Here is a 143,799-nt window from a genome sequence, read left to right on the forward strand (position 1 = left end):
TAACAAAAATGTCACATGTTTATGTTGTGCATAACACCTGCACAGTAGGACCTGGCAAAATAATGACTATGAAGCTGGGCAAATAAATGAGGGTTCCACAAAGAGATCTTGGCCCAACAACTCCACTAAGCCGTAAAGAATGAGAATGTTCTGGGCAGTGCCTGTGGCTCAGTGGATAGGGCGCCAGCCCCATATACTGACCGTGGCGGGTTCAAACCAGGCCCTGGCCAAACTGCAACAAAAAAATAGCCATTCGTTGTGGCAGGCACCTGTAGTCCCAGCTACTTGGGAGGCTGAGGCAAGAGAATCGCCTAGGCCCAGGAGTTGAAGGTTGCTGTGAGCTGAGTGAGGCCACAGCACTCTATGGAGCACGATACCAAAAAAAAAAAAAAAAAAAAGAATGAGAATGTTCTAAATTAATATCCAAGACATGTCTAAAGTTCCAACACTTTCGGAGGCCAAAGCAGGAGGATTGCTTGAGGCCAGGAGTTTGAGATCAGCCTAGGAAACATAGTGAGACCCTATCTCTATAAATGAAAAAAAAAAAAATTAGAAAAAACTAACTGGGCATGGTAGAGCATGCCCATAGTCCTATCTATTTTGGAGGCTGGATCACTTGAGCTCAGGATGTGGAGGCTGCAGCAAGCTATGATGATACCACTGCACTCTAGCCAGGTGACAGAGCAGGATGCCACCTTTAAATAAATAGAATGACCAAGACAATTCTTTTTTTTTTTTGAGACAGAGTCTCACTATGTCACCCTCAGTAGAGTGCTGTGGCGTCATAGCTCACAGCAACCTCCAGCTCTTGGGCTTAAGTGATTCTCTTGCCTCAGCCTCTGGAGTAGCTGGGACTACAGGCACCCACAACGCCCAGCTATTTTATTGTGGCAGTTGTTTAGCTGGCCCAGGCCGGATTTGAACCTGCCACCATTAGTGCATGTGGATGGCACCGCAACCACTGTGCTATGGGCACCGAGCCAGACAATTCTTCAATATATAGAAAATCTAGGTGTCCAGCATGATAGCCAAGAAAAAAAGAAGACCAGCAAGTTTTGCAGGCAGGGTTTGCATAAGAAGAGTGCTTTCTTACCCCCAGCATGGACACAAACTTCTCTAGCAAGTACAGGATCTGTTTGACGTACTTTAGGTTCTCAGTCTTTAGATACTTTCTGAGGAGAAAGCAGTGGACATGAAGAGGTCATGCTCTAATGGCCCCATGCCCTTGACCTTCCCCCACACGGGGGACCTTGTGTCTGGACACTCTCTTTAATGGAGTAACAACCTATGTCCCTCAGAGCCACGGCTCTGTCCCCAGCATCCTAGGCCTGGGCGGGAAGCACACCATGACAGCCCCAGGACATGGATGGCAAGCTGATCCACCGCACTGTGGGTGTGGGCTAAGGTGGTAATCCATGGTCTTCCTCTAGGGCAGTGGTTCTCAACCTTGGGTCGCGACCCCTTGGGAGGTCTCCTGCATATCAAATATTTATATTATGATTCATAACAGTAGCAAAATTATAGTTATGATGTAGCAACAAAAATAATTTTATGGTTGGGGGTCACCACAACATGAGGAAATGTATTGAAGGGTCGTGGCATTAGTAAGGTTGAGGACTGATTTAGGGGCCACAGACGGAATTCAATAGAACAACAGGGAATGGCCTGGCAGAGCTGGGAAGAGAGTACAGCGAATGGGCAGGGAGGTAGACCAGGCTCCAGGCAAGCAGCCAAAGCTACAAGTGAAGTCTTAGATGTTGCCCAGATAATGTCTGCCCCAGACTCACAGAAGGCCATCCAGATGGTGAGGGGCTGCGACAGACAAAAGGTATGGGTTTAAAGTCCCTTAGGCTGGTAGGAGCTGAGAGAGAGGAAGGAAGGGAAGTTATAATCAAGTGTTTACTTAGGGTCATAGAAAAGCAACAGGCTGAACCCCTCAGGAAAGGGTCTCCCTGCTAGTTTGTACCGGGTTAAGAAATGACCTGGAGTCTACAAAGAGTGATAGTTCAAGGTTACCATCACCTCCTGGCCCAAGGCCTACCAAGGTTCTGGTCAACAGAGGTGGTGTGTTTTTGTGGGGGTTTCGCAATTAAAAGCCAGTGGTGACATCCGGGCTCCACACGCATGAGCTGTGAGACCTCAGGCACATGGCCTCACCATCTCTGATTCTCTGAGTTCCCAATGTAAAATAGGACCATCACCCCCAAGGGAGAGTCAGGTACATAGTGCAGTGCAGGCCTCACCACAGGTGCAAATAGTGGCTGTAGAGGTCTTGAGCATCTCCCAGTGATTTATTTTTTTGTCAAGTTTTTATAATAACCTTCATTTTTTAAATAGTATGTACATATAGGAAACTGAAAAAGAAGCAAAGAATGTCATCCACAATCACAAGCAGTTTATAGTTTGACACTTTCTTCTTAATCCTGAGAGTACATATACAATATCCAAGTTTATGAGATTGAGATCCCACAGTAGGTATCATAGTGTTATACACATCATGCATAAATCCCAAATCTCAAAGCCGTATGAGAACCAAGAACACACTAAACCAACTCAATCTTTTAGGAAACAACATAATCTTGCCTTTCTTGGGACAAAAATTTCAATGAAGGCTCAGTGCCTGTAGCACAGTGGTTACAGTGCCAGCCACATACACTGAGGGTAGCCCAGGCCAGCTGAACAATGACAACTGCAACAAAAAATGGCTGGGCATTGTAGCGGGCACCTGTAGTCCCAGCTATGTGGGAGGCTGAGGCAAGAGAATCGCTTGAGCCCAAGAATTTGAGGTTGCTGTGAGGTGTGACACCATGGCACTCTACCAAAGGTGACATAGTAAGACTATCTCAAAAAAAAAAAAAAAAAGCTATAATTTCAAAGTGTTTGCTATATAGAAACATTCAGGCCTAGAACATTTCCCTTTCCTATCTCTACCCATCCAGGAGACAGATCTAAGCACCTGTAATACTCAGAAGGGGTGTTAGGAATTTCACTTCTGCAAATGTTTCTATGAACAGTCTTTCTTATGAATTTTAACTCAACGTCTACTAATGCATTAATTTACTATTTTTGTCATTTATTGGCAACCTCCTTGTCATCTAGAAAGACTAAGTGTTGTTAGGACTCATTTGTCCCTTAGATACACTGTATTCACAGCAAATTAAAATAAAATGTGCAGACATAGGAACAATAGTTAATCTTGCCTCTCCAGAACCACTTTGGTATAAAGCCCTCTACACTTTCTTCTCCTTTCCTGAACCAGCACAAATAATACGTACTATTCAGACAAGGGCTTTGATCATTCCATTTCCAAGACAGTATTTCATATGCATTTTAACAAAAAGAATATCTACAAAACATTTTATTTACAATGTCTACTTTGAACATGCTTTGTGTACTTCTAAACATCTAGGAAGACTAGATGTTTCAAATAAGGACTTAAGTTTATCCACTACATACACAGTAGTGTTAAATAAACTACACGTAGGTAAGATGGTTATATCGGAAAGTGTCTTCTAAAAAGGAATGCTTTATCGGCGCCCATAGTTCATTGGTTAGGGCACTGGCCACATACACTGAGGCAGACAGGTTCGAACCTGGCCCAGGCCTGCTAAACGACAATGACAACTGCAACAAAAAAATAGTGAAGTGTTGTGGCAGGCGCCTGTAGTCCCAGCTATGATGCCACGGCACTCTACCAAAGGCGACATAGTAAGACTGTGTCTCAAAAAATAAATAAAAAGAACATTGTAGTCTAGAATCCTTCATTTCTTTTTTTTTTTTTTTTTTTTATTTTTTTTATTGTTGAGGATTCATTGAGGGTACAATAAGCCAGGTTACACTGATTGCAATTGTTAGGTAAAGTGCCTCTTGCAATCATGTCTTGACCCCATAAAGTGTGACACACACCAAGGCCCCACCCACCTCCCTCCTTCCCTCTTTCTGTTTCCCCCCCATAACCATAATTGTCATTAATTGTCCTCATATCAAAATTGAGTACATAGGATTCATGCTTCTCCATTCTTGTGATGCTTTACTAAGAATAATGTCTTCCACGTCCATCCAGGTTAATACGAAGGATGCAAAGTCTCCATTTTTTTTAATGGCTGAATAGTATTCCATGGTATACATATACCACAGCTTGTTAATCCATTCCTGGGTTGGTGGGCATTTAGGCTATTTCCACATTTTGGCGATTGTAAATTGAGCTGCAATAAACAGTATAGTACAAGTGTCCTTATGATAAAAGGATTTCTTTCCTTCTGGGTAGATGCCCAGTAATGGGATTGCAGGATCAAATGGGAGGTCTAGCTTGAGTGCTTTGAGGTTTCTCCATACTTCCTTCCAGAAAGGTTGTACTAGTTTGCAGTCCCACCATGGATAAAGGACTTAAACTTAAGGCATGAACCAATAAAAATCCTCCAAGAAAGCATAGGAAAAACACTGGAAGATATTGGCCTGGGGAAAGACTTCATGAAGAAGACTGCCATGGCAATTGCAACAACAAAAAAAATAAACAAATGGGACTTCATTAAACTGAAAAGCTTCTGTACAGCTAAGGAGACAATAACCAAAGCAAAGAGACCACCTACACAATGGGAAAGGATATTTGCATATTTTCAATCAGACAAAAGCTTGATAACTAGGATCTATAGAGAACTCAAATTAATCCACATGAAAAAAGCCAACAATCCCTTATATCAATGGGCAAGAGACATGAATAGAACTTTCTCTAAAGACGACAGACGAATGGCTAACAAACACATGAAAAAATGTTCATCATCTCTATATATTAGAGAAATGCAAATCAAAACAACCCTGAGATATCATCTAACCCCAATGAGAATGGCCCACATCACAAAATCTCAAAACTGCAGATGCTGGCGTGGATGTGGAGAGAAGGGAACACTTCATTTCTTTTTTTTTTTTTTTTTTTGAGACAGAGTCTCACTATGTCACCCTCGGTAGAGTGCTCTGGTGTCACAGTTCACAGCAACCTCCAACTCCTGGGCTTAGGCCGTTCACTTGCCTCAGCCTCCCAAGTAGCTGGAACTACAGGTGCCTACCACAATAGCTGGCTATTTTCTTTTTGCAGTTCATTGTTGTTTAGCTGGCTTGGGCTGGGCTTGAACCCACCAGCCTCAGTGTATGTGGCTGGCACTGTAACTACTGTGCTCCAGGCACCGAGCCTAGAATCCTTCATTTCTTTTTTTTTTTTTTTTTAACTGATGTTTATTTTCCTCCTTTATTTCCAGCTTGTTTAAGAGCATGTGGAAGAACAGCTTAAGACCACTCAGTGGTCGTTCCTACCCATTCAGTGGCCTGAGCAGTGGGAGCTGCAGACCAGTCTTCAGTGGCGGGCTGGGCACGCCAGTCTTCAGTGGGGACCTGCTGAATAGGCCAGAGGGCACTTGCACGCCTTCTGACCAGTCTGCAACCTCTAGTTGCGTAGCAGTAAACTCAGGAGCTGGAGCAGTCCATTCACCCTGAAATTCCTCCTTGGTCACAGCCTTCTCAGCAGCAGCCTGCTCTTCCTTTTCAATCTCTTCAGGATCTCTGTAGAGACAGAGATCTGGCATGACCTCCCACGGATGTTCACGAGAGATGGTGCCACACATGCGGAGAACTTCCCGGGCCAGCATCCACCACATCAAACCTACTGAGTGAGCTCCCTTGTTGTTGCAAGGGATGGCGATGTCCACATAACGCAGAGGAGAGTCTGTGTTACACAGAGCAATGGTAGGCAGGTTAACATACGATGCCTCTGTGAGAGGCTGGTGGTCAGCCCTGGGATCAGTAACCACTAGAAGACTAGGCTCCCGGAAGGCTGCCTGGATCTGGTTAGTGAAGGTTCCGGGAGTGAAGCGGCCAGCAATAGGAGTGGCTCGAGTGGCAGCAGCAAGCTTCAGCACAGCTGGCTGGCCAGTATTCCTGGAGAATATGACACTGACGTCAGCAGGGTTTTCAATGGCAACAATGGCCCAAGCTGCCAACAGAAGCTTTTCCCAGGTCCTCTTCAGATTTATGATGTAGATACCGTCACTTTTCCTTTTGTAGATGTACTGTTCCATTTGGAAGTCAAGATTGGTGCCACCTAAGTGTGTTCCTGCTGCAAGGAATTTGAGGACACCCTTCTCCTTCATTTGCAGGACATCAAGGGCTCCGGACATTGTGAAAATTTCCCTTTAAGTTACGGTGGAAATCCAGAACAACGCCGTATGGGTCCTCCCTGAGTGGCCCCGAAAAGGAATCCTTCATTTCTTTCAACTCCTCTCTACCTCCAACCCAGGGATATAAGCTCGTATCATTTAGATGTGATATTATGATTTCATTTCCAAAAGTCCTTTTTAGAAGACAGCCCGTCTATGAATTTTATTTATTTATTTTTTTAAGGTTAAGGACAACTTTTTATTGCTACCAGAGGCTTTTATCATCAGTACATGATCTGACTGTAATACCTTATTCAGACTGCACAGGGAGCTCAGGATTCAGAAGTCAATTAAGAGAAATGACGGTAAGGAGGCAAGGGAAATAACTTTTATCGAGAAAATCCTAGCAGTTTAACATAAAACTAGGGCACTAAATTCAGTTTTTACATGTTATAGACTCAAATCATGGAGCTGCCCCAACATCTAGACAGTCTCTCCCACTGATTATAAATGAGTGAAAACTGAGCAGTTACAAAAATCTAATTTTAGCGGTTACATATGTTTCTTTGGTGAGTACCTGGATAATATTAACTTTATCATAAATTCTTTTACACAAACGTCAAAAATGCATTCAAAAAATCTAAGAACATCCTAATTACATGCCACTTTTAAAGACTTCATTTTAAGACAGACAAAAATAAAAACAGTAATTGTTCATAAACTGTGGAAATTGAAATTAGACAAACACAAAAATCAACGTGATAATATAAGACCTTTTTTCTATTACCACCTCTGATTCATACTGGACAATTCCAAAGTACCCTTTTCAGATTAACTGGAATTTGAATCATGGATTACATCTGGCTGTCACATTGCCCTAATCTGTTCGTTAAATTGCTAAAAAATAATTTGGGGGTCAGTGGAAGTCAATATAGATCAACATGCATAAAATTCATTAAGTACTCAATGGAGAAGCAAGCAAAAACAAGAGGAAAATTAAATCAGGACACAGGGGGCAAGTTTGCCAGCTAGAATTTTGGAACTTTAAAAAAAATATTAAATGTGAATTTTTAACATGGGGCATGCTACATTACATTTCAGCAGAAAAAAAAAAGTGCAGCTGAAAGAAACTTTTATTTTTTAGAAAATTTTGCATCTTTTGAATTTTTTAGATCTTTTTTTGTCTTTAAGTGCTTAAATAATGTTAGATTATAATTATCTGGACAAGTAAATAAGGGTTTTTTTGTTTGTTTGTTTTTTCCGGTTCACTTCAAATCAGCCTGGTAAGATATATATCCTTCTATAGCCTTTCCTGGTTTTCCTTGTTCTCATCCCCAGAGTAGTCTACCTTTGTTTGCATTTGATCGTAACACTTCTGTCGTACTGCTGAAACTACATGACAGAAACAGGTTGCAAAGATGGACAAGGGGAAGCATGACCCTCTTGTCTTGATAAATCAGTGCCACACACAGAACCCACATTTTCTGAAGCATTGTCTTCATTATAGAGCCATTTGATTCCATTTGAAGTCATCCACTTCCATCTCCTCCACTTTGTGTTTAGCAGAGGTATGCTTGCACCCACTGGCAGCTGGCAGATGATGGTACAAGGCTGCTGTACCTCTGACTGGCACTTCTGGCTTGCTGTTGTCCTTGAAGATATTTGGGCTTGGGACAGAGGAGGAATGTAATCTAAACCCTCCTTTGTCACAGGTCACCAAGGTGTGCTTGAGGGGACAGTAGACATAAACAGAATTTAGAGGCAAGGAAGACTGCAGAGTGGAACGGTGATGTGCCACCAGCTCCCAACAGTGGATCAACTGGTAGGTATCCATCTGTGCTTTCTGCAGCAATTCAATTGTAAGAGGAAGCCAATCTGGAATAAGTTTCTCCATTTCCAAACTAACCATGGCCAGAGCAAGCATGAATCCTTTGAATTGCAGAAGTTGGCTGCAGGCCGTACAGTGAAGCAGCTGCTTGGTGAGGACTGCCAAATGTTGAGACGGGCTCAGTTTGGGCAAACTGAAAAGGAACTGAGACCTAGTTGACACAGCAATGGCTGTGAAAAATGTGAAGAAAATCCGATGGTGTTGCTGTGTGAAGATCCCAATTCAACTTACCCAGAATAATTCTCTCTATTCTTGGAATTTCAGATGAGGAACATCCACAGAAACTGTCTCTTGCTAATACCTTCAGTAATGGAATTCTCTCATCTTCCTCAACAGTCTTGGCAGCTAAGAAACAACAGCTGATTGCAATGCAACTCAAGTATTTTGGGTGGGCCTTTACAGTAGCTAAAAACCTGTCCAAAAGACCGCTAGCCAAAGCAAATGTTTCTGGGTAAAGGTTGAACTGGTACTTGAGTATGGCCAACCACTGAATTGCTTCATCTCTCTGGGATGGAGAAAGATTCTGACGTGTAGGCATTTTCGGCACATTCACCTTCCACATCTGGGCTTCCCTAGTGATTGCCTTTTCCAACAGGAAAGACAGTCTCTGGTTTCCCAAAGGTCCTGGAAACTTCATGATACCCTGTGGATCTGCCTGCCACCCAGCTTGATGTGGCTACCTTCTCCTCCTTTTCCTCCTCATCCTCCTCCTCCCCGGCAGAGCTGTAGGCCTCACCGTGGTGACGCGGGGTCTTCCGGCGACCCGCTACCGCCTCATTCTCCTCTGAGCAGCGGCGGGGCGCGCGGACGAGGACAGGGCGGACCGAGGAGGGAGAAAATGGGGTACCGGACGGGGGTCGCAGGCGCTGGCGCTCGAGCCGGCTGAGTCAGTCGGCGAAGTAGTTCCATGATGACCCCGGGCCTTGAGGCCGCCGCCGCCACCGCCAGTGCAGCTCCTCCGACCGCAGCCGCTCGAGCCCGGGTCGGCAGGGGGCTCCCTCTCGCCATAGGGCGGCGGGGGCCGGGGAGAGACGGGGTGTGAGAACAGCTCTGTCCCTGCCCGGGGGACACGCCTCCTAGGGGAAATGGTGAAAGGAAAAGAAGGGGGGAAAAGGGGGAAAAAAAAAGAAGGGGAAAGGGGGGGAAAATAAGAAAAAGCGAGACGGAGGCGCTGCCGCATCCGCTCGCGGGGAAGGCTGGGGAGGGAGGGCCCGTCTATGAATTTTAACACAAAATGTGTAAAATGTTAGCTTACTATCTCTACTTTTGTGATATACTGGCAATCTGTTTAGTAGCTAGCAACTAGGTATTATAAAATGGGATCCCTTTGTCTGGTATATAAACAATATATACAATATAGCAAAGTTAAACGAAATGCACATAACATACAGGACAATGGATAAGCTGAAATTCTCCAGTATGCAATATTAAAACACTTTTTTGCAATTTCTTCCCCTCTCACCTCCTTTAACACAACAAACAAGTTCAGAGAATATGCTGTTCACAGAGACGGTTTAACAATGCCACCTCCAAATACAATATTTTCTAGGCAGGGCGTGACGGCTCACTCCTGTAATCCCAGCATTCTGAGAGGCCCCAGCTCACAGGTTCGAGACCATCCTGAGCAAGAAGGAGACACAGACTAAAAACAGCCGGGCGTTGAGGCGGGTGCCTGTAGTCCCAGCTACTGGGGAGGCTGAGGCAAGAGAATTGCTCGAGCCCAAGAGTTGGAGGTTGCTGTAAACAGTGACGCCAAGGCACTCTACCAAGGGTGACAAAGTAAGACTCTGCCTCAATTAAAAAAATAATAATACAATATTTCCCATCAGTTTGTAAAAGCTATTTACGAAGAATTATTTCACTAATTCTACTTTTAAACATATCAAGCACTTCTAAATATCTAGGAAAACTACCTATTTCATATAAGAACTTATCCACTGGGTACACAGCACTGTTAAATAAAATTGCACACACAGCAATGGTTATAATCAGAGGTATATGACCAATTTGACCTTGAATCATTCCCTCCTCATTTCCTTCTCTCTGCCTTCAATCTAGTGGACAAGTGCAGGCATGTGTAGTGCATAAAAATGGTTGAACAAATTTATATTAAAAAGTCATTTACAGAGGACAAGCTTTCCTATTAATAACAACACGAAGTGTACAAAATGTGCTAATTCTAAGTACTTTGTTGTGCACTGGCAAACTCTCTAATATCTAAAGATTAGATATTGCAAAATAGGACTCATTTGTCCCTTATATACACCATATACACACAGCAAAACAAATGGTATCTAAAAATGTCTAAGCATGAACACACTAGCATGTTACATTTTGCAATTCTTTCCCTCCTACCTCCTCCAACCCATTGAATGAGTATAGATGATACCATACTGCTCACAGAGTTGGCTTAACAATTCTGTTAAAATAAATAAATAAATGAAATATATATATTAAAGTTTACACTGGGCTTATTCATACATAATTTCCCTGACACTGGAAACAACAAAGTTTCCTTCAACTGATGAATGGATAAACAAATTGTGACACTACGGGGCTCGGCGCCTGTGGCTCAAGCGGTTAAGGCGCCAGCCACATACACCTGAGCTAGCGGGTTTGAATCCAGCCCTGGCCCGCCAAAAAACAACAATGGCTGCAACCAAAAAATAGCCGGGCGTTGTGGCGGGCGCCTGTAGTCCCAGCTACTTGGGAGGCGGAGGCAGGAGAATCGCTTGAGCCAAGGAGTTGGAGGTTGCTGTGAGCTGTGATGCCACAGCGCTCTACCCAGGGCGACAGCTTGAGACTCTGTCTCAATAAATAAATAAACAAGTAAATGGGGGTGGGGAGTTGAGAGCAGTTTGCTCATATTATATACATGCCAGTCTTCAATTAACAGGCCAGTCTTCCCAAAGGGTGGTGGTCACTTGCAAATGGCCGATCGCGCCATGCTGTTTGCTCTGGTGGTGGAATGAAGACCGCAGCCCATGGCCGGCTCGTTGTAACCCGGGGCTCATCTCACTTTGCAGGCCCGTTAAGGCCTTTGTCCGTCATTGTCAGGACTAAGTAGGGTTCACCCGACTGGGACAGGCCACACCCAGAACCCGGATCTGCACGTGTACCCACAGGTGACCGGAACTGTGTCAGCAGCCGCGTTCGACCCTTCCAGCCCCAACGGCCAGTGGCGTTCAGGCGGCCGCACCAGCCGCCTCCCAAAGGCGCCACGTCCGGGAGGCCTGGCCAGGGCTTCAAGGCCTAGGCCTGGCATCAGGTCACCCAGGTGGGGTTGGGAGAGACGCTGGGCGCTGCTTTCGGGCCGGAGGGAGCCGCAGCGGGGCTCCGGGTGTCTGCTGGCAGGCCCAGAGCCCCCCCAAGGGCCCCGGGGGCGGAGACGACTGTCCGCGCTCCGCATCTCCCGAGCTCTCTGCTGTAACTCGTGTTCTTATGTTTAAGTTAAACTAGTCAGTGAGCAGTTTTGTGCACAGCTACGTTTGTTAGTATTTATAGTTTAAGTCTGTTTCTGAGGAAATGACTTAAGTATCTTGCATTCCATCCAGATGGTGTAACAAAGAACATCTTTGACTTAAACGAGGACTATGAATCAAAAAGTATAATGGTTCATGTTTATAAATGTTTTTATGTGTTCAGTCCAGGTCGGGCCAAATAATTGGAGCTGTATGCTGACAGAAGGATCATACTCAGTGCGTCTTAGTTAAGGTGAGTTCCCAGGAACAAGTTCAGACAATGCTTATTTCTCATAGGGTTTTTTTTTTTTCTTCCCATTTTACACGTTTTAAGTTGAGCATTAAAAAAAACAAGGTATGGAGCGGTGCCTGTGGTTCATTGGGTAGAAGTGCCGGCCCCATATACTGAGGGTGGCCGGTTCAAACCTGGCCCCTGCATAGTCGGGCGTTGTGGCGTGCGCCTGTAGTCCCAGCTACTCGGGAGGCTGAGGCAAGAGAATCGCTTGAGCCCAGGAGTTGGAGGTTGCTGTGAGCTGTGATGTCACATAAAGTGAGACTCTGTCTCTAAAAAAAATTAAATTAAAAAAGTGGGATGGGGTAGCACCTGTGGCTCAGTGGGTAGAGGGCTGGCCCCATATACCAAGGGTGGCAGGTTCAAACCTGACCCTGACCAAACTGCAACAAAAAATAGCCTGGCTGGAGGCTGAAGCAAGAGAATTGCCTAAGCCCAGGAGTTGGAGGTTGCTGTGAGCTGTGATGCCACTGCACTCTACTGAGGGTGATAAACTGAGACTCTGTCTCAATTAAAGAAAAAAAAAAACAAAAAATGAGGTATTGGCTCAGGGCAGTAGCACAGTGGTTATGGTGCCAGCCACATGCACTGAGGCTGAGAGCCCAACTCAGGCCAGCCAAACAACAATGACAACTGCAACAAGAAAATAGCTGGTTATTGTGGTGGGCACCTATAGTTCCAGCTACTTGGGAGGCTGAGACAAAAGAATAGTTTAAGCTGAAGAGTTTGAAGTTGCTGTGAGCTGTGATACTACAGCACTCTACCAAGGGGAACATAATGAGACTTTGTCTCAAAAAACAAAAAGAGAAAAAAACCAGAGGTATATATATTTTTCTTCTCTTTAAACTGTCCTATTATTTTTCTCCTTTCTCATTCCTACCCAAGATCCCTGACATTAGGTGAAACACATAAACCTTTTCTGTGGAATTTCCAGCAGAGGCTGGTGGGGAATGGATTGGGGCAGGGCCTGGGGAGTGAGTGAGCTAGTGACAGAAGCCCTGCGGCTGTGTCCTGTTTTTCACAGGAGACCCTCCATCACTATCTCTGGTACATCCGGGGGCTCTTCCTATCCTAATCTTGCCCACTCATTGTAGGTTCAGACTTGATGGAACTGCAGTATCCTTCTGCTTATCATTCCACAGCAGGCATGAAGAAGGAAAGGAGGCAGAGGGGAAAAGGAGGCTCAGCTACAGCTCTGGCTCACCTGTGCACCCACTGATTAGTTACATCTTTCAATGACAGCCCTGTGACAGGTGCGGGTTGGGTTTTATTTTATTTTGGTTTGTTTTATTTGAGACAGAGTGTTAGGCTGTCACCCTTGGTAGAGTGCAATGGTCTTGTAGCTCACAGCAACCTCCAACTCTTGGGCTCAAGCAATCCTCTTGCCTCGGTTTTTCTATTTTTAGTAGAGATGGGTCTCGCTTTTGCTCAGGCTGGTCTGGAACATTGTGAGCTCAAGCGGTCTACCCACCTTAGCCTCCCAGAGTGCTAGGATTACAGGTGTGAGCCACCGTGCCCAGCCAGTGTTATGAACTCACTGGGATTTCCTGAAATAGCTTTTAATCCCATTATTTTGGGATTAAAATAACCACTTCTCCTTAAAGAACCAATTCTCCAGCTCAAAGTATGAAACAGATAAAGGTGAATTTGCTCTGCCCACTGCGGTCCATCCTTTCCTGTTTCTATTCTCAGAAATACTTATAATGTGGGGTTCCTAGGAACTCACTTTGAAAAGTGATGTTTAATATAACTGGGTTTTAGGGGGAGGGGTTTGAGACAGAGTCTCACTGTGTTGCTCCCAGTAGAGCGCTATGGTGTCACAGCTCACAGCAACATCAAACTCTTGGGCTTAAGCAATTCTCTTGCCTCAGCCTCCCAAGTAGCTGAGACTACAGGCACCCACTACAATGCCTGGCTATTTTTTGTTACATTTGTCATTGTTGTTTAGCAGGCCAGGGCTGGGTTAGAACCCACCAGCCCTGGTGTATGTGGCTGACGCTGTAACCACTTTGCTACAGGTGCCAAGCCAATATAACTGTTTATGTGGCCGGACACAGTGACTCACACCTGTAATCCTAGTACTCTAGGAGGCCAAGGTGGAACAATAACTTGAACTCAGGGAAGAGCCTGAGAAAAGCCAGCCTGAGAAGAGCCAGATGCCATCTTTACTAAAAATAGAAAAATTACCCAGATACTGTGGCAGGCCCCTATTGTCTAAGCTACTGGAGAGGATAAGGTAGTAGGGTTCCTTGAACCCAGCACCTTGTGGTTGCTGTGAGCTCCGACATCACTGTTCTGTAGCATGGGCGACAGAGTGAGATTCTGTCTCTAAAAAAAAAAAAAAAAGTGTTTACTTTCAAAGAACATGCCAGTCTTAAAATCAACCTTGCTTATGTATGTATCATTAATTAATTACTTAAAATTTGCTAGGATTTGTGCATATATATGAATCATACATGAAGGTAGCTTTAGGAAAAGGCATAAAAGACAAATGATTACCTGGTGTAATTTAATGGGGTGTTAAGAAATTCCATGAATGCAATCTGTACCCCCCAATTTATGCCTGAAATTCCATTGTCAGGAATGCATTTTATTTCAGTGTTAAACATCTGCCTTTTCTGAAGTACTCTAAAAATAATTAAAATATCCTCAATGTTAAAATATCCTCAAAACTCAATGTTATACATTGAGTTTTTGCAGCCTTGAAGCTTGATCCTATTGCTTCCCTGCTTGATTAAACATCTGGGTCACTGAATCCTTCCAAGGGCAGCTACAGAAGGAAACAGCCACATTGTTACATTATAATTTTGTCTAGGACTGGACCTGGGAAACAGATCTGAGGACCACAATTTAGAAACACTGGGTGTGGTAATATCTCTTATATTAGTATTTAATTTGGAGGCACCTTCTTTTCTCCTTAAGATGCAGGTGGTTATGAGGTATTTGAAGAGAGAGCATCTCAAAAGGAATGTTTACTGTTCTTAAATATTCTTTTACTACCAAAATATATTTTCTTACTGTATCATGGTGGGGATATCTATGCCCATATACTGATGGGAATTTTTAAAATGTGTGCATCATTTAAAAGAGATAAGGGAATCAGAAATGCAAGTCTCAAAAACAGTGTGTATGTTTCTGCATATTATCTATACATTGTTCGTGTTGAATGACAAAATAACAAAGTAGTTGCTGGCATTTCTTCTTTTTTTTACCTTTATCAACTAAGTGTTGTAAAATCATGGTTCATTCATTTACTCAACATACATTTATAAAGTACCTACCATGTGCCAAGTACTTTAAATATAAAAGGTAATGATGTTGAATTCACTGGATAATCAGTCTTCAAGGAATGTTTGAGGGTTGTAAAGGAAGGAGAGGGAGGGAATGCTGGATGGGGAGAAGGAAAAAGGGGGTAGACAGATGGAAAGAAGTCCTTGATTCATATTTTCTTGTTTTTATTTATTTATTTATTTTTGAGACAGAGTCTCAAGCTGTTGCCCTGGGTAGAGTGCTGTGGCATCATAGCTCACGGCAACCTCCAATAGCTCACGGCAACCTCCAACTCTTGGCCTCAAGCAATTCTCTTGCCTCAGTTTTTCTATTTTTAGTACAGACGGGATTTAGCTCTTCCTCAGGCTGGTCTTGAACCTGTGAGCTCAAGCAGTCCACCCACTTCGGCCTCCCAGAGTGCTAGGATAATAGGCGTGAGCCATCGCACCTGTCCCATATTTTCTTGTTTTTAATTATACCTGTTGTCTAGTTTGACATTCTCTGTTTATACAATAATTTACTATTGATAGTGAATGATATTTTTATTTTTTTATATATCTTTCTGATGTGCTATAATTAAAAATTTGTTCTGGCCGGGCACAGTGGCTCACTCCTATAATCCTAGCACTCTGGGAGGCCGAGGTGGATGGATTGCTTGACCTCACACGTTCGAGACCAGCCTGAGCAAAAGCAAGACCCCGTCTCTACTAAAAATATATAAAAAAAAAAGAAAGAAATACTGAGGCAAGAGGATTGCTTTACCCCAAGTTGGAGGTTGCTATGAGCTATGACGCCATAGCACTCACTCTACCCAGGGCGACAGCTTGAGACTTTGTCTCAAAAAAAAAAAATAATACTAGTTCTAATTTATTGCTTTTATGTTTGTTTCTTTTGAATTTGCTAAATATATACAAGATTTAAAGAGTTAAAAAATTAGTATTTTTCCCTTTGTATATTTTATTATGTATATGTTTATTATTTACATATATTTTTGTTATGTAATCATTTATTATATATATACAGATAATTTTATATTATTTTAGAATAATCTAATCTAATAAAAATTATATTATTTTATGTATAGTTAAGAAAATAGGGCGGTGCCTGTGGCGCAAGGAGTAGGGCACCGGTCCCATATGCTGGAGGTGGCGGGTTCAAACCTAGCCCCGGCCAAAAAAAAAAGAAAATAAAAATAGCAAATATAAATGATTATAAGTATTGCAAAAGATTGCTTTACTTTTTTAGTTTTGTACAAAAAATATTGAACTTCCTAACTGAATTTCTTTTCTTTCTTTCTTTTTTAAATGAATTTCTTTTCTTTCAGTCCATTAATTCATTAAACCTAACTTAAAGACCTTTTTTTTTAAGACAGAGTCTCAAGCTGTCTCCCTGGGCAGAGTGCCATGGCATCACAGTTCACAGCAACCCCAAACTCTTGGGCTTATGCAATTCTCTTGCCTAGCCTCCCAAGTAGCTGGGACAATAGGTGCCCACCACAACACCCGCTATTTTTTTGTTGTTGTTGTAGTTGTCATTGTTGTTTTAGCTGCCTGGGCTGGGTTCAAACCAGCCAGCCTCGGTGTACATGCTGGCACGCTACCCACAGAGCTACAGGCACCACCCTGAAGACCTCTTATGTAGCAGACATATTCTACTACCTCTCAGGACCATTTTATCCTTAAAATTTCATGTTTACTGACCTAGCTTGAGCATGTTGAGAGATTTAAAATTGTTTTACAGGCAGTTACCTGGGTTACAAACAAAGTAAGTTCTGTAGGTTTGTTCTTAAGTTGAATTTGTATATAAGTTGGAACACGTACGCTTACCTATTTTGTGTGATATGGCCGTTCTTTGGTGGGAGACATATGTCAATCAGATGTTTGTAACTCTGGGACTGTCTACATCAGGATTTTTTTTTGTTTTTGAGACAGAGTCTCACTTTGTCACCCTCGGTAAAGTGCTGTGGCATCAGTTCATAGTAACCTCAAACTCTTGGGTTTAAGCAATTCTCTTGCCACAGCCTACCAAGTAGCTGGGACTACAAGCACCTGCCACAACACCTGGCTACTTTCTTTTTTTCAGAGATGGGAGTCTCACTCTTGCTCAGGCTGGTCTCAAACCTGTGAGCTCAGGCAGTCTACCTGCCTCGGCCTCCCAGAGTGCTATGATTACAGGTGTGAGTTACCCCACCTGGCCCATATAAGGATTTGATCTCAAGGGAAGCTTTTCCTCCCTTTCAAACAAAGGTATTTCCTGAAGGTAGAAAATTGTGAAAGATTGACTTGGTGCCCGTAGCACAATGGTTACGGCACCTGCCACATACGCCAAAGTTGGCAAGTTCTAACCTGGCCCGGGCCTGCCAAACAACAATGACAACTACAGCCAAAAAATAGCGAGGCCTTGTGGTGGGCGCCTGTAGTCCCAGCTACTTGGGAGGCTGAGGCAAGAGAATCGCTTAAGCCCAGGAGTTGGAGGTTGCTGTGAGTTGTGACACCACGGCATTCTACCCAGGGTGACATAGTGAGACTCTCTCAAAAAAGAAAGAAAATCGTGAAAGAAAACCTTTAAGTTTTGAAATTTTATAGCTATCTTAAATACTAATGTTAATCGTTGGATATATCTGATTTATATACCTTCTATAAATCTATTGAATAAAATGAGCCATGTCTATTCTTTTGAATCTTGCGTTTTCTTTGCTTTAAAGTTTTTGAAAATCAAAGTAAGAATTAACTTTGTTTCAAAAATGCATTGTTGGCTGAGAGCGGTGGCTCACTCCTGTAATCCTAGCACTCTCAGAGGCCAAGGCCTGTGGATTGCCTGGGTGTGGGAGGCTAAGGCGGGTGGATTCCTTGAGTTCACAAGTTTGAGACCAGCTAAGCAAGAGTGAGACCCCCATCTCTACTAAAAAACAGAAAAAAAAAAAAAATAGCCAGGCATTTTGACAGGCACCTGTAGTTCCAGCTACATAGGAGGCTGAGGCAAGAGGATCTCTTGAGCCCAGGAGTTTGAGGTTGCTGTGAGCTATGAACCCGTGGTACTCCACCCAGAGCGATGATGTAAGACTCTGTCTCAAAAAAAAAGCAACAACAAAAAAGCCACAGAAATGCATTCTTATTGTTCAGTCTTGTTTTTTCATTGTACTTTACTGAGATTACTTTAAATGCCAGTCTTATGAAAATAAATGCCAGAGACCTGTTGTATATACCAAATTATATTTAATGTTAAGTCACCATGGATTGTGCGACTCCTCGTTATCTTATGCATCAATAAGTTTTAAGCCCACTGGCGGCTCTAAAAGCCATTTTTGCATTGTTCCTGGGTCCGGGTTCCCCCTGGTTGCAACCACCTCCGCCCCGCTCCTCCTCCGCCGCTGCGGACTCCGGCAGCTTTATCGCCAGGGTCCCCCAACTCTCGCTTCTTTTCCATCCCCCTCATCGGATCACCGACGTGCCCCACCATGTCAGACTCAGCGGTGGACACCAGCTCCGAGATCACCACCAAGGACTTAAAGGAGAAGAAGGAAGTTGTGGACGAGGCAGAGAATGGAAGAGACGCCCCTGCTAATGGGAACGCTAATGGGGAACTTGGGGAGCAGGAGGCTGACAATGAGGTAGATGAAGAAGAGGAAGAGGAGGAGGAAGGTGATGGTGAAGAAGAGGATGGAGATGAAGATGAGGATGCTGAGGCCGCCACAGGCAAAAGGGCAGCTGAAGATGGTGAGGATGATGATGTTGATACCAAGAAGCAGAAGACTGAGGAGGATGACTAGACAGCAAAAAAGGAAAAGTTAAACTTAAAAAAAGAAAAAGGCCACCGTGACCTATTCACCCTCCACTTCCCTCTCAGAATCTAAACGTGGTCACCTTCCAGTAGAGAGGCCCGCCCGCCGGCCCACCGCAGGCAGTGCCGCCCGCAGATGACGTGAGCTCTTCACTACCCAACCAAAACCACGAGAATTTGCAACAGGGGAGGAAAAAAGAACCAAAACTTCCAAGGCCCTGTTTTTTTTCTTAAAAGTACTTTAAAAAGGATGGGTGGCGTCTGTGGCTGAAGGAGTAGGGCGCCGGTCCCATATGCCTAGAGGTGGCAGGTTCAAACCTAGTCCCGGCCAAAAACCAAAAAAAACAAAAACAAAAAGTACTTTAAAAAGGAAATTTGTTTGTATTTTTTATTTACATTTTATATTTTTGTACATATTGTTAGGGGTCAGCCATTTTTAATGATCTCAGATGACCAAACCAGCCTTCAGAGCCGTCTCTGTCCTACTTCTGACTCTATGACTTTACTTGTGGTGTGACCGTGTTCATTATAATCTCAAGAAAAAAAACCTTGTAAAAAAGGCAAAAACAACAAAAAAAAACAATCTTATTCCGAGCCTTCCAGTAACTTTTTGTGTATGTACTTAGCTGTACTATAAGTAGTTGGTTTGTATGAGATGGTTAAAAAGGCCAAAGGTAAAAGGTTTCTTTTTTTTTCTTTTTGTCTATGAAGTTGCTGTTTATTATCTTTTTTTTTTTTTTGGCCTGTTTGAAACAATGTTGTCCAACAATAAACCTGAATTTTATTTTGCTGAGTTGTTCTTAAAAAAAAGAAGTTTTAAAATGCTGCCAATTGTAGTTATAATAAATCATGAATTATGAGTGGTATTTCAATGTCAGAGGTATGAAGATGTCAGAAAATAGGCGTCTTAGAATCATAGAAATACAGTTTTATTTTAATCTTTAAAACTTACCACAAAGTAGATATAATTACATTATTTTAGTTCATCAAAATGTCATCGTTGTGTGTAGTTATAGTAATAATTATCATATGTAACAATCATTGAGCTGTTATTTGTGCCAGGAACTCTTCAAAATGCTTATAATAGATTCTTATGTAAGAATCACAGTGGTATCCTGTGAGGTATCCCTACTCTTATCATTTCCATTTCATTGATGAACAAATTGAGACACACAAAAACTAAGCCGTAGCTAGTAAGTGACAGAGTTTAAAGAAGGCGTCAAAATGAGTTGAACTGAATGCAGAGGCCAATGTCTTTGTGTTCCAGTAGGCTACTCATCCACTAATGTAGTAAGTACTAAGAGCTAGTAAGTCATGTCCTATCTTTACAAGAAAATTAAAACTTTGTTTTGAAAACAGGGATACCATGCAATTTAATATTTGCAATTACATGAATCATTATATGTTTTGAGATAACACACTACAATTTTCTAATGAGTCCTCTCACTTTCACAGGACTGCTCTACATTTAGCCTTGTACGGCCCTGGTAGACAAAAAATGTGAACTTAACGACTGACTCCAAAGACAGGATACCTCTGAGGAAGGTATGCAGTAGCCAATTATCTCAGCATGAGATGGATTTAATTTAAACCCATAGACTAAAAATGGATTTGCCTCATATTTAAATATAACTGACAAGTAAAAACTGAAATGTCTGCTCGGTGCCTGTAGCTCAAGTGGCTAAGGTGCCAGCCACACACACCTGAGCTGGCGGGTTCAAATCCAGCCCGGGCCTGCCAAACAACAATGACAACTACAACCAAAAAATAGCTTGGCATATGTGGCAGGTGCCTGTAGTCCTAGCTACTAGGGAGGCTGAGGCAAGAGAATCACTGAAGTGGGAGTTGGAGGTTGCTGTGAGCTGTGATGCCACAGCACTCTACCCAGGGCAACAGCTTTGAGGCTCTGTCTCAAAAAAAAGAAAAGAAAAGAAAACTGAAATGTTTATATTGAATTCCTAGAATTTACAATCTATTTCTTGGTCTAATACTGGCAGGCCATACAATGCCAGAGAGGGGAATGTGTAAATATCCTCCTGGAACATGATGCCGATCCAAATCTTACAAATGTCCATGGCCCTGCTGCTCTCCATTATGCTGCTAATACGACTTATTAATAGCAGCAAAACTACTTTCATGGTTGGGCAGTTTGCTTGGACTGTATTCTGTATGCACTAGGAGCCATGGCTCAATGGTAGATTTTTTTTTGAGACAGAATCTTAATTATGTCGCCCTCGGTAGAGTGCTATGGCCTCACAGCTCACAGCAACCTCAAACTCCTGGGCTTTAAGTGATTCTCTTGTCTCAGCCTCCCAGTAGCTGGGACTACAGGTGCCCACCACAATGCCCAGCTATTGTTTATTGCAGTTGTCATTGTTTAGCTGTCCCGGGCCAGGTTGGAACCCACCATCCTCAGTGTAAATTGCTGGTGCCGTAGGTTAAGAACTTCCTCAGGAGGCCAGGTGCAGTGACTCATGCCCGTAATCCCAACACTTCAAAGTATTTTGAAGAATTGCAGACGATATAAGCACCTGTGACTAAATGACCTCTTTCAGTCTTTACAACAATCCCTTCCAGTAGATACTGCAGATAAATTATCTCATTTTAGGCTTGGTTGAATTCCCCAATGTTTTATGGCCAGGCTATTGCACAAGGGAACCAGTTTCTTCTTTGTTAAATGAGAACAAAATATGAATTATTTGTATAGTTGCCAAACACAGAAGCATATAGCCTTTCTTATTTGCTAGTGTCAAGGCTTATAAATATTTCAGGCCAATCCTGATAACTGCCTTATGCAACACCAAATACAGGCAACCTTTAATCATCTCCTACCTCTCTGTTAGAATGTTTTGTGTATTTTTGAGATTTTTAGTAATCCAACGACTGTGTACCTACCAGTCAAATACCTATCAAGTTCCAGGCCCTGCATCCTGCCACTTCAACAGCAGCAGACCCTTTTTAATCTAGCTTTCTTTCATCTGTTAAATAGAGATGATAATACCCTTCTTGCAGAGTTTTTGTAATGGTTAGAGATTACTTATGTAGGGTGCTCAGTAAATGGTTTATTTTCATTCCATAATTAAGGAAATAAGCTCCTTCTTCTGTCTTTCATTGGCAGTACCCCTCTGGAGAAAATATTTTATGTTATTATATATTATATAATATATTATATATATAATATATATTATATGTTATTTTAAAGTTTCAGACATAGGATAGTTTCCCCTGATTGCATATCAAAATCATATACACATGTAAAATCAGTTTGGATTTATATGATTTATCTATGTCTCCCACTGGATGGGAGCTTCTGTGAGTGAGTTGGACCCCAGTTGTTCAAGGCAGTCTCTTCATCTACCATGATGGTGCCTGATCAGCGAACCTCTCCCAGATTCTGGTGGTCATAATTGGAGATTTTTCAGAGTTAGTGTCCTTTCCTGGTATTATCACTTGCATGAGAGCCACACTGGAGATGTTTCCATGTTAGTGCATTTTCCAGTTGGTTTGGAAATTCCCAGAAGAGATCCTTATGAGGCTAGGCAAAAGTCTGGTGACATGAGTGTCATCTAGTCTGGACCTTCAGAAGCCATAGATAGAAGTTCTTTGAGGCAGGCCAGGCATGGTGGCTCATGCTCGTAATCCTAGCATCTGGGAGGCCAAGATGGGCAGATCATTTGAGTTCAGGAATTGCAGACCATCCTGAGCAAGAGTGAGACCCCATCTCTACTAAAAAAAAAAAAATATAAAAACTAGCCAGATATTGTAGCTGGTGCCTATGGTCCTAGCTACTTAGGAACTGAGGTAGGAGTATCACTTGAGCCTAGGAGTTTAGGATTGCTGTGAGCTATGATGACACCATGGTACTCTACCCAGCATAACAGAATGAGACTGTCTCCAAAAAAAAAAAAAAAAATTTTTTTTTCAAAAGAAACTCTTTAAGGCTAATTGTTGTTCTCCCTTTGGCACCATTCTAAATTGGGGGATAATTCTCTTAGTGGAAAAGAGTTCACAAAAAGTGTTCCAGGGGAAGGAGTAGGAAGATGAAGACTCCCCATTGCTCTCAGTTCAGAGGAAATAAGAAACTACACACCAAACAGCACAGTTGGCATTTGACTACCTACCCTTGAAGGACTGGTATCAAGTGCTCAGAACACAGAAGCCTTTGCTCTAATTCTCCAGGGGACTGTAAAGAAAAGTGGTGTAGAAGTGGAAATGGGGGTGGAAATACTCGATGTTGAGTCTCTGAGCAAGACGCCAAGGTTTCAGACTGCCATCCGGCTCCCAGACTAATCAACAGGAGAAAATAGGGATAGGAGGTGACTGAGCATGTTTTTCTTATATTCTGGAAAATCAGAAAGATGGTATGGGTGTACAGTCTCTAAAGAGTGAGTAGAGAGGGGGCGGCGCCTGTGGCTCAAGGAGTAGGGTGCTGGTCCCATATGCCGGAGGTGGTAGGTTCAAACCCAGCCCCGGCCAAAAACCACACACCAAAAAAAAAAAGAGTGAGTAGAGAATGAATGTTAATAGGAATGGGAAATATGAATGGGTGTTAAAATTAATAATTAACCTTTTTTTTGAGACAGGATCTTGCTCTTTTGCCCAGGCTAGAGTGGCGTGTGTCAGCCTAGCTCACAGCAACCTCCAATTCCTGTGCTCAAGTGAATCCTCCAGGCTCAAGCGATCTTCCCACCTCCCTCCCATAGTGCTAGAATTACAGGTGTGAGCCACTACATCCAGCCATACTGTCCAACCTATTCTTAGCACAGATAAAGCTTTCCTACATTTCCCTGAGGCTCCCCGTTTCTGGCTCAGATATCCCACAGCATCTGTGAATAGGTGCTGTTTTGTGTGTGCACACAGTGGTCTCCATTCACTTATGAACCACTTGTGCACAGATTCTCTTAGAAGGCATTTTTTTCTTTTTTTTAAACTCAAAATGCCCCTGTAGTGGCCCACCAGCTTGGGAATGGGGACATTGGTTAATGAAGACTATCAGCCAGCTTTTGAAAATCTCTTAAAATAGAGTCACAACTTGCCGCGCTGCTCCCAGCCACAGCCTCGGTGCCTCGCTCAGCTCCAGCATGGCAAAAGTCCCCAGCCCCACTGAGACCGAGCGGTGCTTTGAGTCCCTGATCGCTGTGTTCCAGAAGTATGCTGGAAAGGACGGTTACAGCTACACTCTGTCCAAGACTGAGTTTCTGAACTTCATGAACACAGAGCTGGCTGCCTTCACAAAGAATCAGAAGGACCCTGGCGTGCTTGACCACATGATGAAGAAACTGGACCTCAACTCTGATGGGCAGTTAGATTTCCAAGAATTCCTTAATCTTATCGGAGGCATGGCTGTGGCTTGTCATGAATCCTTTCTCAAGGCTGCCCATCCTCACAAGCAGATGTGAGGACCCCACCTGGCCTCCAAACCCACCCCATTTCCTTCTAGACCCCATCATCAACCCCTCCTCAGAGCCCACACATCCCCTGAGCCCAGCACATCCACTACCCCATGCAGGCCTCACTTGCAGTTAGCAATAAAACAGTATCATTTTTTAAAAAACAGAAAAAAAAAAAAAAAAGAAAATCTGTTAAAATAACTTTTTTTTTTTTTGAGATAGAGCCTCAAGCTGTCATCCTGGGTAGAGTGCTGTGGCATCACAGCTCACAGCAACCTCCAACTCCTGGGTTCAAGCAGTTCTTCTGCCTCCACCTGCCAAGTAGTTAAGATTACAGGCGCCCGCCACAACGCCCAGCTATTTTTTGGTTGCAGCCGTCATTGTTGTCTGGCGGGCCTGGGCTGGATTCCAACCTGCCAGCTCAGGTGTATGTGGCTGGCACCTTAGTCGCTTGAGCCACAGGCACCGAGCCCTCTTAAAATAACTTTAATAACTTTAAAAATACATAAATAGTACCAAATGGCAGGTCTACTTTGAGTTTGAGTTATTTGAGGATTCTCTATACTTCCTTCCAAAAAGGTTGTTTTGGTTTGCGGCCCCACCAGCAATGTAAACGTGTTCCCATGATGATGGCTGCAACCAAAAAATAGCCTGGCATTGTGGCCAGCGCCTGTAGACCCAGCTACTTGGGAGACAGAGGCAGGAGAATCGCTTGAATCCAGGAGTTAGACGTTGTTGTGAGCTGTGATGCCACAGCACTCTACCCAGGGCAACAACTTGAGGCTCTGTCTGAAAAAAAAAAAAAAAAAGGTAGTTTTGATTTGCATTTCTCTGATGATTTGGGATGAAGGATTTTTCATATGTTTTTCGCCATTCGTCTGTCTTCTTTGGAGAAGGTTCTATTCATCTCTCTTGCCCCTTGATATAAGGGATGGTTGGCTTTCTTTATGTTGATTAATTTGAGTTCTCTGTAGATCCTAGTTATCAAGCTTTTGTCTGATTCATAATATGCAAGAATCTTTCCCCATTCTGATAGTTGTCTATTGGCTTTGGTTGTTGTTTCCTTAGCTGTACAGAAGCTATTTAATTTAAATCATTTTATCATAAGGACATTTGCACTAGACTGTAACAATCACAGCTCAATTTACAATTGCTAAACTATGGAAACAGCGTAAATGCCCACCATGCCAGGAATGGATTAACAAGCTGTGGTATGTGTATACCATGGAATCCTATTCAACCATTAAAAAGATGGAGATGTTACATTTTTTGTATTAACCTGGTTGGAGTTGGAGCACATTCTTGTTAGTAAAATATCACAAGAATGGAGAAGCAGGGCAGCGCCTGTGACTCAGTGAGTAGGGCCCCGGCCTTATATACTGAGGGTGGCAGGTTCAAACCCGGCCCTGGCCAAACTGCAACAAAAAATAACCGAGCATTGTGGAGGGCACCTGTAGTCCCAGCTACTCAGGAGGCTGAGGCAGGAGAATTGCCTAAGCCCAGGAGTTGGAGGTTGCTGTGAGCTGTGACACCACAGCACTCTACCCAGGGCAATAAAGTGAGACTCTGTCTCTAAAAAATAATAAAAAATAAATAAAAGAATGGAGAAGCAAGAATCCAGTGTACTCAATTCTAATATGAAGGCAATAGATGAGCCTAATACAAGGGGTGGGGTAGGAGAATGAGGGAGCCAGGGCGAGGGGAGGAGGAAGGGGGCTGGGGGCCATGCTATATGACACACCTCTTGGGGGTGGGACACAATTATAAGAGGGCCTTTATCTAAAGCTAGTGAGGCCCAGAATGGTGGCTGATGCCTTTAATCCTAAGCATTCGGGGAGGCTGAAGCAGGAGGATCCCTTGAGCTTATGAGTTCCAGACCAGACTGAGTAAAATCGAGACCCCCCTTCTCTACTAAAAAAATAGAAAAAATTAGCTGGGCATTGTGGCGGGTCTCTGTAGTCCCAGCTACTCAGGAGCCTGAGGCAGAAGGATCTTCTGAACTCAGGAATTTGAGGTTTCTGTGAGGTAGGCTGATGTCATGGCACTCTAGCCTGGGCAATAGAATGAGACTATCTCAAAAAAAAAAAAAAACCTTCATGAAAGTGGTAAAAACTTCGTTAGGCAGTACAATATAGTTTTTATTTTATTTTATTTTTTTAGAGAGAGAGTCTCACTTTATCATTCTTGGTAGAGTACCATGGCGTCATAGTTCACAGCAACCTCCAAGTCCTGGGCTTAGGCAATTCTCTTGCCTCAGCCTGTCAAGTAGGTGGGACTACAGGCACCCACCACAACACCCGGCTATTTTTTGTTGCAGTTTGGCTGGGCTGGATTCGAACCCGCCACCCTCAGTATATGGGGTCGGTGCCCTACCCACTGAGCCACAGGTGCCTCCCACAATATAATTTTTTTTAAAAAGGATTTGATGGTGTTTAGCAAAATAAACATGAGCACAAATTGTTTTGAGAAAGACCCAGCGCTAATTTTAGGAAAGCTTTCCTTTGGGGGTTTTTGTTTGTTTCATGGTTATGTGTTCCGTAGCAATATTAAAAATAACTGTCTCAAAGTACATCATGTAACATGTTTTGCAGTAAGTATTTTGACAGTGTCACAAGGCATTTCAGAGTTTAGGGGAGGGCAAGCCTCACATGTCCATTTGGTGAGATGAGGTCGTGGGGGACTAAGTTCAACTTTCATAGCTAAAGCTAACAAATGTTTTGGTTGTGAAAAAGTATGACAATGTTATTTACTATTCAATAGCTATTTTGAATAGCTATTTTGAATTTCACCTGAAATTCCATGCTTTAAGCTTTTCTAAAGCTTGCATAATCTTGACCACCTACAAATGAATAAGTCTAGGAGATGTAGGCCAAAGGAGATGTCTTCAAAATGGCCTTAAAGGCCAGGTATCTGGGCTGAAAAGAAAAAGATAAGATTAATCTGGGCTGGGGAAGCAGCACCTGAAACAAAAATTATCCCACAAGATCCATAGACCAAATCTTAGAGCACACAGTGTAATGTAGTTGTTTTAAAACTTTACAACCAGCAGAATACATTTAAGAAGTAGACCGTATGGGTGGTGCCGGTGGCTCAGTGAGTAGCGCTCCTGCAGCTCAGTGAGTAGGGCGCCTGCCCAATATACCGAGGGTGATGGGCTCGGGCCCAGCCACGGCCAAACTGCAACAACAACAAAAAATACCTGGGCGTTGTGGCAGGCGCCTGTAGTCCCAGCTGCTCGGGAGGCTGAGACAAGAGAATCACCTAAACCCAGGAGTTGGAGGTTGCTGTGAGCTGTGACGCCACGGCACTCTACCGAGGGTGATAAAGTGAGACTCTGTCTCTAAAAAAAAAAAATAGCTGGGCGTTGTGGTGGGCGCCTGTAGTCCCAGCTACTCAGGAGGCTGAGGCAAGGGAATCGCCTAAGCCCATGAGTTGGAGGTTGCTGCGAGCTGTGTGACGCCACGGTACTCTACCGAGGGCAACAGAACCAGACTCTGTCTCTACAAAAAAAAAAAAGAAGTGGACCATAGGCTGGGCACAGTGGTTCATGCCTATAATCCTAGCACTCTGGGAAGCTGAGGTGGGAAGATCACTAGTGCTCAGGAGTTTGGAGACCAGCCTGAGCAAGAACTCCATCTCTACCAACAGAAAAATTACCCAGGCATTGTGGCAGGTGCCTATAGTCCCAGCTATGCAGGAGGCTTAGTCAGGAGGATCGCTTGCACCCAAGAATTTGAGGTTGCTGTGAGTGAGGCCGACTCCACGTGGAACAACAGAGTGAGACTCCGTCACAAAAAAAAAAAAAAGAAAAGAAAACTCAGTTCATCAAACTTGAGGGAAATGGAGTTCCCTCTCCTATATTTTGGCATAGGTAGAATTGTACATTATTAAAGGAGATTTACAAACAGGTATGCATTCAGGATTTTTTTAAGAATACAATGAGGGGGTGGTGCCTCTGGCTCAAAGGAGTAAGGCTCTGGCCCCATATGCATGAGGTGGCCAGTTCAAACCCAGCCCCGGCCAGAAACTGCAAAAAAAAAAAAAAAGGAATACAATGAGGCTCGGTGGCTCACACCTGTAATCCTAGCACTCGGGGAGGCAGAGGCAAGTGGACTTCCTGAGCTTATAGGTTCAAGACCAGCCTGAGCCAGAGCAAGACCCTGTCTCTAAAAATAGCTAGGCATTGTGGCAGGCACCTGTAGTCCAGCTACTTGGGAGGCTGAGGGAAGAGAATCACTTGAGTGGGGGCACCTGTCGTTCAGTGGTTAGAGCACTGGTCTCATGTTGCAGGGATGGCAGATTCAAACATGGCTGGGGCCTGCTAAACTAAAAAAAAGAGAGCGAATCGCTTCAGCCCAAGAGTTTGAGGTTGCTGTGACACCATGGCACTCTACAGAGGGCAACAAAGTGAGACTGTGTCTCAAAAAAATAAAAATAAAAAATACAATGGAATCACAGAACTTGTAGGCTAGAAGATATATTAAAGTAGTGCTACCCCGAGTCTGATTCGGGGACTGGCACCAGTCTGGGAGCTGCTTGTTAGCAGTGCACCACCAGGTAACCACAGGGGTTGAGAGCAAGTGTTTAGAAACCTCATGGCAACTTGCTGCTGGCCTACTAAACTAAAAAAAAAGTGAGAGAAAGAGAATCCCTTGAGCCCAAGAGTTTGAGGTTGCTGTGAGCTATGACCACACAGCACTTTACTGAGGGTAACAAAATGAGACTCTGTCCCAATTAAAAAAAAAAAAGAAAGACTAATTTTAATGCAAGAAAGTCAAGGTTCAGAAAGATGACATGACAAAAGGTAACAGCTCAAACTTAGGTCTTCTGATTAATTACAACACATTCTCTTTCCATCCTCACATAGAGCATTATTTTAAAGTCGCAAAATAGTACCTGATGTTTAGTTTTATGAAGATAGAGTTCCTTCACTTTAGGTGAAAGGAGACTAGTGCTTTGAAAATATTATTTATTGTTGCAATGTATGCTGCCTTCCAATTGTTTTCCTGTATAGGTGAAATGAAAACACTTAAATAAGAAGCTCAAAGAAAACAGTAAAGTCTGAGTGTGTTTTCATCAGCCTTCACATTCACCAGAAGTACTACTTGCACTGTTCTTCGCATGTGTTTTAAAACGTCTCTCGCAAAAGATGTAGACTTACTTCATTGATAAGCCCTTCATTTTTTTTTTCAAAGTATGCAAAACGAAGGCTAAACAATCAAAACAAGGGGTAAAAAATCTGGGGATTTAAATAGCTGGGCGTTGTGGCGGGCGCCTGTAGTCCCAGCTACTCGGGAGGCTGAGGCAAGAGAATCGCTTAAGCCCAGGAGTTGGAGGTTGCTGTGAGCTGTGTGAGGCCACGGCACTCTACCGAGGGCCATAAAGTGAGACTCTGTCTCTACAAAAAAAAAGAAAAAAATCTGGGGATTTTGTCTGATTTAGCCCTTTTCCTCTACTCTGTGTACCCTATTGTATCCTAATACACAGAGTGGTGGATATAGGAACACATTTTCCTTGTGTTTGAGATGATACAGGGTCAGAGGAGAAAATAACTCTTATACTCCTGTGAAACCCACTATTTTAAAGATTTACCAGAGTTGAAAAATACCAGAGGTGGCAAACAATGTATACACATTTTAAGACCTGTTATCTGTGTATTACTTTCGAAGTTGAATTGAATTGTGGTACCAGTATGTAATATGATGTTCACTCAAAAGATGGCATTAATCAAATGAATGCTAGCATCACCATGTGACAGGCATGAATAGGATACTTTTTTCTTTAAACCCTGTATACATTTTTTGGTACTCTCTGTAGTTTTGAATTTTGTTTTGCTTTTCATTATTTAGAAGTCGACTATCTGAGATCTGCATTAGAAGCTCCTTTGAATGTATCTTTTTGCTACAACGGAGATATCATCCAGGCTGATAACGGAGCCAGGATTATTTAATGCAACATCCAAATTAGTCCTTGGTGAGCTCTTTCCCCCAGACATTGAATTTTCAGTTCCTGTAGAATATATCTGAATTGGACCAGGCAAGGGGCTCACACCTGTAATCCTAACACTCTAGGAGGCTAAGGAGGGAGAATTGAATGAGCTCAAGAGTTTGAGACCAGCCTGAGAAAGAGCAAGATACTGTCTCTTTACTAAAAATAGAAAAATAATTAGCTGGGCATGTGGGGGGAGCCTATAGTCCTATCTACTCAGGACAATGAGGCAGGAGAATCACCTGGACTCAGGAGTTTGAAGTTGCTGTGAGCTATACTGACACCATGGGACTCCAGCCTGAGCAATAGAGTGAGACTATATCTAAAAAAAATAAATAATAGGGCGGCGCCTGTGGCTCAGTGAGTAGGGCGCCGGCCCCATATGCCGAGGATGGCGGGTTCAAACCCAGCCCCGGCCCACACTGCAACAACAAAAAAAAAATAGTCGAGCGTTGTGGTGGGCGCCTGTAGTCCCAGCTGCTCGGGAGGCTGAGGCAAGAGAATCGCGTAAGCCCAAGAGTTAGAGGTTGCTGTGAGCCGTGTGACGCCACGGCACTCTACCCGAGGGCGGTACAGTGAGACTCTGTCTCTACAAAAAAATAAATAAATAAATAAATAAATAATAGGGTGGTGCCTGTGGCTTAGTGAGTATGGCGCCGACCCCATATTCTGAGGGTGGCGGGTTCCAACCTGGCCCTTGCCAAACTGCAACAAAAAAGATAGCCGAGTGTTGTGGCAGGTGCCTATAGTCCCAGCTAATCCGGAGGCTGACGCAAGAGAATCTCCTAAACCCAGGAGTTGGAGGTTGCTGTGAGCTGTGACATCACAGCACTCTACCAAGGGTAAAAAATAAATAAATAATACATCAGTGCTGAATGATGTACCACTATTTTACCAATTATCTTAGTTTTTTTTGTTGTTTTTTTCACTCAAGAACAGGCAATATTAGCTGAAAATTTTTTTCTCTGTTTCAATTGTTTGCTTTGTGATTTCACTTTGGGGTGACTTTTCATCTTTAAAATGTTTTAAGTTTTTAATTCAAGTAACATGATTTTGTATTTGAATGTCAAATTATAAAGAAAACCACATTCAGCTTAGTTTGGCCTTCATGTCTTGAAATCTGTTTTAAAATACTATTGGAAAGGGGCTCAGCTCCTGTAGCACAGTGGTTACGGCGCCAGCCACATGCATCAAGGCTGGCAGGTTCGAGCCCGGCCCAGGCCAACTGAACAGCAATGACAACTGCAACAAGAAAAAAATAGCTGGGCGCTGTGACAGGCACCTGTAGTCCCAGCTCCTTGGGAGGCTGAGGCAAGAGAATCGCTTGAGCCCAAGAATTTGAGGTTGCTGTGAGCTGTGATGCCATGGCACTCTACCCAGGGTGACATAGTGAGACTCTGTCTCAAAAAAAAAAAATACTATTGGAACTGAAGTTTATAGATGAAACAAATACTTACTATCCTTCTTTGTGGAACTACATCCAGGTTCTTAGCATGACTACACTTGTAAATATCACACTCCACCAGGCTCTTACTGTTTGTGCCTCTCTCTTGGTTATTACTGAAAATTATTTTCTCTGCTTTTTCATTACATGTGCCATTCATTGCTTTCATTCACTGCTTTATAGGTTCCTTTTTAGGAAAGTCTTGTGGGTGGCACCTGTGGCTCAAAGGAGTAGGGCACCAGCTCCATATGCAGGAGGTGGCAGGTTCAAACCCACCCCCGGCCAAAAAAAAAAAAAAAGAAAGTCTTGTGTTTTTATTGCTATAATACTGAAATTTCATATTCAGTGTTCACCATGAAGATTTTGTTGTTGCTGTGAGAGAGGACAGTTGGCTTTCATATAACCTTATTTTCTTTCTGGAATGACAGAAGGTATTCGTCTTTTACCTTTTCCCTAAGACAAAATCTGGGGGTTAAGTGTGCCCTTTTAATTTTATTATTATTATTATTTTGAGACAGTCTCACTCTGGTACCCTGAGTAGAGTGCTATGGCATCATAGCTCACAGCAACTTCAACCTGTCTTTGGCTTGAGTAGTCCTCTTGCCTCGGCCTCCCCAGTAGCTACAACTGTAGGAGCCCACCAAAACACTCTGCTAGTTTTTTTATTTTTAGTAGAGACAAAGTCTTGCTCTTGCTCAGGCTGGTCTCAAACTCCTGAGCTTAATCGATTCTCCCTCCTCAGCCTCCCAGAGTACTAGGAATACAGGTGTCAACCACCACACGCAACAATTGTGCCCTTTTTAAAAAAAAACAAATCATTAACATATCAACCTTAAAACATTTCAGTCTAAAGGATAAGTAGCTTCTCGTTATTGTTCCATGTATTAACTAAAGTGACTTCTAACTTGATGTTGTGTCATTTTTAGATATTGAAGTACAAAAAATGAAAAAGGATGTGGAGTCTTTGGTGGTGGCAAAAAAAGAAAAGGTATTCAGATGAAATTTAAATATTTATGTGGATATTTTGTAACACCATTTTGAGAATTCCATGCAATTTCATGAGATAGTCCCATTCAGAAAGCATGTACTCCGAACACTACTGACATGAAACGGCAAGCATGCTCTCTTCCCACCCAGGTGTACACCCTCCTAGTGCTAGCAGTTGTCATCATGGCTGTGTGCACAAAAGAAGGTGCCAAGCACTGGGAACCCCACCATTGTGAATTTAGAAAATATTCCAGAGTTCAGACCTGTTCTGTATTTTCAGGTGGCAAATAAGAGAAAGGATTCATTCCATAGCACATCCTTTCTGTGGTCATTGGAAATTCTGATGGAGGTAGCTTCATGGCAATCTTAACTGTGAAATGATGGTTTTTTTCTCTATAGACACATTATTTCCTTCCTGCTCCTGGCTGCTTTCACGTCTGGGATTATCTCTGCTATCCTGAGAGATGAAATACTAGGAAACAGAGACAGGGGCTTTGCTGTAGCTACCTGGCCTAACACCAAGATCTCTGAAGTTTTCTCCAGAGTTGGATCTGCTCAAGTGCATCGGGTGTTTCATCCTACTGAGAGCATGGCTACAGTTACCCGCTACGGCAATGTGTGTTTTCATGGCTGACCTGACCACCTGCAGATCTAAGCAGGCACCACAGTCAGGCTCAGCTCATGTCATCAGAAGTGTTCTTCCCTGGTACACCTGAATGAAGAGAACAAAGGGACACTTTCTCAAGAAAAGATTAACTTTGGGTGGCACCCGTAGCTCATTGCGTAGGGCGCCAGCCATATACACCAAGGCAGCCAGGTTTGAATCCATCCTGGGCCAGCTAAAATCAGCAGTAACAACTGCAACAAAAAAATAGCTGGGCATTGTGGCTGGTGTCTATAGTCCCAGCTACTTGGGAGGCTGAGGCAAGAGAATCTCTTAAGACCAAGAGTTTGAGATTGCTGTGAGTTGTGATGTCACAGCACTCTACAGAGGGTGACATAGACTCTCAAAAAAAAAAGAATAATTTCAAGGATATAAAAATAACATCATTTATTTTGCAAATACAACTCTTAAGAGAAGAGGCAGACCCCGCCTCTAAATAAAAACAACTGGGCATTGTGGCAGGCACCAGTAGACCTAGCTACCAGGGAAGCTAACACAAGAGAATTGCTTTGAGCCCAAGAGTTCGACGTTGCCTTGAGCTATGACGCCAGAGCACCCTAAGGGCAACAAAGTGAGATTCTGTCTTAAAAAAAAAGAAAAGAAAAGAAGTCGAAAGAAGGGCAGCAGGACCCAGGTGAGGGACCGGGACACCGGGGACACCGGGGCAGCGTTGAAAGGTTTTATGGTGGGAGCCATTCTGCGTCTTTCTACAGCTGGAATAACTTGTTCTGAAGTGCCACTCATGCTGTTTATCCAGTGAGTGTACAAGCAGCCTGGGGCATGAGACTGAAAATGACAGCCCAGAATATTCCTGAAGAAAAACTATCTTGTGCTGGGGTGGCGCCTGTGGCTCAGTGAGTAGGGCGCCGGCCCCATATGCCGAGGGTGGCGGGTTCAAACCCAGCCCCGGCCAAAACTGCAACAACAAAAAAAATAGCCGGGCGTTGTGGCGGGCGCCTGTAGTCCCAGCTACTCGGGAGGCTGAGGCAAGAGAATTGCGTAAGCCCAGGAGTTGGAGGTTGCTGTGAGCTGTGTGAGGCCACGGCACTCTACCGAGGGCCATAAAGTGAGACTCTGTCTCTACAAAAAAAAAAAAAAAAAAAAAACTATCTTGTGCTGTAGAAATGGAAGGATTTCCAAGGGAGGTTCCCTGTTTCTCCCTTTTAGGGGAGGATGGTTGGGGGGGGGCATTTGAATGCAAGTTCACACCGTTCACCATCTCAGACAGTTCCTATGACAAATGGTTTTCATGTACATGATTCAGATGTTAGAAGTCTGGATTGTGACTCAGCCTTACACAGTTGTCCCAAAAGTTATGCAGCTAAGGGAACTGGTTGACAGTAATGACTATGAAAAAGCCTTCAACTATTCCACAGAAGTTGTTCAATTTGGAAGAAGTCAAATGAGAGGGAGATCTTATAAATACCCAGAAAGTGTTAAATCTTTTAACCATTTTACCTCCGTTGGCCATAAGAAAATAATTAAAAGGGGCAAGAAACTGTATGAGGGTAAGGAATTCGGGGACATTTTTACCCTGAGCTCATCTCTTAATGAAAACAGGAGGAATCACCTGGGAGAAAAACGGTATAAATGTACCGAATGTGGCAAATGTTTCAAACGGAACTCTTCCCTTGTTTTGCATCACCGAACTCACACTGGAGAGAAACCTTATACCTGTAATGAGTGTGGAAAATCCTTCTCCAAGAACTACAACCTGATAGTGCATCAAAGGATCCATACAGGCGAGAAACCTTATACATGCAATAAATGTGAGAAAGCATTTAGTGATGGGTCAGCTCTAACACAGCACCAGAGAATTCACACAGGTGAGAAACCTTATGAATGTGTAGAATGTGGAAAAACATTCAACAGAAATTCATCCTTGATCTTGCATCAAAGAACTCATACAGGGGAAAAACCTTATAGGTGTAATGAGTGTGGGAAACCCTTCACTGACATCTCCCACTTTATTGTGCATCTGAGAATCCATACAGGTGAGAAGCCCTATGAGTGTAGCAAATGTGGAAAGGCTTTCCGAGATGGCTCATACCTCACCCAGCACGAGAGGACTCACACTGGAGAAAAGCCCTTTGAATGTGCAGAGTGCGGGAAGTCCTTCAATCGAAACTCTCACCTTATTGTACATCAAAAGATCCATTCTGGAGAGAAACCCTATGAATGTAGAGTGTGGGAAAACATTCATTGAGAGTGCATACCTCATCAGGCACTAGAAGATTCATACTGGTGAGAAGCCCTATGAGTGTAATCAAGTGGCAAAGCTTTCAGGGACAGCTCCTGTCTGACCAAGCACCAAAGAATTTACACTAAGGAGACCCCATACCAGTGTTCAGAATGTGGGAAATCCTTCAAGCAGAACTCTCACCTGGCAGTACATCAGAGACTTCACAGCAGGGAGGGATTCAGCCAGTGTCCTCAATATGGGAAAACATTCAGAGCTCATCTCTTGTCCAACATCAAAGAACACACCCGGAAATAAGCCCATGGAAACATAATGCATGTGGGCTACACTCTTCTTCCAATGTGCTCTCAGAATTCTACATGAAGGAGGTGTGTCTTAGATGGGATGTCTCCCTGGTCAGTAGAAAAGTTTTTTTTAAGAGATGAGGTCTTGCTGTGTTGCACAGGCTGAATTCCTTGCCTCAAGTGATCCTCCTGCCTTGCCTTCCCACAGTGCTGGGATTACAGGTGTGAGCCTTTATGCCCAGCAAAATTCTTTAAGCTATCCAGTGAATTGATGAACATGAGACATTCCATAGCCTTATTGCTAACTCTGTTCATTTTGGTCTGGAGACAACAAAGGATGGTAAGAAATGTAGAAAAAGCTTCAGGGGGTAGCACCTGTGAGTAGGGTGCCAGCCCCATACACTGAGTGTGGTGGGTTTGAACATAGTCCTGGACAAACTACAACAAAAAAATAGCCGGGTGTTGTGGTGGGCGTCTGTAGTCCCAGCTACTCGGGAGGCTGACTGAGAATCGCCTAAGCCCAAGTGCTGGAGGTTGCTGTGAGCTGTGATGCCATGGCACTCTACCGAGGGTGACAAAGTAAGACTCTGTCTCAAAAAAAAAAAAAAAGCTTCGGGGATGATTCAGTCCATATCAAACATGACAACACATACACTGGAATGAAACATGAGCATGAAGAAAGAACTTCCCCTTGAGATGTCCATCCATTTCTGCATCAGAATGCTTAAACCAGAAAGAACTTGTGAATGTATTCAGTAGGTAATCGGTATGAGGAATCCTTTAATAGGAGTTCCCACCTTACTGTACATAAACTTTTAGTAGAATCAAAGTTTTTAAATCAGGAAAATAACTTTTTGGCAGGAGCTCTTACAGTCTTTATCAACAAGCATGTACTGGTGAAAGATTGCATACAGTACATCACCCACAGAATTATAGTAGATTTTGCTGTTTGAATGTATTTCTGTATTATAGTCCTGTCTGAACACTGAGGACCTGTTTCAGAAAGGGAAACTCAGTGAACAAATGGCTTGTGAATAAACAGTGAAATTGTCCCTCCTAAGACTCAGAAAAGCTCATGCTAAGATGGGAGGGCTGCTTCCAGGAAACACAATTTGTTTCTTTAGTTGTAGAAACAAAAAATGCTGAGTGGTTATGTTTACATTATCACCCCCTCAGTGCCATTGTTATTCATTTAGGATTCTAATTTGTTCGATTCAGCTTCTCTGAACCATAATTATAAAGTTTTTTTTTTTGCCATGTTGAAAATGCATATTATATAATAAAAAGAAGGCATAATATAGGTTTACTGTCTTTATAGCCATGTAAACATATGTGCATGTATGGATATAGATTGAAAGTGGATGGTGGAGAAATAAATGTCTGGTTTCTTTATAAAAAAAAAGACTCTTAAGAAGGGCATATGTTTTCTCTAAAGGAAAATAATTAGATGTCAGGGATAATGATAAATACTAAGTAGTATGAATATAAAGTATTAAAAGTACTATGTAAAACCCAAAATGGAGACTTTAAAAAACATTGTAACAAATAAATGAAACTAAGATTTTATAGTTTAGAAGTTGATGTAGGGTGGCACCTGTGTCTCAAGGAGTAGGACGCTGGCCCCATATACCAGGGGTGGCGGGTTCAAGCCCAGCCCCAGCCAAAACTGCAAAATAAATAAATAAGTAAAATAGGCTGTTGATTAAAAAAAGAAGAAGAAGTTGATGTAAATCTTTGTAACTTACAGAATTGCATTTGACAATATATATATATATATTTTTTTTTTTTTTTTTTGAGACAGAGTCTCTCACTTTGTCGCCCTGGGTAGAGTGATGCATTTGACAAATTTAAAATAATTAAAGGAGGGCCAAGCCTGGCACGGTGGCTCATGCCTGTAATCTCAGAACTTGGGAGGCCAAGGTGGGTAGATTGCCTGAGCTCAGAGGTTCAAGACCAGCCTGAACTCATCTCTAAAAATAGCGCTATGGTGGGTGCCTGTAGTCTCAGCTACTTGGGAGCTGAGGCAAGAGAATCGCTTAAGCTGAGGAGTTTGAGGTTGCTGTGTGCTATGATGCCACAGTACTCTACGAAGGGTGACAAAGTGAGACCCTGTGTCTAAATAAATAAATAAAGGCAGGCCAGGCACAATGGCTCTTGCCTGTAATCCTTGCACTCTGGGAGGTTGAGGCAGGTGGATTGCCTGAGCTCAGGAGTTCAAGACCAGCCTGAACAAGAACAAGACCCTGTCTCTAAAAATAGCCAGGTGTTGTGTTGGTCACCTATAGTCCCACCTACTTGGGAGGCTGAGGCAAGAGGATCATTTGAACCCAAGAGTTTGAGGTTGCTGTGAGCTATGATGTTACAGTACTCTACTGAGGGTTACAAAGTGAAACTCTGTCTCAAAAATAAATAAAGTGAGAAAAGCTATTATGAAAATAGTCTGCAGTGTTACTAATAAAATAGGACTAGAAGCAAATCAAGTAGCCAGGACTTCATGCTCCTGCCTCACTGTCCCTTGCTTGCCTGGGTACTTACATTTTAGTTTATTGTTCGTTTAACTGCATCTTTTCCAGAAGACTCTAAACTTTAAGGGCGCAGGGCTTTGCCTATTTCACTAGCTATTCTATCTTGAGCTCTTATCACAGTGCTTGACACATTTTAAGTGCACGTTAAATATTTGTTGAAAAAATGGGAATGATGAAATAAGTCACAGTATATCCCTACTTGGTATTTGTGCGAAAATAAAAATAGAGGACAAATAGCAACACTGAAAAGGACTGCTAATGTAATAGTCAAAAGAAAAATAGGACAGAGTATTGTAGCTACTAGTAAGTAAACTATTAAAGCATGCTAATCACGGAGATAGACATATTAGGATCATTCACTGAAGGCCACTACCTTTTTTTCTTTTTTCTCCTTTTTAAGTTTTTGATACCATGTCCATATACAAACATATGCTCATCAGAGAATCACAATGAAAGAGTGAGGAAGGGAGAGTTTGTGGGGAGAGACCCAGGGGTGAGGTGAGAGTGTTGGCTTCCATGGGCAGCTATGAGAAAAGGGAGCTTCAGTAAGGCCCTGCACAGCCATTCTGCAGAGCCATCAAGAAGACTCCCTGTGGCCCAAACAGTTCAGAGCTTGACTTCTCTAGCTACTTGAGAGGCTGAGGCAAGAGGACCACTTGAGCCTAAGAGTCTGAGGTTGCTATGAGCTATAATGCTACAGCACTCTACTGGAACAAGAAAGTGAGACTCTGTCTCAAAAATAAATAAATAATAAAATAAAATAATTAAAAGATTTGTATAGGCTCGACCCCATAACTCAGTGCTTAGGGTGCCAGCCACATACATGGAGGCTGGCAGGTTACAACACGGCCGGGGCCTGCTAAGCAACAATGACAGCTGCAACAAAAAAATGGCCAGTTGCTGTGGTGGGGCACCTGTAGTCCCAGCTACTTGGGAGGCTGAGGCAAGAGAATCACTTAAGCCCAAGAGGTTGCTGTGAGCTGTGACACCATGGCACTCTATGCAGGGTGACATAGTGAGACTCTGCCTCAAAAACAAAACCAGGAAAAGGAGTCTCTTCAGAATCTTTCAGAGATAACTTTTACAGATTACAGCATAGGAATGTATTCAACTTCCAATACATGTAAATTGCCTAAATATCTCCAGTAACCCAGACCCTTGTAACCTCCAAAACATCATGCTAAATGAAAGAAGCCAGACAAAAAGGTCAAATATTATTTGATTTCATTTATAAGAAGTATCCAGAATAGATCAATCCATAGAGACAGTGTGCAGAGTGGTGAGTGGAGGGGAGAATGGGGAGCCACGGTTTAATGGCAAGGGATTTTACCATGGAAATGAACTGGAACTAGGCAGAGGTAGTGGTTGCACAACACTGTGAACATACTAAATGCCATGGAATTATTATTAATAATTTAACATAACAAAATTGAGAAGTGATTATCTCCCAGTCACGCTATTTGATGTTCTTTATGACCGTAACTAGACTTCCATAGACCTCACAGAAACCCCTTATTAGCTTGCTAGCAGGTTATTTTATAAACCATTGTCCATCTAAAGCAAACTTTTCAGAATTTTTAAGATTTAATAAAATTATTCTCACCATTGATTTTTAATCAATAACCTTTGCAGGGTATAGTCCAAAAGCAGGCTCATGACTGCTGGGCCTTAGCGCCAGAGTCACGGGTAGCTAGAAATGACAAAGCAGTCAGTGGTAACAGCAGTAATTACAGTCTTTTTTGTCTTGTCAGTTCAATAAATGGTGACATGATTTTGACATGAGTGTTGAAACGTTGATTATAATACCACTAAGTTGTGCCATCAAAAGCCTTCAGTTACTGTCTCCTCCTTGGTCACTGGTGGTAAGAAAAAAAAAAATTTCAGTTACTATGAGCAGCAGACCTGGATGCCCTGGGCCTTCTATCCTCTTTTGCAAAAAGAGAAAAAGAAGGCAAGAGATGTCAGAAAAATGAGAACAAGCAAACCAAAGCATCTTTGCATAATACTAAAACAATATGACATACTCTGTTACTATACTTGCCAATTCAAATAACCAAAAAGCTCAGAATAAACACTTTCTGATTGTGCCTTCATTTTTTTCTTCCTTTGAGAAGAATATTTACAGTAACGGGGGTAGAATCTCCTTATATTGCTGATAGAGAAGCTTGGGACTAATGGCTGCTTTGTAAAATAATTGTATTGAGCTTCTGTTGACATAGTGACAATCTATGTATGTGAACTGTAGTATAGCCAAATCTGTGTCATAATTGTTAGAAAAGTAAGACATCTGCTGGTGATTATTCCAGTTATGCAGTATCTCCATATCTTTTGAGGAATGATAACAAATAAAATTTGAACTTTTCTCTACCCATCCTACATACTTAAGTCCCTGAACACACTAGTATAGAATAACAGTGAAGGTGGTGGTCTTGATGCTTTTGTTGTTGTTGTTTCTTACGTAGCCTTCAGAATTGATTTTTTCAGATTCTAATGTGGTGTTTGCTATTGGTAATCAATGTGTTAGTTCAGTCATTCTTTTAAATCAGTTCATGTCTGCACTATGATTGTTTAATCTTGAGCCTGGTGTGTACTTATGATGATGCACCTTGATGCTGAATTTCATTATTCTCATCTATCTCTCAGGATAAACTTCCAGCAGGAAGCAGCCCATTTGGGAGCCTCCCTGCCAAAGCCCCGGGACACGATGATGACCCCGTTGACACTAGAAAAGCCAGATCTTCCTTTGGTTGTGGTTTTTTTAAAAGGAAGAGTAAGAAGAGGACAGCAAGTGCCCACAAACTGGGTGCGTGTGGCTGCCAGGCCTTTGTCCTGATTCCTTCAGAAGGAGGAAAAGAACAGTCTCTTCCCTTCCCCTTATTCCCTCATTCCTTTATTCCTTTATTTATTTCTCTTTGTCAGAAATGAAAGCTAATGACTTGGTGGGAAAGTTAGCAAAAAATGCTTTGGTAGATTTAATTTAGTGGTGTGAAGATACAGACTCTCAGCCTGCTCTCTCCTATGGCATAAACTTAGTGAAAAGTGATTCCCTTTGTAGTTTCCCATCTGTTTCCATAGTGGGTAACTTAGCACTGACAGTCTGTCGGTGGAGCCTGTGTGTAGCACTGGCAGCACGGTGCGGTGCGGTCCTCCAGCGTGTGTGTCTGTGAGGAGGAGTCTGCTCCGTGTTTCATCTTGTCAGCCCGTGTCCTCTGTTTGGCTGCGTGCATCGTGGGGGAGTGAAGATCACAAATGATGTGCTAGTGCACCCACCTTAGGTATCGTGTCCCAGCGTGCCAACCCGCACCAGCACTGTGCTCCAAACCCTTCCTATCTCCACTCTTGGCACCTGCGATCTCTAGAAAAACAGCTGGCAGCAATCAGAAAAAAACAGTTCTTTATTCCAGAGTGTTCATTTCACTTTCTGCAAAGAAGGACTCTGTAGAGGCTTACCTTCCAAGCCTAAACACTGTTTTAACCAATGCTAAAGACACCTTGTGTGTAGCCCTGAGAGGACTCTGAAGTACACAGCATCTCTACAGGTGCAGGGCAGGAATGCCCTGGCATTGTACATTCCGGCTCTTTCACCCTTGAAATGCATATCATCACACACTAGCTCCCAAGTCCTTGCAGTCCTTCTTCACACTTAAATTTTCCGCAGCTTACAGAAAGAATGTTTTAGAAGGTTTGTAGAAGACATCAAAGATGATAATTTGAGGCTTACTTCTCTTAGGGGAACATAGTCCATTGCTTTGAAGATGGAAGTAATATTTAGTGACAGCAGGCTGGGTGTGGTGGCTCATGCCTGTAATCCTAGCACTCTGGGAGGCTGAGGCAGTAGGACCCTTTGAGGGTAGGAATTTCAGACCAGCCTGAGCAAGAGCTGTCTCTAATAAAAACAGAAAAATTAACTAGGCATTATGCTGGGCACTTGTAGTCCCAACAACTCAGGAAGCTGAGGAAGGAGAATCGCTTTAACCTAGAAATTTGAGGGTGCTGTGAACTAGTCTGACAGCACTCCAGCCTGGGCAACAGAGTAAGATTCTGTCAAAGAAAAAACAATACTCAGTAACAGCAGAACTGTACATGTTATGGACAAGTCACCCCCGAAGTGATTTTGGAAGAGAGGCAGCCCAGTTTTTCTCTTTGTAGGGCACAAGACAGCAGAGTAAAAGTTTTCAAAATGAAAAATAGAAATATGGCTGGGTGCGGTGGCCTCGGCCTCTAATCCTAGCACTCTGGGAGGCCAAGGCAGGAGGATCGCCTGAGCTTAGAAGTTGAAGATGAGGGTGGCGCCTGTGGCTCAAGGAGTAGGGCGCCGGTCCCATATGCCGGAGGTGGCGGGTTCAAACCCAGCCCGGCCAAAAAAAAAAAAAAAAAAAAAAAAGAAGTTGAAGATGAGCCTGAGCAAGAGTGAGATCCCATTTCTACTTAAAATAGAAAAACTAGCCATGCATTGTGGTGGGTGCATGTAGTCCCAGCTACTTGGGAGGCTGAGGCAAGAAGATTACATGAGCCCAAGAGTTTGAGCTATGATGACACCATAGCATTCTAGCTGGGGCAACAGAGGGAGACTGTTTCCAAAGACAAACAAAAAGACTAGAAATATGAAGGTTCTAAAGTGGGAATAAGCGAGGCAACATTTTCCACGGCACCTGTATCCACCATGGCTGTAGAATTTGAACTGGAAAAGTTCCTTTAGTTTACTCCAATAGATGTTATTGCCTTTTATAGGTATCTGCATATACCCACATGGACCACGTGTTGTTGGTCCACGTGAGTATCTATGTATCTACATATACTTCACGTGGATCAACAACACTGAATGGGGAATATGCATATCCGTATACTGATGCTGGAGAGAGAGCCAAGGCCCAGTGATTTTAAAGCCACCTACCTATAAATGAGTAAAACCATTATTTAGTGCTGAGCTTAGAGTTGGGTGGTCTTGTCAAGAGATCCTGCACAGTGAACTTGGAGCAGAATGGAGGAACTATCAGTTAACAGATCAAGGAGAACGCCATTTCAGGAAGCTAAAGGAAATGATTTTAAAGGATGCAGAAGGTAACCAACATACCAAGTTCTGCAGCACTGTGAAGACTAATTTTACTGTGAATTCAAGTTACTTAAGGAAAGACTATGGCTATCCTATCACACTCTTTTAATCAAGGAGTTTCAATTTCAAGTTTTTTGTTTTGTTTTGAGACAGAGTCTCAGGCTGTCACCCTGAGTAGAGTGCTATGGCATCACAGCTCACAGCAACCTCAAACTCTTGGGCGTAAGCAATTCTCTTTCCTCAGCCTCCCAAGCAGCTGGGACAATGGCGCCCACTGCAACGCCCACCTATTTTTTGGTTGTAGTAGTCATTGTTGTTTGGGAGGCCTGGACTGGATTTGAACCCACCAGCCCAGGTGCCTGTGGCTGGCACCTTAACCACTAAGCTACGAGCGCCAAGCCTTTTTTGTTTTTTTGTTTTTTGAGACAAAGTCTCACTTTGTCACCCTGGGTAGAGTGCCCTGGCATCATAGGTCACAGCAATCTCAAACTCTTGGACTTAAGAGATCTTGCCTGAGCCTCCCTAGTAGCTGAGACTACAGGTGCCCACCACAATGCCTGGCTATTTTTGTTTGTTTGTTTAGCTGTCCCAGGCCGGGTTCAAACCCACCAGCCCCAGAGCATATGGCCAACACCCTAACCACTGAGCACAGGTACTCAATTTATTAACTTTACACACACTAACCTGTAGAGTAGAATGTACATTTGTGTTCTATTTTTAATATTTAGAGAGTGGTCTTTGTAGATCACTGATTTATAGACCAACAGAAGAAGAATTCTTAGCAGTTACTAAAACCAAGGAGATTAACATCTATTCATCTAATGATGTTTATACTATATTTTAAAATTCATCAAGTCTTTATTCTGTTCTTGGAATAGCTGAAACAGGAAAGGAGACAGCAGAGCACCTACAACTGGCTGGTGAATCTTCTTGGCCAAAAGGTTCACAGGGGAATAATCCCTTTCGGGTTTCTCCACCATATCCAGATTCCAAAAAGAAAGCCAGAGGTATCATGAAACTCTTTGGAAGGTAAGTAAAAGCGTGAACAAGTGGAGTGTCTTACATATGGCTCACATGTAGGCATAATTGGAAAACTGGCTGAAAATGGGATGGAATGTAAGACTTTTATATTCCTCTGATGAAAGGAAGGATACGATTTGGAATTCATTAACTCATTGGGTCTCAGTTAAAGCTTAGGCTCAAATATCTTTGTTAATGACGTATGGGGAGTATATGTGCTGGCTAAAAATGTTCTGATTAGCAAGTCTAAAGCCTCCTCAGGTCCAGTAAGGCAGTGTGTACTGTGTTTTCTTCAGATGTGGGAGAAGTCAGTCAATGACCTTCACCCCCGATGACATGTCTGAATGTGAATTCAAAAGAGAAGAAACAAGAGCAACTGCAGGGACCCCCTTGGGCTGGTCGCAAGATTTGGGACAGTCTAACAGGTGAGAACACCCAAAGTAATGGATTTTGCATCTCTACTGTACATCCAGGCCTCATGAGCTCCTGCAGTGTTAGTACCATCCTTGGGTTATACAAAGTAATTGCTTATAAAGTGCCTAGCAGGAGGGTCCATCATCTTTAGAGTGGCAAGGACTATGTAAACTAATAGAGGAGCCAGAACTAAAGTGTTGACAACATCTGTATTAGAATAGTTCTTGGGAGGAGGCGGAGCAAGATGGCAACCGAGCAACAGCTTCCTTGCATCTGGGCACCGTGAGTCGGGGGAGATAGGACTCCAGGCATCTCTGGCTGGTGGGAACTGCCTATCATCACTCCTATGAGGCTACAGGGAGTCAGCAAGAGACTTCTGGACCCCAAGAGGAGGACTAAAACAGTGGAAAACCGGCAAGTGGTCGCGTGTGTTCAATCCGTCTAAACCCGCCCACAACTGTAAGTTCAGTAGCAGCGAGACTGCAAACCAGAAAGGCCTTACCTGTGAACTGTTTTGATGTCCTTGGACTTGGCACTGAGTTGAACTGCCTTGGGGAAGGCCTGAGCGGGAGTGCGGAGAACTTTGGCCGTTGTCTAGGGCCCCAGTCTGAGCCGCTGAGCCAGACGGAGCTAATAGTGTTTGGCGGTGGGTCACACGGCTCCATTGTCAGTGATCTGCCCCGGCAAGCTCCGCCCTCAGGGTCGCAGAGCTAGAAACGGGTGGGAGCTGGTAACCCAGCAACCAAGTAGCCTAAGGGTGGGGTCTGAGCCGCCTTGCAGCCCTAACCCTCAGGGGCAGAGTGAGACCTGTTTTGGCACCCTGGGTAAGTGGATAGCCACTTAAGCAGTGATTCCAGCGAGAAAGCTGGGAAAGCTTCTGCTCAGCAAGTTTACAAGTTCAAAGTGCCTTTTAAGTGGGCTGAAGAGAGATTTAGGGTGTCTACCTGCTGGGGTTTGAGAAATCAGCTGCCTCTAGTCGTATCAGAACTGTGACTAACATCTCATACCCCATAAGACCACGTGTTGCCCAGACAATATTCAATAACATATACAAACTGCTTTGTTTTTGGTTGTGTATTTTTTTCTTTTTTTTTTTTTTGTTTGTTTGTTTATTTTGACGTTGTTGATGTTCTTTTGTTTTTTAATTTCAATCTTTTCCATACAGATCCCTTTTTCTTTCTCAATTTTTCTAGTTTAATTATAATTTCCCATTGCTGCCTTTTTTAATAACTACAACTTCATTTTTGCTAGTGTTTCTACCGCTATCATTTGGTTTTTCACCCCATTGTATCCCCGTAAAGTTTTCTGTTTGCTTGTTTTGGTTTGATTTATAGCATTTTTGTCTTTCCTCTCTACTTGGTGGAGGTGGGGTACTGTGTCTGATCAGGTTAGCAAAGAGCTGCTGACCTCAAGGGAACCACCCAACTGGGGCACCCCCAGAAGGTGGGGTTTTTTAAAGTTGGGTCAAAGTACCCTACTGTACACCTATATTGCCCTGTCTCCCTCTTTCTGTGCCTCTCTTCTTTTTGTCAATATTCCTTATCCCCACCCCCTCTCCTTTCTCTATCTTTCTTTTTTTTTTTCTTTCTTATCACTCGGTCCTCCTTTCTTTCATCCCTTTTTTGCTCTTCAATCTTCTCACCCTTCTGGTCCTGTAACCCTTAGTCCACAGGCACAAGATCTTAAAGAGCAAGAGGAAGTGAAAGGAAAATTAGGGCAAGGAAACAGATAAAAGAAATCACTCATGAGGAAGAATCAGCAGAAAACTCCAGGCAACATGAAGAACCAGTCCAGAACAACCCCGCCAAGGGACCATGAGGTAGCTACTGCAGAGGATTCCACCTATACAGAAATGTTAGGAATGACAGAAAGGGAATTTAGAATACACATGTTGAAAACAATGAAAGAAATGATGGAAACAATGAAGGAAACTGCTAATAAAGTGGAAAATAACCAAAAGGAAATCCAAAAACAGAATCAAATCAGAGATGAACGATATGAAGAATATAAAAAGGATATAGCAGAGCTGAAGGAAATGAAACAGTCAATCAGGGAACTTAAAGATGCAATGGAAAGTATCAGCAACAGGTTAGACCATGCAGAAGAAAGAATTTCAGAGGTAGAAGACAAAGTTTTTGAGATAACTCAGATAGTAAAAGAGGCAGAAAAGAAGAGAGAGAAAGCAGAACGTTCACTATCAGAATTATGGGACTTTATGAAGCGTTCCAACATACGAGTTATAGGAATTCCGGAAGGGGAAGAAGAATGCCCCAGAGGAATGGAAGCCATACTAGAGAATATTATAAAAGAAAATTTCCCAAACATCACCAAAGATTCTGACACACTGCTTTCAGAGGGATATCGGACCCCAGGTCGCCTCAACTCTAACCGAGCTTCTCCAAGACACATTGTGATGAACCTGTCCAAAGTCAAGACAAAAGAAAAGATTCTGCAAGCTGCCAGGAGTAAGCGCCAGTTGACCTACAGGGGCAAATCCATCAGAGTGACCGCAGACTTCTCTAATGAAACTTTCCAAGCAAGAAGACAATGGTCATCTACCTTTAATCTACTTAAACAGAACAATTTTCAGCCCAGAATTCTGTACCCTGCTAAGCTAAGCTTCAAAATTGATGGAGAAATCAAATCATTTATGGATATACAAACATTGAGGAAATTCGCCACAACAAGACCAGCTCTACAGGAAATACTTCAACCTGTTCTGCACACTGACCACCACAATGGATCAGCAGCAAAGTAAGAACTCAGAAATCAAAGGACAGAGCCTAACCTCCACACTGATGCAAAAGATAAAACTAAGCAATGGACTCTCACCAAATAAGACGAATAGAATACTACCACACTTATCAATTATCTCCATAAATGTTAATGGCTTGAATTCCCCACTGAAGAGACATAGATTGGCTGACTGGATTAAAAAACACAAGCCATCCATTTGCTGTCTGCAAGAAACACACCTGGCTTCAAAAGACAAATTAAAGCTCCGAGTCAAGGGATGGAAGACAATTTTTCAGGCAAATGGAATTCAGAAGAAAAGAGGAGTTGCAATCTTATTTTCAGATACATGTGGATTTAAAGCAACTAAAGTCAAAAAAGACAAAGATGGTCACTTTATATTGGTCAAGGGAAAACTACAACAAGAAGACATTTCAATTCTAAATATTTATGCACCCAATTTAAATGCTCCCAGATTCTTGAAGCAGACCTTACTCAGTTTGAGCAATATGATATCTGATAATACCATCATAACAGGGGACTTTAACACACCTCTTACAGAGTTGGACAGATCCTCTAAACAGAAATTAAACAAAGATATAAGAGATTTAAATGAGACCCTAGAACAACTATGCTTGATAGACGCATATAGAACACTCCACCCTAAAGATAAAGAATATACATTCTTCTCATCACCCCATGGAACATTCTCCAAAATTGATCATATCCTGGGACACAAAACAAATATCAACAGAATCAAAAGAATTGAAATTTTACCTTGTATCTTTTCAGACCATAAGGCACTAAAGGTGGAACTCAACTCTAACAGAAATGCTCGACCCCACCCAAAGGCATGGAAATTAAACAATCTTCTGTTGAATAACAGATGGGTGAAGGAAGAAATAAAACAGGAAATCATTAACTTCCTTGAGCATAACAACAATGAAGACACAAGCTACCAAAACCTGTGGGATACTGCAAAAGCAGTTTTGAGAGGAAAATTCATCGCTTTAGATGCCTACATTCGAAAAACAGAAAGAGAGCACATCAACAGTCTCACAAGAGATCTTATGGAATTGGAAAAAGAAGAACAATCTAAGCCTAAACTCAGTAGAAGAAAAGAAATATCCAAAATCAAATCAGAGATCAATGAAATTGAAAACAAAAGAATCATTCAGAAAATTAATGAAACAAGGAGTTGGTTTTTTGAAAAAATAAATAAAATAGATAAACCATTGGCCAGACTTACTAGAAATAGAAAAGTAAAATCTCTAGTAACCTCAATCAGAAATGATAAAGGGGAAATAACAACTGATCCCACAGAGATACAAGAGATCATCTCTGAATACTACCAGAAACTCTATGCCCAGAAATTTGACAATGTGAAGGAAATGGATCAATATTTGGAATCACATCCTCTCCCTAGACTTAGCCAGGAAGAAATAGAGCTCCTGAACAGACCAATTTCAAGCACTGAGATCGAAGAAACAATAAAAAAGCTTCCAACTAAAAAATGCCCTGGTCCAGATGGCTTCACTCCAGAATTCTATCAAACCTTCAAGGAAGAGCTTATTCCTGTACTGCAGAAATTATTCCAAAAAATTGAGGAAGAAGGAATCTTCCCCAACACATTCTATGAAGCAAACATCACCCTGATACCAAAACCAGGAAAAGACCCAAACAAAAAGGAGAATTTCAGACCAATCTCACTCATGAATATAGATGGAAAAATTCTCAACAAAATCCTAGCCAATAGATTACAGCTTATCATCAAAAAAGTCATTCATCATGATCAAGTAGGCTTCATCCCAGGGATGCAAGGCTGGTTTAACATACGCAAGTCTATAAACGTTATCCACCATATTAACAGAGGCAAAAATAAAGATCACATGATCCTCTCAATAGATGCAGAAAAAGCATTTGATAAAATCCAGCATCCTTTTCTAATTAGAACACTGAAGAGTATAGGCATAGGTGGCACATTTCTAAAACTGATTGAAGCTATCTATGACAAACCCACAGCCAATATTTTACTGAATGGAGTTAAACTGAAAGCTTTTCCTCTTAGAACTGGAACCAGACAAGGTTGTCCTCTGTCACCTTTACTATTCAACATAGTGCTGGAAGTTCTAGCCAATACAATTAGGCAAGACAAGGAAATAAAGGGAATCCAAATGGGAGCAGAGGAGGTCAAACTCTCCCTCTTTGCTGACGACATGATCTTATACTTAGAGAACCCTAAAGACTCAACCACAAGACTCCTAGAAGTCATCAAAAAATACAGTAATGTTTCAGGATATAAAATCAATGTCCACAAGTCAGTAGCCTTTGTATACACCAATAACAGTCAAGATGAGAAGCTAATTAAGGACACAACTCCCTTCACCATAGTTTCAAAGAAAATGAAATACCTAGGAATATACCTAACGAAGGAGGTGAAGGACCTCTATAAAGAAAACTATGAAATCCTCAGAAAGGAAATAGCAGAGGATATTAACAAATGGAAGAACATACCATGCTCATGGATGGGAAAAATCAACATTGTTAAAATGTCTATACTTCCCAAAGCAATCTACCTATTCAATGCCATTCCTATCAAAGTACCTACATCGTACTTTCAAGATTTGGAAAAAATGATTTTGCGTTTTGTATGGAACCAGAAAAAACCCCGTATAGCTAAGGCAGTTCTTTCTAACAAAAATAAAGCTGGGGGCATCAGCATACCAGATTTTAGTCTGTACTACAAAGCCATAGTGGTCAAGACAGCATGGTACTGGCACAAAAACAGAGACATAGACACTTGGAATCAAATTGAACCCCAAGAAATGAAACTAACATCTTACAACCACCTAATCTTCGATAAACCAAACAAGAACTTACCTTGGGGGAAAAACTCCCTATTCAATAAATGGTGTTGGGAGAACTGGATGTCTACATGTAAAAGACTGAAACTGGACCCACACCTTTCCCCACTCACAAAAATTGATTCAAGATGGATAAAGGACTTAAATTTAAGGCATGAAACAATAAAAATCCTCAAAGAAAGCATAGGCAAAACACTGGAAGATATTGGCCTGGGGGAAGACTTCATGAAGAGGACTGCCATGGCAATTGCAACAACAACAAAAATAAACAAATGGGACTTCATTAAACTGAAAAGCTTTTGTACAGCTAAGGAGACAATAACCAAAGCAAAGAGACAACCCACACAATGGGAAAGGATATTTGCATATTTTCAATCAGACAAAAGCTTGATAACCAGGATCTATAGAGAACTCAAATTAATCCACATGAAAAAAGCCAACAATCCCTTATATCAATGGGCAAGAGACATGAATAGAACTTTCTCTAAAGACGACAGATGAATGGCTAACAAACACATGAAAAAATGTTCATCATCTCTATATATTAGAGAAATGCAAATCAAAACATCCCTGAGATATCATCTAACCCCAGTGAGAATGGCCCATATCACAAAATCTCAAAACTGCAGATGCTGGCGTGGATGTGGAGAGAAGGGAACACTTTTACACTGCTGGTGGGACTGCAAACTAGTACAACCTTTCTGGAAGGAAGTATGGAGAAACCTCAAAGCACTCAACCTAGACCTCCCATTCGATCCCGCAATCCCATTACTGGGCATCTACCCAGAAGGAAAGAAATCCTTTTATCATAAGGACACTTGTACTAGACTGTTTATTGCAGCTCAATTTACAATCGCCAAAATGTGGCAACAGCCTAAATGCCCACCAACCCAGGAATGGATTAACAAGCTGTGGTATATGTATACCATGGAATACTATTCAGCCATTAAAAAAAATGGAGACTTTACATCCTTCGTATTAACCTGGATGGAAGTGGAAGACATTATTCTTAGTAAAGCATCACATGAATGGAGAAGCATGAATCCTATGTACTCAATTTTGATATGAGGACAATTAATGACAATTAAGGTCATGGGGGGGAAGCAGAAAGAGGGATGGAGGGAGGGGGTGGGGCCTTAGTGTGTGTCACACTTTATGGGGGCAAGACATGATTGCAAGAGGGACTTTACCTAACAATTGTAATCAGTGTAACTGGCTTATTGTACCCTCAATGAATCCCCAACAATAAAAAAAAAAAAAAAATATATATATATTAAAAAAAAAAAAAAAAAAGTAAAATAAAATAGAATAGTTCTTGGGTAGCTCGGTGGTTAGGGGCTGGCAAGTTCAAACCCAGCCCCAGCCTGCTATACAACAATGACAACTGCAACAAAAAAATAGCCAGGCGTTGTGGCGGGCTCCTGTAGTCTCAGCTACTTGGGAGACTGAGGCAAGAGAATCACATTGCTTAAGCCCAAGAGTTTGATGTTGCTGTGAGCTGTGATGCCACAGCACTCTACCAAGGGCGACAAAATGAGACTCTGTCTCAAAAAAAAAAAAAATGGTTCTTGGATTGGACTTAAAGTTTACATAGGTAATAAGTACTCTACAGCATTGCTTTGGAAAGATAGGATATGGTAGTGGTTAAGAGTAGGTTCTAAAATGAGACAAGTTAAATTTGATCTCTGGCCTTATGATTTTCTACTAACTAGGTGACCTTCAGCAGTGACTGCCATGCTCTGTGCCTTAGTTTTCCCATTATAATAATTAGCACATACCAGAAAAGGGGGTTGAAATGTTTTTCTTGGGTGGCGCCTGTGGCTCAAGGAGTAGGGCACTGGCCCCATATGCCGTGGGTAGTCAGTTCAAGCCCAGCCCCGGGGCAAAAACCGCAAAAAAAAAAAAGAAATGTTTTTCTTTTCTTTTTTTTTTTTTTGAGACAGTCTCATTTTGTCATCCTTGGTAGAGTGCTGTGGTATCATATCTCGCAGCAACCTCAAACTCTTGGGGTCAAGCAATTCTCTTGCGTCAACCTCCCAAGTAGCTAGGACTAAAGGCACACACTAAAACACCTGGCTGTTTTTTTTGTTTGTTTGTTTTGTTTTTTTGTAGAGACAGAGTCTCACTGTACCATCCTCGTGTAGTGTGCCATGACGTCACATGGCTCACAGCAACCTCTAACTCTTGGGCTTACGCGATTCTCTTGCCTCAGCCTCCCAAGCAGCTGGGACTACAGGCACCCGCCACAACACCCAGCTATTTTTTTGTTGCAGTTTGGCCGGGGCTGGGTTTGAACCCACCACCCTTGGCATATGGGGTCAGGGCCCTACTCACTGAGCCACAGGCGCCGCCCGCCTGGCTGGTTTTTTAGGGATGGGGTCTCACTCTTGTGGTCTTGAACCTGTGAGCTCAGGCAGTCCACCAACCTTGGCCTCCCAGAGTGCTAGAATTAAAGGCATGACCCACCATTCCCAGCTGTTTGACATGATTTAAATAAGTTAATAAATATGTTAAGTGTTGACTCGGCACCTGTAGCACAGTGGTTACGGTGCTGGCCACATGCACCAAGGGTAGGAGGTTCAAACCTGACCCAGACCAACTAAACAACAATGACAACTGCAACAACAATAACAAAAAAATAGCCTGGCATTGTGGTAGGTGCCTGTAGTCCCAGCTACTTGGGAGGCTGAGGCAAGAGAATGGCTTGAGCCCAGCAGTTGGAGGTTGCTGTGAGCTGTGATGCCACGGCACTCTACCAAGGGTGACAAAGTAAGACTCTGTCTCTAAAAAAAAAAGATAGATAGATAGAAAGAAAAAGCTCTAAGAACTTCAACCCTCCTATCAAATTTTAGATCTGGTTTAAAATAACTGCTACACTGACTTAATGAGCATAAAGTACGAAGTATTGATACGAAATCTTTTAAAAGTATAATGGACTAGAAACCTTTTCAACACAGTCCCTGTCACACAAGCAGAACACTGGACATAGGTTTCATCAAGGAGGAAATGTTTCTTTGTCCTTCAAATGCCGAACAGTCTCATTTGCCACATGTTGTCTTTGAATACAGCAGAGGACCTCCTTGTGCCAGTTTTTTTAAAAAATTGATTTTTTCATTTCCTTTTTTTTTTTTTTTTGAGACAGAGTCTCACTATATTGCCCTCAGTACAGTGCCTTGACGTTATAGCTCACAGCAACCTCACACTCTTGGGCTTAAACGATTCTCTTGCCTCAGCCTCCTGAGTATCTGGACCTGCCACAATAATGCCCAGCTATTTTTTGGTGGCATTTGTCATTGTTGTTTAGCAGGCCCAGGCTGGGCTCAAACCTGCCAGCTTCTGTGTATGTGGGCAGCACCCTACTCACTGAGCTGTAGGCGCCAAGCCGATTTTCTTTCTTTTTTTTTTGTTTTTAGTGACAGAATCCCACTGTGTCAGTAGAGTGCTGTGGCATCACAGCTCACAGCAACCTCCAGCTCTTGGGCTTAGGTGATTCTCTTGCCTCAGCTTCCTGAGTAGATGGGACTACAGGCATCCACCAGAACACCCGGCTATTTTTTTGTTGCAGTTTGGCCGGGGCTGGGTTTGAACCCGCCCCCCTGGGTATATGGGGCCGGTGCCCTACTCACTGAGTCACAGGCGCTGCCCCGATTTTCTTTCCTTTTTTTTTTTGGCCGGGGCTGGGTTTGAACCCTCCCACCTCCCGTATATGGGGCCAGCGCTTGAGCCACAGGCACTGCCCTCTTTTTTTTTTTTTTTTTTAATAGAAACACTATGTGTGTGTCTCAGTGAAAGAAAACAGGAATTTTGCTTTGATTACTCTTACCTACATTCAGTGATGGCTTACTGTCCTCTTCTCATTGATTACCATCTAGAGAGAAAGCATAATTTTGCTCAAGTTAATTCAAATTAGATTCATGTGTCTTTCAGTCTGAAATGAGTTTCCTGTTTGGGAATCCAGTCTTCAAACAACATTGGCTAAAACTGATACAATAATTTTTGTTCAGCATGGTTTTTTTCTATACAACAAGGTCTTGCTATTATCACATTAAATCTTCTGTAGCTTTTTTGAAATAAAGACAGTTGTCTTAGAAAGTAACTTTCAAGGGTGGCACCTGTGGCTCAGTGAGTAGAGCGATGGCCCCATATACTGAGGGTGGAGCGTTTGAGCCCGGCCCCAGCCAAACTGCAAAAAAAAAAAGCCGGGCCGTGTGGCGGGTGCCTGTAGTCCCAGCTACTCAGGAGGCTGAGGCAACAGAATCGCCTAAGCCCAAAGCTGGAGGTTGCTGTGAGCTGTGACACCACAGCACTCTACCAAGGGTGACACAATGAGACTCTGTCTGTAAAAAAAAAGAAAAAAGTAACTTTCAAATCCAATACCACTTCCTCCTCAAATTATTTACTAAAAATTTAGTTTTGCGTGGTCAAATGTGTATCATAAGGGAATGTCCCTATCAATTGAATGTACGGTTGTTCAGGACTGATAATGGAAGGATTGGCTTTTGGTTGTTTTTCATGCAGTTATTCATTTTCCCATAGTGACTTAGATATACCCTTTGCCAAATGGACCAAGGAGCAAGTGTGCAGTTGGCTTGTGGAACAGGACTTGGGCTTCTATCTGAATTTTGGCAAACACTGGATTGCATCTGGTCAAACGCTTTTGGAAGCTTCACAACAAGATCTGGAGAAGGTGACTGCTTCTCTGTTTTGTTTACAAAATGAATACTGAGAGAAAGGGAACAAGAATGTAGCATTGTTTTAAAGGATGTGGGTAAAGCCAGTGTGTACTCTTGAAAAAGTTTGGGTCTTCAACTACTTCCTTCTTATTTTATCATGGACTTAAAAGGAAGGACCTGTTCTTGATTCCTTATGGAACACGTAAGCCATTGGGCATTTTAATGAAAAATAATTAAACGTGTACAGCCATAATAATGAGCCTTGAGCTCATATTTCTCAAAATCATTTTGTATCCTTATTAATGATCTTTCAGTGTAATACATGTATGTATTCAACTTCACATTGCAAAAGAAACAAAAATTTTTTATTTAACATTTCTTCCCAATTATTTAACATTTTGTACAGAATAAGAGTATCCCTGTGATGCATGCTACAGGTCCTGTCTTACAAAGAAAATGAGTCACTAGGGAATGCCTGCCACAGCACTAACTTAATTGTGGTAGTCTTCCCATTATAAGGGCCCTTTCTTTTTTTTTTTTTTTTACAGTTTTTGGCCAGGTCTGGGTTTGAACCCACCACCTCCAGTATATGGTGTATGGGGCCAGCACCCTATAGGGGCCCCTTTTGTCAACCACATTTTACTAGCTCAAGTTAGTATTCTAATTTAATGAAGAACTGGGTCTTTAACTGCCAGCTTTATTTCAGAGTAATTTGCATCCTTTGTCAGTGGCATCCAGCCTATATAGATAGTATTATAAAGTCAGTGTTTATTTTTATTGTTTCAGAAATTTGGAATGAAGCATCCACTTCATTGAAAGAAACTCCAGCTGGCTCTGCAAGCCCTGGGATCTGAAGAAGAAACCAATTATGGGAAGCTAGATATCAGCTGGGTCCCTAGTGAGAGGTTTTCTTCTTTAAAAAAAATAAATACATACATACACTTGGCACTCATATTCAGTGGTTATGATGCCGGCCACATACATGGGGGCTGCTAAACAATGACAACTACAACAAAAACATAGCCAGGCGTTGTGGTGGGCACCTGTAGTCCCAGCTACTTGGGAGGCTGAGGCAAGAGAATTGCTTGAGCCCAGGAGTTGGAGGTTGCTGTGAGCAGGTTGACGCCACGGCACTCTACCAAGGGTGATAAAGTGAAACTCTGTCTCTACAAAAAAAAAACAAAGCTATATATAGCTGCATCTTCTTTTTAATAATAAGAACATGTGTTTTATGACACTGTAACAACACTGATTTCTCTCTTTTAGGATGGTCGGATGATATTGGCCTCCCCCAATATAAGATTCAGTTTCATGAACGACGGGTAGACGGCCAAATGCTACATTACATGACTATTGAAAGTGATTCACTTATGGGGCTTGGAGGATCACAACTGCTTTTTTTTCTCTGAAAAAGAAACAGAGTAAGCAAAATTGTAATGTTTTCACAATGATTCCACCAGAGTTTGAAGGTGTTCCTAGAGAGAGAGGTGGGAATATTTCTTGTGAAGCTAAAGATGTAGCATTTGGTAATTCCAACAGCCTTGGGATAATTTGAAACCCCAACTTAAACAAAATGAAACCTACTTTAAAGGCAGAAAGTTAATTATATATATATTTAACAATGTAAACATTGAAGTGTATACTTTGTCTTATGTTTTTTTTTAATCTTTTTTGAAGTACACACTTTAAATGAGTACATTTATGGCATATGAATTATATGTTATAAAGATATTTTTAGGGCCAAGCATGGCATCTTATGCCTGTAATCCTAGCACTCTGGGAGGCCAAGGAAGGAGGATCACTTGAGCTCAGAAGTTCAAAACCAACCTGAGCAACAGCAAGATCCGTCTCTAAAACAATAGCCGGGCATTGTGGTGGGTACCTATAGTACCAGCTGCTTGGGAGGCTGAGGCAAGAGGACTCTTGAGCCCAAGAGTTTGAGGTTGCTGTGATCTCTGATGCCACAGGACTCTGCCAAGGGCAACAAAATGAGACTCTATCTCAAAAAAAAAGAGAGAGAAATTTTTAACATATAGAGAATGCCCTGGGCATTTCTAAGTTGTGTGTGCAGTGACCACTCAGAAGACGTTACCCTTTTGACTGACATCCACAGAGACTTGTCTTCTCCCTTCCCTTCCACTTGGGATAATGGTTACAGGAAACTTTCTCATCCTTCTCACTTCATCCCAGTTCTGTAGCACAGAAGTTACTGAGGGTAAAGGAGGAGTAATGAAGGCTAGACTTTCACGCTGGGTCCTTCCTTACTGTCCATTTCTACCCTACTAGCCAACAAGTAGAAGGACTATTCCCTACTTTACAACAGTGGGAGAGATGGATTCCAGGAGAACTTTGTTTTAGATTCCATCATATTACTAATGTTCTACTTAAGTTACTTTTATTTAGATAGCCTTTTGTGAACCAGGCTATGAACCTAACTACCGCAAGTATATTCTTCTTTAAATAAAGAAAGTTTTTTTTCCTTTTTTTGTAGAGACAGAGTCTCACTTTGTCACACCCTTGGTAGAGTGCTGTGGCATCACAGCTCACCGCAACCTCCAGCTCCTGAGCTTAGGCAATTCTCTTTCCTCAGCCTCCTGAGTAGCTGGGACGACAGGCGCCCACCACGGCGCCCAGATATGTTTTGTTGCTGTTTGGCCAGGGCTGGGTTTGAACCCACCACCCTAGGTATATGAGGCCAGCGCACTACTCACTGAGCCACAGGTGCTGCCCAATAAGTAGAAAGTTTTAAATGGCCACCCTAAGTAGGAATTTCTCGATATCAAAGAAATTTGGAGTTCAACTCATGGGATTTGTTTTCTTCACCATCACTGAACCCAGGTCCTTAGGCACATCGTGTAAACCTCCATGTAATGACACCAGTAAGTGCAGTATGTTACTCATTTACTGTGTGTCAGTCACTCTTTTAGGCATTTTACTCAAGTAATACTCAGTTCTTCACAACCCTTTGAGTTAATATCATTATCCCCACTTTGGAGGGCTGTAAACAAAGGAATCAAGAGATTGGGTAATTTGGTGACCAACTTTCCATAGTTAGAACATGATAGAAAGCTATTGAACTCAGGCTGTTTCCAGATCTCTGTTCTTAATAGCTCCCTCTTCTGCCTGTTTGCCTACCAATCTATCCATGAATATGTTCTCCTTGGAATGTGAGCAAATTCAGGCTTAAAATTATAAGAAACATATGTACAACTTTCATGGCTACAAAAGAATAAATTACCTTGGGAAATTTGACCCCAAGAGTCCTAAGTCACAAAAAGTCTGTTTTATTGTGATTTATTAGATTGGATCCTTAAAGGAGAAACTGGTGAAATCTGAATAAAGTCTGTAGTTTAATTGATTGTACTATTGTATATATTAATGTGCTTTTGATGAATGTATCATGGCTATAGAAAATGTTAATGTGAGGTAAGACTATGTAAAAAGTATATATACTATCTTTATCAACTCTTCCATAAATCTAAAATTATCTTAAAAGGTTTTTAAGCTGGGCACAGTGGCTTACACCTATAATCCTAGCACTGCTGGGAGGCCAAGGCGGGTGGATTGCTTGAGCTCACAAGTTCAAAACCAGCCAGAGCAAAAAGTGAGACCAGCTTCCTGAGGCAAGAGGATCACTTGAGCCCAAGATTTGGAGGTTGCTGTGAGTTATGATGCCACAGCACTCTACCCAGGGTGACAGCTTGAGACTCCATCTCAAAAAAAAAGGGAAAGGTTTTTAAAATGCCAAATGTTTTTAAAAATCACCAAAAAATTCTGTTTTGGGCTCAGTGCCCATGCTCAGTCGTTAGGGTGCCGGCCACATACACCGGGACTGGTGGGTTTGAACCTGGCCCGGGACTGCTGAACAACAATGACAACTGCAACAACAACAAAAAAATAGCTGCATGTTGTGGCGGGTGCCTATAGCTACTTGGGAGACTGAGGCAAGAGAATCACTTAAGCTTAAGTGTTAGAGGTTGCTGTGAGCTGCCACACTACGGCACTCTACCCAGGGCAAAATAATGAGACACTGTCTCAAAAGAAAAAAAATTCTGTTTTGATTTAAAAGAAAACAGCTTTTCCTTTTAATATCCTTTAAAACATGGGATGCCAGGAGGGAGATGGGATACCAGACTGTTCTCTCTCTCCTTTTCTCCCCACCCCCATCATCCCTTCTCTCACTCCCTTCTCTTTTTTATTTTTATTTTTTTTATTTTTTTGAGACAGAGTCTTACTTTGTCTCCTTCAGTAAAGTGCTGTGATGGCATAGCTCACAGTAATCTCAAACTCATGTACTTAGGCTATCCTTTTGCCTCAGCCTTCCTAGTAGCTGGGACTACAAGTGCCTGCCACAATGCCCAGCTATTTTTTTCTTGTTTGTTTAGCAGGCCTGGGCTGGGCTTAGACCCAGCAGCCTCAGAGCATATGGCTGGTGCCCTAACCACTAAGCTACGGTCACCCAGCCTATTTATTTATTTTGACACAGAGTCTCACTTTGTCCTCCTGAGTAGCATGCCATGGCATCATAACTCACAGCAACCTCAAAGTCTCGGGCTCAAGAGATTCTCTTCCCTCAACCTCCCAAGTAGCTGGAACTATAGGCGTCCACCACAACACCCAACTTTTTTTAGAGATGGGTCTTGCTGTTGCTCAGGCTGGTCTCCAACCTATGAGCTCAGGGAATCCACCTGCCGCAACCTTCCAGAGTGCTAGGATTACACAGGTGAGCCATCGTCCTCAGCCCCCTTCTCTCTCCTGTTCTCATCTCTTCCCCCACTCTCTTTCCTTCCTCTAATATGAAATAAATCATCTGCAGCACATCAGATTCTCATTGGAACATGAACCCTGCTGTAAACTGCCACATCCAAGGGATCTAGGTTGCACACTCCTTAAGAACATGTTCTCCATAGCCACAGACCGGTAAAAGATTTTCCTTAAAGGGGTTGATTGGTCATATATGTGATAAGTATAACTTTCATTTCTCTCCTTAATTGTCACCAAAACCTTTGTACTGATTGACATAGTTTTTCCAAAACTATTCACAATGTCTCCTAAATAAAACATAATCTAGATCTAGAGAAGTTTTAGGGCCAGAGAATAACAAGACTCTTATGATTTTCCCCAAAACTATGATGTGCCTTATCACAGACTCCTTGTTTACACACACACACCCCCAAAGTGAGGATAATAATGATATCGACTCAAAGGGTTGTGAAGAATAGAGTATTACTTGACTAAAATGCTCAAAAGAGCACCTGACACACAGTGAATGAGCCACACACTACATATATTGGTATCATTACATGCTGAAAACCAAGGCTTCATCACCAGCGAGCATCACTTACTCTTACCCATCTGCTGAAAAGAGAAAGAGGGGGCGGCGCCTGTGGCTCAGTCGGTAGGGCGCCGGCCCCATATACCGAGGGTGGCGGGTTCAAACCCGGCCCCGGCCAAACTGCAACCAAAAAAAAAAAAAAATAGCCGGGCGTTGTGGCGGGCGCCTGTAGTCCCAGCTGCTCGGGAGGCTGAGGCAAGAGAATCGCTTAAGCCCAGGAGTTGGAGGTTGCTGTGAGCTGTGTGACGCCACGGCACTCTACCGAGGGCCATAAAGTGAGACTCTGTCTCTACAAAAAAAAAAAAAAAAAAAGAGAAAGAGGGACGGTGCCTGTGGCTTAGTGAGTAGGGCCCCGAGGATGGGGGGTTCTAACCTGACCCTGGCCAAACTGCAACAAAAAAATAGCCAGGTATTGTGGCGGGTGCCTGTAGTCCCAGCTACTCGGGAGGCTGAGGCAAGAGAATCACCAAATCCCAACAGCTGGAGGTTGCTGTGAGCTGTTGACACCACAGCACTGTACCGAGGGCAACAAAGTGAGACTCTGTCTCTAAAAAAAAAATAAAAATTTAATTTAATTTAATTTTGAAAAAAGAAAAAGAGAAGGCAGTTTGGCCAGTGCCTAAGTATATGCTTTATCTGCAGATAAAATTCTCAAAGTTCAGGAGGAAACAAAAGAATTCCACAGTCTCTGTAGGAGAGAGAAACCACTAGAAATTAGCGCAGCATTGATAACAACTTTGGGATTCTGGAGAGGATTTTGTTAAGAACAGGAAAAAAGGTTCTGTTAATCAGAGTTCTAAAAACACAAATAGGCCCTTGGGGCATATTGGTTTGAGAGGTTCTTTTTTTTTTTTGAGGCACAGTCTTACTGTCCCCCTCGGTAGAGTGCTCTGGTGTCACGGCTCACAGCAACTTCAAACTCTTGGGCTTAAGCAATTCTCTTGCCTCAGCCTCCCTAGTAGCTGGGACTACAGGCACCTGCCACAACACCCAGCTATTTTTTGTTACAGTTGCCATTGTTGTTCTAGCTGGCCTGGGCTGGGTTCAAACCCGCCACCCTGGGTGTATGTATCTGGCACCATAAACACTGTGCTACAGGTGCTGAGCTCACAGCAACCTCAAACTCTTGGGCTTAAGCTATTCTCTCGCCTGAGCTTCCCAAGTAGCTGGGACTACAGGCACCCACCACAATGCCTGGCTATTTTTTTTTGGGGGGGGGCAGTTTTCATTGTTGTTTAGCAGGCCCAGGGTTGGGTTTGAACCTGCCTGCCTCAGTGTATGTGGCTGGCACCCTAGCCACTGAGTTACAGGCGCTGAGCTTTTTTTTTTTCCTTTGGAAACAGAGTCTCCCTTTGTCACCTTTAGCAGAGTACAGTGTTATCATAGGTCACAGCAACCTCAAACTCTTGCGCTCTGGCGATTCTCTTACCTCAGCCTCCCAAGTAGCTGGGACTACCAGCGCCTAGGTCTCATTCTGGCTCAAGCTGGTCTTGAACTCCTAAGATCAAGCAATCCATCTGCGTTGGCCTCCCAGAGTGCTAGTACTGCAGCCATGAGCCACTGTACCCAGCCTGGCCAGCACAATGAGCTCCTCCTTTTCTCTTTTACAGGATGACTTGTTGTCTTTGAAGGTTGTGAGTGTGCTACACCATCTCAGTATCAAGAGGGCCATCCAGGTCCTGAGAATGAATAACTTTGAACCACGCTGTCTATGGAGGTGGCCATCTGAAGAGGTAGCATTTTCAGATTGAGACTTAAAGTTGCACTTCTATTCATGTAACTGTCCACGTGTGTAAAATTAAGACCTGTTCCTTCTTGAAGCCTATGGGAGAAGCTAACCTCCTCAGCGCTTCAAATCATTAATTCTTAGACTTTGTTTCTTTACTCCTTCCTTTCCCACCCTCTACCCCCATACGGTGGTTCCACCTGTGTAACTAAAGCCAAAGATTGTTTTTCAGTGCTGTTTCCTCCTTTCTTTGGGTGCATTTTCTCTCCTGCCTCTTTAATCCACAGACATAAATATCACAAAAATAAATTCCTTTCCGGGTGGTGCCTGTGGCTCAGTGGGCGGTGCCTGTGGCCAGCCCCATATACCGAGGGTGGCTGGTTCAAACCCAGCCCTGGCCAAACTGCAACAACAAAAAAAAAAATAGCCAGGTGTTGTGGCAGGCACCTGTAGTCCCAGCTACTCGGGAGGCTAAGGCAAGAGAATTGCCTAAGCCCAGGACTTGGAGGTTGCTGTGAGCTGTGACTCCACAGCACTCTACCGTGGGCAATAAAATGAGACTCTGTCTCTAAAAAAAAAATAATAAATAAATAAATAAATTCCTTTCCTGGCTCGGCACCTGTAGTTCAGTGGCTAGGGCACCAGCCACACACACTGGAGCTGGCAGGTTCAAATCCAGCCCGGGCCTGGTAAACAACGACAACTGCAACAAAAAAATAGCCAGGCATTGTGTCGGGCGCCTGTAGTCCCAGCTACTTGGGAGGCTGAGGCAAGAGAATCACCTAAGCCCAAGAGCTGGAGGTTGCTGTGAACTGTGTTGCCATTGCACTCTACCAAAGGTGACAAAGTGAGACTTTGTCTCTAAAAAACAAAAAACGGAAAGTTTGAAACTCTTTTTTTTTTTTTTTTTGGCCGGGGCTGGGTTTGAACCCGCCACCTCCGGCATATGGGACCGGCACCCTACTCCTTGAGCCACAGGCGCCGCCCAAGTTTGAAACTCTTGTGACACAAATTCTTTAAAAGAAAGTTCTAGCAAACACCTTGTCCCCTTTCCTTCAGCATTGAGTGCAATGTTGAGTAACTCTGCTCTATGGGGCACACATTTTAGACATAATGGGTAGCTTGATGTTCAGAATGCTATGGCCAACAAATGAAGCTCTTGGTGGTTTGTTCTCATAGAATAGCATCATCCCATCCGAGGTTCAACAGTGGACCAACCATCAAGTGATAGAGTGGCTACGCTCTGTGGACTTGGCAGAATATGCTCCCAACCTCAGAGGCAGTGGTGTCCATGGTTGGCTCATGGTAAAACTCTTTCAACTTAATATTGACATATTTTGTTTCTTTTACTCTAATGAGTAGTCATAATCATAAATTCATCTGACCCAACCCTCCTGCATTATTTCTAGGGAATCTCTTCTTTCAAAAAGTATTTTTATTTATGTCATACAATGCTAGGTTCATTTAAACCCAGTTCTTGTTTATTGTTCTCTTTCATGTTGAAAAACATTTAGCCAGTGGTGCCCGTCGCTCAATGGGTAGGACGCCAGCCACATACACCAAGGCTGGCAGGTTTGAACCCAGCCTAAGCCAGCTAAAATAACAATGACAACTGCAACAAAAAAATAGCCAGAAATTTTGGTGGGTACCTTAGTCCCAGCCACTTGGGAGACTGAGGCAAGAGAATCACATCGCTTAAGCCCATGAGTTTGAGGTTGCTGTGAGCTGTGACACCATAGCATTCTACCCAGGGTGACAGCTTGAGACTCTGTCTAAAAAAAAAAGAAAAGAAAAACATTTAGGTACTGTCTTAGGATCTTTTTTTTTTTTTTTTCTGGGGCTGGGTTTGAACCCACCACCTCCGGCATATGGGGCTGGTACCTTACTCCTTTGAGCCACAGGTGCCGTCCAAGATCATGTTTTAAAATCCCTGCAAAGATAGGTGGCGCCTGTGGCTCAAAGGAGTAAGGCGCCTGCCCCATATACCAGAGGTGGCGGTTCAAACCGCCAAAAACTGCCAAAAAAAAAAAAATTCCTGCAAGGATATAGATTGTATTTCTGCCTATGTCAATGCTGCTTGCAAAAAAATGCTGCCTTTTTCAGCACCCCAAAGACATTGTAATGCCTGAAGCCTGGATTTCAGAACCAGGTTTACTGCTAACTTGGGCAAAATGAAGAAAAGATATGCAAGGCTAAGCACCTGTAGCTCAGTGGTTAGAGTGCTGGCCCGTGCACCAAGGGTGGAAGGAAAAAAAAAAAGAAAGAAAATTGGGAGGCTGAGGCAAGAGAATCGCTTCACCCCAAGAGTTTGAGGTTTTTGTGAGCTGTGATGCCATGGCACTCTACTGAGGGTGACAAAGTGAGACTCTGTCTCAATAAAAAAAAAGATATGCAAAATAAAGATCATAGTCCATACCCTGACTACCTCCCCAGGCTGTTGACAGTCATTGGAGATAAGCAAAATGAAAGTGCTTATTGTAAAGCATAATACAAACATGTGGGGCGGCGCCTGTGGCTCAAGGAGTAGGGCGCCGGTCCCATATGCCGGAGATGGTGGGTTCAAACCCAGCCTCGGCCAAAAAAAAAAAAAAACCTTAAGTAGCTCAATGAATCCCCAACAATAAAAAAAAAAAAAAAAAAAATCTTAATTATTGGGCGGTGCCTGTGGTTCAGTGAGTAGGGCGCCAGCTCCATATACCGAGGGTGGTGGGTTCAAACCCAGCCCCAGCCAAACTACAACATCAACAACAAAAAAATAGCCAGGCGTTGTGGCCGGTGCCTGTAGTCCCAGCTGCTCGGGAAGCTGAGGCGAGAGAATCGCCTAAACCCAAAAGCTGGAGATTGCTGTGATCTGTGTGATGCAGGGTACTCTACCGTGGGCGATAAAGTGAGAGTCTGTCTCTAAAAACAAAAAAATCTTAATTATTTTTGTTTTTACAGGTTCTAGAACCTCGTTTTACTGTAGAAACAATGGCTCAGTTATTGAAAATCCCATCAAAGAACACTTCATTGCGAAGGCATTTGGCCACCCATTTCAATCTTATGATAGGTACCAAGGCCCAGTGTCAGAAGCAAGATGCCATGGAGTTACCAGACTATGTACATCTAACAGCTACTGCCAAAGTGAAGGTTGGTTCAAGCTCATACCTTTTAGTAATTCACTGAAGCAAAGGCTCAGGTTGACCATTACCTGGTTATTCTACCTTCTGAGGTTTACTCAGTTTTATAGATAGGTTGAAGGTATATGTAGCTTTAAGGGTAACTAAGACAGGGTGGCACCTGTGGCTCAGTGGGTAGGGTGCCGGCCCCAGCCTCATGTACTGAGGGTGGTGGGTTCAAACCCGGCCCTGGCTGAATTGCAACAGAAAAATAGCCGGGCGTTGTGACGGGCGTCTGTGGTCCGAACTACTCAGGAGGCTGAAGCAGGAGAATCGCCTAGGCCCAGGAGTTGGAGGTTGCTGTCAGCTGTGTGATGCCACAGCACTCTACTGAGGGCAATAAAGTGAGACTCCGTCTCTACAAAAAAATAAATAAAAAGAGTAACTAAGATAATGCATTTTTGAAGGTTTCCACCAAGTCATTTATTTTATTAGGGTTAGCGGTAATAAAAGGCATGATGTTGGTTTCTGTCATCAATGTGTTGCCAAGGCAGAAAGCCCGTGACTTGGGTCCAAATACTGATTGCAGCTATCCTATTTTTCCTATGGATAAGTCAAACATAAGAGGATAGTTTCCCCTTGTACAGATTCAACTTATAATTGACCAGCATTGCAGGTTAGGAAAAGATACTTAAGAAATGATTCAAGAAAGACCGGCAAAGACTAGACATTTCCTAACTTACCTGATTTGTGGATGTCATCAAATTCAGATTATTGTTTCTTTTTAAAATTATTTCTGCATGTTATTTCAACTAACTTAATGTGGAGAGAAGATTTACCAAGTCCTCCAGAAATATGAACCAAGTTTTTTCTTGTCGTTTTTTAAGCCCCTCTATCTGCCTGAGCACCTACTCTTTGGATATTTTCTTCCTTTAAAAGATGTGCCAGGTTTAGGCTGGGTGCGGTGGCTCATGCCTGTAATCCTAGCACTCTGGGAGGCCAAGGCAGGTGGATTGCTTGAGCTCAGGAATTCAAGACAAGCCCGAGCAAGAGCCAGGTCCCATCTCTACTAAAAATAGAAAAGCCTAGCCCAGCATTGTGGCGGCACCTGTAGTCCCAACTACTTGAAAGATTAAGGCAAGAGGACTTAAGCCCAGGATTTTGAAGATGCTGTGAGCTATGATGCCACAGTACTCTAGCCTGGGGCAACACAATGAGACTCTGTCTCCAAAAAAAGAGTCTGTTCTAGTTAAATTCTCTGTCACTAGCCTGATCACCATTTCCTTAACAGATGTTCTCAGGGACTATCCTCTTCTAAGCATCACTGGAAGTTTTTTTTCCAAAAAAGTGAGAAATCTTTCAGCAGTCATTAATCCTGTATGGAAGCAGAACAGGCATACGAGACAGGCGTAGCCTCGCCCAAGGAGAAAATACAGTGAGGGCCGTTTTCTTTTGTTGATCTTAGATTAGATTTAATGTTAATCGTGATTAGATTAATGTTAATCATGCAACATTAGATTCAGCCCTGAGAAATCCAATTGCATTAAGTCTTGTGGAATCTAAACTAAGGTTCTCAGCATATTTTGCTTATCAAAGTGATTGTCCACCAAGTTGATGTAGATAAAAAAAGAGTAAGATTAAAAATAAAAGATTAATATTAATCTTCCAAGATTCATAACAAGGACACATAACTTGCATGACTATGATGCTATTATTTTTGTTATACAAACTGAATCATCCTGTTGCGTTGCATCACTGTGTATATGACAGAGTGAATAATTAAATTATACATACATGTAGGGGAGGGGAGATGCAAAAAAAATTACTCATTAGCCGTCCTTTGTCATATGAATTCTATCAAATCCCTGTATATTTTTGTTTGCTTTTTTTAAGACAGAGTCTCAAACTATCACCCTGGGTAGAGTGCCATGTTGTCATAGCTCACAACAATCTCCAACTCTTGGGCTCAAGTGATCATCTTGCCTCAGTTTTTCTATTTTTAGTAGAGACCAGGGTCTCGCTTTTGCTCAGGTGGGTCTCCAACTCATGAGCTCAAGCTATCAACCTACCTCGGCCTCCCAGAGTGCTAGGATTACGGTGTGAGCCACCACGCCCAACCTGCTTTTCTTTTAAAGCAAAAGAAACTTACCTTCAGCAATTTTCAGAATAGGAGAAATACGAAACAAGAAGATGGTGATGAATATGTTTGTCCAGTGGAATTGGGACAGGCATCAGAAAATGCTTCTATGAAAGGATCTAAACCTGGTTTGGACAAGCACCTGTAGGAGAAAAATGATTTGGACTGATTAGAGCAGGTAAATACAATCCTAGATACCTCTTTGAATGTGTTTCCAGCACCCAGACACTAAATAGAAATTTTGTATACTGTGTCTGGTAATTCAGGATGTGGATGTTTTCTTCAAATAACTAAAAATAAAGATAATAAAGTCATAATAAACACTTTCAGATCACTTACTACATTCTGGGTATCATACTAAACACCAGATATTAATGTTCATGGTAATCATAAAATATAGAGATTATTGTTATCCTCATTTTAAAGATAAGAAAACAGGTGGCTCCTAGGACTCTGGGATGCCAAGGTGGGTGGATCACCTGAGCTTAGAAGTTGAAGACCAGTCTCTGCAAGACCGAGAGCCTGTGTCTACTAAAAATAGAAAAGCTATCTTGTCACTGTGGCGGGCATTTGTAGTCTCAGCTACTTGGGAGGCTGATGCAGAAGGATCCCTTAAGCCAAAGAGTTTGGGGTTATAGTGAGCAACGATGATGCCATGCTACTCTACCTAGGGCAACTGAGTAAGACTGTCTCAAAAAATAAATAAAATGGGGTGCTCCCGCTTAATAGGCACAACATAAAGGTACATGGCATACCTTCTGGGTGCAAGACACTACAACGGGGACTTTTCCTAATAAATGCAAATATTGTAACCTGTTTGTACACTTACATTAATCTGAAACAAAGAAAATTAATAAAGATAAGAAAACCAAGGCATGGAGAGCATAAGTCTCCTTGCCCAAGGTCTCTAACCTGTCAGGCATTCTCTGAAGTATGTGCCATTTACCTGTCTCATACTACCTCTGTAATAGGGAAATCTACATATTAAAACAAGTCAGGAATAGACAGGTCATGCTACTGAACCTTTTCAGATGAAAATCATGGGATGGTGGGCGGCGACTGTGACTACTCAGTGGGTAGGGCGCTGGCCCCATATGCCGAGGATGGCAGGTTCCAACCCGGCCCTGGCCAACTGCAACAAAAAAATAGCCGAGCATTGTGGTGGGCACCTGTAGTCCCAGCTGCTTGGGAGGCTGAGGCAAGAGAATGACCTAAGCCCAGGAGTTGGAGGTTGCTGTGAGCTGTGATGCCACAGCACTTTACCAAGGGTGACATACTGAGATTCTGTCTCTATTAAAAAAAAAAAGAAAACAGTAGGCTTCCCTGCACAGATCTCTCCAGGCGTTGCTTCCTTGAGTTTTTTTTTTTTTTTTTTTTGTAGAGACAGAGTTTCACTTTATGGCCCTTGGTAGAGTGCCATGGCATCATACAGCTCACAGCAACCTCCAGCTCCTGGGCTTAAGCGATTCTCTTGCCTCAGCCTCCCGAGTAGCTGGGACCACAGGCGCCCGCCACAACACCCGGCTATTTTTTTGTTGCAGTTTGGCCGGGGCCAGGTTTGAACCCGTCACCCTCGGTATATGGGGCCGGCGCCCTGCTCACTGAGCCACAGGTGCCGCCCATTCCTTGAGTTTTTTTGTTTGTTTGTTTGTTTTTGTTTTTTGAGACAGAGTCTCACTCTGTTGCCCCAGGTAGCATCAGCCTAGCTCACAGCAACCCCCAAATTCATAAGTTCAAGCCATCCTCTTGCCTCAGCCTCTCCCCGTAGCTAGGACTACAGGTGCTCATCACGACATCCAGCTAATTTTTTCTAATTTCAATACAGACTGGGTCTTGCTTTTCCTGAGCTCCAGGGTTCCTTCCAGAGTGCAGGGATTACATGTATGAGCCATCTTGATGGGTGTGGGCATTGCTTTTTCTTTTTTTTTTTCTCTCTCTTTTTTTATTATTAAGCCATAAACACATAGATCATGTATTCATTGATGCCTTCATGGGGTACAATGTGCTGATTTTAAATACAATTAGGAATACTTACATCAAATTAGTTAGTATAGCCTTTACCTCATTTACTTAATTATTGTGTTAAGACATTTATACTCGGGCGGCGCCTGTGGCTCAGTGAGTAGGGCGCCGGCCCCATATGCCGAAGGTGGCGGGTTCAGACCCAGCCCCGGCCAAACTGCAACAGAAAAATAGCCAGGCATTGTGGTGGGCACCTGTAGTCCCAGCTGCTCGGGAGGCTGAGGCAAGAGAATCGCGTAAACCCAAGAGTTAGAGGTTGCTGTGAGCCGTGTGACGCCACGGCACTCTACCCGAGGGCAGTACAGTGAGACTCTGTCTCTACGAAAAAAAAAAAAGACATTTATACTCTATACTTGATAGATTTGACATGTACCCTTGCAATATGAACCATAGGAATAGTCCCACTGTTTACCCTCCTTCCATCGAGTCTCCCCCTTCCCCTCCCATCCTCCTCCTCTTCTCTCCTTTATCTTGGGCTATAGTTGTGATTTATCTTTCTTATGAAAGTGTGACTCCATCTCTTTAATAACAGCATCTACTTGGAGTAGGAAAGGTGCATGATTATTCATCACTCTAAAACCTTAGTCTCAAACCCCAAAAGACATAAAGAAAGAAAATAATAAATACAACTTCTCTTCCTCAAGGCTCAAGACCTCTCTCTCATGGTGAAATCTTTCACTTTCCATTTGGTACTTGTACTTTTTTTTGCTGTGTATTTTTATGGTTTTATCTGTGTTATGTAGACTTCATTATAGCATGAACTTGTTGAAGGAAGACAGTGTTTTAGTCATGTTTGAATGGAAGTGCTTTCCAGAGTAGATGCTGAAAAGGAGTTGACTGATATTAATTGGGATGAACAGCTGCTTACAGTTACTACAAACTAGTTCTTGATAACAGCGACTGCTCTTAAATAATAATGTTACTGAATTTGTTCTGTACTTTGCAATTTCCATACTGCAGATCAAATGGCATGACTTACCTCACACAATCTTTAAAGAATCTGAGAAGATGAGCAGGGCAAATCTTATTTCCAGTTCTTAGATGTGACAAAAAGATCTTAGAGGGGGAGTTGCTCAGGGGATGGTGCTATAAAGGATCAAATCCAGAACTTCTAATTCCTGGGAGATTGTTCTTTCTTTTATTTTTCTTCAACTGTTTCTGGTATGAAGGTGAGAAGCTCAGATGACCTCCAGAAAGGTAAAGGATCCCGTAGCTTTAGAAAATATGGGACATTTCCAAGGCACTAGTTGAAATTTGATGTGAAATTCCATCTGACATGTTTGTAACAGTTATAATTATTTAATCAATTTAATAACAGCATATTTAAAGCAGCAACAAAAATCATGGGGCATAACCAATTCCATCCATAAATCAGACATTTTGCACCTCAATTTTCACTCTTCAGTTCTGTTTTGTGAACTAATTGGCAACACTCGATGGAAATTTAACATGTAGACAGACTATAACAGGTGGAGCAATCACATCTTCACAAGGAAATTAATTTATACAAACACACACACACACACAAATACACACGCATCTTCATAGCCTCTGATCCTGCCAAGAGAGAGCCCCAGCAGTGTGGTTAGCTGCAATTATGGCTAAGTGTCAGAAACAATCTTGGCACATCATGGTGCCCGCAGGAATCACAGTGAGTGCCTGGTTCTTGGGCTTCTAAGCACATTTCAATCCCATATGAATTCATCCTTGCAAATTTTCTTTCTGCCGTTTTGTTTGTCAGGAAAGTAATTTGACTACATTCTGCAACTTGTTTCATGAAGGCAGCTATCCTGCATGCTGGACCAGAGCAAAGGGTGTCAGTATGATTTATAGGAGTCACTGAGAGTCTGTTGTGACAAAGACAATGCCACACATGACAGTGACGATGTCTATGAGCAAATGCCTTTTCCCAGGAATGGTTCCGCTCAAACTTCCTGAGGTTTTTTTTTTTTAATGCTTCTCTGATTAAATGGTTATTATTGAACGTTTGAGTAGAAGCAGTCTTTGATTACTTTGTGCCTTCTTTTTGGCAAATTCTGATGTGATTTTTTTCTGGCTGGAGAATGGGCATTGCTTTTTCATAGACTTCTAGCTCATCTATACTACTCACAAAATATCCCACCCCATGTGCTTACAAAGTGAAACTATACAGGAGTGAGAAATTCTTTTATATCTGATGAAGTAGAGCTGGACATGTGTTCGCCTCAATGCCAGGGGCCCGAATTTAGTAGCGTTAATCTGACCTGAAGATTGTCTGTCTGACCTGATTTTGCTTTCTTTCTTAGCAAGCCCGTCATGTCTCGGCCGCCCCATCTGCAGCTTGGGAGTAAGGACTAGCTTTGCACTCTGCCACACACATGTGGGTGTAGGAGGAAGCCCAGTTATTACTGAAAAATACCTGTGCACTAAAAAAAAACACCTGTGCATAAAGGTTATTTGTGATCAAGACTTTGTTGTTTGCCTGTTTGCAGTTGTCATTTTAATATTTCTTAGGCTCTTTTAGTCCTGAAATCTAAATGGATGTGAGTTCAGCATAATCTTGGCAATATATCAGATGCAGTACACAGACATATGTTTCTCGATAGGGGAGATGGGGGGGGTTTAAGGAGGGTGATTTACCAATCAAGGGAAAGTGATGTGGGTTTCTTTAACTGCACTGAGATATGGCAAGGATGTGCCAGTGTTTACAATCCTCTGTGCAAAAGGCCTAACTGTAAATACTCATCACAAGTGATAGCACTTAAATCTAATAACAACTCATAATGAGCCTTTAAATTAAAACAAAGTATTTTATCTTTAAAAATGTTACATTTTCAGGGTGGTGCCTGTAGCTCAAGCAGCTAAGGCGCCAACCACATACACCAGAGCTGGCAGGTTCGAATCCAGCCCGGGCCTGCCAAACAATGACAACTACAACCCCCAAAAAAAAAAAAAAAAAATAACTGGACATTGTGGCTGGCGCCTGTAGTCCCAGCTACTCAGGAGGCTGAGGCAAGAGAATTGTTTAAGCCCAGGAGTTGGAAGTTGCTGTGAGCTGTGACACCACAGCACTCTACCCAGGGTGATAGCTTGAAGCTCTGTCTCAAAAAAAAAAAAAAGTTACATTTCCACCATGGAGAATTTAAACAATACAAAAAGTAAAAAAAATAAAATAAAAATAAAAATCACCTATAATTTCTATGGAAGTACTCATACTGGGAAATTTATATGTTTTATATTAAATCATTTCCTATTGGAAAAAAAATCACCTATAATCCAGTTACTCAAAAAAAAAAAAAAAAACCCATCCTGAACTTCTTGTGTTTCCTTTCAGTCTTTTTAGCTATAAAATATATGATGTAATGTTTATATTACCAAATACCTGTTTTCAGGCATCAAGGTAGGCATAAAGTTAAAAATGAGACTGCCTTGGCATTTGTGGGACTAGAGTCTTCACCTGAGGTATCCATTTGTGCTTGAAATAAAAACAGAGTAAGTGCTTCCCCAGGAGAGTCCCAGGGTCAAAAGGAACATTACATTTGGAGTTTTAAAAAGAAAAGTAGGGACAGCACCTGTGGCTCAACAGAGTAGGGTGCCAGCTCCATATGCCAGAGGTGGCAGGTTCAAACCCAGCCCTGGCCAAAAACTGCAAAAAAAAAAAAAAAAACAGAAAAAAGAAAAGAAAAGTAGGGCGACACCTGTGGCTCAGTGAGTAGAACGCTGGCCCCATATATAGAGGGTGGAGAGTTCGAACCCTACCCCAGCCAAACTGCAACAAAAAAATAGCTGGATGTTGTGGCAGGTGCCTGTAGTCCCAGCTACTTGGGAGGCTGAGGCAAGAGAATCACCTAAGTTCAAGAGCTGGAGGTTGCTGTGAGCTGTGACACCACAGCACTCTACCAAGGGTGACAAAGTGAGACTGTCACACACCAAAAAAAGTACATTTGGCATGAAGATGGTAGCAGAGTGCTTTTCACCAGATAATATTTTTCTCAAGAAACAATTTGGGGCGGCGCCTGTGGCTCAAGGAGTAGGGCGCCGGTCCCATATGCTGGAGGTGGCGGGTTCAAACCCAGCCCCGGCCAAAAAAAAAAAAAAAAAGAAAAGAAACAATTTGGTTGTTTTTGTTTGTTTTGGGTTTTTCCTTTTTTTTGTTTTTGAGACAGAGCCTCAAGCTGTCACCCTGGGTAGTGCCACAGCATCACAGCTCACAGCAACCTCCAACTCCTGGGCTCAAGCCATTCTATCTCCACCTCCCAAGTAGCTGGGACTATAGGTGCCCGCCACAATGCCCGGCTATTTTTTTTTTTTTTTTGGTTGCAGCCATCATAGTTGTTTGGCAGGACCAGGTGGGATTCGAACCCGCCAGCTCAAGTGTATGTGGCTGGCGCCTTAGCCACTTTGAGCCACAAGCCCAGAGCCTGTTTTGGGTTTTTTTTGTGAGATAGTCTCACTATGTCACCCTCAGTAGAGTGCTGCAGCATCACAGCTCACAGCAACCTCAAACTCTTGGGCTTAAGCGATTCTCTTGCCTCAGGCCTCCCAAGTAGCTGGGACTACAGGTGCCCACCACAACGTCCGGCTATTTGTTGTTGTTGTTGTTGTCGTCGTCGTCGTCGTCATTGTTTAGCAGGCCCTGGCTGGGTTCAAACCCACCAGCCTCGGTGTATGTGGCCAGCGCCCTAACCACTGAGCTACGGGCACCAAGCCAAGGAACAATTTGTGATTCCAGCCCAGGAGTGGTTTGGAAAGCCCGTTTGTCCTTTTTTTGTTGTTGTTGATGTTAATTTCAGACATTAGCTTACCACTATGGCAAAATGTACATCTCTGTGAGAAAAACAATATTTAGGCCAACAAGCTTGACTGTAATCCTAGCATCCTGGGAGGCCCAGGTGGGTGGATCCCTTGAGTTCAGGAGTTCAAGACCAGCCTGAGCAAGAGTAAGACTTCATCTCTACTAAAAATAGAAAAATTGGCAGGGCACAGTGTCTCACGCCTGTAATCTTAGCACTCTGGGAGGCCAAAGTGAGTTGATTGCTTGAGTTCACAAGTTCGAGACCAGCCTGAGCAAAAGCAAGACCCCGTCTCTACTAAAAATAGAAAAACTAAGGCAAGAGGATCGCAGCAACCTCAAATTCTTGGGCTCAAGTGATCCTCTTGTCCCAGACGCCCAGGTAGCTTGGAGTACAGGCACCTGCCACAAGGCCTGGCTAATTTTAGAGCTGGGGTCTTGCTATGCTCAGACTGGTCTCGAACTCTTGAGCTCAGGCAGTCCACATGCCTAGGCCTTCCAGAGTGTTTGGATTACAGAGATGAGATAAGCCATAGTGCCTGGCCTCAGAATAGATATTTTAAAATAAATTCATAAAAGAGAACATTTATGATCTGTGCTCCAAACCGCCTAAAGCTTCCTCCCATTTAAAGTCAGAAAAAACATATATTAGTTTGTTACAGACTTCAGCTCTATGATTTAAATGCCCTCCTAGGATGCTTGGGAATTCCAAGGTTCTCTGGCCAACTTTCAAACTTCAGTCACAATGATTTGGGGTTTTATCAGGTTCATTAGAAGCTGAAAAGAGACAATTCTTTCACTTGAAATTATAATTTGTATCCATAGGCACAGATACAAGTGAAAATAATGATGACCCATCACTTTTGCCACCCAAAATAACTCCTGAGAGCCCAGAATTTTTATTAGCATTCACAAGCTTGTCAGTAGACAAATTTTAGTTTAATTAGCAGGAGATAAAACACATGAAATGATCTGATCCCCAATCTGACCATGCAACACAGATGGATGATATTGCCAGATGGCAAGGATGTGGGCAGCCCTGGAGAGGGGAATGGTGCTTGAGTATGTTGCCTACTCATGTTTGCAAAGATTTGGACCTAAAAGATTGGGCTTTTACGGAACTGCTCTTTAAATCAGTGGCTTCATGTTAGGATAGTCAAGAGTTCTTCGTTGGCTCAGCGCCCGTAGGTCAGTGGTTAGGGCGCCAGCCACAAACACTGGGGCTGGCAGTTTGAACCCAGCCGGGCCTGCTAAACAACGACAACAACAAAAAAAATAGCCGAGGCTTGGCGCCTGTAGCTCAGCAGCTAGGGCGCCAACCCATACACTGGAGCTGGCGAGTTCTAACCCGTCCTGGGCCTGCCAAACAACAATGACAACTACAACCAAAAAGCAGCCAGGTGTTGTGGTGGGCACCTCTACTCCCAGCTACTTGGGAGGCTGAGGCAAGAGAATCACTTAAGCCCAAGAATTTGAGGTTACTGCAAGCTATGATGCCATGGCACTCTACCGAGGGCAACATAGACTCTGTCTCAAAAAAAAAAAAAAAGTTCTTTGTCTAGGATTTAACATGTTCAGAAATAGACTGTTCAGCCACGGAGAGAAGCTCCTACTATAAACAAAAGCAATTTCGAAAATATCACTGGAAGTGCATTTTAAAATTCTGAGAGCAGGCTCAGCACTTGTGGCTCAAGCAGCTAAGGCACCAGCCCATACACCTGAGCTGGCAGGTTCGAATCCAGCCCGGGCCCGCCAAACAATAATGACAGCTGCAACCAAAAACTAGACGGGTGTTATGGCGGACACCTGTAGGCCCAGCTACTTGGGAGGCCGGGGCAGGAGAATTGCCTCAACTCTGGAGTTGGAGGTTGCTGTGAGCTGTGATGCCACAGAGCTCTACCCAGTGTGACAGCTTGAGGCTCTGTCTCAAAAAAATTTTTTTTAGTTTAATTAGCAGGAGATAAAACACATGAAATGATCTGATCCCCAATCTGACCATGCAACACAAATGGATGGTATTGCCAGATGGCAAGGATGTGGGCAGCCCTGGAGAGGGGAATGGTGCTTGAGTATGTTTTTTTTTTTTTGAAAGCATTTGTACCTCCCCAGCCTTACAGGCATGGAAAATTGCCTCCTTTTTGAAACTAATAATACTGAATATCTGGGATGGAAAATCTTTTTGAGATAAATTAGCTAACTTATGTTCATTTCTCTAAATATTTGCCAGAGGAAACAATAATTTATTTTTGGCTCAGCGCCTGTGGCTCAAGCAGCTAAGGCACCAGCCACATACCTGAGCTGGTGGGTTCAAATCCAGCCTGGGCCCGCCAAACAATGATGGCTGCAACCAAAAAAATAGCTGTGCATTGTGGCAGGTGCCTGTAATTCCAGCTACTTGAGAGGCGGAGACAGGAGAATCGCTTGAGCCCAGGAGTTGGAGGTTGCTGTGAGTTGTTATGGCACGACACTCTACCCAGGGTAACAGCTTGAGGCTCTGTCTCAAAAAAAAAAAAGAATTTATTTTCATGCTCATGCTTTACATATTTGTTTATAACAATTTTATTTATAAAAAATCTTTCTAATTTCTTCCTATTTTTTTCCCTTGAATGGTAGTACAATAGCTCTAACCTCACTCTACCCATGAATAGGTCAGAAATGTATTTTTAGGAAATGTACTAGTATAATTTTATTTTGGTTATGTATTAATTTTTTTTTGAGACAGAGCATCAAGCTATCGCTCTGGGTAGAGTGGTGTGGTGTCACAGCTCACAGCAACCTCCAACTCCTGGGCTTAAGAGATTCTCTTGCCTCAACCTCCAAGTAACTAGACTAAAGGCGCCTGCCACAATGCCCAGCTATTTTTTTGGTTGTAATGGTCATTGTTGTTTGGCAGGCCCAGGCTGGATTCGAACCCGCCAGCTCTGGTATATGTGGCTGGTGCCTTAGCTGCTTGAGCTACAGGCGCCAAGCCTTGGTTATATATTTCTATAAAGTCCGGAAAACAACCTCTGTTGTCTAGAAAAAACCCAAACCTGAAAAAAACTAAAGTCCCTTGCAAATTCATTACCAATCCCAATCACTATCCCTACAAAATAGCCCAAATTCAGCCCCTATGAAATGGTTATATTACTGGCTTACTTACACCTGCAGCCTGTCCACAAAGCCATGAAACACAGAGAATGTCCACATTTAGCCACCATGGACAGCTCCCTGATGCCTCTCACCTTTAGACATTTGTCACCCTTGAGTCCAGCGTCAGATCCTGCACACGTGTTCGTAAGCATAAAAGTCAAGCCATAGAAGTGATTCTGTAAAATTCTTTCTTAGCTGGGACTAATAAATCGCAACGTCTTCTTCCATCTGAGTGTGAGGCTGATACGTGCAGCCAGGGTAGAAAAGCATAGCCCCTCATCAACTCTCTATAAAGGAATTCTATTACTTTTTTTGTTCATTCTCCTCGCCTCTTACAGACATTTTAGGTAGGTTGGAAGCTAATAATAAGACCTCTTTCCTAATCTCTGTGATGTCCTACATATAGCCTCTAGCTCTGCCTGTTCACAGTTTTGGGGATCTTCTGATAAAACTCCAAAATTTATATCTAATTATATATATTGAAGGTTATACCTTTAATGTTCATCTGAAATGAACATTAAGGTTATAGCTTTATGCCAATCAAGAAGGAATTTTTTTAAAAAAGGAAAAAGGGGCATACCTTTAGTGAACACCTGAAAAAGTTCTCAAAAAATATGTCATACTTTCTGCACTTTAAATTCCCTCTCTCTGATTGTATTCAAGAAGCAAATCCAATGTTAATTTTATCTGCTCATTGCATGCACTAAAACATGCATACATAGTTTTTTTGATAGGAGACTTGAGAAGACTTGAGAAGTCCCCTCTCCATAGAAGGGACACATTCAGTATCTTGTCCACTAGGGGGCAGAGTTGTGCCTGTAGGGCTCTGTCAGAAAGTTGTCTTCTGACGTCGAATTTTTGCTTTGGCTCCCATCTCTTCTATACCTTGCATGTGGGAAATACAATGACCTTTTCTACCACTCTGCTCTCAGCAATTTTGCCATAGGAACTGGCTTCTTCTAAAGTATTTTTCCACTGCAAAATACTCCTAAAGTGTATTTCACATTCCTTCTATTTTGCAAACACTACCATATGTGAAAAAATATGCAAGCAAATCTGTTTTGTATCTTTTGTTCTATGCATGGCCCCATCGTGAGTATGCTTGTTTTGCTTACTGAAATGTCACTTCAAAGTCCCACCTGAATTGGCTATACTTGTCTGACTTGGAAATCAATGCTCACTTCCAAATCAAGGTTTATGCTGGAAAAAAAAGTCAGATTCACTTTGGAAAGATTAGCAGTAGAGGACAGATTGGTACCAGTGTAGGTAAAATTGATCAATGTCTAATATTTTGGTTGATGTTACCTTATTCTAGTTTATAAATTTCCTTTTGCCTCTACTTTTCCTCACTTTCTGTATCACTGTTACTATATACCTCACATGTCGCTGTGTCATGTCTGAAACATGGCTTAAAAACTCAAGACATCATTCAGCATTGCGTTTCCCTGAGAAAGCTCAGAGGTGGCATCGTCTTACTTTTTTTATTTTTGGTGCAGTTTTTGGCCAGGGCCAGGTTTGAACCCACCACCTCATCTTACGTTCTTCATCTCTTTCCCCATGTCTTCTCTTTTCTGTGTGTCCTACCACCTCCACCACGAAGGTGGCTCATGATTAACAATTTACCTACTGCCTAAAATAACGAAAAGTGATTTACTATACATTGACTCAAATGATGCAATATGATTTTTTTCAATAAAATCAGAAAATACTTTTTCTTTTTGAGACAGAGTCTCACTCCATCACCCTGCGGTTGAGTGCCATGGAGTCATCACAGCTCACAGAAACTTCAAACCATTGTGTTCAAGTGATTTCACCCTCCTCGATCTCCCTGGTAGCTGGAACTACAGGCACCTGCCTCACTGGGCTAATTTCTCTTTTCTTAATAGAGAAAGGGTCTCACTCTTGCTCAGGCTGGTCTTAAACTCCTGAACTCAAGTGATCCTGTTGGCTCAGCTTCCTGAATAGCTGGATCTACAGGTGCCCACCACATCACCCAGCTAATTTTTCTATTTTTGGTGGAGATAGGGTCTTGCCCTTAGTTAAGCTGGTCTCCAACTCCTGAGTTCAAAGGATTCTGCCTCAGCCTCCCAGAGTATAGGATTACAGTCCTGAGCAACAGCGCTTCATCACATGTAAATTGAATTTTTTTTTTTTTTTTTTGAGGCAGAGTCTTAACTTTTTCACCCTCAGAGTGCTGTGGCCTTATAACTCACAGTAACCTCAAACTCTTTGGCTTAAGCAATTCTCTTGCCTCAGCCTCACAAGTAGCTGGGACTATAGATGCACTCCACAATGCCTTGGCTATTTTTAGAGACATGGTCTCATTCTAGCCCAGGCTGGTCTCGAACCTGTGAGCTCAGACAATCCACTCTCCTGGGCCTCCCAGAGTGTGTAAGTTGAATTTTTAAATCCTCACAACACTCCTGTGAGATAACTAGTTTTATTATGGCATTTGTTTTTATTCATGAGGAAGCTGAAGCTCAAAGAGGTTAAGTAACTTTGCCCATGAGACAGACCTAAGAAAGGGTTGGGCCCGGGTTTCAGCCCCAGTAGTCTGGTCATAGACAACAAAAATTCTAATCATAATCCTAAGCACCACTTAGATGACATTATTGGGAAATTCCAGGCAAGTCTGTTTCACAATATGACCTAAAAGCTTGACATCATTCTCTCTGTTGTTCAGAAAGCCACTTTCTTGTGCCTTTGGTGTTGTATCATTTCCTATTTTTTTTTTTTCTTTTTGAGACAGTCTCAAGCTGTCACCCTAGGTACAGTGCCGTGGCATCACAGCTCACAGCAACCTCCAACTCCTGGGCTCAAGTGATTCTCCTGTCTTCACCTCCCAAGTAGCTGGGACTACAGGCGCCCGCCACAACGCCCGGCTATTTTTTGGTTGCAGCTGTCGTTGTTGTTTGGCGGGCCCGGGCTGGATTCAAACCCACCAGGTCAGGTGTATGTGGCTGGCGCCTTAGCCGCTTGACCCACAGACACTGAGCCCATTTCCTATAATTTTTAACAAACGGGCAGTATTGAATTCATGATTCTCTTAAATCTTTACTTATTGGGGCTAAATAATGGCCAAAAAATAAAGAAAATTTTTAATTATTGTTAGGTATTTGTTTGCCATTTTAGGTGGTTAAAAAATCATAACAGGGCTGCTCTTCCACCCGAAGCAAAGCCTGGGCTCCTTCGCTTCTCTCCGCTCATGAGAGGATGCAGCCTTAGGAAAGAACCTGGAACCATCAAGGACAGTTACCTGCTTTTCAACAGAGGTGAATTATATATTTTATACTACACATTGTATACTATGGATGGGAACTATTAAAGGTTATAATGTCAAAATCTTTTCTTAAAACCAAAGGTATCTTCCACAAAGGTAACAGACTGGGTAGACCCATCATTTGATGATTTTTCAGAGACTAAAAGCATCTCTGCTATTACTGCCACTTCATTACGTGAGAATAATTCAAGTCACAAAAGAAAAAATGTACCTTTCCCATTAGAAAGTAGCAGATTTCCGGGTGGTGCCTGTGGCTCAAGGAGTAGGGTGCCGGTCCCATATGCCGGAGGTGGCAGGTTCAAACCTAGCCCCGGCCAAAAACCAAAAAAATAAATAAATAAATAATAAAAAGTTAAAAAAAAAAAAAGAAAGTAGCAGATTTCCAACTGGAAAAAAAGGAAAGCTATCTTCCATGGAACAGATTTACAGTTTAGAATATTCAAAAGAATATCTGTCTGAAAATGAACCATGGATGGATAAATTTAAACCAGAAACTCAGCATGAACTCACTGTGCACAAAAAGAAAATTGAAGAAGTTGGAACCTGGTTAAGCTCAAGTTTTGGAAAGGCAACCAAAACAGGGTGGATATATTTTATTAATAATTGGTCCTCCTGGACGTGGAAAGACAAATACTATAACAATACTATCAAAGAAGCATGGTATTCAAGTATAAGAGTAGATTAATCCAGTTTTACCAGATTTCCAAAAAATGGTTTCAAGGAGATGTTTAATCCTAGATTTACCTAACCAGTTTTATCGAGATTCTTGAATTTTACATGAAGTTCTAAGGAAGTCCGTGCAGATTGGCCGATGTCCTCTCTAATCTCTGACAGTCTCAGTGGAGATAACAATCAAAGATTATTGTTTCCCAATGAAATTCAAGAAGAGTGCTCTATCTCAAATATTGGTTTCAACCCTGTTGCACCAACAATTATGATGAAATTTCTTAATCAAATAGTGACTATAGAAGCTAACGAGAATGGAGGAAAAATCATTATACCTGACAAAACTCTAGAGTTGCTCTGTCAAGGATGTTCTCGTGATATCAGAAGTGCAATAAATAGCCTCCAGTTTTCTTCTTTAAAAGAAGAGAACAATGGCTGAAGAAAAAAAGTAGTGTCATTAAAACCAGATGCTGTTAGCCGGGTGTTGTGGCGGGCGCCTGTAGTCCCAGCTGCTTGGGAGGCTGAGGCAAGAGAATGGCCTAAGCCCAGAAGTTGGAGGTTGCTGTGAGCTGTGTGATGCCATGGCACTCTACCGAGGGCCATAAAGTGAGACTCTGTCTCTACAAAAAAAAAAAAAAAAAACAGATGCTGCACTGTCGAAATCAAAACGAAGACAAAAACCTGATACGGTTTTTGAAAATCAAGAAGTCCAAGCTATTGGTGGCAAAGACGTTTCTGTTTCTCTTCAGAGCTTTAGGGAAAATTCGATATTGTAAAAGAGCATCTTTAGCAGAATTAGGCTCACCTCAGCTGCCTTCTCATTTATCTGAATATGAACGGGATACTTCCTCCAGTTACTCAACCGGAGAAAGTAGTAGAAATGTCACACATGCCAGGAGAGCTATTTAATTTATATCTTCACCAAAACTACGTAGATTTCTTCATGGACATAGATGATATTGTGAGAGCCAGTGAATTTCTAAGTTTTGCAGGTATCTTCAGTGGTGGATAGAATACACGCTCTTTACTCAGGGAATATGGTACATCTATAGCCACAAGAGGTGTGATACATTCCAACAAAGCCCAAGGATTTGCTCATTGCCAAGTTGGAGGATCTAGTTTTCGACCTTTGCACAAACCCCAGTGGTTTCTAATAAATAAAAAGTATCGGGAAAATTGCTTGGCAGCAAAAGCACTTTTTTCTGACTTCTGCCTGCCAACTTTATGCCTTCAAATTCAGCTATTAACCTTACCTTGCAATACTAACCATTCCAATGAGAAATCAAGCTCAGATCTCTTTTATCCAAGATATCGGCAGGCTTCCTCTGAAGCGACCTTTGGAAGATTGAAAATGGAAGCATTGGGGCGGTACCTGTGGCTCAGTCGGTAAGGCGCCGGCCCCATATACCGAGGGTGGCGGGTTCAAACCCAGCCCCGGCTGAACTGCAACCAAAAAATAGCCAGGTGTTGTGGTGGGCGCCTGTAGTCCCAGCTACTCGGGAGGCTGAGGCAAGAGAATCACTTAAGCCCAGGAGTTGGAGGTTGCTGTGAGCTGTGTGACGCCACAGCACTCTACCGAGGGCCATAAAGTGAGACTCTGTCTCTACAAAAAAAAAAGAAAGAAAATGGAAGCATTGACCGGCAGGGAACATGGAAAGATAGACACTGGCGGTGGAGATGAAGGACTTGATGGAGGACAGCGTGCAGAGGAGGCTCCGGGTGAACCCACTCAAACCTCTGAATCTGAAACCTACTGTCTTCCTTTGAGTCAGAACAGTGGGAGCGAACTGCCTGCCAGCCAGTCTCAGCCCTTCTCATCCCAAGGAGACACAGAGGAAGAAGACATAATGGACGGCTGTGAGAGTGATGGGACATAACTGTTAGTCAGTTTGCTACTTCACCATTCATTTTAGTTTTATTCAGTGATACTTGAACAGAGTTAATATACTTATCTAAGTTACAGCTTGTTAATTCTTCACTCTTTTAGTATTTCATCTTGAAATAAGTAGAAGATCAAGCAAGCCTTCAAGGAATCTATAGTATTTATTTCTTGAATGGTTTAAGGAGAGGCGGTCAGAGTATATGAAGTGTGTTTGAACATTATACCAAATATCAGAAAATGTAAAGGACTAATCGAGAATACAAAATCTTTATTGGGGAGAGGGGTTGTAAATATGAATTATAAAACCATTTAGGATGCAATTATAAGTGTAAATAAACTTTGTGCCTTATTTACAGTTTATTGTCTCCAGATTCTCAGATACCATTTTTATATGTTGTACAGTGGAATATTTTAGATACTTTCTGGAAAGTATTTACATAATTTATATCAAAATTAAAATGTTGAATTTCAAAAAATATATAATAATAAAAACAATTAGGCTTGGCTCCTGTAGCACAGTGGTTACAGCGCCAGCCACATACACTGAAGCTGGCAGGGTCGAGCCCGGCCCAGGCTAGCTAAACAACAATGACAACTGCAACAAGAAAAAAGTAGCTGGTGGGCAGTGCCTGTGGCCCCATATACTGAGGGTGGCAGGTTCAAACCCAGCCCCGGCCAAACTGCAACAAAAAAATAGCTGGGTGTTGTGGCAGGCACCTATAGTCCCAGCTACTTGGAAGGCTGAGGGAAGAGAATCGCCTAAGCCCAGGAGTTGGAGGTTGCTGTGAGCTGTGACACCACGGCACTCCACTGAGGCAATAGAGTATGACTCTGTCTCAAAATTTAAAAAATCATAACAATTGGGCGGCGCCTGTGGCTCAGTGAGTAGGGCGCCGGCCCCATATGCCGAGGGTGGCGGGTTCAAACCCAGCCCTGGCCAAACTGCAACAAAAAAATAGCCGGGCGTTGTGGCGGGAGCCTGTAGTCCCAGCTACTCGGGAGGCTGAGGCAAGAGAATCGTGTAAGCCCAAGAGTTAGAGGTTGCTGTGAGCCGTGCGACGCCACGGCACTCTACCCAAGGGCGGTACAGTGAGACTCTGTCTCTACAAAAAAAAAAAAAATTTTAAAAATCATAACAATTATTTATGTTTTGTTTTGTTTTGTTTTTTTGCAGTTTTTGGCCAGGCTGGGTTTGAACCCGCCACCTCCGGCATATGGGGCTGGCGCCCTACTCCTTTGAGCCACAGGCGCTGCCATAACAATTATTTAAAAGCTATTATGTGCCCAGGACTCTTCTCAGCACTGTTATGTGAACTCATTTAATCCTTCCAATAAGGCTGGGTGTCATGGCTCAAGCCTATAACCTTAGCACTCTGGGAGGCCAAGGCAGGTGGATTGCCTGAGCTCACCAGTTTGAGATCAGCCTGAGCCAGAGCAAGACCTTGTCTCTAAAAGTAGCCAGGCATTGCGGTGGGCACCTATAATCCCAGCTACCAGGGAGTCTGAGGCAAGAGAATCACTTAAGCCCAAGAGTTTGAGGTTGCTGTGAGCTGTGATGCCACGTGCCATGGCACTCTACCAAGGGTGATGAAGTGAGACTCTGTCTCAAAATATATATATATGTATATTTTTTTAAGTTGCATTATGAAGCCAAGTAACCTAAACAAGCTGCTTTTGTGAAAATAAAAACCCTTCTAATGGGGCAGTGCCTGTGGCTCAGTGGCAACATACCAAGGGTGGTGAGTTTGAACTCACCCCCAGCCAAATTGCAACAAAAAAAAATCCGGGTGTTGTAGTGGGTGCCTATAGTCCCAGCTACTTGGGAGGCTGAGACAAGAGAATTGCCTAACCCAGGAGTTGGAGGTTGCTGTGAGCTGTGATGCCACAGCACTCTACCGAGGGTGGGAAAGTGAGACTCTGTCTCTTAAAAAAGAAAAAAACCTTCTAATGATTTTACATCAATTTTACCATCTTAGGATCCAAAGTATAAATCTTTTGGCTCTATTTCCATTGTCAAATAATTTATAAAACACACTTGTAATCCCAGCACTTGGGAGGCTGAGACGGGTGGATTACCTGAGCTCACAGGTTCAAGACCAGCCTGAGCCAGAGAGAGACTTTGTCTCTAAAAATAACCAGGTGTTGTGGTGGGCACCTGTAGTCCCAGCTTCTTAGGAGGCTGAGGCAAGACAATTGCTTAAGCCCAAGAGTTAGAGGTTGCTGTGAGCTATGACGCCATGGCACTCCACCAAGGATGCCAAAGTGGCTCTGTCTCAAAAATAAATAAAAATAACACACACTATTCTTTATTCTCTGAAACTTCTTCCAAAAGGGCTCTACGCTCAGCACTGTTTTTTGTTGTTGTTGTTGTTGTTTGCTCAAGGTAATAAAAGATGAAATTGATCTCTAGTGTTTACTTCCTTGGATCAGAGGCAGGTTCACATCTACTTGTTAGTTTTTCATAAATAAGCATTGATCCTTTAATAGAGCCATATTTATACCTACCAAAAAGTGTATGCTGATATCATAATCATTCTTAAAACTAATCAGTTGTTGGGCGGCACCTGTGCCTCAGTGAGTAGAGCCCCAGCCCCATATGCCGAGGGTGGCGGGTTCAAACCCAGCCCCAGCCAAACTGCAACAAAAAAATAGCTGGGCGTTGTGGCGGGCACCTGTAGTCCCAGCTACTCGGGGGGCTGAGGCAAGAGAATCAGGTAAGCCCAAGAGCTGGAGGTTGCTGTGAGCCGTGTGACGCCACGGCACTCTACCGAGGGCAGTAAAGTAAGACTCTGTCTCTACAAACAAAAAAAAAACTAATCAGTTGTTTAATCAAAAGAGGAAAGGTATATGTAAAGCTATGGGGGAGCTCATCATTGATTGCAATTTGGGATCACCTCCGGCACTTTAAAAACTATTAATGCCAGGGCGGCGCCTGTGGCTCAGTGAGCAGGGCACCGGCCCCATATACCAAGGGTGGCGGGTTCAAACCCAGCCCTGGCCAAACTGCAACAAAAAAATAGCCGGGCTTTGTGTGGCGGGCGCCTGTAGTCCCAGCTACTCGGGAGGCTGAGGCAGGAGAATCGCCTAGGCCCAGGAGTTGGAGGTTGCTGTGAGCTGTGTGATGCCACGGCACTCTACCGAGGGCAATAAAGTGAAACTCTGTCTCGACAAAAAAAAAAAAAACTATTTGCCTGGGCCAAGCCTTCCCACCTTCCCTTCCTACATGTCCTGATTAAATTGTTCTGAGGCCTGGCCTAGCCTCCCCAGGTGATTCTAATATGCAACAAAGGCTGAGAACAACTGGTATAAGCAGTCTGTTATCAAAGTGGGTGTTTAGGGAGTATCTGATACTCATGTTATCGAGAAGGTCACTAAATAATTTGTGCAATAGTTACATCTTCACTCAGCAAACTTTTTTTTGAGATACAGTCTCACTCTGTTACCCTGGGTAGAGTACCATGGCATCATCATAGCTCACAGCGACCTCAATCTCTTGGGCTCAAGTGATTTGCTTGCCTCTGCCTCCTGAGTAGCCGAGACTACAGATGGCCACCACAACACCCAGCTAATTTTTCTATTTTTAGTAGAAAAATAGAAAATTTTTCTATTTTTAGTCTCATTCTTGCTTAGGCTGGTCTCAAACTCCTGAGCGCAGGTGACCTTCCTGCTTCCACCTCCCAGTGTGCTAGGATAGCAGGCATCAGCCACTGCACCTGGACGGAACATACTTTTTTTTTTTGCAGTTTTTGGCAGGGCTGGGTTTGAACCCGCCACCTCCAGCATATGGGGCCAGCGCCCTACTCCTTTGAGCCACAGGTGCCGCCCTGTATTTTTTTTTTCCTTTTTTTGAGGTAGAGTCTCATTTTCTTGCCCCCAGTACCATGGCATCATACCTCACAGCAACTTCAAACTCCTGGGCTCAGGCAATCGTCTTGTCTCAGGTTCCCAAGTAGCTGGGACTACAGGTGCCCACCACAACACCTGGCTATTTCTTAGAGATGGGGATCTTGCTCAGGCTAGTCTTGAACTCGTGAGCTCAAGCAATTTACTTGCCTCGGCCACCCAGCTTAACAAGCATCTGAGGTAGTCACAGATCAAATCAGAAAGAGCACTTTCATTTTACATAAAAAAAAAAACTGGATTATAGGTTTGGTGCCTGTGGCTCAAGCAGCTAAGGGTCCAGCCACATACACCTGAGCTGGCGGGTTTGAATCCAGCCCGGGCCCACCAAACAACAATGACGGCTGCAACCAAAAAATAGCAGAGCATTGTGGTGGGTGCCTGTAGTGCCAGCTACTTGGGAGCGGAAGAAGGAGAATCGCTTGAGCCCAGGAGTTGGAGGTTGCTGTGAGCTGTTTACGCCATGGCACTCTATCCAGGGGGATAGTTTGAGTCTCTGTCTCAAAAAAAAAATTGGATTATACTCTTTGCTGAAAAACTGCTTAGCTGGGAGAAGATGTAACCCTTGATATTTATTCTTTTCCTTTCAAATTCTCTAAGCATTGGGTAAGTGTATATACTGGATTCCCAAAATACACAGTCCATTTTTTTCTGTTTTTATTATACTAGTGATCATTACATTATAGAAAATAAAGACAAGCAAAACAATAAAAACTAAAAAGAATCACTCCCACTCCCATTTACCAGGAAAAATAACCTATGTTAACATTTTGGCTCATATTCTTCTGAATTACTCATATATCTATTTGCCATCTACGAGGTAAATTGTCAATGAATATTTAGTAAATTAATACTTTTTTTTCATATTCAGTATTTTAATTTAATTTTCTACTGGACACATTTACACATCTCCCTCACCCTTTAAGTTAGTGTGGCAATTCTCCATAATAACTACTTAAAGAGAAGCTTTGGTCAAGAATGGAATGAAATAGCCAAAAAAAAAAAAAAGAAAGAAAGAAAAATCACTGCTGCTTGATTTTAAAAAAACAATACTTTCACCAATTTTATACTCAAACAAAACCACACAATATTTGCACGATACGTGTTTTCAGTGTTCCTTGGGGCTGGCTTTCCTCTCCATTCAATGGCAAAGCTGCGGTCAGCGACTATTTGTCGTGCTGGATGGCAAAGGCTCACGCAGCTTCACATTATCCAGAGGCTCTAGATAGAGGATTCTAAGGTCTTGAAATCCCAAATTGTCATGGCTCCATCAATGCGAGTAGTGCAAAATTTGCAACAGTCTTGCTTATCCACCTCATAAGTAGACACTTGAGTGATGCTATTCGGGTACGGCATCTCCAGGGCTGTATTGCGGTCCTCAGTTGTGGCCCTCTTGTCTGTGTTGCGAAAACATTCCATGGCAGACATGTTGCGCTGGATGCTCTGTTTTGGAATGTCTCACTTGGACACAAAAGTCAAGCAGCCGTGGTCATTGTAGTTAAAGAGCATTGGGCAGCAGTCATGGCCAGCAGCCACAACGCTATTCTCCGAGACAAATGACACACTCAGGAGTGGCAGAAACTCTGTTTTCAGAGTTGAGATCCTGCATTTGAAGTCACATGATCCTGCTGCCAGCAAAACATTTTTGGGATGCCAATCCAAGCTAAGGACTGTGGAGCAAATCGGCTTTTTAATGTGTTTGCTTACCCACCAGTCATTTTCAGACTTGAAGTAACAAACAGAAATGAGGCGTGCTCCCCTTCCCACAGCAAATTTGTTGTCTAAAGGGGACCACTTCACAAAAGTGGCTGCGTGATTAATTCTCAGGATCACCAGGGTTGGCTTCCAGACACCATCTTTCTGACTCCAGACATAGGCATTGCGGTCTGCCCCACAAGGGACGATGCGGTTGCTTTTGGGAGCCCAGTCAATACCTGTGATGTGTCCGTTGTGCTCCTTGAGTTCATGAGCTTTTATCCACTGGCTCCCGTTTTTCTTATAGATGTGCACTTAGCGATTATTGGGGCTAAGGGCAATTTAGGTATGATCCCTGTTCCAGGCATGACAGGTGATTGGCTCTAGTAAAAACTGATGCAGGACATTATTCTTAGAGTTTTCAAGCAATAGAAAGCTGGGGTGGAGGAAGGTCAGACAGGATCAGAGCAGAGAATTCGAGGACTCTGGTTAGTAGATGCGAACAGGCTCCGCAGGCCCGGGCTAAATTAATACATTTTTTAAAAATTGCATCATGCTACAAATAACATTTTTCATATCAGTACATACACATCTCATTATTTCACACTTACTTGCTTTGCATCTTCATAACATTGAACATTTTTCATATAGCCATTGGCGATACGTCCTTTTTGTGAATTTCTTTCAGTACCCTTTGCCCACTCTAACACTGGGTGCTCATCTCTGTGGCCCACTGACATCTACCTTACTTCTTATCACTGTAATCTCTATAACCTACCTACCAAGGACTGATTAGTCTCCAAAGCTCCTCGGTCGGTGCAATCCATCCTCCACTCTAAAGTTTATTTCACCACCTAAAGTCCTGTCAGATGGTGTAAGTATTTAGTTAAACTCATTAGCCTGATTTGGAAAATCCTTCACCCTCCTGACTAGATTCCAGTTAGGACATCTCTAATCAATTCTCCAATTTAAAGTTTACCTGATCACAGCACAGATTAAAACTTCCTTGCAGGGCGGCGCCTGTGGCTCAGTCGGTAAGGCGCCGGCCCCATATACCGAGGGTGGCGGGTTCAAACCCGGCCCCGGCCAAACTGCAACCAAAAAATAGCCGGGTGTTGCAGCGGGCGCCTGTAGTCCCAGCTACTCGGGAGGCTGAGGCAAGAGAATCACTTAAGCCCAGGAGTTGGAGGTTGCTGTGAGCTGTGTGAGGCCACAGCACTCTACCGAGGGCCATAAAGTGAGACTCTGTCTCTACAAAAGAAAAAAAAACTTCCTTGTAGCTCCTGTTTAACCTGACTCTAATCCAAGTACCCTAAATGCTTCATCAAATACTGACTCAAGCTTCTTTTCTGGTCACTGCTCATATATACATACTGAATAACAAATGTAAAGCGTCAAAGTCAGAATAAGATTGTCCTTCGTTCCTATCATTTTCCTTTCACAGAAATAATCACTATTATCATTTTCCTCCAATCTCTTTCTAGTATTCTTCTATTCACTCATTCAACAACTATCTAACACTTGCAGAATGTTCTTGCTACTAGGCCTAAAGAATCAAACAATATCAAAAGCTCTGCCTACATCAAACTCACCTTCTAGAGAGACAAACAGAATATAAACAAGTAACACAAGTATGAAAGACCGCATAAGTACTATTGAGAAAAATTGGGCGGCGCCTATGGCTCAGTGAGTAGGGCGCAGGCGCCATATGCCGAGGATGGCGGGTTCAAACCCAGCCCCGGCAAAACTGCAACAAAAAAATAGCCGGGTGTTGTAGCGGGCGCCTGTAGTCCCAGTTGCTTGGGAGGCGGAGGCAAGAGAATCGCGTAAGCCCAAGAGTTAGAGGTTGCTGTGAGCTGTGTGACCTCATGGCACTCTACCCAAGGGCGGTACAGTGAGACTCTGTCTCTACAAAAAAAAAAAGAGAGAGAAAAATTAATCAGAGAATGTGAATAGGGAATGTGGGAGACAGGCCAATTACTTTTTAGACACAGAATTCTACAAAGGCCTCACTATAGTATTCTAGAAAGGCCTCACTAATAAGTGAATTTGGAGAATAACCTGAAGACGGTTAGATAAAGTGCTTTTTATCTAGAACAAGGGTCTTCTTGGCAGAGCAAATGGCAAGTGGGAAGGCTTAAACTAGAATCAAGCTTGGCTTGTTTTCTAAAAAGCCAGGGGATGGGGCAGAATCAGTGAAGGAAAGTATCCATAGAAATCAGAAACTTGGGAAGGCCAGGCGAGGTGGCTCACACCTGTAATCCTGGCATTCTGGGAGGCTGAGACGGGTGCATTGCTTGAGCTTGTGAGTTTGAGACTAGCCTGAGCAAAAATCAAGACCCTATCTCTACTAAAAATAGAAAAACTGAGGCAAGAGGATCGCTTGATCCCAGGAGTTGGAGGTTGCTGTAAGCTAAGATACCACGGCACTCTACCCAGGACGACAACTTGAGACTCTTGTCTCAAGAAAAGAAAAGTTGGTAAGGGACCAAATCCTTGTAGAACATTGTAAGATCCTTGGCTTTTACTTTGAACAAGATAGAAGCCATGTCAAGTAGACGATGGGGTGGAAGGAGGACAAAGTCAAAAGCAGTTTATTTCAGTTATTTTCTGAAATAACTTGTTTATATTTGCCTCTCATAACTGAAATAAACTGAACCTCGTTAAAGATGATGATGGTGAGAAGTGGTAGTATTCTGGGTGTATTTTGAAAAATCAAGGATGACACCAAGATTTTTGACTCACTCCACTGGACAGATGGAGTTGGCATTTTTAAATAGAGAGACCTGAGAACAGATTAGCATTCAGTGAAGGGGACCATAAACTGAGTTTGGGAATTTTAAGTTTGGTTTAAATAACCTATTAGACATCCAAAGAGATAGAGAATTGGGAGTTGGATATACAAGCCTGGACATAAAAATCTGGACATAATCTCCATTCCAGTGGTGTTAAGAACCTTGAGATTGGATTACCTAGATTAGGTTTATAGGAAAGGAAGATAAAAGATGTAGCCTTGAGTGACTCAAAAAGCCCAAGGTCCGGGAGAATAAGGGGAAAGAGAAGGACCCATCAAAGAATTCTTCAAAAGACCAGCCATGACTTAGAAGGAAACCCAGGAAAGGATCGTGTCCTGGAAACCAGAGAAGAAAGTTTTTTAAGGTGGAGAGAGTTCCAGATACTTTAAAAGTCCCTGATAATTCAAGTAAGTAAAATTGGGAATTGGGAAGTGGCCATTAGATTTTTGCCATGTTAAGGTCATTAATTTGTGAGTTGCAGGGGGTGTCCGTAGAAGTTGAATGGGAAAGCCTGATTGGAATAAATTCAAGGGCGAACGAGGGGAGAATAAGCACTAACAGGCAACCAGCAAAAAAAAGAACTCTTTCTTTTTTTTTTTTTTCATTTTTTCTGAAAACTCTTTAGGGGAGTTTTGCCACAGAAGAAAATGGGAAATGGGGTGGTTGCAATAGAGGGATATAAGATTCAAGAGATCTGGTTTATTTCCCCCTAACAAAAGAAAACTTGTACCGATTAGCAGATATTCTCAATTCTACCCTACCTCAGTCTCTGATAACCATCAATTAGTGTAATTTCTTTCTGTCTCTAGAGATTTGCCTACACCAGACATGTCGTATAAATGGAATCATACAATACATGACATTTTCGTGCCTGGATTCTTTCACTGAGCATGTTTTCCATATCCATCCATGTTGGGCATGAATCTGTATTTCTCATGGTAACTAATATTGTATTCCATGGATATGCCACATTTTGTTTATCCATTCATCAGTTCATGAACATCTAGGTTGTTTCCACTGGGCTATAATGAGTAATACTGCTATGAAAAGGGGGGGGGATTCTCTTTTTTTCTTTTCTTCTTCTTTATTTTATTTTTGAGACAGTTCACTATGTTGCCCTGGGTAGAGTGCTGACCATGGTGTCACCGCTCACAGCAACCTCAAACTCTTGGGCTTAAGCAATTCTCTTGCTTCAGCCTCCCGAGTAGCTGGGACTGTAGGTTACCCACCACAACACATGGCTGATTTTTTTTTTTTTTTTTTTTTTTGTAGAGACAGAGTCTCACTTTATGGCCCTCGGTAGAGTGCCATGGCATCACACAGCTCACAGCAACCTCCAACTCCTGGGCTTAAGTGATTCTCTTGCCTCAGCCTCCCGAGTAGCTGGGACTACAGGCGCCCGCCACAACGCCCAGCTATTTTTTGGTTGCAGTTCAGCCGGGGCCAGGTTTGAACCCGCCACCCTCGGTATATGAGGCCGGCGCCTTACTGACTGAGCCACAGGCACCGCCCCAACACACGGCTGATTTTTTGTTGCAGTTGTCATTGTTGTCTAGCAAGCCTGGGACGGATTTGAACCTGCCAGCCCCAGTGTATGTGCCCAGTGCCCTAACCACTGAGCTACAGGCCCCAAGCCTCCTCTTTTTTTTTTTTTTTGCAGTTTTTTGGCTGGGGCTGGGTTTGAACCCACCACTCTTGGCGTATGGGCCGGCACCCTACTTTTTTTTGAAGGAGACAGAATAATGAAAAAGGTTTTGTTTTGTTTGCTTGTTGTTTTGTGTTTTTTTTTTTTTTAACGAGACAGAGTCTCGTTTTGTCACCCTCAGTAGAGTGCTGTGGCGTTGCAGCTCACAGCAACCTCCAGCTCTGGGCTTAGGTGATTCTCTTGCCTCAGCCTCCTGAGTAGCTGTGACTACAGGCGCCCACTACAACACCCAGCTATTTTTTGTTGCAGTTTAGCTGGGTGGGGCTCAAACCCACCACACTTGGTATATGGGGCTGGTGCCCTACTCACTGAGCCACAGGCTCAGCCCGAGTTTGTTTTTTTTGAGACAGAGTCTCACTTTGTCACCCTCATTAGAGTGCTGTGACATCATAGCTCACAGCAACCTCAAACTCTTTAGCCTCCCAGGTGGCTGGGACTACCAGCACCACCACAACGCCCGGCTAGTTTTAGAGATGGGGTCTTGCTCAGGCTAGTCTCAAACTCATGAGGTCAGGTGCTCGACCTGCTTCGGCCTCCCATAGTGCTAGGATTACAGGTGTAAGCCACTGCACTGGGCCATGAAAATGTTTTTATGTGGACACATCTTTTTGTTTCTCTTGGGTATAATATTGAAGATACTAATGTCTGGGTCATATAGGAACTATACATTATAGAGAAACAGATTTTTCTGCCTTTGTTGAGATGATCACATGGTTTTGTGCTTTATTCTATTCATATGATGCATCCCATTAATTTTTTTCATATATTGAACCAGTCGCGCATTTCTAAAATAAACCCTGCTTGGTTTTGGTATATAATCCTTTTTAAATGTCACTGGATTTTGGATTGCTAGTATTTAAAGTTTCTGCTTCCACATGTGTAAGAGATAGTAATCTATGGTTTTCTTTGATATAATTGGGATGGTGAGTTTTATGTGGCAACTTGGCTAACCTACTGACTTCATTATTCAATCAAACAGTAGGTGCTACGGGCATTTTTTAGATGTAATTAAATTTTCTATCAGTTGACTTTAAGTAAAAGAGATTATTCTAGGGCAACTCCTGTGACTCAAAGGAGTATGGTGCTGACCCCATATGCTGGAGGTGGCGGGTTCAAACACAGTCCCGGCCAGAAACTGCAAAAAAAAAAAAAGAGAGAGAGAGAGATTATTCTAGATCAGTGATGTTTCAACCGATGTGCCATAAAAGCATCTTAGGTGAGCCGTGAAATTTTTTAAAGATCATTTATTATTATTATTATTTTTTGTAGAGACAGAGTCTCACTTTATTGCCCTTGGTAGAGTGCCATAGCATCACACAGCTCACAGCAACCTCTAATTCCTGGGCTTAGGCGATTCTCTTGCCTCAGCCTCCTGAGTAGCTAGGACTACAGGTGCCCTCCAAAACGCTGGGCTTTTTTTTTTTTTTTTTTATTAAATCATAGCCGTGGGCTCGGTGCCTGTGGCTCAAGCGGCTCAGGCAACAGCCACATACACCTGAGCTGGCAGGTTCGAATCTGGCCTGGGACCCGCCAAACAACAATGACAGCTGCAACCAAGAAATAGCCAGGAGTTGTGGCAGGTGCCTGTACTGTAGTCCCAGCTACTTGGGAGGCTGAGACAAGAGAGTCATTTAAGCGCAAGAGTATGAGGTTGCTGTGAGATGTGATGCTATGGCACTCTACCAAAGGATAACAAAGTGAGACTCTGTCTCAAAAATAAATAAATAAATAAATAAAAAGTGAAAATTCTGGCTCAGCACCCATGGCTCAGTGGTTAGGGCTGCACTGGGGCTGAGGGGTTCAAACTCAGCCCAGGCCTGCTAAACAAAAAAAATAGCTGGGCATTACACCTGTAGTCCCAGCTACCAGGGAGGCTGAGGCAAGAGAATTGCTTCAGCCCAAGAGTTGGAGGTTGCTGTGAGCTGTGACATCACAGCACTCTATATCGAGGGTGACAGAGTGAGACTCTGTCTCAAAACAAAAACAAAAACAAAAAAACCCAGAGTGATGAAATTCAAGTTGGAAATATAGTAAGTTATAGGTTTTCTTTTCTATTGTAAATTAAAGATGTTCTGGGAATTGGAAAATTCAGTCACTTCTAAGTAATATGTTTCTATAATAACAAATTTTGTAATCTCTTTCAGGACTTCTCTGATATAAAATCGTCTGCTGCTAAGAATATTTTTATCTCTAAAGATCAAACAGAACTTCTGAGAAAAGACCCCAAGCAAAACAATCATGGACCTAAGTCAGCAAAGGCTGGAAGGCAATGACAATTTTACTTTTTTTTGTTTCTTTCTTCCCTTTTTTTTTTTAATTAAATCATAGCTGTGTACATTAATGCAATTGTGGGGTACAATGTGCTGGTTTTATATATAATTTGAAATATTTTCTTTTTTTTTTTTTGTAGAGACAGAGTCTCACTTTATGGCCCTTGGTAGAGTGCCGTGGCCTCACCCAGGTCACAGCAACCTCCAACTCCTGGGCTTAAGCGATTCTCTTGCCTCAGCCTCCCGAGCAGCTGAGACTACAGGCGCCCGCCACAACACCCGGCTATTTTTTTTTTGGTTGCAGTTTGGCCGGGGCCGGGTTTGAACCCGCCACCCTCGGTATATGGGGCCGGCGCCCTACCAACTGAGCCACAGGCACCGCCCATAATTTGAAATATTTTCATCAAACTAGTTTTCATCAAACACAGCCTTCATGGCATAATTGACTCTTTAATTTTAGGTTACACTGGAACATCTAGCTCACAGAATAACTGGAACCAAAATGTAAATTCACCTTTGGATGATGTCATCAATAGCATGAGCTTTAAAGAAGCCACGAGCTCAGTGCTTGTAGCACAGTGGTTATGGCACTGACCACATACACTGAGTCTGGCTAGTTTGAACCCAGCCTGGGCCAGCTAAACAACAATGACAATTGCAACAAAAAAATAGCCAGGCATGTGGCGGGCACCTGTAGTCCCAACTACTTGGGAGGCTGAGGCAAGAGAATTGCCTAAGCCCAAAAGTTTGAGGTTGCTGTGAGCTGTGATGCTACAGCACTCTACCCAAGGCGACAGCTTGAGACTCTGTCTCAGAAAAAAAAAAGTGATTCTTTGGCCTCAGCCTCTCAAGTAGCTGGGACTACAGGTACCCACCACAATGCCCAGTATTTTTTTTTGTCGCAGTTGTCATTGTTTTAGCTGGCCCGGGCCAGGTTTGAACCTGCCAACCTCAGTGTATGTGGCAGGTGCCCTATCTACTGTGCTGTGAGCGCTGCCTGTGCCAGGATTCTTGAAGCTAATTAATATGATAGTTTGGTGAAACATGATGACTCATGCCTCATGCCTATCATCTCAGTATTTTTTTTTTTTTGTAGAGACAGAGTCTCACTTTATGGCCCTCGGTAGAGTGCCGTGGCGTCACACGGCTCACAGCAACCTCCAACTCCTGGGCTTAAGCGATTCTCTTGCCTCAGCCTCCCGAGTAGCTGGGACTACAGGCGCCTGCCACAACGCCCAGCTATTTTTTTGATTGCAGTTCAGCCGGGGCCGGGTTTGAACCCACCACCCTCGGTATATGGGGCCGGCGCCTTACCGACTGAGCCACAGGCGCCGCCCATCGTCTCAGTATTTTAGGAGACTGAGGCAGGAGGATTACTTGAGGCCAGGAGTTCAAGACCAACCTGGGCAAAATAGGGAGACCTTGCTCTACAAAAAATAAAAACAACGAAAATTAGCTGGGTATAGTTACTTGCACCTATAGTATCAGGTACTTAGGAGTCTGAGGTGGGAAGATCATTAAAGCTCAGGAGCTCAAGGTTGCAGGGAACTATTATCACACCACTGCACTCCAACCTAGGCAACAGAGTGAGACTCCTGTCTTTTAAAAAATGAAAGAAAAGGGCAGTGCCTGTGGCTCAGTGAGTAGGGCACCAGCCCCATATACTGAGGGTGGTGAGTTCAAACCCGGCCCCAGCCAAACTGCAACAAAAAAATAGCCAGGTGTTGTGGCGAGCACCTGTAGTTCCAGCTACTTGGGAGGCTGAGGCAAGAGAATGGTCTAAGCCCAGGAATTGGAGGTTGCTATGAGCTGTGACAGCACAGCACTCTAGTGAGGGTGATAAAGTGAGACTCTGTCTCAAATAAATAAATAAAATGAAAGAAAAAAGAAAAATATTTAATTAACTTACTTAAGTATAAATATACTCCCATTGCACAAGGATCAACAACATGGAAGTATATAGCATAAAATGCAGAGGTCCTCCTTCCTGATGGGCCGTTTTATTTCATTCCCTCTTTATAACTGTTGATAAAGTATGTGAATGTCATTCAAATGTTTCTTCCATACTCCTTCAATCATGTTTTGGCTTGATGCCCATAACCATGCTCAGTGGTTAGGGCACTGGGCACATACACCAGAGCTGGTGGGTGTTAACCCAGCCTGGGCCTGCTAAACAACAATGATAACTACAACAAAAAAATAGCTGGGCATTGTGGCGGGCACCTGTATTCCCAGCTACTTGGGAGGCTCAGGTAAGAGAATAGCTTAAGCCCAAGAGTTTGAGGTTGCTGTGAGCTGAGACGCCACAGTACTCTACCAAGTGCAACATAGTAAGACTCTGTCTCAAAAAAAAAAACATGTTTTCATGTTTGTACAAAATTTTCTATATACATGAGATTACACTTAAACAATTTTGTATTTACACTTAAACAAATTAGTATTTCAGAGAATGGGTAGAAAATACTTAGGTATTCTTCCCATTTTTTTTGTTTGTTTGTTTTTTGTTTTGCTTTGTATTTTATTGTTTGTTTTTTTTTGCAGTTTTTGGCCAGGGCTGGGTTTGAACCCTCCACCTCCAGCATATGGGGCCAGCGCCCTACCCTGTTGAGCCACAGGTGCTGCCCTCCATTTTTTTTTTTTTTTTCTTTTTGCAGTTTTTGGTCGGTGCCGAGTTTGAACCCACCACCCCGGTTATATGGGGCTGGCACCCTACTCCTTGAGCCACAGGCACCGCCCAAGTCTTTTTTTTTAATCTGCTATCACAGCATGTGTGTACTACACTTTGTACTACACTTTTTCTAAATTCACTTCAAAAAAGGTTTTTACTGGTTTGAACTCTAAAAAATTTAAAGTATTAAAATTTAATTCATTTTTATTTACTTATTTGTTTTTAGTCTCATTCTTTTTTTTTTTTTTTTTTTTGTAGAGACAGAGTCTCACTTTATGGCCCTCGGTAGAGTGCCGTGGCCTCACACAGCTCACAGCAACCTCCAACTCCTGGGCTTAGGTGATTCTCCTGCCTCAGCCTCCCGAGTAGCTGGGACTATAGGCGCCTGCCACAACGCCTGGCTATTTAGTCTCATTCTTTCACCCAGGCTAGTGGGCCACGGTGTCAGCCTAGCTTACAGCAACCTCAGACTCCTGGGTTGAAGCAATCTTCCTGCCTCAGCCTCCCAGGTGCCTGGAACTACAGGCATACACCACAACACTTGGCTAATTTTTTTCTATTTCTTATGGGGATGGGATCTCGCTGTTGCTCAGGCTGATCTTGAACTCCCAAGATGAAGAGATCCTTCGGCCTCTTTCTATGTTGCCCAGGCTAGTCTTAAACTCCTGGCCTCAAGCAATCTTCTCACCTCAGCCTCCCAAAGTGTTAGGATTACAGGTATGAGCCACTGTGCCTAGACCTTAATCTGTTCACTGATTTGATTACTTTTTTGATCCTCTCTGGCTTTTCCTCTCTGTTTTCTACCAATATACAACACTGAGTTAAATTTATGAAAATCAAATATATTCTCAAACAGAAGAATGTTGAATATAATCTGAAAGTCAAAAATTAACCAGAGGTTGATTTTATTCCACAGATCTTGTTATACAAAAACAACCAGCTACGCCTTGGGATCAAAATCCAGAGCAATCAAATAGGAATTGTAGTGAACATGAAAGGAAGACAAAACAGAAATGGAGAGAAGAGGAGAGAGGGAGACAAGGAAACGGAAGAGAAAAAGAAGAGGAAGTAGAAAAGGAATTGGAAGAGGAGCAGAAAAAAGAAAAGAAAAAGGAAAATGAAAATGAAGAACGATATCCCAGGAACAGATTAGTTAGCAAACCCCTCATGGACACTCTCTGGGGAAAGTTTAAATTAAACCCATACCTCACAATACAAGATAGTTTTTCCCTCTCATTTGAATTTAGCATGACAAACAAACAGGTATGACAATATTGACAGACATCTCTTCATTGATAGTATTTTTACAAATTACTTTTCTATTACTCATATAAACCAGTATCCATATACCTGAATTAATTACTTCCTACATCATTTTTTGCAGATAAATCAATGGTTTTGTGAAAAAAGGAAGAAATACAATAAAGCAATGTCCAAGCAGAAGTATAACAAAAGCCTAAGAGGTAAGAAAATACTGTACATATAAAATCATTCTTAAGTTCCGTGTAGTAAAAAGTAATATATTGACTTTTGGAGGTTTGTGTTCCCATAGTCATTGGATTTCCTCATAAAGATTTTTTTTTTTTTTTTTGTAGAGACAGAGTCTCACTTTATGGCCCTCGGTAGAGTGCCGTGGCCTCACACAGCTCACAGCAACCTCCAACTCCTGGGCTTAAGCGATTCTCTTGCCTCAGCCTCCCGAGTAGCTGGGACTACAGGCGCCCGCCACAACGCCCGGCTATTTTTTGGTTGCAGTTTGGCCGGGGCCGGGTTTGAACCCGCCACCCTCGGTATATGGGGCCGGCGCCTTACCGACTGAGCCACAGGCGCCGCCCCCTCATAAAGATTTTTATATTCTGGCTAGTGACAAAAAATACATTAAGTGCTTTATTTTTTACTCGAAATACACAAATGCATACACATACACATAAACATGCCACCATTTAGCATGTAATCATATGACCAAATGTATAATTATAGACATTCAATTTTTAATGATTACAGTATAGAATTTTCTCCTCTTTGTTCCTTACATGCTAAATGTATTAAATGATTGTCTTTCTTCTCCAAATTTTGGCAGAACCTCATGCTATTTGGGAAGGAATTAAGAACTATATCAACTTTTTTTTTCTTTTTCTTTTTTTTTTGAGACAGAGTCTCATTCCATTGCCCTGGGTAGAGTGCTGTGCTGTCCTAGCTCACAGCAACTTCAAACCTCTTGCCTCAGCCTCCTAAGTAGCTGGGACTATAAATGTGTGCTATTATGCCCTGTTAGTTTTTCTATCTTTAGTAGACATGGGTTCTCACTCTGGTTCAAGCTGGTCTTGAGCTCCTGAGCTCAAGCAATCTGCCCATCTTGGCCTCACAGAGTGCTAGGATTACAGGTGTGAGCCACCATGCCCTGGCATATAATTTTTTTTTGAGACCGAGTCTAACTATATGGCTCTCAGTAAAGTGCTATGGAGTCACAGCTCACAGCAACCTCAAACTCTTGGGCTTAAGCGATTATCTTGCCTGAGCCTCCCAAGTAGCTGGGACTACAGGTGCCCCCCACAACACCCGGCTATTTTTTGTTGCAGTTGTCATTGTTTTTTAGCTTGATCGGGCTGGGTTCAAACCTGCCAGCACAGTGTATGTGGCTGGTGCCATAACCACTGTGCTACGGGTGCTGAGCCTATAGCAACATTTTTTTTTCTTTTTTTTTTGTAGAGACAGAGTCTCACTTTATGGCCCTTGGTAGAGTGTCATGGCATCACACAGCTCACAGCAACCTCCAGCTCCTGGGCTTAGGCGATTCTCTCGCCTCAGCCTCCGGAGTAGCTGGGACTACAGGCGCCCGCCACAACGCCCAGCTATTTTTTGGTTGCAGTTCGGCCGGGGCCGGGTTTGAACCCGTCACCCTCGGTATATGGGGCCGGCGCCTTACCGACTGAGCCACAGGCGCCGCCCTGTAGCAACATTTTTAATAGCAGTAGACTGTATATAAAACTTACACATATTGGGCGGCGCCTGTGGCTCAGTCGGTAAGGCGCCAGCCCCATATACCGAGGGTGGTGGGTTCAAACCCGGCCCCGGCCAAACTGCAACCAAAAAATAGCTGGGCGTTGTGGCGGGCGCCTGTAGTCCCAGCTATTTAGGAGGCTGAGGCGAGAGAATGGCTTAAGCCCATGAGTTGGAGGTTGCTGTGAGCTGTGTGAGGCCACGGCACTCTACTGAGGGCCATAAAGTGAGACTCTGTCTCTACAAAAAAAAAAAAAAAACTTACACATATTATTTATTTATTTATTTTTTTTTTTTCTAGAGACAGAGTCTCACTTTATGGCCCTCGGTAGAGTGCCGTGGCCTCACACATCTCACAGCAACCTCCAACTCCTGGGCTTAAGCGATTCTCTTGCCTCAGCCTCCCAAGTAGCTGGGACTACAGGCGCCCGCCACAACGCCCGGCTATTTTTTGGTTGCAGTTTGGCCGGGGCCGGGTTTGAACCCGCCACCCTCGGTATATGGGGCCGGCGCCTTACCGACTGAGCCACAGGCGCCGCCCCACATATTATTTTTGTACAAATGTTTGTGTTATCTTACATGATCACTATGATAACTGCACCTGCTTATCAATCCCAGGAAAGCGGAACAGAACACTGTTAACAGCAGGGAAGGACTCCCAGTGCAGAGTTTAGCAAATATCATCACTAAGCCAGTCACCAGGAAGAGTTCAAACCCTTCTGTTGCACCTTGGTATCACCGCTGTGCAAAACAACACAGTCAAGCAACAGATGGAGCAACACTTTACTTATAAAGAGATGAGACCATGAGACAGGCTTCAGTCCATGGCCAGCATTTCTTTCCCAGCAGCCAGTGTGGGGCAATTAGCTATGTGCTCCCCTCTCCTGCTGCCATAGAAGGACCCTGTCCTGTCCTCCTGGATAGCCAGGTGCCATATGACACATGCTTAACGAAGGATCATGCATTGCGCTTACTAGAGGGAAAGCTATTTCAAGGCAATAAGCCAACACAGATCGTGTGCTGCTTTCTTCTCTTCCAGGTTCAAGATCCATTCTTTTTGGCCAAGTGGGGGTTGAGAGACTGCATTTCCAGCAATGATTACTCCAAGTCATATGTAAGAGAACTGAATTCATGATCTCATCAACAAGTGATATTAGGGGCAGCACCTGTGGCTCAGCAGGTAGGACGCCGGCCCCATATGCCGAGGGTGGCGGGCTCAAACCCGGCCCCGGCCAAACTGCAACAACAACAAAAAAAATAGCTGGGTGTTGTGGCGAGCGCCTGTAGTCCCAGCTACTCGGGAGGCTGAGGCAAGAGAATTGCCTAAGCCCAAGGATTTGGAGGTTGCTGTGAGCTGTGTGACGCCACAGCACTCTACCGAGGGCGATAAGGTGGGACTCTGTCTCTACCAAAAAAAAAAAAAAAAAAAGTGATATTAATAGTTTCTGAATGTCTAAGCCTGAATTTGTATTTTCATCTCTCAGCTTTCAATGCTACATGTCTTCAGTTATAACCTGAGAAATACTCTAGGCTCTATAAATTTCTGTTTCATATATTGTGTTTATATTCTCTTTCACACATAATGGCATATATATGAAATTCTGTGACTGGGGTGGCGCCTGTGGCTCAAGGAGTAGGGCACTGGTCCCATATGTCAGAGGTGGCAGGTTCAAACCCAGCCCCGGCCAAAAACCACAAAAAATAAATAAATAAAATAAAAAAATAAATAAATAAATAAATAAATAAAAAAAAGAAATTCTGTGACTGCCCCTTAATATGTTGAAATAAAAATTCTGTGATCCTGGTATTCTTGCACTTTTTCTACCTTGAGAACTTCTTTAACATTTTTAAGTTTTTATTTCATTTTATTCTTTTTTTTTTTTTGCGTCACAGCTCACAGCAACCTCCAGCTTAGGCAATTCTCTTGCTTCAGCCTCCTGAGTAGCTGGGACCACAGGCACCTGCCACAACGTCCAGCTATTTTTTGTTATTGTTGCAATTTGGCTGGGGCCAGATTCAAACCCGCCACCCTTGGCATATGGGGCCGGCGCCCTACTCACTGAGCCACAGGCACTGCCCTCATTTTATTCTTTAATTTATATATATATATTTTTGACACAGTCTCACTCTGTTGCCCTGGGGTTGAGTGCTATGGCATCATAGCTCACAGCAACCTCAAACTTTTGGACTCAAGGAATCCTCTTGTCTCAGCCTCCTAAGTAGGTGGACTACAGGCACCTACCACAACCCCCAACTACTTATTTTTAGAGATGGGGTCTCACTTTTGCTCAAGCTGGTCTCCAACTCCTGAGCTCAGGCAATCCATCTGCCTCAGGTTCCCAGAGTGCTAGGATTACAGATGTGAGCCACCCCACCCAGCCTCTTTCCCAAGTTTTTATTTATTTATTTATTTAGTTAGGTTTTTTTTTTTTTTTTAGTTGGTTTTTGAGAAAGAATCTTACCCTCATTAGAGTGATGTCAGCTCACAGCCACTTCAGACTGTCTTGGGCTTAAACAATTCTCTTGCCTCAGTATCCCAAGTTCACCCACCACAACACCCAGCTCTTTTTATTTTATTGTTATTATTTTTCTTTTTTTCAGACAGAGTCTCAAGCTGTCAACCTAGATAGAGTACTGTAGCATCATAGCCCACAGCAACCTCCAACTCCTGGGCTCAAGCGATACCTCTTGCCTCAGTTTTTCTATTTTTAGTAGAGATAGGGTCTCGCTTTTGCTTAGGCTGGTCTCGAACTCATGAGCTCAAGCTATCCACCCACCTTGGCCTCCCAGAGTACTAGGATTACAGGCACCCGGCTATTTTTAGGGACAAAATCTCCAACTCCTGAGTTCAGGCAATCTACCGCCTTGGCTTCCCACAGTGCTAGGATTACAGGCATGAGCCACTGCACCTGGCCTTTTCTAAGTTTCAAAATCTGTTTTAGAAAGATGTCCTCATCCTTCAATGGAAATTGTTTTCCAGTTTAAATATTTTAATATGTGTTAAATATATAGACTGTGTTGTGAGACATTTTGTCTGGCACCTTTCTCAGGCATAAATAGGGTTCTAGAAGGATAAAGAAAGAAAATGGCAACAATCATTACTTCTGTGGAGTAGAACTAGACGAAGAAAGCGCAGAGGAGATTCTAAACATTTTATTTGTTCCCTACTATGGATCTGAAGTTTTCATAAGGTATGTTCATGATTTTATTTAAGAAAAAAATTAATAAGGAAATTACTAGGCTGAGCACCATGGTTCAAAGGCAGAGGCGGAGACCAGCCTGAATAAGAGCAAGACCTCGTCTTTACTAAAGATAAACAAAAACTACCCAGGAGGTGCCTGTGGCTCAAAGGAGTAGGGCGCCGGCCCCATAATGCCAGAGGCGGCGGGTTCAAACCCAGCCCTGGCCAAAAACTGCAAAAAAAAAAAAAAAGTTCTACAAAGAGAACTTTGTAGAGGCAGGTGATTTGGCTCGGCGCCTGTGGCTCAAGCAGCTAAGGTGCCAGCCACATATACCTGAGCTGGGAGGTTCGAATCCAGCCTGGGCCCACCAAACAACAATGACAGCTACAACCAAAAACTAGCCAGGCATTGTGGTGGGTGCCTGTAGTTCCAGCTACTTAGGAGGCGGAGGCAGGAGACTTGCTGGAGCCCAGGAGTTGGAGATTGCTGTGAGCTGTGATGCCACAGCACTCTACCCAGGGCGACAGTTTGAGGCCGTCTCAAAAAAAAAAAAAAAAACTAACCAAGCCTCAGTGCCTGTAGTTCAGTGTCTAGGGCACCAGCCACACACACCAGAGCTGGGGGGTTTGAACCCAGCCCAAGCCTACCAAACAACAATAACTACAACCAAAAAAAAAAAAATGCCAGGCTTTGTGGTGGGTGCCTGTAGTCCCAGCTACTTGGGAGGCTGAGGGAAGAGAATCGCTTAAGCCCAAGAGTTTGAAGTTGCTGTTTGCTGTAACGCAGAGGGCAACATAGTGAGACTCTGTCTAAAAAAAAAAAACCTAGTCAGGCATTCTGTCAGGAACTTATAGTCCCAGCTACGTGGGAGGCTGAGGCAAGAGAATCCCTTAAGCCCAAGAGTTTGAGGTTGCTGTGAGCTGTGACACCACAATACTCTACTCAGGGCAACATAATGAGACTCCGTCTCAAAAATAAATAAATAAACAATTAATGGCTGCACATCACCTATAGTGGGTAATTTTTACACTTCTTTTCTTAAATCCCTACATGTAGAATTACTGAATTGAAGCATGTATTTTTTCTTTTTTTTTTTTTGCAGTTTTTGGCCAGGGCTGGGTCTGAACCCGCCACCTCCGGCATATGGGGCCAGCGCCCTACTCCTTTGAGCCACAGGCGCCACCCAGAAGCATGTAATTTTTTAAAATTTGTTTTCAACTACAATCCTCGCACTCTGGGAGGCCGAGGAGAGTGAATTGCCTGAGCTCACCTGTTGGAAACCAGCCTGAGCCAGAGCAAAACCCTGCCTCTAAAAAATAGCTGGGCCTTATGGCAAGTGCCTGTAGTCCCAGCTACTTGGGAAGCTAAGGCGAGAGAATTGCTTGAGCCCAGGAGTTTGAGGTTGCTGTGAGCTGTGATGCCAAGCACTCTACTAAGGGCAACAAAGTGAGACTCTGCCTCAAAAATAAATAAATAAATAAAGTTAGGCAATAAGTCTGGCTATGTCAAAATCATCTGAGAACTTAAAAAAAAACCTCCCCAGTTGATATGATGTGCATCATATCACATACATTTACATTCACAATCTCTACTTTCTCACCTCTCTTTGTTTACGTAAATCCACTGAAAGCTGACATTGACATTATCTTTGCCAAAACAGTTCAAGTACAAAAGTTATCAATAACTTTTATAGGGCGGCGCCTGTGGCTCAGTGGGTAGGAGGCCAGCCCCATATACGACCCATATACAGGCTGGTGGGTTTGAACCCGGCCCTGGCCAAACTGCAACAACAACAAAAATAGCTGGTGTTGTGGCGGGCACCTGTAGTCCCAGCTACTCGGGAGGCTGAGGCAAGAGAATTGCCTAAGCCCAAGAACTGGAGGTTGCTGTGAGCTGTGATGCCACAGCACTTTACTGAGGGTGATAAAGTGAGACTCTGTCTCATTAAAATAAAAGAAGAAAAAAAGGGTGGCGCCTGTGGCTCAGTGAGTAGGGTGCTGGCCCCATATGCCGAGGGTGGCGGGTTCAAGCCCAGCCCCGGCCAAACTGCAACAAAAAAATAGCCGGGCCTTGTGGCAGGCGCCTGTAGTCCCAGCTGCTCAGGAGGCTGAGGCAAGAGAATCGCGTAAGCCCAAGAGTTAGAGGTTGCTGTGAGCCGTGTGATGCCACGGCACTCTACCCGAGGGCGGTACAGTGAGACTCTGTCTCTACAAAAAAAAAAGAAAAAAATAATAACTTTTGGGCGGCGCCTGTGGCTCAGTGAGCAGGGCCCCAACCCCATATACCGAGGGTGGCGGGTTCAAACCCAGCCCCGGCCAAACTGCAACAAAAAAATAGCCGGGTGTTGTGGCGGGCGCCTGTAGTCCCAGCTGCTCGGGAGGCTGAGGCAGGAGAATCGCCTAAGCCCAGGAGTTGCAGGTTGCTGTGAGCTGTGTGACACCACGGCACTCTACCGAGGGCAATAAAGTGAAACTCTGTCTCTACAAAAATAAATAATAAAATAACTTTTATATTGCCAAACCCAATGGACTTTTCAGCCTGTGGTGTTATGATATATATATGTTGGTTTTCTTTTTTCTTTTCTTTTCTTTTTTTCTTTCTTTGAGACGAAGGCTCACTTTGTCACCCTCAGTAGAGTGCTATGGCATCATAGCTCACAGCAACCTTAAACTCTTGGTTTGGGCTTAAGCCATTCTCTTGTCTCAGCCTCCACACCTGCCACAATGTCCCGCTATTTTTAGAGACACAGTCTTGCTCTGGCTCAGGCTGGTGAGCTCAGGCAATCCACTTACCTCGGTCTTCCAGAATGCCAGGATTACAGGCATTAGCCACCGTGCCTGGCCTATATGTTGGTTTTCATCCATGGTTCCTGGCTCATAATTGCCATATCCCTTGTTGCATTCTTGTGTTATAATGTTGGGGGCACTTTAGGCCTCGGGAGATAAAATCTCTCTGACCTTCTTTTGCCCTCCTTTCACCTGTCCAAGGCAGGACTGTAAATGAGGGTCATAAAACCCTCATTCCACAGAGGTTTCTACCCCTTACTCTGGAGGAACACTGCACAGGGAGAGAAAGAACAGATAAGGCTTGTAAATCATGCCTGTTTTGTCCAATCACATTTTGACACAGTTACCTGTGCTTAAGTCACAGTGAAGTCTCCATAAAAGGCCCAAAGGACAGGGTTTGGGAAACTTTCAGGTACATGAACATGTGGAGGCTGGCGGGGAGGTGAACAAAAACATATCTTCTTGCTGGAAGGTTGGCACACCCCACCCTAATTGGGACTGATGTTCCTGTGCTTGAGACCCTTCCAGATCTTTCCCTATGTATCTCTTCATCTGGTTAAACAACATTTGTATCCTCTATAATAAACCAGTAAACTGTGTTTTCCCATTCGTTATCTGCTCTGGCAAATTAATTGAATCCAAAAAGGTGGTTCTGAGAACCCCTACTTGAAGCTGTCAGTGAGAAGTTCCAGAACTCTGAATGAACAGGCCACTGATGTCTGAAGATGGAGCCACTCTGGGAGACTGAGCCCTTGACCTGTGGATTTGATGCTACCTCCCAGCAGATAGTATTGGAATCAAATTGGAGGAGGTGTTGTCTGTGGCAGAATTGCTTGCTTGCTGTAGCAAAAAAATCTCCACATATCATAGGTCAGAGAAGTCTTCTGTGTTGATTCCTGTGGTGTAAGAACAGAGCAAAAATGTGGTTTGGGTTTTTTCTTGAAGACAGCGAATTTTTCTTTTTTCTTTTTTTTTTTTTTTGCAGTTTTTGGCTGGGGTTGGGTTTGATACCACCACCTCTGGCATATAGGGCCGGTGCCCTACTCCTTTGAGCCACAGGTGCCACCCCTTTTTTTTTTGAGACAGAGTCTCACTTTGTAACCCTCAGTAGAGTGCCATGACATCACAGCTTGCAGCAACCTCCAACTCCTGGGCTTAGGCAATTCTCTTGCCTCAGCGACCCGAGTAGCTAGGACCACAGGAGCCTGCCACAGTGCCTGGCTATTTTCTGTTGCATTTTGGCCAGGGCCGGGTTTGAACCCCCCACCCTCAGTATAGGGGACCGGCGCCCTACTCACTGAGCCACAGGCGCTGCCCCCAGCTCACTAATTTTTCTTTCTTTTTTTTTTTTTTTTGCAGTTTTTGGCTGGGGCCAGGTTTGAACCCATCACCTCCGGTATATGGGGCCGGTGCCCCACTCCTTTGAGCCACAGGCACCACCCCAGCTCACTAATTTTTCAATCCTCTCATCTTATAATTCCTATGGCAAAATTTTATATTTTCTTATCTACTAACATGACTATCACTTCCTATGTCCTTTCTTCATATTCAACTTGTGAAGCCAAAACCCTTTTTTTTTTTGTAGAGACAGAGTCTCACTGTACCGCCCTCAGGTAGAGTGCCATGACGTCACACGGCTCACAGCAACCTCTAACTCTCAGGCTTACGCGATTCTCTTGCCTCAGCCTCCCAAGCAGCTGGGACTACAGGCACCCGCCACAACACCCGGCTATTTTTTTTTGTTGTTGTTGCAGTTTGGCTGGGGCTGGGTTTGAACCTGCCACCCTCGGCATATGGAGCCAGCGCCCTACTCACTGAGCCACAGGCGCCCCCCAGAAGCCAAAACCCTTTTTAAAGTGGGTCTGGGGGGCTAGGCAGGGTGGCTCACGCCTATAATACCAGCACTCTGGAAGACTGAGGTGAACAAGACTCCAATTCTACCAAAAAGTAGAAAAATTAGCTGGGCGTGGTATCTCACACCTATAGTCCCAGCTACTCTGGAAAACTGAACCAGGAGAATCATTTAAGCCCAAGAGTTTGAGGTTGCTGTGTGTGAGTTATGATGACGCCACCTCACTATAACCTGGGCAAAAGAGAGCCTGTCTCAAAAATTTAACAGATGGGCGGTGCCTGTGGCTCAAGGAGTAGGGCGCGGGTCCCATATGCTGGAGGTGGCGGGTTCAAACCCAGCCCCGGCCAAAAAAAAAAAAAAAAAAGCCTCAATAAAAAATTTAACAGATAGGGCGGCACCTGTGGCTCAGTCGGTAAGGCGCTGGCCCCATATACCGAGGGTGACGGTTTCAAACCCGGCCCCGGCCAAACTGCAACCAAAAAATAGCCGGGCGTTGCCTGTAGTCCCAGCTACTCGGGAGGCTGAGGCAAGAGAATCGCTTAAGCCCAGGAGTTGGAGGTTGCTGTGAGCTGTGTGAAGCCACGGCACTCTACCAAGGGCCATAAAGTGAGACTCTGTCTCTACAAAAAAAAAAAAAAAAAAAAAATTTAACAGATAATTGTTTTGTTTTGTTTTTGAGACAGTCTCACTATATCACCCTCGGTAGAGTACTGTGGCATCACAGCTCACACCAACCTCAAACTCTTGGTTTTAAGCCATTCTCTTGCCTCAGCCTCTCAAGTAGCCTGGACTATAGGCACCCCCCACAGTGCTTGGCTATTTTCTTTTCTTTCTTTCTTTCTTTTTTTTTTTGTAGAGACAGAGGTTCACTTTATTGCCCTTGCTACAGTGCTGTGGTGTCACAACTCATAGCAATCTCCAACTCCTGGGCTTAGGTGATTCTCTTGCCTCAGCCTCGCGAGTTGCTGGGACTACAGGTACCCGCCACAACGCCCAGCTATTTTTTTTGTTACAGTTTGGCCAGGGCCGGGTTTGAACCCACCATCCTTGGTATATGGGGCCAGCGCCTTACCCACTGAGCCATAGGCGCTGCCCTCTTTTTTTTTTTTTTATTAAATCATAGCTGTGCACATTAATGCAATCATGAGGCACCATGCACTGGTTTTATACACAATTTGAATGCTTGGCCATTTTCTTTTTCTTTTTTTTTTTTTTTATCATTTTATTACCATTTTTTTTTTTGCAGTTTTTGGCCGGGGCTGGGTTTGAACTCGCCACCTCCATCTGGCATATGGGGCCGGCTCCCTACTCCACTGAGCCACAGGCACCGCCCTTGGCTATTTTCTTGTTGCAGTTGTCATTGTGTTTAGTTGGCCCGGGCTGGGTCCTAACCCACCAGCTTTGGTAAGTGTGGCCGGCACCTTAACCACTGTGCCACAGGCACCAAGCCCAGATAATTGTTAAATGATTTAATGAATCCTTCTAAATATGGCATAGAGAAAACAAAAATAGCTAATATTTATTGAGCACTTACAATATAACAAACATCTTTTTTTTGACACAGAGTATCAAGCTGTTGCCCTAAGTAGAGTGCCATCGCATCACTGCTCACAGCAACGTCTAACTCCAGCTCAAGCAATCCTCTTGCCTGAGTTTTCCTATTTATAGTAGAGACGGTATCTTGCTTTTGCTCAGACTGGTCTCAAACTGGTGAGCTCAAACAATCCACTCGCCTCAGCCTCCCAGAGTGCTAGGATTACAGGCGTGAGCCAGCACACCTGGCCACAAACATCTTTGTGATCGGTATGTTTTACCTCAATTAACTTGACAGAATTCTATGAGGCAGCCAGTGGATGTGCACTTCACATTAAGGAAAATGAGACAGGGCGGCGCCTGTGGCTCAGTCGGTAAGGTGCCGGCCCCATATGCCGAGGGTGGCGGGTTCAAGCCCGGCCCCGGCCAAACTGCAACCAAAAAAATAACCGGGCGTTGTGGCGGGCGCCTGTAGTCCCAGCTGCTCGGGAGGCTGAGGCAAAAGGATCGCTTAAGCCCCAGGAGTTGGAGGTTGCTGTGAGCTGTGTGAAGCCACGGCACTCTACCCAAGGCCATAAAGTGAGACTCTGTCTCTACAAAAAAAAAAAAAAAAAAAAGGAAAATGAGACAGAAATGTGAAAATGTTGGTCACATAACTATAGAGTAGAAAAAGGATTCAAATTCAGGCTGTTTGATTCTCATGGTTGAAATACAAAAAATAAATTTGAGAAGTGTCTAAGGAACATTCGATTTGCAGATTCCTGGGACTTTAACTAAAAGGTAATCTATCCCAGTAGGTGTTAGAAATGCCTTCAGTCTTGATCTGACTTTGTTACATGAGTTGTATACATCAAGTAAAAATTCATTAAGGTATTCACTGAGATTTGTTTACTGTATATTAGTCGTTTCTTAATTGAAATTTAAGGGAAAAAAAAGTTTTGCCATATTTTCTTATGTTGGCCTAACTGGTTCTAGTACCAGCAACAAATGCTTCCCTAGGCTTGGCACCATGCTCAGTGAGTAGGGCACCAGCCACATACACCGAGGCTGGAAGGTTTGAGCCCAGCCCTGGCCTGATAAACAACAATGACAACTGCAACCAAAAAAAATAGCTGGGCATTGGGCGGCGCCTGTGGCTCAAAGGAGAGGCCACCGGCCCCATATACCAGAGGTGGAGAGTTCAAACTCAGCCCCAGCCAAAACCTGCAAAAAAAAAAAAAAAAAATAGGGCGGCGCCTGTGGCTCAGCGGGTAGGGCGCGGTCCCATATGCCGGAGGTGGCGGGTTCAAACCCAGCCCCGGCCAAATTAAAAAAAAAAAAAAAATAGCTGGGCGTTGTGGCTGTGTGCCCAGCTACTTGAGAGGCTGAGGCAAGAGAATCACTTAAGCCCAAGAGTTTGAGGTTGCTGTGAGCTGTGACGCCAGGAGGGCGACATAGTGAGACTCTGTCTCAAAAAAGAAAAAATGCTTCTTTAAATTTCAATTTCTTTTTTTTGGTTTTTGGCCAGGGCTGGGTTTGAACCCGCTACCTCTGGCATATGGGACCGGCGCCCTACTCCTTGAGCCACAGGCGCTGCCCTCAATTTCATTTTCTTTCTTTTTTTTTTTTTTTTTTTTTTTTTTTTAATTTGGCCGGGGCTGGGTTTGAACCCGCCACCTCCGGCATATGGGACCGGCGCCCTACCCGCTGAGCCACAGGTGCCGCCCCCTCAATTTCATTTTCAACAAAAGACTTTGAACTATCTTTCACAGATTAAATTTCTTTTTTTTTTTTTTTTTTGGTTTTTGGCCAGGGCTAGGTTTGAACCTACTACCTCCAGCACATGGGACTGGCACCCTACTCCTTGAGCCACAGGCGCCACCCAGATTAAATTTCTTATTTCTTTTTTACTTCTTCCTTCCTCCTCCAATTCCTTTACAGTAACTGTAATATTCTGGTGTCCTGAATTATTGTAAGTATAATACTTCCGTGCAGTATTATTAGAGTCAACAGCTTTATTTTATCCCACACAGCTAATTAGGGCAACAGTTAAGACAAGAGAATTGGCGCAGATTTTTCTTTTTTTTTTTTTGTAGAGACAGAGTCTCACTGTACCGCCCTTGGTAGAGTGCCGTGGCGTCACACGGCTCACAGCAACCTCTAACTCTTGGGCTTACGCGATTCTCCTGCCTCAGCCTCCCAAGTAGCTGGGATTACAGGCGCCCGCCACAACGCCCGGCTATTTTTTTTGTTGTTGTTGTTGTTGTTGCAGTTTGGCCGGGGCTGGGTTTGAACCCACCACCCCCGTCATATGGGGCCGGCGCCCTACTCACTGAGCCACAGGCGCCGCCCCCGGCGCAGATTTTTCTGATTTTTCCCTTCAACCCCAGATCATCCTCGCTTCACCTCACTCAACTCCTCCCACAAGTTCTCCTTCCTCCTTCTCCTACACCTACTGAGAAACAGAGAAGGCCCTTCTCTTCTGGGCCAATGATATCACACTGCTCCAGAGCAATTTTATTAATTTGCTAAACTGCTGTAAGCCTCCCTAGATACTCCTCCCCTGCTTAGGGGCTAGATCTAGGGGTTAAAAAGAAATGACTTTTGGGGCGGCGCCTGTGGCTCATTGAGTAGGGCGCCGGCCCCATATGCCGAGGGTGGCGGGTTCAAACCCAGCCCCAGCCAAACTGCAACCAAAAAATAGCCGGGCGTTGTGGCGGGCGCCTGTAGTCCCAGCTGCTCGGGAGGCTGAGGCAAGAGAATCGCGTAAGCCCAAGAGTTAGAGGTTGCTGTGAGCCGTGTGACGCCACGACACTCTACCGAGGGTGGTACAGTGAGACTCTGTCTCTACAAAAAAAAAAAAAAGAAAAGACTTTTTACTTGGGTCAAAGATCCCCAGAGGGTAGGGTGTGGAAGAGGAAGGAGAAACTACTCTGCTAGTGCTTGGGGTCAGGATTGTTTCTGACAATTGGCTTGAAGTTTTACCCTTCTCAGCTTTTCACAAGGACAACTTAAAATTTGGTACACATAATAATTCAGTTCTCTGGGCCGTGCCTGTGGCTCAGTGAGTAGGGGTGTGGCTCAGTGAGTAGGGCAGCGGCCCCATGTAACGAGGGTGGCGGGTTCGAACCCAGCCCCGGCCAAACTGCAACAAAAAATAGCCGGGCATTGTGGCAGGTGCATGTAGTTCCAGCTACTCGGGAGGTTGAGGCAAGAGAATCGCCTAAGCCCAAGAGCTGGAGGTTGCTGTGAGCTGTGAAGCCACAACACTCTACTGAGGCTGACAAAATGAGACTCTTTAAAAAAAAAAAAAAAATTCAGTTCTCAAATATTAAGAGTCTTTATTTAGACTAGGCACCACTAGCTCAGCAGCGAGGGCGCCAGCCACATACACGTGAGCTGGTGCGTTCAAACTGGGCCCAGCCCTGCCAAACAATGACAACAACAAAAAATAGGCATTATGATGGGCGCCTGTAGTCCCAGCTACTTGGGAGGCTGAGGCAAGAGAATCACTTAAGCCCAATAGTGTGATTTTGCTGTGAGCTTGATACCACGGCACTCTACCAAGGGCAACATAGTGAGACTCTATCTCCAAAAAAAAAAAAAAAGTCTTTATTTGCAGTAATATCCGACAAATCAGAAGCTAAACCACAAATGGGAAATTTGAGGAGTTGTTATTTGACAGTTTTTGTAATTCTCCAATTTTTTTGAATATCAGTGCTTCAGCTATTGGCCATGATTCATTCATTTAATAAGTATTTAAGGAGATTTCTTCCCCCACCCCCACCTACTGCGAAGCACTGCATCCTAGAACAGTGCTGCTCAAACTTTAGTGTGTACAAAAGACAGAGATTCTTCAAAGACAGATGTCTGGGCCACACTCCCAGAGATTCCGATTCTGTAGGTCTGGGGTAATGCCCAGAGCAATAATTTGCATTTCTAAAAAGACTCCCAGGGTGTTCTAATGGTGGAAAAGGAGTCAATGGTGTCTCAGATGTTTTCTTATTAGTTGGATCTTTTATTGAACTTCAAAATTTGTACTCATATGTGGTCAGCGATGAAATAAGACTGGCTGTGGGCTGGGTCGGCCTATAGTCTCAGCTACTTGAGAGGCTGAAGCAAGAAAACCACTTGAGCCCAAGAGTTAGAGATTGTTGTGACCTATGATGCCACGGAACTCTACGAATGATGACAACGTGAGACTCTGTCTCAACAACAATAACAAAAAGAATAGCCATGAACAAAAACAAACAAAAAAGATTGGCCATGAGCAAATCTTAAATTCTTTATTTTTATTTATTTATTTGAGGAACAGAGTCTCCCTTTATTGCCCTCGGTAGAGTGCTGTGTTGTCACAGCTCACAGCAGCCTCCAACTCCTGAGCTTAAGTGATTCTCTTGTGTCAGCCTCCCAAGTAGCTGGGGCTATAGGCGCCTGCCATAACACCTAACTATTTTTGTTGTTGCAGTTTGGCTGGAGCCGGGTCCAACCCGCCACCCTCTGAGCCACAGGCACTGCCCATTTTTATTTATTTTTTATTTTCTTGGATACAAAGTTTTACTTTGTCGCCCTCAGTAGAGTGTTGTGGCATCATAGCTCACAGCAACCTCAAACTCTTGGACTCAAGTGATTCTCTTGCCTCAGCCTCCCAAGTAGCTGGGACTACAGGCGCCCACCACAATGCCAGCTATTTTTTCAAGAGGCGAGGTCTTGCTATGGCTAAGGCTGGTCTGTGAGCTCAGGCAATTTACCCACCTCCAGTGGTGCTGGAGTGGTGTGAGCCACTGGGCCCAACCTGAGCAAAGAAATATCTTGATGTCACTGTCTTTTTTTTTTTTTTTAGGAAGTAACAAGTCTGGCACCAGAGTTGACTTTTAATTTCTCCTTTTTTTTTTTTTTTTTTTTTGTAGAAACAGAGTCTCACTTTCTCGCCCTCAATAGAGTGCCATGGCGTCACACAGCTCACAGCAACCTCCAACTCCTAGGCTTAGGAGATTAGCCTCCCGAGTAGCTGGAACTACAGGCGCCCGCCATAACGCCCAGCTATTTTTGTTGTTGTTGCAGTTTGGCCGGGGCTGGGCTTGAACCCACCACCCTTAGTGTATGGGGCTGGCACCCTACCCAATGAGCCACAGCGCCACCCTTGATGTCACTGTCTTTAAAAAAGAAAAAACAAGCTGCTCGGGAGGCTGAGGCAAGAGAATCGCGTAAGCCCAAGAGTTAGAGGTTGCTGGCGTCACACGGCACTCTACCTAAGGCGGTACAGTGAGACTCTGTCTCTACAAAAAAAAACCAAAAAGATAAAAAAGAAAAAACATTTATTCTGGCCACATTGGGACCCTTATTATAGGAAGGCGAGGGTACAAAAATGGAAAAGAAGTTGAGACATTTTCTAAATAAGTTGTTTTTTTTTTTTTTTTAAATTGCAGTTTGGCCGGGACCGGGTTTGAACTCACCACTCTCAGTATATGGGGCTGGTGCCCTACTCACTGAGCCACAGGCACCGCCCATATGTTTTTTAAATAATCCAAGCATTAAGTGGAGGTTGAGGTAGGGCAGTAGGAAGCCTTGGAGATACCCAGAAAAGGTCAAGTACAGCTTGGGTTGACACATATGCCAAATGTGAACATACCCTTTTGCCTGGAGACACAGGTAATCTCTAAACCCAGGTCTCCTGTGACCCAGGCAATAACAAATTTTTGTTGTTGTTTTTGTTTAGAGATAGGGTCTCACTCTGTTGCCCAGGCAGGAGGACAGTGGCAAGAGCATAGCTCAAAGTAACCTTGAGTTCCTGGGCTCAAGGGACTCTTCTACCCCAGTCTTCTAAATAGCTGGGACTACAGATACACACCAGCATGCCCAGCTAAAGAGAAGTGCTTGGGCCATGCCTGTGGCTCAATGAGTAGGGCACCGGCCCCATACATGGAGGGTGGTGGGTTCAAACCCAGCCCCAGCCAAACTGCAACAACAACAACAAAATAACTGGGCATTGTGGAGGGCGCCTGTAGTCCCAGCTACTCGGGAGGCTGAGGCAAGAGAATCACCTAAGCCCGAGAGCTGGAGAGTGCTGTGAGCTGTGACATCACAGCACTCTACCAAGGGTGACAAAGTGAGACCCTGTCTCAAAAAAAAAAGAAAAAAGTGTTAAAAATACATGTTCTTGGCAAGGTGAGATGGCTCATGTCTGTAATCCTAGCACTCTGGGAGGCCAAGGCCAGTGGATTGCTTGACCTCACAGGATTGAGACCAGCCTAAGCAAGAGTGAGACCCCGTCTCTGAAAAATAGCTGGGCTTTGTGGTGGGTGCCTATAGTCCCACCTACTTGGGAGGTTGAGGCAAGAGAATTGCTTGAGCCCAAGAACTAGAGGTGGCTGTAAGCTACACAACCACAGTACTCTACTGAGGGTGACAAAGTGAAACTCTTGTCTCAAAAAAAAAAAAAATTAATAAATAAAAAATAAAGTCATGGGGTGGCACCTGTGGCTCAAAGGAGTAGGGCGCCAGCCCCATATGCCGGAGGTGGTGGGTTCAAACCCAGCCCCCGCCAGAAACTGCAAAAATAAAAAATAAAGTCATGGCTGGGTGCCCGTACCACAGCGGTTATGGCACCAACCACATACACTGAGGCTGGTGGGTTTGAACCTGGCCCTGGCCAGCTAAACAACAATAACAACTGCAATAAAAAATACCCGTGTGTTGGGTGGGCTACTTGGGAGGCTGAGACAAGAGATTGGGGTGGATGGATTGCTTGAGCTCAGGCGTTCAAGATTAGTCTGAGCTATGATGCCACAGCACTCTACCTAAGGTGACAGCTTGAGGCTCTGTCTCAAAAAAAAAGTATTGGAACCCAATATTTTCTCATCCTTTGCCTAACTTATTAATTTCCTAGAATTTCTTTCCTGTCCTCTCAGCTCAGTTGAGACATCCTTCAGAGCCTCCACTGACTACCCTTCCACCACTGACCTCCTAATATTTGTACTTTTTTTTTTTTTTTTTGTCACACTGGGTAGAGTGCCATGATGTCATCATAGCTCACAGCAACCTGACACTTTTGGGCTGGAGCAATTCTCTTGCCTCAGCCTCCTGAGTATCTGGGACTACAGACGCCTGCCACAATGCCCAGCTAGTTTTTTTTTTTTTTTTTTTAGTAGACAGGGGTCTTGTTCCTGCTTGGACCGGTCTTGAACTCCTGAGCTCAAGGGATCCACCCACCTCAGCCTACCTCAGTGCTGGGATAGCAGCCACCACACCCAGCCCCAATATTTGTACTTTCTTAGCATCCAGCACATACTTCTCCCCGCCCCCCACCAATACTTATCACACAACATTATAATTGTCTTTCTGGTCAATTTTCATCTACTCTATTAAAGTGTTAGCTCATTTTAATGCATCCTCTACCATCCACCAGCCCATTCCAACAAATTCGAAGTCTGACAGCTTCCAAAACATTCTCAACCTTATTCAAATTGCTTTCCTGGGCAAAGAATGTAGTAAGTCTGCCTTCTAGCTACCAGCCCCCTTCCCTTTGGTCTTTCACTCCCGAGGCTCTTCCCCAGACACAATGGGACGGGGTGGGGGGGCATGGGGGAATTCATCTCAGGGTTTTATGCAAAGACCCCCTTTAGTAAAGAACAAAGCTTTTGCTACCTGCCTTTTCCCGAGCTGCGGGCAGACTTACCTTTGTTGAGCTTTGGTGGCCTTGACTGCCCTATTTGCAAGAGTGCTGATAGATAGCCTGGAATCCTGGATTTCAAGTCCTCCCTCCCCACCCCCGCTTTTCTTTTAAAAGAAATCTTCCTACCTCTAACATCTGCCTGAAGCATGGCATACCTAGTTCCACCAGTCTCTACCTGACACCCCTATTCTTACTCTGATCCAGATAGGTGGTCTGCAAAGACGACTTTGAATTTTCTCTCCTTGCTTTCTTTTTTTTTTTTGTAGAGACAGAGTCTCACTTTATGGCCCTCGGTAGAGTGCTGTGGCCTCGCACAGCTCACAGCAACCTCCAACTCCTGGGCTTAAGCGATTCTCTTGCCTCAGCCTCCCGAGTAGCTGGGACTACAGGCGCCCGCCGCAACGCCCAGCTATTTTTTGGTTGCAGTTTGGCCAGGGCCGGGTTTGAACCCGCCACCCTCGGTATATGGGGCCGGCGCCTTACCGACTGAGCCACAGGCGCCGCCCTCTCTCCTTGCTTTTAACTCAGTAATATTCCTGGTCTCACCACTTGGCATCTTGTCATTTTTGTCTTGTGAACAAAAGTCAGCTTGTGTGGGAGCTGAGTCTGCACTCTGGGTGGAGACCCCAGTGGCAGAGAGCAGGGGAGAATGAGTCAAGAGCTGTGTCTTCAAAAACTATATAGTTGGGGCCTCAGTAATATTCCTGGTCTCACCACTTGGCATCTTGTCATTTTTGTCTTGTGAACAAAAGTCAGCTTGTGTGGGAGCTGAGTCTGCACTCTGGGTGGAGACCCCAGTGGCAGAGAGCAGGGGAGAATGAGTCAAGAGCTGTGTCTTCAAAAACTATATAGTTGGGGGCTCACTTCAGCAGTACATATACTAAAATTGGAATGATACAGATAAGGTTAGCATGGCCCCAGCACAGGATGACAGGCAAAAACTATACAATTGGAATTTGCTAAAGGTTTACTTTTAGGGGTGGGAGATTGAAAAAGAACTCTTAGTTTTCTGAATGTTTGATTTGGGAATAGGGAGGAAAATGGACCACTATAGACTACTGTTTATGTCTATAAATATGTTAGTTCTGGAACTCAACTTTAAAAACTTTTGTTTCTTTGAAAAAACATATTCCCTCCACCCCACCTCTACCCTAAATTAATGGAGTGGGGATGGGTTTGTGTTAAAGGACATAACAATATTGCCAGACCTGAGAAGGAAAAACTAAATAAAGAGCCAGAAGAAAAAAGGGCAGAAGTTGACTGTTCATATACCAGGCAACTGGGGAGGAGGGATAGATGTGGAAGTAAACATTGGTTCTGAAGAGAATCTTTTTTTTTTTTTAAAGTGCTGGGACCTGTGCTTTTACAGTCACGAGCAGAGATGAGTTTTTGCTTCTTACATGCTGAGGACTGTACATAAGATCTGCTCAAGTGGGCGGCGCCTGTGGCTCAAAGGAATAGGGCACCGGTCCCATATGTTGGAGGTGGCGAGTTCACACCCAACCCATGCCAAAAACAGCAAAAAACAAACAAAAAACCCCCCAAAACCAAAAAACCTGCTCAAGCTCCGTGATGCTGAGGTTGTGTCACTAAGAAACTATGAAACTCATAAGGGACTCTTTGAGGGTGCTCAGATGCAGGAAGAAAACTGGAGGTTTTTCTTAAGAGTTTGAGTGAAGGGAATCTTTCATAAATCCTGTGTTAATCTTTTTTTTTTGTAGCAACAGAGTTTCACTTTATTGCCCTCAGTAGAGTGCCGTGGTGTCACACAGCTCACAGCGACCTTCAACTCCTGGGCTTAGGCGATTCTCCTGCCTCAGCCTCCCGAGTAGCTGGGACTACAGGCGCCCACCACAACGCCCGGCTATTTTTTGGTTGCAGTTTGGCCGGGGCCGGGTTTGAACACGCCACCCTCGGTAAATGGGGCCGGCGCCCTGCTCAGGGGCCGCTGCCCCCTGTGCTAATCTATTTAGAGGAATATCATTTACCTGGAGTGTATTACCCTTAACCTCCCTTTTTCCAGTGAGGCCAATGTAGAGGTCAATAAATTCCTTTATCTTTATTTATTTTTATTTTTTTGCAGTTTTTGGCCGGGGCTAGTCTTGAACCCCTCACCTCTGGTGTATGGGGCCGGTGCCCTACTCCTTGAGCCACAGGCGCCGCCCCTTTATCTTTATTTTATGTCTAGTAATGTGTCAGATAAGACAAGATATTGTTTTCTTTCTTTCTTTTTTTTTTTTTTGTAGAGACAGAGTCTCACTTTACCGTCCTCGGTAAAGTGCCATGACGTCACAGGACTCACAGCAACCTCTAGCTCTTGGGCTTCCGTGATTCTCCTGCCTCAGCCTCCGGAGCAGCTGGGACTACAGGCGCCCGCCACAACGCCCAGCTATTTTTTGGTTGCAGTTTGGCCGGGGCTGGGTTTGAACCCACCACCCTCGGTATATGGGGCCGGCACCCTACTCACTGAGCCACAAAGGCCACCCAAGATATTGTTTTCATTCTATTGTGTTGTGCACCAAATTCAAAGAAAAATTGCAGGCTTGGCACCTGTAGGTCAGTGGATAGGGCGCAGGAGCCGGCCACATACACTGGGGCTGGGGGTTCAAACCGAGCCCCGGCCTGATAAACAACAATGAAAACTACAACAAAAAATAGCTGGGCGTTATGGTGGGCAACTGCAGTGGAGGCTGAGGCAAGAGAATCTCTTAAGCCCAAGAGTTTGAGGTTGCTGTGAGCTGTGACTCCACGACACTGTACCAAGGTTGACATAGTGAGACTCCATCTCAAAAAAAAAAAAAAGAAAAATTACAAAACAGTAATTTCAGATTTGGTGAAAATCTGGCATTTGGGCACAGAATCCTGATAGAATTTCTATTAACAGCCACCATTTGTAGATTGCTTATGTGCCAAATAGTAGGAATATTTAGTACTTCAATCACTCACACAGAGAAGGTACTTTTGTCCCTACCTACGGATGAAGAAACCGACTAGCTAAAGCAGCTGAATCAAGAGTCTATTGAGTAACTTCTTTTTTTTTTTTTTAGAGACAGAGTCTCACTTTGCTGCCCTCAGTAGAATGCCATGGCGTTGCAGTTCACAGCAACCTCCAGCTCTTGGGCTTAGGCGATTCTCTTGCCTCAGCCTCCCAAGTAGCTGGGACTACAGGCGCCCGCCACAATGTTCGGCTATGTTTTGTTGCAGTTTGGCCGGGGTTGGGTTCAAACTCGCCACCCTGGGTGTATGGGGCTGGCGCCCTACTCACTGAGCCGCAGGCACCGCCCCAACTTTTTTTTTCTTTTAATTCTTATTTATTTATTTATTTATTTGTGGGTTTTGGCCAGGGCTGGGGTTGAACCCGCCACCTCCGGCATATGGGACCGGTGCCCTACCCCTTTGAGCCACAGGCGCCGCCCAACTTTTTTTTTTTTAACTGAGGCAGAGTCTCACTTTTTTGCCCTCTGTAGAGTGCTGGAAAGTCATAGCTCACAGCAACCTCAAACTCTTGGGCTCAAGCGATTCTCTTACTTCAGCCTCCCTAGTAGCTGGGACTACAAGACATGCATCACAATGCCCAGCTATTTTTCTTTGTTTGTTTGTTTAGCAGGCCCAGGCTGGGTTTGAACCCACCAGTCCCAGTGCATGTGGCCAGTTCCCTAACCACTGAGCAATGGGTGCCCAGCTCTATTGAGTAACTTGTATGCAAAAATTAATTTAAAACTTCCTTCCATAGTAACGGCAGATGCATAAGTCAGATCACAGCTCCTTTCTTCTGGCATTTTTATGTATTTTTCTCATTTTTCTTTTTACACTCACTCTTTACTATCTTGAGTGGAAAGTTTGTCCTGGTGGAAACACTTTCCTGTCTGTCTTAAAGCTAAAAATGAGGAGGTGTGGTGGGAGTTGAAAACAAGGACCATTTTAACAAACATCGACTGATACCTCACCTACATGCTGTATGTGTTATATTATGACCTTAGGGTCATCATGAAAGAGGAAAATGGAGCTGCTTTTAAGTTTCTGCCCAAACTAGGCAGATTTCTTTGAGACCCTCAGGGAGCACAAATCAAGAAATCACCTGTTTTAGTGAGAATTTCATTAACCTCAGGAATCGAAGGTACATTGCTGGCTTAAAAGGCACAAATGTGATGAACCCAGAAATCTTCCATTTCGACTTCTTGTCTGGGGGTTCCAGTTTTCAAGTTCCTCCGCCCCGTCCGGGTTACTCCACAGCCACCTTTGCATTTCAATGGCCTTGGTGAGACTGGCAGACAGTATTAACTGAGAATTCACAAGGGTGTGTGGGGGCGTGGGGCTTCCAGGAGGGGAGGGTCTGAGGGGTTAAGAGGCTTCCTTATAAATCCAGAAAGTCCTAGAGTTTACCATTTTGCTGGATTGAGCTGGTTGCCTTCTGCTGTTGTGGAGAGGACGCTCTTCCTCCAGGCCTTTGGATCTTTTTCTGTAGATTCTATTTAGGTATTTTAAGTGTTAGCCTTTTTTTTTTTTTTCCTTTTTAACAGTTCAGCTCTTGAATTTTTTCCCTTCTTAATAATATGAGTGTGGATCCTGCGTGTCCCCAAAGGCTGCCTTGCCCTGAAGCATCTGATTCTAGGGATTCTTCTTCAATGCCTGTGATTTGTGGGCCTGAAGAAAATTATCCATCCTTGCAAATGTCTTCTACAGAGATGCCCTTCACAGAGACTGGTAAGAGAGAAATGAATCCTTAAAAGACCAAGTTCCTTAAGGTAAAGCGGGGGGCCGGGTAGGGGAAGGAATGGGGGTTAAGGAATCTCTCTCCTCTTCAGCAATAATGGCCTATCATTATGAACTGGCGTGGTTATCTTTTAATCCTCTCAACACCCCTCTTTCAATGCAACTTGGTGGCACATGCCTTTACACTTTGTTTCAAGTCTCAGGAGCTGTGGACTGAGATAAAGAACACAGAATTTGGAAATTTGTGCACTGTATATTTGAGAAAACCTGTGAAGCCAAAATGTGTTGTGACAATTAAATGAGGTGCTGTATAAATCTTAATATGGCGTTGGGGGCATAATTATGGTAAATGTTACTGATAGCCAGAAGATCTAACATCACAGCTTGGAGATAAGCATCACATTTTTATCAAGTATGGCATGACAAATCAAGATGAAATTTATATAATTAATCAAAAATGTATATACTTTCAGGGCGGCACCTGTGGCTCAAAGGAGTAGGGCACTGGCCCCATATGCTAGAGGTGGTGGGTTCAAACCCGGCCCCAGCTAAAAACTGCAAAAAAAAAAATTATATACTTTTTACCACAGTAGCATTTGGCTCTTCTCACACTCTTTGGGCAAATGGGTGTTATTGGGCAGTTCTGAGTCTGGGAGCACCTACTTTGCTTAGTTCTCCTAGGTCCCAAGGAAGTGTTGACTGAATTTAATGATAAAGATAATTTCAGAAAGTTTAATCTACTGACAATCAAATATAAAATGGCTAGAAATCCAGTGCAGCTTCAAAACCTAAATAGTAAGTGTGAGGGATATTTGGATATTGTAAAGACGTTTTTGGAAATATACTTTTTGGAAATCAATTTTTTCAGTAGTTAAAAATGAGAATATGAACCAACTTTTACCAAGAATGTCGTCTTTAACATTTATGATAAAAATGTAGTTTACTGGCTTGGTGCCCAATTGCACAGTGGTTATGGCGCCAACCACTTACACTGAGGCTGGCAGGTTCGAACTCCGCCCAGGCCAGCTAAACAACAATGACGACTACAACCAAAAAATAGCCGGGCGTTGTGGTGGGCGCCTGTAGTCCCAGCTACTCGAGAGGCTGAGGCAAGAGAATATCTTAAGCCCAAGAGTTTGAGGTTGCTGTGAGCTGTGATACCATGGCATTCTACCGAGGGCAACATAGTAAGACTGTCTCAAAAAAAAAAAAGTAGGTAGGAAGGTGCTGAAGGTCACATCAGGAAGTTATAGGGAGACTCCATAGGTGGGAATTGGTTGTTTCTCATTCTGACTTGTGTTAACAACCAGTGTATATGCTTTTGAGTATCAGTTTGGTGGTGCTTCCCAGCAATGATATTGGACATGTTACTGATCTCTCTGAGCTCGGTCCAAAATGTGTGAAAAGGAGATGCCAACAAGACTTCTGGATTGATATCATACAAATGTTGGCAAACTATTCAGGGTTGGTTAAGAAATTAGGTATAGCTGAGTGCAGTAGCTCATGCTTATAATCCTAGCACTCTAGGAGTCCAAGGCAAGAGGATCACTTGAGATCAGGAGCTAGAGACCAGCCTGAGCCAAAGCAAGATCCCAATTCTACTAAAAACTAGCCGGCTGCCATGGCTGACGCATGTAGTCACAGCTACTTGGGAAGCTGAGGCAAGAGGATCGCTTGAGCCCTAGAGTTTGAGGTTGCTGTGAGCTACAGTGCACGGCACTCTACCCAGGTGACAGAATGAGACTCCGTCTACAAAAATAAAAATAAATAAAAAATAAAGGACTTAAAATGTTACTGATCACCTAGGTCTGGGGTTGTGGGAATTATAAAAGTGCTGGGATTACAGTAAATTTTTAGTTGTTTTTTTTTTTTTGTAGTTTTTGGCCGGGGCTGGGTTTGAACCCGCCACCTCCGGCATATGGGGCTAGCGCCTACTCTGAGCCGCAGGCGCCGCCCCAAGTAAAATTTTTATTAGAAAGTTTTTTTTTTTTTTTCAGACAAAGTCTCACTATGTCTCCCTCACGGTAGAGTACTGTGCTGTCACAGCTCATAGCAACCTCCAACTCTTGGGCTTAAGCGATTCTCTTGCCTCAACTTCTCAAGTAGCTGGGACTAGGGCGGTGCCTGTGGTTCAGTGTGTAGGGCGCTGGCCCCATATACAGAGGGTGGCGGGTTCAAACTCAGCCCTGGCCAAACTGCAACAAAATAATAGCCAGGCGTTGTGGTGTGCACCTGTAATCCCAGCTACTCAGGAGGCTGAGGCAAGAGAATCGCCTAAGCCCAGGAGTTGGAGGTTGCTGTGAGCTGTGACGCTACAGCACTCTACTGAGGGCAACAAAGTGAGACTCTGTCTCTTAAAAAAAAAAAAAAAAAAAGTAGCTGGAACTGCCGGCGCCTGCCACAATACCCGGCTACTTTTTGTTATAGTTGTCATTGTTTTAGCAGGCCCAGGCCGGCTCAAACCCGCCAGCCTAGGTGTATGTGGCTGGCACCATAACTACTGTGCTATGGGCACCAAGCCTTAATAGAACATTTTAATATTTGAAAACAAGTTTTAGAGAAAAATATTAACTTCATTTGTGCCCAACAGCCTCTCCTCTTCCTACTTCTATGGATCTGCTGGCTCAGGACAGCCCTGACTCTTCCACTAGTCCCAAAGTAAAACAGCCCACTTCTGTAGAGAAGAGTGTAGTGAAGAAGGAAGGTAAGGTCCAGGTCAAGAAACAGAAGACCAGAACCGTGTTCTCTACCACCCAGCTGTGTATACTCAATGATAGATTTCAGAGGCAGAAATACCTCAGCCTCCAACAGATGCAAGAACTTTCCAACATCCTCAACCTCAGCTATAAACAGGTGGGGTTTTGTTTTGTCACTTTAATATGATAAACAAAAATAGGGCATCATAATCATAAATTATATATATTTCACCTCCCATGAAGGACTTCAGGTATGACAGGTATCTGCATTAAAAACGGAAAATCTGGCTCAGCGCCTGTAGCTCAGTGGCTAGGGCCTCAGCCACAAACACTGGAGGTGGTAGGTTCAAACCCAGCCCCGGACCTGCCAAACAACAAAGACAACTACAACAACAAAAAAGCCAGGTGTTGTGGTGGGTGCCTGTAGTCCCAGCTGCTTGGGAGGCTGAGGCAAGAGAATTGCTTAAGTCCAAGAGTTTGAGGTTGCTGTAAGCTGTGACGCCACTGCAGTCTACCGAGCACAACCATAGTGAGACTGTTTCAAAAAAAAAAAAAGAAAATACATTCTAGATATTGAAAGTCAGTATATGAATGATGAAATTGTTACAACATAGTCTATCTCGTGCCATTCTTATTAATTATGGTATTTTTTTTTTTTTACTAAGGAGCAACCCTTTCCAGCATGAACAAAAAAGTTAACCTTTAAGCATGGCAAACTGAATTTTTAAGTTTTGTGAATGTATGCTCAGGTGATTAAAATTCATAATGTGATTCTTATAATATGTTGATTTAGTGTTTTGTAAATGAAGTCAAATGTATTTTCAGAGTACTAATTTTTTTTTTGCAGTTTTTGGCTGGGGCCGGATTTCAACCCACCACCTCCCGTATATGGGGCTGGCACCCTACTCCTTCGAGGCACAGGCACCACCCCAGAGTGCTAATTTTTTTTTTGACACAGAATCTCACTTTCTTGTCCCTGGAAGAGTGTAATGGTGTCATGGCTCACAGCAACTTCAAACTCTTGGGGCTTGAGCAATCCTCTTTCCTTAGCTTCCTGAGTAGCTGGAACTATAGGTGCCCACCAATATCTAGCCAGGCTTCTTGCTCAGGCTGTTCTCAAACTCCTGAGCTCAAGCAACCCACCTGCTTCCCCCAGTGCTGGGATTACAGGCGTGAACCACTGCTCCCAGTCACTTTTTGTTTTTATCTGTTTGCATTTGCTTACTAACAAGGTCAATCATTGTTTATACATTTGAAGGCCACTTTCTAGACCGGGTGCAGTGGCTCATGCCTATAATCCTAGCACTCTGGGAGGCGGAACTAGGTGGATTACTTTGGTTCAGGAGTTCCAGACCAGCCTAGCAAGGGTAAGACCCTATCTCTACTAAAAAGAAAAACTAGCTGGGTATTTAAGTGGGTACCTGTAGTCCCACTACTTGGGAGCCTAAGGCAAAGGGATCTTGAGTTTGAGGTTGTGGTGAGCTACGACACCAGGGCACTGTAGCGCTCTGGGCGCCAGAGTGAGACTCTGTCTCCAAAAAGGAGAAAAAAAAAAGAATATACATATATATATATACACACACACATATATATCTTATATACTGGGTAAATATTGAAATAACGAGAACAGAGGTAGCAATACTGATATCAGACAAAGTAGGTCTGGAAAGGTTTTTTTTTTTTTTTGCAGTTTTTCGCTGGGGCCGGGTTTGAACCCACCACCTCCAGCATATGGGGTCAGCGCCCTACCCCTTTGAGCCATAGGCGCTGCCCAGGTCTGGAAAGGTTAAAAAAAAAAAAAAAGAAGGCGGCACCTGTGGCTCAAAGGAGTAGGGCGCCGGCCCCATATGCTGGAGGTGGCAGGTTCAAACCCACCCCCAGCCAAAAGGCCAAAAACTGCCACCAAAAAAAAAAAAAGGACTAAAAATACTCAAATTTTGTCCCTGAGCTTTAGATAGTTGTAGATGTTAGGAAATGCTAACAGTATGCTTTTATTCAAAATACATGTGTGTTTTACAAGTATTTTATAATTTCCTATCACTTCTTCTGGCAGGTTAAAACCTGGTTCCAGAACCAGCGAATGAAATCTAAGAGATGGCAGAAAAACAACTGGCTAAAGAACACCAACAGTATGACTCAGGCTCAGGTAAGGGAAACCTAATTGTTCTGTTTTTATTTTTGCTTTTGTTTTTTTGAGACAGAGTCTCACTTTGTCTCCCAGGTTTTGGCATCACTCTAGCTCACAGTAACCTCAAACTCCTCTTGGGTTCAAGTAATTGTCCTTCTTCAGTCTCCCAAGTAGGTGGGTCTACAGGTACCCACCACAATTCCCGGCTAATTTTTTATATTTTTACGAGAGGCAGGATCTTAACTGTTGCTTCAAGCTGGAGCGCTTTCAATTAATTACCTTTGGGGTTTGTCCATCCCTGAAGCCTACAATTCTAACCACAGACAATTCTGATTTTCCTGGTGCCCTTTCAGTCAACCCACCATTCTTTTTCAGAAGGCCTCAGCACCCTTGGAATACCCAAGCTTCTACTCTTCCTATCACCAGGCGTGCCTGATGAACACATCCGGAAACCTTCCAGTGTGGAGCAACCAGACCTGGAGCAACCCTAACTGGGGTAACCAAACCTGGAGCAGCCAGTCTTGGAGTAACCATTCCTGGAACAGTCAGACCTGGTGTACCCAAGCCTGGAATAGTCAGGCCTGGAGCAATCCCTTCTTTAACTGTGGGGAGGAGCCTTTACAGTCCTGCCTGCAGGTCCAGCAAAATTTTCTTGCCAGTGATTTGGAAATTGCCTTGGAAGCTGCTGGAGAAAGCCATAATGTAATTCATCAAACCACTAAGTATTTTAGCTCCCCCCAAACCATGGATTCATTCCTAAATTACTCAATGAATATGCAGCCTGAGGATGTGTGAAGATGGGTGTATGACTCAGTCTTAGTGTGAGCAGTGGCTAAATCCTTTCCTCTCAGGGTTTTTCTATTTTATTTTCAGTCTTTTTTTTTTTTTTTTTTTTTGAGACAATTTTACTGTCACCCTGGCTAGGGTGCCATGGTGTTATAGTTAACAGCAACCTCAAACTCTTGGGCTCAAGCAGTCCTTTTACCTCAGCCTCCCAAGTAGCTGGGACTACTAGCGATCACCACGATGCCTGGCGAGTTTTTCTATTTTTAGTAGAGATGGAGTCTCGATTTTGCTCAGGCTTTTCTCAAACTCCTAAGCTCAAGCAATCTACCAATACACCTCAGACTCCCAAAGTGCTAGAATTACAGGGATGCTTGAGCCCCGGTGCCTGGCTAATTTTTTATTTTTTTATTTTGGAGAAACTATTCTGCCTCTGCTCTGGCTCTCAGTGTACCTATTGCAAGACTGGAGTCTAATCAGAGGTTTCAATAACCTTGGCTGCTATGGACAACACGATAGAAGATGTCTCTGGTTGTAGATAAAGTAGTTATAGTAACTAGTTTGGATAGCTTTAGAAAGTAAAAAAATACAAAGATGTGTGAAGGATTATTTCCACTTTCTGGGATTGGGAGGTCTTTTTTTTTTTTCTCACAAGTGAATACTTAAAGGCAAGGATATTTTTTATTTTTATTTCCAATTAATTGTAATTGTCTGTGGTTAGAGTTGAATGCTTCAGGGATGGACAAAACCAAAAGGTAAATTATATAACCATTAGGTCATATCATTTACACATGAAAGGTTAAAGGCAGAGTTGTAGCTGTGTCCTACACTCTGGGAATGTGCCATATATCCCATGCGTTGTACCTGTTGGGTAGGAAGCTACTGAATCCTTTCTCCGTCCCTTTTTGAATTTGAGATTTTCTCTTATGTGGGTCTGTGATTCTTAATCTTCTTGTTTCAAATTGGTATTGAGTACATGTGAGGATTGTTTTTCCATTCTTGTGATACTTAGGAAAATGTTCTCCAAATCCATCCAAGTTGTTGAAAAAGATACAAAATCTCCATCTATTTTCATGGCTGAATAGTATTCCATGGTATACATACACCACAATTTATTAATCCATGTGTTGAAGGGCACATGGATTGTTTTATTTCTGTATCTTTGCTTTGTGAATTATGCTGCTATAAACATTTGAGTACAAATGTCCTTCCTTAGGGTAAAAAGTCTTGGGTAGAAAGCTGGTAGTGGGATTGCAGGTTCAAATGATAGGTTTACTTTTCCTTTTTTGGGGCAAGCATGAAACAAATTTTATTGAGGAAGAGAAAGGTAGATTTATAGAGAGAGAGTAAGAGCAAGAAATGTTTGCCATGGACACCGAATTGGCCTCCACTGCCAGGGAAGTGGACAAAGAGGCCCACTTTTACTTTGAGGAATAGAAGGATTTCCTTATTAAAATCCTCAACTGTCCAGGTGAAGTGTTAGCTAGAATGCACTTCATGGATTTCCTCTGCCTCCTTTTGCTCTGTTTTACTACAACCCTTGATTTGTTCATTCTCTACTGTTTTGTAGAAAGATGTGTTGTTTGGCTGCATTGTGTATCAGTAGCTGTTTGCACAGTCTAAGTACAAATAAATAAAATCCATTTTTCCTGTAGTTGTCTACCCTGGCGTTTCAATGAGTAAAAATGTAGTTAAATATGGTCTTTATATTTTTGATGTGGGCAAAAATAATTAACTGAGGAAATTGCTCTTCTCAAAATGAGTAAATCAAAGGCGAGCAAATATACATTCTAGGTGACTAGTTACACTTGAGCAAATTTATTTCCCTCTCTTTGTGTTTAATTTTATTCAAATGGTATAATTTGTGGTTATTTACAGTTAAAGAAGAGAGCCCTGTTTGGAAAATTAGGAGCAGAGAAGTGGTAAGCAGTGCTCTTAAGTTTGTAAAAGAAGCCAAGTAAAGAGCAGCCTGGGGAGGAAAATACCAGCAGAGGAAGTTACAGAAGGAGGAGCAAAGGTTAAGTAATTGAAAAACTGGGCGGCTCCTGCGGCTCAGTCGGTAAGGCGCTGGCCCCATATACCGAGGGTGGCGGCTTCAAACCCAGCCCCAGCTGAACTGCAACCAAAAAATAGCCAGGCGTTGTGGTGGGCGCCTGTAGTCCCAGCTACTCGGGAGGCTGAGGCAAGAGAATCGCTTAAGCCCAGGAGTTGGAGGCTGCTGTGAGCTGTGTGAGGCCACGGCACTCTACCGAGGGCCATAAAGTGAGACTCTGTCTCTACAGAAAAAAAAAAAGAAAAACTAAGGCAAGAGACTTGCTTGAGCCCAAGAATTTGAAGTTGCTGTGAGCTATGATGCCAGAGCACTCTATTGGGGACAACAAAGTGAGACTCTTATCTCAAAGAAAAAGAACTATTGGGTAATGGTGATTAAGAGGAAAAAAGACTGGCCAGGCATGGTGGCACATATCCTATAATCCCAGGTACTCTGAATTTCAGAAGGCCAAGGCCCAAGTTCAGGACCAGCTTGAGCTCTATAGTGAGATCTGTCTTACGTTAAACAAGACACATGAGATACAGTCTTTATTCCAGAAACTTAATATATAGTTGATATCTAAGAAGGTAAAAGTTCATTCTCAAAAGCTAATAAACATTAAAGCAAAGATTTTCACCATCAGAAGAGGTTTGAGAATTGGAGAGACGCAAACCTAACTTAAGGCTTTCTTCATTTTCTTCCTGAAGACACATGGATGGTACTTCCAATATTATATTTTATTACCTTTTAGCTTTTTTTTTTTTTTTGTAGAGACAGAGTCTCACTTTACTGCCCTCGGTAGAGTGCCGTGGCGTCACCCGGCTCACAGCAACCTCCAGCTCTTGGGCTTATGTGATTCTCTTGCCTCAGCCTCCCGAGCAGCTCGGACTACAGGCTCCCGCCACAACGCCCGGCTATTTTTTGGTTGCAGTTTGGCCGGGGCTGGGTTTGAACCCACCACCCTCTGTATATGGGGCCAGCGCCCTACTCACTGAGCCACAGGCGCCGCCCTATTCCTTTTAGTTTTAAAATTCACTTGCACCTGAAGGAAAAAAATCTCTAGATTGAATTTACCGGGTTCTCTACATTTTACAATATGGATGCAGGACTCAGAAGTGGGAGGAGCAGTGGCCTTGCTTAGGGAATTCCAAGCCCCTGTTCTCTGGTAAAGGACAAGGCTAATTCTGCTTTAAACAATCTTAACTATTCAAAAAACCTTGTGTCACAGGAAAAAACAGTTTGTGACTGCAAACCAAAGGCAAAGGCAGACAACAGCCAGACAGCAGGAAAATGGGGGAGGGCCTCCTGGGGCCCTGTGGGCCTGACTCACGAGGGAGATAAAGGGAATTTGTTAAATAAAGAAGTTGATTGGGTACACAAAAGCTTCTGGCAGGAAGTTGGTTCGACTAAGGATACCAAAAACTAGGAATTTGAATAGGTTGCTTGGTGTGAGGCTGCAGTGAAACCTTATTGAAAAGAAGCTGCTGCCGGTGAACTTCTCCTTAAGCCATTCCTGGTTTCTGGGTAGTTGATGTAAACTCTTGCTCCTAAAAGAAAGTGCCCTTGAGGATTTTAAAAGATTACCTGGGAAATAACTTCAGTGCTATGCTAGCATTGCTTCTAATTATACCACTAAGAAAGACATTAAGAAACAAAAGCTCACACAGATCAAATGAAGATGCTAGAATCATACTAAAATCAATTAACCACACAAGGCACCATGCACAGGGAACAAGAGGATATATTTATGTATTTAGGTTAAAGTGCATGTGGGGTAGAATGGGAAACTATTGATTTGGCTTGTCTGATGCGCCAGCCAACTCCGTTGGTGGTGTCATCACAAAAAACTAAAGATGAGGACCAAGGATGAGAACTGCAGAGCCCCAAGAGATGTACCTGGACGAATTCTATGTGAATGCTCTGTCGGAGATATTAAAAGGCAACTCCTCTAGGACACACAAGTATTTCCCCTTGGCTCAGTGAGCAGCTATGGAATTCATTTGCATTATTTGAGCAACACACAGGTAGGTCTGGAATGGATGTCCATCAGTGGGTGGCCAACTTAAGAGCGGTGGATGTTGCATGCCCACTGGCACATTGGGTAGTTAGTGATACACAGAGCAAGCGCATTGGCTATTGCTCCTAATTCCATCCCTTTTTGGGTTCTGTGTTTGCTTAGCTGAATGTGTCTTATAGGTTAATAACTTATCTATAATTAATGTGTCTTATGAGTTACACAAATTCCTATTTGATTTTTCTTCCAGAGCCAAAGTGAACATTCTCAGACAATATAGAAAATGAGAATTACACCAGATCAGCCAGACAGTAGAATTAAGAAGAGTAGAAACTACACATAGAATTGAGAAAGCCTAAATCTTTCCTTTTTTTTTTTTTTTTTTGCAGTTTTTGGCCAGGGCTGGGTTTGAACCCACCACCTCCAGCATATGGGGCCAGCGCCCTACTCCTTTGAGCCACAGGTGCTGCCCTGCCTAAATCTTTCCTAATTCTTAGCCTCTCCTGTATGCCAAAGCTCATTTCTTTTTAAACTTTTACTTCTTAATTTTTATTTCAGTAGAATTACTCCTGGTTGTGCATGGTAGCTCATGCCCGTAATCCTAGCACTCTGGGAAGCCGAGAAAAAAAAAGTTGGGCATTGTTGCAGTCACCTATAGTCCCAGCTGCTTGGGAGGCTGAGGCAAGAGAATCACTTGAGCCCAAGAGCTTGAGGTTGCTGTGAGCAGTGACACTACAACTCTCTACTGTAGGCAACAAAGTGAGACTCCGTCAAAATAAATAAATAGAAATAGAAAAATTAGCCAGGCATTGTGATAACTGCCTGGAGTCCCAACTACTCAGGAGGCTGAGGCAAGAGAAGTATTTGAGCACAAGAGTTTGAGGTTGCTGTGAGCTGTGACATCACAGCACTCTAGCCAGGGAAACAGAATGAGACTGTCTCAAAAAAAAAAAATTTCTCCTTTTGAACAAAATCTTATTTAATTTCCACATGCTTCCTGAGCCTCAGAATCTATCATCATACCTAACATTCTCAAGTTGTGGAAAGCTTTACAGGTTCCTTTGGAGCTCCCCACAGAACTGTTACACACAATGCGTCAGTTCCTCATCCGTTCCTATGTCATGAGGTCCATAAGAATGGTTCCTTTTAGCTACTCAGATGCTACATTGTTTTAATTGCCATCTCTGTCAGGATAAGAGAAATATGATTATTAATTCTTTTTTTTTTTTTTTTTTTGTAGAGACAGAGTCTCACTTTATGGCCCTCGGTAGAGTGCCGTGGCGTCACACAGCTCACAGCAACCTCCAACTCCTGGGCTTAAGCGATTCTCTTGCCTCAGCCTCCCGAGTAGCTGGGACTACAGGCGCCCGCCACAACGCCCGGCTATTTTTTGGTTGCAGTTTGGCTGGGGCCGGGTTTGAACCCGCCACCCTCGGTATATGGGGCCGGTGCCTTACTGACTGAGCCACAGGCGCTGCCCTTTTTTTAATAGTTTTATTGTGTCGCCCTTGGTAGAGTGTGGCGTCACAGCTCACAGCAACCTCCAGCTCTTGGGCTTAGGCGATTCTCCTGCCTCAGCCTCCCAAGTACCTGGGACTACAGGCACCCGCCACAACAACCGGCTTTTTTTGGTTGTTGTTGCAGTTTAAGTACTATAGGTCAGGATACGCTGAGTATTCTTACGTCACTTGCATCTTTTGTAAGAATAACAAGTAATAAGGTGAGTTCCAATTTGGAGGAAAATGCCTTGAGGAGTACCTTACATTTTCACAGCACTTAATTACATGGGAAAATATTTATAGACTGTATTTCACTTGATCCTTAAACTACATTCTGATATTAACTATCATTTGTGTGTAAAGAAACTAAAAGTCTGGACACTTACATAATGCATCCAATGTTGTATTGCCTTCTCTTCACAGAGTTGACTATGACATATTCTGTCTCCTTTAAGAAGCTGCCCTGCCCCCTCTTCAATCCACCGTAATTGATTTTCTGTCCTTACTGAACTATAGTGATAAATTAAGCTAAAATTTTTTTTTTTTTTTTTTTTTTTGTAGAGACAGAGTCTCACTTTATGGCCCTCGGTAGAGTGCCATGGCCTCACACAGCTCACAGCAACCTCCAACTCCTGGGCTTAAGCGATTCTCTTGCCTCAGCCTCCCGAGTAGCTGGGACTACAGGCGCCCGCCACAACGCCCGGCTATTTTTTGGTTGCAGTTTGGCCGGGGCCGAGTTTGAACCCGCCACCCTCGGTATATGGGGCCGGTGCCTTACCGACTGAGCCACAGGCGCCGCCCTAAGCTAAAATTTTTTAAAAATCACTCAAGACCTGATGTGGTGGCTCACGCCTGTAACCCCAGCACTCTAGAAGGTTGAGATGGATGGATTCCTTGAGCTCAGGAGTTTGAGACCAACCTGAACAAAGAGAGGCCCCTAAAAATAAGAATTCATCCTTAATCATTCAATAAATTTTGTTTGTTTGTTTTTTAGAGACGGAGTCTCACTTTGTTGCCCCTAGTAGAATGCTGTGGCATCACAACTCACAGCAACCTCCAGCTCTTGGGCTTAGGCTATTCTCTTGCCTCAGCCTCCCGAGTAGCGGGGACTACAGGCACCTGCCACAACGCCCGGCTATTTTTTTGTTGCAGTTTGGCTGGGGCTGAGTTTGAACCCACCACCCTCAGTATATGGGGCCGGCGCCCTACTCACTGAGCCACAGACGCCACCCTCAATAAATATTTGTTTATCCTTACTGGGTATCAGCTATTTTGTTAGGTGTTATTATAGAGTTTCCTGTCCTGTTGGAGACATAAATGGTTAAATTCTTTGACCTTGGATATTACCTTAGTTGACTAAAGTAATATTTATCCCAATACCGTGGCTATGTGGGTCATGAGTGCTGTACCCAGTGCCATAACCACTTTAAATACATTATCTCATTTAATTTTCATAAAACAAATGAGATGTTATCCCTTTCTAGTCAATGAGCGTTAGAACATGAATAAAAGGGCGGTGCCTGTGGCTCAGTGAGTAGGGCGCCGGACCCATATACCGAGGGTGGCGGGTTCAAGCCCGGCCCCGGCCAAACTGCAACAAAAAAATAGCCGGGTGCTGTGGCGGGCGCCTGTAGTCCCAGCTGCTCAGGAGGCTGAGGCAAGAGAATCGCGTAAGCCCAAGAGTTAAGAGGTTGCTGTGAGCCATGTGATGCCATGGCACTCTACCGGAGGGCAGTACAGTGAGACTCTGTCTCTACAAAAAAAAAAAAAAAAAGAACATGAATAAAAGCTTCCCAATGAACACACACCAAAGATCTGATTCTAGAACCCTTATTCTTAGCTCTACTTCTATACAAGCTTATTTCCATTTCACAGCCTTGACAAAAACCTCCATTATTAGTATTTATATTTCTAATTACATTACACCCTTTTATTTATTGAGAGAATCTCACTTTGTCACCTTGGGTAGAGTGCTGTGGTGTCCTAGCTCACAGTAACTTCAAACTCTTGGGCTCAAGTGATTCTATTGTTTCAGCCTTCCATAGCTGGAACTACAGGCACTCATCACAACATCTGGCTATTTTTAGAGCCGGGGTTTTGCTTGTGCTCAGGCTGGTCAGCCAATCTACCCGCCGTGACCTCCCAGAGTGTTAGGATTAAAGGCCTGAGCCACTCTGCCTGGCTACACTACACTCTAAAAAAAGGTAATTCTTGGTTAGGCATGAAGGGTCATGAGATTCTGAGGACGATGGACTGCTTGAGGCCAAGAGTTCAAGACTAACCTGGGCAACAAAGCCAGACCCCACTTCTACAAAAAATAGTAAAATAAAGTGGGCAAGGGGGTGGGTGTCTGTGGTCTTGGTTACTTAGGAGGCTGAGGTAAGAAGATCACTTGAGCCCAGGGGTTCAAGGCTGCAGTGAGCTATGAAGATGGTACTGTTCAGGGTACAGACTTCATCTTTTATTTATGTATTCATTTATTTATTTTTCTTTTTGAGGCAGAGTCTCTGTCACTCTGGGTAGAGTGTCATGGCATCATAGTTCACGGCAACCTCAAACTCTTGGACTCAAGTGATCCTCTTGCCTCAACATCCCAAGTAGCTGGGACTACAGGTGCCCACCATAACACCCGGCTAGTTTTTTTTTTTTTTTTTTTTTAGTAGAGTCAGAGTCTCGCTCTTGCTCAGACTGGCCTTGAACTCCTGAGCCAGGGTGCTAGGATTACAAGTATAAACCACAATGGCAGGCCAAGACCTCATCTTTTAAAAACAAGAAAAAAAAATTTCTATTGCCTAGCCATCTGAATGCCTCTTCCATTTTACTTGCCTTTGTATGGGCTTCTCTTTCTCCATTAACTATGAACAGTGGTAATCCTTAGGATCTGTCTTCAGATCTGTTCTTGTCTCAGTCTTCATGCTTTGCCTTTGTTTTTCTGCTTAGTACCTCTAAGGCCTCTGGGCTCGTTCTGTTAATCTTGCCAAAGGTTTATTGATTTTGTTTATCTTTTTGAAGAAACAACTTTTCTGTTTCTAGTTACTCTGGCCAAAGGTACATAAAAAGGCTTTATGTATATGCATGCATCATACATAAATAATCAAATGTCTGTGTTTTAAAATGAAGTACAGCTAATGACACATATGTGCTCTCTCTGTAACTTCGGAAATTGCACTACTAGGTAAAATTCCAGGGCTGTTTTATAAGCTTTGTCTACTAGGTAAAATTCCAGGGCCATTTTATAAGCTTTGTCTTAGCACCCACATGTTATCTAATTAATACAAAGTTCTAGGTAGGTTTTCTAGTTAATCTTTGTAATGACACAATGGAACATTTAGGGTTGTTACCCTAAATTAGAAACATTAATGATAGGCAATTATTAAATTCATGAGAGCATGATATAATCATGTCTCTAATTAAAAAAAAAATTGATACTCAATTAAAACTCTTTAGTACTATCTGAATAATGCATTAGTAGTGAATATTGGTACTATTTTAAAACTGGAATTTCTATCATGCTTATTATTCGTGATAACATATTTAATATGTTGTTTTATAGAAAACGTTTTAAAAAATGCAGTTTTTGTTGGTTATTTGTGTGTGTGTGTTTATTTTGAGACATAGCCTCCCTCTGTTGCCTACTCTGGAGGGCAGTGGCATTGTGATAGTTCACTGCAACTTCAAGACCTGGGCTCAACTCAAACAATCATCCTGCCTCAGATTCCTGAGTTACTGCGACTACATGGATGCAGTATCATGCCCAGCTTATTAGAGATGGGGCCTTGCCATTTTGCTCAGGCTTGTCTCAAACTCCTGACTTCAAATGACACTTCTGCCTTAGTATCATTTGAAAGCAGTCATTCCCAAAGTGCTAGGAGTACAGTTGTGAGCCACTGCATTTTACCTTTTTAAGGAACCAACTTTCCTGTCTTTTTTTTTTTTTTTTTGGTTTTTGGCCGGGGCTAGGTTTGAACCCGCCACCTCTGGCATATGGGACCGGCACCCTACTCCTTGAGCCACAGGCGCCGCCCCAACTTTCCTGTCTTTAGTTAATCTTCTAGGCTCATTCTGTTCCTGAACCTGTATCTGCAATTCTCAGGTTCCAGACATATCTGCCTTCTTGGTATCTCTATTCACATTGATCTGTTCTGAGACTCAGTTTCCTTATGTGTAAAATTAAGATGAGTAATCATTTTCTCGTTCTCTTATGGTAAGCATTGGTACTAAAAACCAAAAGAATGGAAAAGCAAGTATTCTCAGATCAGCGTTCAGTAAAAGGTAATCACAACTCTCAGAAATTTCACTAGTGTCTCAAAAAACAACCCTAACACACGCCAAATCAAACCCCTTATCTCTCTCCCTCTCTCCTTTCAGCATTTACTATATTGGTTCTTCTACCCTATTACCATAGGCAGATGCCTGGCAGTAATCCTAGGATATATTTCTTTTCCTTTCCCTGCCATTTCCAAGTAGTTACTAGTCAAGTTTACCTCTTTTTTTTTTTTTTTTATTGTTGGGGATTCATTGAGGGTACAATAAGCCAGGTTACTCTGATTGCAATTGTTAGGTAAAGTCCCTCTTGCAATCATGTAAGTTTACCTCTTAAATGTATTTCAATGTTTTCCATAATAGCTGCTGTGTATTAAGCAACCAGTGCAGTGCATATTAAGTTTTTTTTCCAGATTTCTTGTACCATGTATATTCATATGAGGGATGTATTATAAAAAATTTTTAACAAAAGCCAAGAGCTTAAGCAATCCTCCAAAGAATCTGGATTCAAACCCTTAATTGCTTGACTCCAAATCCCCAGATGTTCCTCTATACTACACTGTGTCAGTGTAACTTTGAAATGGTCCCAAACACTTCCATAGTTTGGTGTTTTGGAATGAATTTACCACTCCCTTCAGAAATCTGATGTCAGATCCCATGTGTGAGAACTTGTAATGAACTCCTCCCTCCCCTAGGGAATGTTGATGTCAAATCTTATCAGATCCCCACATGCTACTTACCTCAACTACTGAACTTCAGAAGTACATACAACCTCAAGTTTGACAAACTCTTTGAGAGCTTAGGTAGTGGTAGAATTACACTCTATTGACTGCTTCTTTGACAATCAAGAGCAGATGCTGTAACAGGCTGCACTCCACCCTCTGCCCAGTACTCAAGCTTCAAGAGAGCAACACCCTGTCAGCCTTGAAGTACATCTTTGAAGCCTCATAACAGCTGGGCACCTGTAGCCCCAACGGATCTAACTTGTGGAAGATCAAGTGACATGGTCAAGTCCTCACTCTTTCTAGACCTTCTATAAAGGTACAACTCAGGGCCGAGTGCGATGGCTCATGCCTATAGTCCCAGCTACTTGAGAGGCTGAGGCAAGAGAATCACTTGAGTCCAAGAGTCTGAAGTTGCTGTGGGCTATGATGCCATAGCACTCTACCAGGGGTGACAAAGTGAGACTCTAACTCAACAACAACAACAAACCCGAAAGAATGGAAAAGCGAGTATTCAGTGTACTCAATACTAATATGAAGCCAGTAGATGAAGTAATAACATTCCCACACAAGAAAAAAAAAAGAATTTAATTCAAGTTGGGGAGAGGGGAAGGAAAAGCAGATTGATGTAAGGGTACAATGTAAGGGGTATATGGCACACTTCCTGGGTGTGGGGCACAACTACAACAGGGACCTTACTTCACAAATGCAAAGATTGTGCCAGACTTGGTGGGGACGAACTATAGTCCTGAGTAGCTGGGACTCTAGGCTCCCATCATAATGCCCAGCTATTTTTTTAGAGACAGGATCTCGCTCTTGATCAGGCTGGTTTCCAACTACTGAGCTCGGGCAATCCACTCCCCATCCCCTTACTCCCCTACCCCCCTTCTCCCAGAGTGCTAGGATCACAGGCATGAACCATCACGCCCTGCCCTGAGAGTTTTTTCGTTTTTTTTTTTGTTTGTTTGTTTTTTGAGACAGAGTCTTACTTTGTCACCCTCGGTGACAGCTCACAGCTCACAGCAACCTCCAACTCTTGGGCTTAAGCCATTGTTTCGCCTCAGCCTCCCAAGTAGCTGGGACTACAGGCGCCTGCCACAATGCTTGCTATTTTTTTGTTGTTGCAGTTGTCATTGTTGTTTAGCTGGCCTGGGCCAGTTCAAATCCGCCAGCCTGGGTGTATATGGCTGGCGCCCTACCCACTGAGCTAGGGGTGCTGCCCCCAGCCCTGCGTTTTGAAACTGATTACACATTGTCTTATTTTTTTATTTTATTTTATTTTTTGGCCGGGGCTGGGTTTGAGCCCACCACCTCCGGCATATGGGACCGGCGCCCTACTCCTTGAGCCACAGGCGCCGCCCCACATTGTCTTATTTTGGACAAAGCCACAGAAGCCAATGTTAAACTCACTTAGAGGATCACACCTCCCCCTAGTGGTCCGCTATACTATTGCCCAAGGTCACCACCCAACTTAGAATATTTTAGGAAGTTTCCTTTTTTTCTTTTCTGAGGTAAAAGAATATCACTCTGTCACCTTGGGCAGAGTGCCATGGCCTCATACCTCACAGCAACCTCAAACTCCTGGGCTCAAGTGAGCCTCTTGGCCTCGGCCTCTTTAGTAGCTGGAACTACAGGTGCCTGCCACAATGCCCAACTCGTTTTTCTGTTTTTAGTAGAGACAGGGGTCTTGCTCTTGCTTAGGCTGGTCTTGAACTCATGAGCTCAGGCAGTCCACCCACTCAACCTCCCAGAGTGCTAGGATTACAAGAATGAGCCACCACACCTGGCATTCGAGGAGTTTCCTTTTTTTTTTTGTAGAGACAGAGTCTCACTGTACCGCCCTCGGGTAGAGTGCCGTGGCGTCACACGGCTCACAGCAACCTCTAACTCTTGGGCTTACGCGATTCTCTTGCCTCAGCCTCCCGAGCAGCTGGGACTACAGGCGCCCGCCACAACGCCCGGCTATTTTTTGGTTGCAGTTTGGCCGGGGCTGGGTTTGAACCCACCACCCTCGGCATATGGGGCCGGCGCCGTACTCACTGAGCCACAGGTGCCGCCCAATTCGAGGAGTTTCCTAACCATCAACCATGTATGTTCAGGGGACAAGGGAATGGATACCCAGATACATTTCTCAACTGCATGTGGTTCAAGATAAAAATCAATTTACAATGATGGATTAGATATACATAGGTATACTTGATGAAATAGGGGTCTGCTAAATGGAATCAACTGGAAGCCCTGAGAAAACAACTGAATGAAAACTCTTAGCAAAATTAATGACACTTGGTTTTACAACTGATTCATAAGTGATTATAAACCAAACAGTGAAGATAGACATGAAAACAATCTTGGTGGAGTGTGATTAGGAATTGTAATGGGATACAAATTGCTGAGGACATTGAGAAAAGAGATCTGTTGTTATGGGGTTTAACTGAAAGTATTTATCAGTCTTTTTTTTTTTTTTTTAGAGACAGAGTCTCACTTCATGGCCCTCTGTAGAGTTGCTGTGGCCTCACACAGCTCACAGCAACCTCCAACTCCTGGGCTTAAGCGATTCTCCTGCCTCAGCCTCCCGAGCAGCTGGGACCACAGGTGCCCGCCACAACGCCCGGCTATTTTTTGGTTGCAGTTTGGCCGGGGCCGGGTTTGAACCCGCCACCCTCGGTATATGGGGCCGGCACCTTACCGACTGAGCCACAGGTGCCACCCAGTATTTATCAGTCTTATTCTTTCAGTATATCAGATGGAAGATTGGGTGGGGGAAGGGAGAAGTAGAGAATAAAAAAACAAACCCAAATGTTCTACTTCAAAACGCACTGAAGGCCAGAGCGGTGGCTCATACCTGTAATCCTAGCACTCTGGGAGGCCAAGGCCAGGTGGATTGCCTGAGCTTAGGAGTTCTAGCAAGACCACCTTGAGAGTTAGACCCAGTCTCTACTAAAAATAGAAAAATTAACGAGACGTTGTGGCAGGTGCTGGTAATCCTAGCTACTTGAGAAAACTGAAGCCACCTCACCTGCCCCCAATTTTTTTTTTTTTTTTTTTTTGCAGTTTTTGGCCAGGGCCAGGTTTGAACCTGCCACTCTGGTATATGGGGCTGGCACCCTACTCCTTAAGCCACAGGTGCCGCCGTTGCCCCCAATTTTTATATTAATCATTCTCCTGTTTCTCTGTTTTATTACCTATTTAATTTTTTAAAATTGGTTAGCAGGCCCATGGGAGTGTACAGAGAGGGCCAATGTTGAACAAAGACCAATAGGAAAAAATAAGCTGGGCAGAGTTTCTGGGTCATGGTATTGGCTTCAGCTTCACTAGCTTCACTAACAGTTTGCAAGAGATCCATGTGGAGATTTATAGTCAAGATCTTGAGTTAATGCAGGAAAATTCAGAGTTCACTAGAAGACTGGGCAAGGTGGCTTATGCCACCTAGCACTGTGGGAGGCCAACCAAGTAGAGTGAATTGCCTGAGCTCACAGGTTTGAGATCAGCCTGAGTAAGAGTGAGACCCCCGTCTCTAAAAATAGCTGTATGTTGTGGTGGGTATCTGTAGTCCCAGCTACTCGGGAGGCTGAGGCAAAAGGGTCGGTTGAGCCCAGGAGTTTGAGGGTGCTGTGAGCTTTGACACCATGGCATTCTACTGAGACTGTCAGTCTCAAAATGTCAGTCTCAAAATGAAACTGTCTCAAAACAAACAAACCAAAAAAACAAAAAAAACAGGGTTCACTAGAATGAGAATGTTTGGAACAGTTATAGCAAGGGATAGCGTGGGGCATCCAGCAGGATGACTGCTGGGAGGTAGGCGAACTTGATCTTCTCAGGAATGTGCAGCCTGATACCCCTACACTCCTCCATGGCTTTCTTCTGCTACCTGGAGACCTAACCTATGCCTGCAAACTTGCTGCTGGTCACCCAGAGATTTGCGCACACATCATATTTTCAGGACCACTTTCTCTGTGGTTTTTTGTGAGGTTTTTTGTTTGTTTCTTGAGATGTTTTATTTTTTGGATTTTTTTTTCCTCTTTAGTTTTTTTGTAGGATTGCCTTCTATTTTCAAACTGTTCTGTTGGTCTTGGGTATTTCCAGCCATAACACTTCAGCTGCCACCTGAGCTAAGAAGAGGTGAGGAATAAACTCAGTTTTTTTTTTTGTAAAGACAGAGTCTCACTTCATGGCCCTCGGTAGAGTGCCGTGGCCTCACACAGCTCACAGCAACCTCCAATTCCTGGGCTTAAGCGATTCTCTTGCCTCAGCCTCCCGAGTAGCTGGGACCACAGGCGCCCGCCACAACGCCCGGCTATTTTTTGGTTGCAGTTTGGCCGGGGGCCGGGCTTGAACCTGCCACCCTCGGTACATGGGGCCGGCGCCCCACCGACTGAGCCACAGGCGCCGCCCTAAACTCAGTTTTTAAATCATTTTAAAGTAGCAAATATATAGATCTTGCCTTGTTGAGCTCTATCTTTCTGGAATAGACACTATGGTGTCTCCCTGCCTTTCACTGAGCCCCCTGGAATGATCTCTACACAGGCTTATATTCGTTTTCCTTTTCTTTCCTTTTTTTTTTTTTTCTGAGACAGAGTCTTACTTTGACACCCTTGGTAGAGTGCTGTACTGTCACAGCTCACAGCAACCTCAAACTCTTGGGCTCAAAGCAATTCTCTTGCCTCAGCCTCCCAAGTAGTTGGGACTGCAGGCGCCTGGCTAGTTTTAGAGACGAGGTCTCACTCTTGCTAGGGCTGGTCTCCTGAGCTTAAGCAATCCAGCCACCTCAGCCTCCCAGAGTGCTG

General features: G+C 43.5%; 4 protein-coding genes, 1 non-coding gene and 4 pseudogenes across 5 annotated transcripts; 7 read left to right on the top strand and 2 right to left on the bottom strand.

The window, feature by feature from the left end:
• Positions 1-5,303: 5,303 nt before the first annotated feature.
• LOC128561739 (40S ribosomal protein SA-like) lies at positions 5,304-6,213 on the bottom strand. The gene has a single exon (XM_053556300.1). It carries the CDS (start codon positions 6,165-6,167, stop codon positions 5,304-5,306), a length of 864 nt encoding a protein of 287 aa, XP_053412275.1. The 5' UTR covers positions 6,168-6,213.
• A 1,325-nt stretch (positions 6,214-7,538) lies between these two features.
• Positions 7,539-8,812, bottom strand: LOC128562101 (cyclin-I-like; annotated as a pseudogene).
• A 9,544-nt stretch (positions 8,813-18,356) lies between these two features.
• On the top strand, positions 18,357-19,076 carry LOC128561855 (prothymosin alpha-like). Its single transcript, XM_053556528.1, has one exon. It carries the CDS (start codon positions 18,515-18,517, stop codon positions 18,824-18,826), a length of 312 nt encoding a protein of 103 aa, XP_053412503.1. The 5' UTR covers positions 18,357-18,514; the 3' UTR covers positions 18,827-19,076.
• A 4,802-nt stretch (positions 19,077-23,878) lies between these two features.
• Positions 23,879-24,393, top strand: LOC128561852 (protein S100-A11-like). The gene has a single exon (XM_053556526.1). The coding sequence runs from the start codon at positions 23,919-23,921 to the stop codon at positions 24,234-24,236; it is 318 nt and encodes a 105-aa protein (XP_053412501.1). The 5' UTR covers positions 23,879-23,918; the 3' UTR covers positions 24,237-24,393.
• Positions 24,394-34,090: 9,697 nt separating this feature from the next.
• LOC128562096 (zinc finger protein 329-like) lies at positions 34,091-35,823 on the top strand (annotated as a pseudogene).
• A 4,274-nt stretch (positions 35,824-40,097) lies between these two features.
• Positions 40,098-71,724, top strand: LOC128561959 (liprin-beta-1-like; annotated as a pseudogene).
• A 9,563-nt stretch (positions 71,725-81,287) lies between these two features.
• LOC128561960 (cell cycle checkpoint protein RAD17-like) lies at positions 81,288-83,120 on the top strand (annotated as a pseudogene).
• A 35,901-nt stretch (positions 83,121-119,021) lies between these two features.
• LOC128562930 (U6 spliceosomal RNA) lies at positions 119,022-119,127 on the top strand. Its single transcript, XR_008373625.1, has one exon. It is a non-coding gene; the product is annotated as a U6 spliceosomal RNA (small nuclear RNA).
• Positions 119,128-122,693: 3,566 nt separating this feature from the next.
• On the top strand, positions 122,694-128,530 carry NANOG (Nanog homeobox). Its single transcript, XM_053556928.1, has 4 exons — positions 122,694-122,869; positions 125,469-125,731; positions 127,628-127,720; positions 128,078-128,530. The coding sequence occupies exons 1-4, from the start codon at positions 122,719-122,721 to the stop codon at positions 128,495-128,497; spliced, it is 927 nt and encodes a 308-aa protein (XP_053412903.1). The 5' UTR covers positions 122,694-122,718; the 3' UTR covers positions 128,498-128,530.
• Positions 128,531-143,799: the final 15,269 nt, after the last annotated feature.

This window comes from Nycticebus coucang, chromosome 12 (assembly GCF_027406575.1).
Source record: "Nycticebus coucang isolate mNycCou1 chromosome 12, mNycCou1.pri, whole genome shotgun sequence".
In the NCBI taxonomy this organism is placed as follows: Eukaryota; Metazoa; Chordata; class Mammalia; order Primates; family Lorisidae; genus Nycticebus; species Nycticebus coucang.

Excerpts from the sequence above, each read along its gene's own strand:
- LOC128561739 (XM_053556300.1), bottom strand. The coding sequence starts at position 6,167 with ATGTCCGGAGCCCTTGATGTCCTGCAAATGAAGGAGAAGGGTGTCCTC.
- NANOG (XM_053556928.1), top strand. The coding sequence starts at position 122,719 with ATGAGTGTGGATCCTGCGTGTCCCCAAAGGCTGCCTTGCCCTGAAGCA. Across the intron at positions 122,870-125,468 it reads GATGCCCTTCACAGAGACTG|CCTCTCCTCTTCCTACTTCT; the intron begins GTAAGAGAGAAA and ends TGTGCCCAACAG. Across the intron at positions 125,732-127,627 it reads TCAACCTCAGCTATAAACAG|GTTAAAACCTGGTTCCAGAA; the intron begins GTGGGGTTTTGT and ends TTCTTCTGGCAG.
- LOC128561852 (XM_053556526.1), top strand. The coding sequence starts at position 23,919 with ATGGCAAAAGTCCCCAGCCCCACTGAGACCGAGCGGTGCTTTGAGTCC.
- LOC128561855 (XM_053556528.1), top strand. The coding sequence starts at position 18,515 with ATGTCAGACTCAGCGGTGGACACCAGCTCCGAGATCACCACCAAGGAC.